This window comes from Patella vulgata, chromosome 4 (assembly GCF_932274485.2).
Source record: "Patella vulgata chromosome 4, xgPatVulg1.2, whole genome shotgun sequence".
NCBI classification, from domain to species: Eukaryota; Metazoa; Mollusca; class Gastropoda; family Patellidae; genus Patella; species Patella vulgata.
In genome coordinates, this window is record NC_065882.2 from 20,491,408 (window position 1) to 20,598,382 (window position 106,975).

At 33.7% G+C, this 106,975-nt stretch overlaps 1 protein-coding gene and 1 long non-coding RNA gene across 2 annotated transcripts; one reads left to right on the plus strand and one right to left on the minus strand.

The window, feature by feature from the left end:
• Positions 1-221: 221 nt before the first annotated feature.
• Positions 222-101,684, minus strand: LOC126818484 (receptor-type tyrosine-protein phosphatase kappa). The gene is made up of 20 exons (XM_056100456.1): positions 101,444-101,684; positions 72,580-72,733; positions 66,066-66,174; positions 65,690-65,754; positions 47,199-47,311; positions 43,169-43,259; positions 29,718-29,794; positions 19,745-19,781; positions 19,356-19,453; positions 17,164-17,295; positions 14,668-14,819; positions 13,647-13,782; positions 12,884-13,018; positions 10,230-10,329; positions 9,668-9,747; positions 8,836-8,967; positions 7,997-8,119; positions 7,468-7,652; positions 6,479-6,614; positions 222-5,487 (listed from the first exon to the last, which is right to left on the minus strand). Exons 2-20 carry the CDS (start codon positions 72,665-72,667, stop codon positions 4,939-4,941), a joined length of 2,538 nt encoding a protein of 845 aa, XP_055956431.1. The 5' UTR covers positions 72,668-72,733; positions 101,444-101,684; the 3' UTR covers positions 222-4,938.
• On the plus strand, positions 26,474-55,416 carry LOC126818498 (uncharacterized). The gene is made up of 3 exons (XR_007679245.2): positions 26,474-26,492; positions 53,233-53,301; positions 55,404-55,416. It is a non-coding gene; the product is annotated as an uncharacterized LOC126818498 (long non-coding RNA).
• Positions 101,685-106,975: the final 5,291 nt, after the last annotated feature.

Here is a 106,975-nt window from a genome sequence, read left to right on the forward strand (position 1 = left end):
GAAACCACAAAAGAGGGGTGGGGGGCGATTTAAAGAAAAATGATTGGGTGACATGCAGCCACCTGGGTGTTAACGTTCATTCTTTTTATGAAAGGAATAGCCCCTGGGTGCCCAGGGAAGGGGGGGGGGGGCGCAGAGTTTTTACCATCATGATCTGTTTGGCCTCTAAATGTCTTTTTCTGGTTCTTGTACTAAATAAACACAAACAGCCATAATGACTTTAAACTGTTTTATTCAAAGTGCAAAAGTAAATAATCGAACACAATGAACGATTTATTAAATCAGCTGTCATAAACAACCAGGGACCATTGTCATGAAAACACAACTCTCTTTAAATCAAAGGACAAAAGCAAGAAGTTAATGTTCTTTAGTTCGCCTGTGAGAAAAATATAAATTTCAGTTCTATACCAGGCTCCTAGATTCAACTGCCAATCCATCTTTGCTCTGTTATAATTGCCTTTGGTTTCAATTTATTGGTTATACAATACAAATGGGTTATACAATACAAATATAATCTTGTTCAAAATAAGTTACATTATTTTCTTAGTGAAGGTAATAATGCGTCTTCCAAATCAGAATTAAGTTACATAAAAGGTTTGTTAAGATCAGATCGACCTTTTGAAATCATAATTTTTTATGAATAATTACAATGATTCGATATATCCATATCGGAATCAAACTAATTAAATAACAGTTTTAAACAATCGTGCATATAAAAAAACCACACCAATGTATTCGGTAAAATCGTATATTAATTGAAAACTACATAATGTTTGAGAATTTTAAGGAATCTTGTCTTTGTTGCATATTTGGTTTAAGCATAGATCGTAAAAAATATACGGTCCGTGGTTTATTAAGTAAGCATAATTTGCTTGTTTTCAATCAGATAATATACACAGGTAGACTACATTGTAAATTATCAACCCATTCTAAAACCATTCTGGAGAGGAGTCAACATAGGCCAAGCCTGTTCCCCAATCCTTTTCAAATATTGTTTACAAAAACGACAATTTGCTGTGCAATCGAGATCTGACAAAGACATATTTTTATCCTAGGACAATAGGGGAGATTGGTACATCAGGTAGCTAATAAAGTTAGTTGACAATTTCCCATAAAATCAGATTGAAGCAATACAATTTTGCAATCTAAGAATATGGTAAGCTTGAATTTTGATTTTTGTTCATAAAAAAAGTAATAATTAAATTTCTTAACATCATATAGGATATTACCTATATTTAAGGTGGAATATAAAATTCCCAGAGACAAGAACTCTTTCTTAATAAATATATTTTAATTTTATTATCTAATTTTTTTAACTTTGTTAGAGTCCCATGCATCAATCTTACCCCTGGCCATTCGACTTTATAGATTTTAAATACCTGAATTTTGAATGTTTGTGTTTATAGGTAAATGACAATATTCTATTATTGAAATATTTGATATAATTATTAATCCGAACTGGCTTCTAATCTGTAAATAGAGTAAGAATAGGGTAACTGATCTGCATATTGACTCCTGCAGTCATTTAATAGAACCATGCATGTACACCTAGAATAAAAAAAAAATGAATTAAGTAAGGTTATGGTAAGTGATCCTATACAGACTCTTGGAGTCATTGAATGGAACCACATAATCAAAACTGTTATTCTATATGTGATAAACTAAAGTGTTATTTTCTACTTTCACTTTATGACTTCCATAAAAGTATAAATGTCTATTCCTCTAAAAAAAAATTCAGTATGTCTTGTACAAGACCTCCTCAAGATTTTACTGAATCAACACCAGTAACAAACTCTACAATTGACAACCATATCTTATTATTTGTAATAACAATTAATAAAATAATACATAATAAATTGAAAGATTTAAAGTTTGAACAAATACTAGTAAAAATATCACAGATACATTGCATCACAAATTAGAGAGAAATAAATCAGTGAGTATGATAATATATAGAATGTAAATGATGACTAGATGTGAAAAGTGAAATATTACATCTATATTATCTCTTCTCATAAATGAAAGTTAATTACATGATGATCACTTCTTTTGACTATTTCTGGGTCACCACCTACCTAAACTTTACTAATCTAGGGATTATGATCAATAACAGAACACAGTTTTTATGGGATACAATCACTAGTTTATGAGAGAGAGAGAGAGAGAGAGAGAGAGAGGGAAATGGGGTTTAACATCCACTTGACACAAACTAGGTCATTTCGGGACTAACATATGGTTTAATTTTATTTCAATAATTCGCTTGCGCGTAGGGATCTTTAGCAGTGGGAGGAAACCAGCACTAGTTTATGATCAAATTCCCTATATCTGCCTGGTAATAGTGTGTTAATGATGTTCCCTGAATCTCAAGATATCCGGTTTCATTCATCCCCAGATCTCAGACAATTATAGTCGGAAAATTTGTAAGTAAAAAGGAGTAGGCCTACATGCCCCCAGGCCTCACACTATCCTTAAAATAATGTTTAATGAAATTCAATATTAAATTAACCAGTCACATACCTGTCTCAATTCCCCCCACAAAATATTTTTATGAATAGACCTATGATATTTTTTTTACATTTAACATGAAATAAATCATGACTGCTTTATATAATTCATTCAAAAAATACTATTTCTACAAACTTATGAAATTCCCAAATTTCATTAAATGTTATTTCAAGATTTTGGTAACATAAGATATTGTAAGTAATATTACTAATATAGTAACCTTAACTTAGAAGATGAAACAGTGGAATAAACTAGAGAGTGTGAGAGTTATCTGCCTTTCAATGCTGATCATTGACAACACTCGGCAAACCTCCAGTACCATACATCTAGATGAAGAGTAACAGAATCTGCCGAGATTTACCGAGTGCATTGACAAATCTCCATTGTTTTTGTTATGAATTTTCATTAAACCACCCAGAAGATCAATAAAATGAAATTTGAACAATAGATATCAAAATGAAATATGATCTGGGATTTAATCAGATTGTGTCCCAGGGATGAAAAATGAGTATTTTCCTTTAAAGTGGGGGTTGGGTGGCTGAGTCATCTAATTTGCACAAACTAGGTCATTTTGGGACTAACAAATGGTTCAATCGTATGTCAATAATTCACTTGTGCGTAGGGGTCTTTAGCAGTGGGAGGAAACCGGAGGACCCAGAGAAAACCCACAAGGTTGGACAGGTGACCCTACTCCTTGTCACTTACAACCGGGGAATCGAAACCATGCCTCTTGACTCAATGACAGACCTTATGATACACTGCGTACACGCAAACAATTCAGCCGTACCCCCCTTCTCCTGCACTTTAGATTATGAGGTCTGTCATTGAGTTAAGTGCTGTGGTTGTGATCCCAAGCTTGTATGTGACAAACAGAAGGGTCGACTTCCCAACCTTATGGGGTTTCTCTGGGACCTTGGGTTTTCATCCACTGCTAAAGACCCTTTTGCACAAACCAATTATTGAAATAAAAAAAAAATACACTATCATTATGTGTAGGCTAATTACATACCTAAGAGTTATCAACTCTTTCAAATAATACATATTTTAATATATTAAAACTAAACTATACTGTAATCAAATTAACATCAATAACAAATCTACCCAAAAAATAGTTCGAATAGCTTTGAAAACTGTTCGATACAAATATATGTTGGTTTTTTTTATTTGGTTGATCTTATTAGAATGAATGAAGTTGCTAGCTATCAAAGTATTAAATTTACAGTGAAAAGGTAGAATGCATACAATTTTACCAATTAAAAAAGTAATGTACAGATAAATTTCCCCATTACTTTTGTCTCTTGATCTACATGAAAAGATTAGGCCAGTCACCAGTTAACAGTCTGTAACCTGGAGACATATTGTTCTATGATACCCAACAGATGACTTTGATTGGAAACAAAAAACTGAGAAGTGTCTGCTACAAGTGTGCAACGGTTCAATAAGCTCATTCCAGAATTTGTTATAGTGTGTAAGTAACAAGTATGATTATATTGTGTACCAGAGAGCGAGCATGACGTCATCGCTGCCATCTTGGATTGTGACATATCAAAAGTCCATCAATCGATGTGCACAAGGAACAAACATACCAAGATTCATCTCAGTTGTACTTAAATTGTTCAGGCTTTTATCGAAGAGCGTTGCCCCCAAGAACAAGAAAATGAGTATTGCTTGGGGCCCTGTTCCTCATCCAAAATAGTTCCATTTAGAATTCTGGCACAAAAAAGTAGCTAAAAAAAGATGAGACCGTCATTATATATATATATATATATATATATATATATCTGACATTATCTTAAAAGGTGACCTATAACAGACATATTTATGAATTATGAGGACAGATACTTGGAATGTTTGAAAACTCTCCAAAAAGTAATCGGTGCAAAACATTAGAAAAAATATAGATGACATTATAAACATATATGTACAACCATGAATATTAATTCTGTATTCTCCTTTCCTGAGAAAAAAACCCAAAACAAAACAAAAACTTTGTGACCTTGTGTCCAGGAAGACAAACAATACCCAAATATAATACCATGAAAAAATGCCATAAAATCTGGTCGTAAGGCAGATATACATATACATACAAAATTGATGTATATTAACTCCAGACTAAAAGTTTCCATTTAATGCCATTTGTAATTTTTTTGATTCATTTAGTCTTACTTCTCCAGGAATTTTCCTGGTTTTATATCAGCACCAATGGAAATAAATCCACAGACTAACTAGATGAACAGTGTCACGTTCTTTAAGATAACACAATCCTCGTTCATACACAAAATATCCAAAATGCCTTGCTTCATATTAACGAATCACACTTATTCGTGATTCGGTAAAAAATACCCTGACTAATTCCATCAAAATGTTGCGAGCACCTACACAAAGTTAGGGAAGCAGAATAAATAGACAAAATTAAAAAAAAAACAACCTTTGTCATCCATATTTTGACAAACCGGGATCAAAAATTGGTAATATTGTTCCATTTGATGTAATAACCTTTTTACGAGTCGGTGATTTGTCCTCGCTGTGAATGTTGTTATTTTTTTCTAAAATAGCACTTTTAGGCATTTCGTGAACAAACACTGAATCGTCTATTGATGACGAGCAATTTCCATTTTCTACGAGTGGAGTTTCATAAAAATAGAGACTGTCTGTTGAGGAATGGTTACTTTTGTCCATGATAGTGTTTTTCGTTGATGAAGGTGAGAGCTGAGCAACGTAGGCACTTAGTGTTGTATGATTGTCTACACCAGATGGTAAAATAAAATCTGCAGTGTCATCAATTGCTGTAGCGAAACTGCCCGATCGACTACTTCGCGCGGATATATTCGAGTCTTCTACGGGTGATATATCTTCTACTGCGTTTCTATGGGTTCTATAATTAGTAGCATTTCCAGTTATTCCTGTAATAACTATCTGTGGTTGTAATGTTGTTCTATTCACGTAATCTTCCATAAAATTGTAGATATATCGATATTCATCCTGGGGATAAAAAATAAATTGTAAAATCTTTAAAATAGATACTAACTAGTGAACCAAAGAAAAAAAAATACAACTACTGAATTTAAGACTTGATAACGATAAGAGAATACTTGTCGAAACGTCGTGCTATATGTGTATAAACCAGTGATTGTATTTCATATAAATTGTGTTGTGTTTTTTAATGTGTTCAATCACTAAATGCCACTCAAGGAATATATTGAAAAAAAATGTCTGCATTACACAGGTGAATCATGTTGTGTTACAGAAATTGTGAATTTAAGACTTAAAAATAGTGTTTGCATCACACATACAGGTCATATTTTTCATTAGCAAAACTTAATTGATAAATAAACTCATGATATGACTTCATTTCATACAAATGCAAAAGCTAACATTTTGGACAGAAAAGTCTTCATATGAACCATCACCACTCAGACATCATTCCTACCAAATATGAAATACTTCGAATTGTTTAGGATAAAAATTATTGGGCCCATTCCCTTTTTATTGGGTCATTCTCCTTTTATTGGGTCATTCTTCTATTGGGTCATTCTCCTTTTATTGGGTCATTCTTCTATTGGGTCATTCTCCTTTTATTGGGTCATTCTTTTATTGGGTCATTCTCCTTTTATTGGGTCATTCTTTTATTGGGTCATTCTCCTTTTATTGGAGATAACTTATCTATAACATATAAGGATGTAACACCTTTCAAGCAACAATCCTACCATATTTTGAAGAAATCCTTTCAGCAAATTTAGAGAAAAAATGAATTGTATTCAAAATTTCTTAAGGATGCTGGACAAGGGGTATGCCATAAGTTTATTTTTACCTATCTGTATTAGAACAATCTTTCAAACAACAATCCTGCCTTATTTTGATGAAATCCAATAACACTTTTCATGCAGAAGTCATTTTTGCTCAAATTTTCTGACGGATGCTCAACAAAGAGATATGGATAAAAATGTACAAAAAGACAAAGATGTTGACTTACTATTGTAGATACTAAATGTGGTCTATTACGTTTGATTAATCTAACAGCATTAAATATATCACATTCACCATCTATCTCTACTTGATTAACACATATATTTACAGCTGCATATATACCACATCGTGATGACCCATCTCTAAAATATACATTTATATACAGTTTTAATTAATCAATAATTAGTGTCAATTGAGTATGAATATGCTGCGTGCATTGCAGTTAAAGCCCCCATCAGACCGGGGTGGCGTCCTTAAAATGCACAAGGTCGCCTGCAAACATAAACACAGTGTGAGTAAATGTCTCAAAAAATTACAAACTTGAAAAAAGTTGCCTTCCCCGTCAGACCGGGGCGGCGTCCTTAAAATGCACAAGATCGCCGGCAAACATAAACACAATGTGAATAAATGTCCCAAAAAATTACAAACTTGAAAAAAGTTGCCTTCTCACAGCTTTCTATGGCAGGTCGCAGAACCTTGGCATTTGTTTTGAACATGTTCAAAACAAACGCTGTGACTTGGCGATCATTGGTGACCACAGAGACCACAGCACGATATCTGGCATTTCCATTATGCTTTTACCACGCTAATGACGACCTTGATGCACACTGAAACTATTTTCCGTCGCTGTCGCAGCGCAGTAAGGATGCCACCCCGGTCTGATGGGGGAATAAGGAAGGAAAGATGAACATTGGGTGAGAAGACCAACCACTTTATTTACAATAGTGAGTACCATATTTTGACCACAGGATTAGCACATATTTAACAGAAATGTCAGTGGCCACATCATTGGTCTACCTGCTGAATTAGACATAGAGAAAAGGAGTTAATAATTGTGGTTGTTGGTAGGATTTAACCTCGGCATGGGCAGGGGTCTTTCTTGTTGGATTAAAGCAGAGTACCTGGAATAAACTCACAAGATTGAGTAGGCTCCATTAGGCCATCGAAACCTCCCCTAAAAGGTGTTGTAATATCTTTACCTATATATATACTTACTTAGACATAATACAGACAGGTGTTGTAGGATTTGTCTTCTGTTGCCAGTCATCAACACATTGCATCACATATAATAAAGATTTATGAGAGAGACTTATTTTAGCAGGACTGGTACCATTTGTTACTTGAAACATCTTTACAATTAAATCTTTATACTTTGGCTCTCTTTGAGAATTTGCTAAATTCTGCAATAAAAATTTCACACAAACCTTTAAAATAAACAGATTTTATTTTTTACAATAAGTGCGCATTAGAGAACGAAAACATCCTCTTTAAATATAGGTAGGGGTTTAAAGCCTTTCTTACGTGTAAAAACTAGGGTTAAATTGAATTGTGTTTATATTATGTTTAGCACTGACAATAAAATATATGTATTTATTACCCTACCAATAGTGAATGGTATAATAATAAGTTGAGGCTATTTTAAATATAGGTAGGCGTTTCAAGTCTTTTTATTGTGTAAATAGTTTGGTTAAATTGTGTTTATATTATGTTTAACACTGACAATAAAATAAATATATATCTTTACCTTATGAATAGCAAATGCTCTAATAATAAGTTGGGGATATTTTCCACATCCTAAGTATTTCACCGATATAGGACCATATTTAATTTCTTCATCTAATTCTTTTGGCCAAAATCTCTGATATCGCTGAAGAAAAATGAAAAACGGTATCAAATAGGAATTTCTACTGTTTTCATAATTTGCTCCATTAAAATAAACACTACAAAAGATAATCAATACCGAAGCTGCCTGCTGTTTATAAATTAAACTTGTCACTGTCACTTGTTAATTTAATTTCCTGCCTTCAAAATGCTGAGGGTTGTTGTGACGAGGAATAGGGTTATTAGCCTAACCTTGTGGGTTGTTTCAGGGTACTGTGGTTTCATCCCACTAAAGATCCTGTATGCACGAAAATTATAGAAATAGAAAGTTACCATATGTTAGTCCTAAAATAATTTGCTTAGAGTGGACTGTGATTCCCATTTCTATCTTAACCTTCAAAATGCATATATTACATTATGTGCAAGAGAAACAGAAATGGGGTTTAACATCCACTGGACACAAATTAGGTCATTTCGGGACTAACATACATTTCAATTTCATTTCAATAATTTGCTTGCCACATGACTCAATGACAGACCTTGTGATTCAACATGCATGCTTTAAACCATTCGCCCCCCCATTACATTATGAAGACGGGCAATTCATGGCATGCGTCATTCATATGATTTTTAAGGAGATTAACGAAAGTTCATGAAGAATACCATACTATACTAGTAGTAAGTGCAGGAGAAGTTTAGCCACGTATGTCTGTTGTTGCATTTAATATCTTAATTATAAATGATGAACAATGAGTTACCTACCCTAGAAAATTTAATATCATTTAATACCACAAGAGAATTGATTTTAAAATCAAATAGAAGGCGCCATAAATCATTTAGGGTACTTTTCTTTGGCCATTGCGTAACTAGGGAAGAGTTGACATGAAAGTAGCCCTGTAGATAAAGAAAAAAAAAATTCAATACACAATAAAAGTACTGCTCCAAGAATGTGCAATTTCTTTAATAAATAAAAATGAGAAGTGGCACCAGGTGTTCTAGAAAGCATAAGCACACCTGTTTAACACTTGGTATTTTAGGTCAATTTTTCATAATGAAATAAAATGAAATGGGGTTTAAGGTCCTATTGATCTGCGCTGAACTGGCCTAATGAAGACGGGCATAGGGTAATTTTGCCCGGACAGAGGCAATACAGTCTACTCTTATATCAAATTCCAACTGTCAAGGGATCTTTTACGTGCACGACAATGTGTACATGGGACCTCTGCTTTTTTTTTATCCTATCCGAACGACTAGACAGCTGTCCTTGTCAGGCCCGCCGTCATGCATCACTGACAAGGAGGAAAAACACCGGAAAATCTGAAGGGACTTTCTCTGCCAATGCCGGGATGGAACACCAGACCTCCAGGCTAGCAAACCAGCGCCTTACCCACTTAGCCACCATGACCCCCGTATTTCATAATGATGCTAAACACAAGTAGTGGCTTTAACACTATTACAAGCCAGGCATTAGCACATTTCACTTACAACACTGGAATCCAAAGATTAAAATTCAGATTAAAGGCATGGTTAATGACCATATAAAATTTCTGGGTGTATTTGTGTAGAATAAACAATGGATGAATAATAAACTTACATCAATATATACAGCATTAATAAAATCATTACCACTATCACCAGTATCAGCTGATGTTAAATATGGTCGAGCTCTTTCAGCTATAAAACAAAAATATCTCTTCTAAATAGACAGGGACAAATTCATATTTATTTCTAAAAATTTATACTATACTTGGTTTCACCACTCTAATTCTAACGTAAATACTTCGTAAGCTGGGTAGAAAAGTGCAAAACAAATGTTCAATCAAGCACTGTTCTCATAAAATTGAACATACATTGTACAAATAATTTGATAATTTAGGATCTGATCAGTATAAACAAGTCCGCACCACCTATTATAACCGTTAGGTAAAGTCTCCTGCTGGGCCTATTTTTAATCCAAGTGAATGATACTGGTATATAATCTAGCATTGACAGATTTTGTTCTCTTAATCAAATGTTAAAAAATCAGCAGGAGAATCAGTGACTTTAAATTTCAATTTAAAAACAGTTTACAGCAAGAACATTACATTATGTGATAGGGCCATTTATAATATTTATATATATTGCTCTATAGGAGGTAAAACAAAAGTAAAACTTACGAGGTAACATCATAATATCTCTACTTTTACAGCGGTTTTCTACTCTATGTCCGCTAGCACAATCACCAATACTTAATGCTGGTACTATATACTGTAATGCCTACAAATGTAATAGATTCACTGACAATAATGGAAAGAAAGTCCTAGTAGATAACTGGCTCCAGTTGCCACTTGACTTATCTGTGAAAGCGGGGGTGGGGGATAGACTAGGGCTTACTTGCTGTAGATCATAAGGTCTGTTATCTGTGCAATGTAGATGGTCAACAACATGCAGTGTACTATGAGGGAAATTTGCCCAGACAGCGGCACTACCGCCTACCCCTATTTCAAATTGCAACTGTCAAGGATTCATTATGTGCAGGCAAACATGTACACAGGATCTCAATTTTTAGTCCCATTCAAATAACTGAGTGCTGTTCAGTGCCAGACCCTCCATTCTGCGCCACTGACTAGGGGAAACCACATCAGAAAATCCTGAACAACTTTCTCGATCAACACCTGGATCGAACCTGGGACATTCACTGAGACACTGCAGCTCCCGTTATCTATGTAAGTAATGGGTTCAATCTTTCAACTGTACATTACAAGGAGTAGGATTTGTATGTCTAACCTCTGGTTTTATTTAATTTCTAAATATAATACAAAATATTTCTAATTAGGGTTTCACACTGCAGATTATTATTCTTATTATTATTATTATTTTTCCATTTGAGCATATCTCAGAAACTACTTGTCGGATCGATTCGATGTCTTCGGTTTTACTGGGAAAGTGGGTTTGACTTAAATTTTAAAGCTATTTCCAACGTTCTGCGACAATGCGAAATGTCCGAAATCCCTGAAGTTGTCGTTTTTCGATATTTTGCCGTAATGTTATCAATAATTGTCGAATTGTAATATTTGATACATTTTGACATAGCCAGAGACAAGGCACACAGCTAAGGTTCTTTGGATTTTTTATTTTCGACGAATCTTCGGAGATATTAGGCACCAAATTTTGAAAATTAAAATTTTTACGAAAAACTTTTTTATTAATGAATATTTTTATATGGTATTTTACCAAGGGTTAAAGGGTCATCTGATTTTCAAAAATGTCAACATTTTTTGTCACCGTATTTTTCCTTGGCCCCCATTGGCTAATTCAGTTTTTCAGTCCTGGATTAATTATTTATTGTTCGATTTGTATAAAACAAAGTTGATATGTTCCGCGGTTCAAAATGTCATTTTTTTTGTTACCAGTACATTTTCCTTTCGGCAACGGAAGTAAAATAAATTTAGCAAAAACTGCAATTTTGAGAGTTCGGTACCACTTTTTGAAAACAAATATTATTTTTTTCAAATCTGGTATGACTGAAAGGGTTTGCCCTGTTAATGCGCAGAAATCATCGCGCTCAGTTTTTTTAATTTTTATTTCGTTTTCTGATCATTTCGATTTAAAGGTGAAAAAAGGTGAAAAAATGAGCTATTCACAACCCATTCAGGCTTTTCATATTTTAAAATATTTCTTCGCAACTTTCATAAACTAGTAGCAATAATCCATACGAAGAGAATGTATGTGAAAATTAATTTGTAATATGAACAGTTGCCGAGAAATGGGCAATTTTGTATGAGCCACTTTTTACGCTAGTTTGCCTGTATAAGAGTCAATTATTATTCGATTTTCATAAAAGTGACACCATTTGATGCGTATTGTCAATTTTAACAAGGTCAAACCAATTTAACATTTTCAATGTCACCGGAAATGACGTAATTTGGGCAAAAATTGTATTTATAACCTTCAAAACCAGTAATTTATTCAAATGAGTCTTATTTGTTATTTGTTTAAAATTTTGATATTTGATTCCAATCAACTAATAGAATGAACCAAAACGATCATATAGATATCACAAAATGGTTTCTAACTTGCTCAGTTGCGGAGAAATAGACGATTTTCAACAGATAACTTTTCAAGGTTTTTGGTCCATAAAAGTGTCAATTATTATTCGATTGTCATAAAATTCCCCGTGTGTGATACCTAATACCATTTACGATTTCATACAAGTAATTTAACACTTTTACTGTTACCGGAAGTAACGTCATTTTGGCAAAAACTGTATTTTTAGCCTTCAAAACAGATATTTTATTCAAATGAGTCTGATTTGTAATGTTTTTAAAATTATGATATTTGATTCCAATCAACAAATAGATTTAACCCATACGATCATACAGATACCAGAAAATGGTTTCTAACTTGTACGGTTGCAGAGAAATATGCGGTTTTCTACAAGTCACTTTTCAAGGTTTTTGGTCTATAAAAGTGGCAATTATTATTTGATTTACATAAAATTTTCACCATGTGATGCCTTATGCCATTTCTGATTTCATAAAACTAATTGAACATTTTCATTATCACCGGAAGTACTGTACACTTACATGTAACAAATGTATAAAATGAATTTAATTTGCTGGATTTGGTTGATTCGGCGTCCACTTTATTTGATGTGTGCAATGCTTATATGTGGAAACCTGTTTAATGGTTTCATTGGTACCGGAAGTGACATATGTTTAGGGTAACGTGGCACCGGTGAAACCCGTCATTACTGCTTCGCAGTTCTAGTTTTAATATAGAATTACAACAAAATTTATTGGCAATATGACTCTATATAATATATTATTACCATAAATTCTTGTTCTATTTGCTGACATCTTAAACTAGTAATAGGATAGTTGGATTGTAATTCTGCTACAGAAAATACTGTATAATTACACTGTAAAAACATGGCTACTGTATCATATATAAGTCGATACTGACCCTGAAATGCATCATTAGATTGATTTAAATATAACAATCTTAACTCCACTTAAAATTTGAATGTTGGAGACTACTTAATTTAATTTAAATTAAATTTCCAATAACGCTATAGATGGAAATAAAGACAAGGCAGTGGCTATTGTTACAAGTCGTAAAAATAGTCCTCAGGCTATTGTTACGACGATGCTTTCACAGTCCTCCATCGGCGAAGTTAAAAACTGAATAGTCGTAAAAATAGTCCTAACCCTAACCCTTCCCATCTCTTAATTGCTGCCTTCAGTTCTGAAAATGTTGAAAATATTGCTCTTTTTTCAAAGCTGGTGTTGGGGAGATTGGCAGCCATTTTGGAATTTGTTCTAAACTTGGCTCAGACTCGTCATAACAATAGCCACTTTGTAAAGACAAACAAGATTCCATAGAAATGTTCCAATTTATTCTTATACAAAAGCACACCATAAATTTAGTTAATGCGTGAATTCCTCAAATAAGAAGTTATATCTAGAGTTCTAGCTAGAAAGAGTTAGCATAGTTTGCATACTCTGCCTCATGTATGTCACCTGCCACTAATTATAATTAATTAAATGGAGCTACAGTCATTGAGAATGGCTTTCATAAATTGCCACACTTACCAATGTCCGCACCATATTTTTGCGATATCTTCTCAGATGTAAAACAGCACCATAAATATCCACCCTTTCCTCAGCCTCGACTTGTTTTAAACAAAAGTCTACAGCTATGAAAACAGCAGTTCTACCTCCTCCACATCTAAAATTAGAAAGTATTAATTCTAGTAAAACAAGCCAATAGTATTAGCAAGGTTGAAGTCAACCATCTCAATTCCAAAATAATTAGATTAAGCCATTGCTTACTCTCTGATTAAGCTGAGCAGAAAATGCTTAATATCGAACAAGGTATTTATGTTATGAAACTATACACCAAATATTGCTATCACTCAATTAGACCCTGCGTCGCTTTTGGGGCTCAATTAGATGAGACCCATCGTTTTTAGACTATATCATATGCTTCATAAAAACTAGAAAATAATTGTATTTCATAGAAATGAGTTCTGTTTAAAATCTGAGAAATGCAAACTTTGTCACCAAACAACTTTAAACAGATTGAACGACATCCCAATTCAATAATTTAATTTAAAAATGGATAATCAAAATTTTGTTTCTTATTGTAACAATGGTAGCAATGAAAATCGAGACTACACTATTCTTAAAACAGTTTTAAATCCATTCAGAATAAAGTAATTTGAATGAAATTTTCAATACATTCATTTTTCATTTCTTATTTTTAAAATATTATTGTGAGACATGTCAGATCTTATCTAAATCTTACAATGTACATATTGCATCTTTAAACTAAATCTCAAGACTAAACATAACATTTTATTTCCCCCCGGCCCCAGAGAAACCCTTGTGTACTTAAAATCAAACGTATGAGTAAATAATTGCTTGAACTATATGTACTACTATATATGTTAATAAATTGTCATTAATTACCCAATGGTTGTAACATCTAAATTTATATCTAAATTACTTGATCAAATCAGCATTAACTACAAAAAAAAAGGTTAATTGGTTTTTCAAGATAAAATTAATTGTCATTTATGAGGTATTCCAAATATTACTTGAAAACAATTACCTGCAATGGACTAAAATAGGTCCACAGCTTGTAGATATGAAATTATTAACACGTCTTCTGACATCAAGAATAAAACCAGGGTCAGCGCACTCATTGTCGTGGAAGCCAATCATTTCAAACTGTCGAATAATCCTTGATTGACAAGTTCCTTCCTGGAGAATAAAGACAGTTCATGTATATGTCAGTTAGTTACATCTTACTCTTATTAAACTCTTAAATAAAATATCCATAAGGCCATAGCAAACTTAGATTTTACTTTGGGGTCCTGATAACAAAAATATAACTTGGAACGATGCCGTGAATAAAATTTTCCCACTGCTAAAGACCCCTATGCACAAGCAAATTATTGAAATAAAATTAAACCATATGTTAGTCCTGAAATGACATAGTTTGTGTTGAGGGGATGTTAAACTCCATTTCTCTCTCTCTCTTTCACATCCACTAATGGAATTAATGAAATGGGTTAAGCATCTCATCAACACAATGCTTTGGTCATTTTGAAACAAAACCCATGTTAATGATATTTCAATGGTTTATCGAATTGTGTGCAGAAATTGTGGTATCTTCCACTTGAATTCCAACAGCTACGGGTTCTTTTATATGCAATGAAAGCATTGGTGGATCTCAGATTTTTGACCCATCTGCACCCTCATGAATTTTTTTTTTTTTTTTTTTTTGTGTGTCAGTATTTGAGTCAAGAGGCAATGGATGTGTACAAATGATTGGAGGGGGGTTGGATGGCCCAATGGTTAGCATGTGCGCCCTGTATCATATGGTCTGTGATTCCCTGGTTGTATGTGACAAGGAGTAGGGTCGCCTGTCCAACCTCATGGGTTTTCTCTGGGTCCTCCGGTTTCCTCCCACTGCTAAAGACCCCTACATACAAGCGAATTATTGAAATAACATTGAACCATGTGTTAGTCCCGAAATGACCTAGTTTGTGTTGAGTGAAAGTTAAACCCCATTTCTCTCTCTCTCTCTCTCACAAATGATAGGTATATTTTCATTCAGTGATTAATTATTTTCATTCAGTGATTAATTATTTTCATTCAGTGATTAATTAATCATCTTTCTAACAATGCCAATTAAGACATTTCATAATGATAAACATTGTCTAAGAATTTGCTTAAACTAGAACAAAATAACTTTTAAGGAGAGCATGACACGCTAATACTAATCAGAGCTTCTACTCCCTTTATCTATACTCTCAGTAAATATTAAATAGAATACAAGGTAAACTTATAACAATGATTATTAATACAATTTTCTGCATCTAGAAACTAAGCTTTAATTTGTTCAGATTTATCTAAAAGTATTATTTGATAATAGATTACATTTACAATATTGAAGTGGCGCCAAATAACAATATGGACAGTATTATCATCTACATGATCAGACTAGAAAAGATTGCCTTTTTCTTACAAAATCAATTCTTGTCGTATGCCATTGTCTACACATTTATTTTTCTGATTATTGCCTTTTTACATCACTGTATGTAATCCCAAATGCAATTAAGTACTGATCTTTTATTTCAGTGTTGATCGTATAAATGTGTTCCTGATAAAATTCAAAATGATAAGAGAAAAAAATGTTAAACCCATGCAGTGGTTACTAAAGAACCCCACCGAGGCATAAATGTACATTTTACTGGTTCTCCGGTTGATATTAAACGTAAGTGAGAAACAAATCAACCAAATCAACATGCTACCCAGAGAGTTGTCTCAACTGCAGAAATGAAATGAAATGTGTTTTAACATCTTATTTGTCATCACCAAATGTAACCTTTCTAATGAGATGGGAATATGTCAAGAGCAGAATTTTGCCATTGCCACAACACCAGTACTATTTGGATTTCCATTTTCAGTGGATCTTTAACACTGTGCAAATGGTATTCACAGAACACTGATTTAATCCATCATCTGAACAACTATAGACCCTATTTCGTTCAATGAACAATTGAAATTAGAAATAAGAGTAGGACATAACACCACTTTCCAGGCAAATTTGACATCAAGGCACACTGCACGGCATACGTCTTAATTAGCCCAGTAGGTGCAGAAAAGTAGGACTTTAAATCCCATTTCATTTCATTTCTGCTAGTAGATGCTCAGATTAAAGGCTCATTACCACTCTTGCTGTAACTGAATAATATGTCCCAATCTTTATTCTGGTCAACAAATTGTACTATTTTAAAATTTTTCAATTAATTGATGATACAAATTTCATCTTAACACACCTTATTTAAAATTTTGAAAAATTCAACATAATGGTTTGAAACGTCTAACGTAAACCTTTTCAAATGAAACTTCGATTTAAAAATATTTTCGAACCCTCTGGACAAGTAAAATAGGATGTAATGGATAATTTACACAACAGGTAGGATACTTAAACATCTAGTACTTAGATAGAGATATTATTTATTTTCTGGAGCTTTCAAGCCAGCAAGAGTGTTATTGTCCCTTTAAATAATAAAAAAAGCTGGTCATTACACAATACCTTTTGTATTCTAAAAGTTCTAATATTTAACTGGGCCATATATATACTCTCTTCTGTCCAGATATGTATATTACCATGTCGGACGTATTTCTTAACACCGAGAAAATCATCCCAATATTTATCACATTGTTGCTGAAAATATCAAACATTCACACATATTAATCTAATGGTACTTATATAATATAAAACTGATTTACAGTAATGTCTTGTCAACATTATATATGTATTTAGAGTTTGATGTCAGAAGCCTGAGCTTCCACGTAGAATATACTGAACCAGCTTTCCTCAATACAGATATTTCAATATGTGTTTATGCTGTTGTCACCAGCAATTTTTGTTTTATCTCAAAATTTCTGGTATTTTCGGTTAAGTCATCAAAAAATAATATTATGTAGATATGGTCAGGTCTAAATATTAAGGCCACCTGCAGATTCCATCAAGGTCGGGAGATGTAAATAGGACTAGCGCTAGCCCTGTTTTTATCTTGTGACCTTGCTGAAATCTGTAGGTACCCTTAATATTTAGATCTAATCGTGCAGACACGCCACTCACACCAACTTAAATATGTCACTGATGCAAAAGACAAAATTCTTAGAAATAGAATACATAGGTGTTTAATATCTTCTCAGACAAATACACAGTCATTTTGATTATGTGTGCAATGTGAGACAGGTGGTGTTGCTGCCCGCTCTTCTTTGATTTCCAAATGTCAATAGTTCTTTTATATGAACAACAATGAGAACACACATGGTTTTCATTGGTTACAACAAACTTTCCTTGTTATCCATGGCTCATGCACAGGTGACAAGAGAAAGTTTGAAAGATCCTGATGGTTCTCTTTGGCCACACCTGGGCCCTTATTCACGAAAACTTAAACTAAGATACAATCGAAATTTTAAGAAATACAGCAATTGGATTGGCTGACCAATATGCAAATTGGATATATGCAAATTGATTTTACTGGTCAGCCAATCTATTGCAGTATTTCTTAAAATTTTGATTGTATCTTAGTTTAAGTTTTCGTGAATAAGGGCCCAGGATTTAAATTCTAAACTTGATTACAGTGACTCCCATGTGAGTGATGTGACCATCCTAAGAGAATACGTAGTTGTATGTAGCAACCTTGATTTGGCATATGCCATTCAACACATGCAAGTACCATATTTATATAAAAAAAATACAATAAAGATTATTGGTCTAGTCTGTCCTGGCAAAATTCAATATCAAATAAGTTGTGCAAAATAATTTTCTTTTAAGTTGGTGTATAAAAACTGTTTTAGTTTATTAAAAAAAGAAGACCAGACACAAAGTCTATCATTATAAAGAAAATTCATGTTCTTAGAGAAAATATAATTTTTTGTTGCAAGTAATCCTTAAAGATCATTTAATACATTCACATTGAATTATGAATGTGGTTTATCTTCAGATATTATTCCTGAGGGAGATGGTATGAAATTACAAACTTTCTTTTCATTATGCAATAGAATGAATTTTTACTCTGAAGCAGGATATCTGGTATAATATTAGTTCCAACTATGCACAAACTGACGTCCAAAGTGTATTGCTTTTGAATTGTCTGTAGATGAATACCGGTACTCAACCAGAAAGTCAATGAGTCAAGCTGCTAGATTTTTTTTATTGTACTAGCAGGCAGGGAACCAGACTCTTGACAAGGACACTGTGCCCAGTCATCGGAATGGGACGAAAAACTGAGATCCACATTTATCCTCATTGGCCCTAACCTCCTTAACGCTGCACACATAATCACACAAAAAAAAAGTCAACCATATTTTAGTCTCAAAATAACTAAAGTAATGTTGATGAGATGTTAAAGATCTTTGCATTCTTTTATAAATTTACAGTGAGTGATGTTAATTATGGCATATTAATTTGAAAACAATTTGAAATTCAGGTTGTGCATAGTTGAAACTATTTTAATACTAGATAGATAAATAAAATATTTGCAATGAGTGAATTTTTCCTTTAAAAATAAATAAGACCCATCCATTTTTCCTGATTCTTCTTAGTCAATGTGTCATGTTTTTATAAAATATTAAATAGATCAATTTCTTCATTTTCTTTGATACATTTTAACTGTAAAATGCAATGACATTTAACACAATATCAAATGCTGAAATATATTGATATTACTTTAATAAATAGATGAAACTACATTCATCAAAAAAACTTACTGCAGCATTTTCAAATAGACCGGTTGTCATGACGATACAATGGACTCCCTCCTGCCATATCATGTGCCAGAACTGAATGATGGATCGGCTGTTAGGACCTGCACAATATTCAAAACATTCTTTTCTATTATTGCTGCACATGTTTGAAAAACATCAATTCAATTTTCTAGTTTATTTGCGCTGGCATGATGAGCTACCGTGGATTAGGTAAACCTCCACATAATTCACAAAAATTACAATTGTACATTTTGAAGATCCTTTTGCTTCCTACTTGCATTTTATTTTATGATTTGTCATTTCCGTATGATATATGCCTCTTAATTTGTGGTTATCTTAATGAATTTCTGGCATGAAAATATTTGATTTATGAGATGGTCGTTTTTACTGACCTTGTGAGGCAATATATTCTTTGGAAACACAGTAACCCTGCAAGACAAAAATAAAATGTTACTCAATAAGTTAAATGCCATGAGTCGTGGTGATGAATCTAATCAAACAAACAATATATAAAACTGAGTACAGATGCATACTACTGCAGATTACAAGAAAGGTTGTTTTTTTGGCATTTCTTAAAGAATTAAAATCCTGAAAGATCATTTCCTAAAGAATTAAAATCCTAAAGAATGAAATTCCTGAACAAATAAATTCTGGGGGGGGGGGGGGTTGGTTGTACTGTCTGATGATCATTCATTCATGAAGACCTTTTACCAACAGCTTCAATTTGTTACTTCCTTGTGTTGATTTTCTATATATTCAGCTCAGTCAATAGAAATAATCAAAAAAACACCCCAAAATGACAATTTTAGTAGTTAACACCAGTTGCTCCTAAAAATGTTATCATAATATCCACAAAGCTCAGCTGATGAATATGGCAACTCATTGAACAGCAAGAGGGATCAGTGTCTGGAAAGGATAAGTATTACGCAGCCACGTGTGATACCCACCAGTGCTTGGTGTTAAACACAATGTATAATATTAGTTTAAATAAAATACCAGTAAATTGGCTTTTATACATGAGACAGATCAAATATGTTACACTGATCAACAATTCTGTGATGAGACCACTGAACATTGTAGTGTATATATAATGTTTAGTTCAGCAATTTCAATTTAATAATCTGTCATTGAGCAAGAGTTTGCCAAAAAATGAGCATGCTCTTGCATACAGCTTAAGCTGAGAAATATACAATATTGTCATTTGGAATTGTAGCTGTAGCTTAAATTACAGATATATGAAACATAGTTTTTCAGAACAATTTATGCGATTAATGAAACATAGTATTAAAAATGCATTGTGTAAAAAGGTAGATGAAAAATGAATATATTGAAATTTTTAGTCAGATTACTTTATTCTATCATAAGTTGTGAGTGTTTGAGAGAGAGAGAGAGAAATGGGGTTTAATGTCCACTCGACACAAACTGTCATTTTGGGACTAACATGTGGTTCAATTTTATTTACATAATTCGCTTGCGCATAGAGGTCTTTAGCAGTGGGAGGAAACCGGAGGACTCGGAAAAAACCCACGAGGTTGGACAGGCGACCCTACTCCTTGTCACATACAACCGGGGAATCGAAACCCCTCCAGTTGACTCATTAACAGACTTTATGATACAGCGTGCACGTGCTAACCATTCAGCCATCCAACCCCCCCGTTGAGTGTTTGAAGTTTCGACAAAATGTAGCATGGATTGTTTATCATTGTTGCTAAAGATGCATTATATGTAAGATTTAGATAGTGAGTTGGCCATTCTTGTGATAATAGTTCAAAAATAGATAATGAAAAATGAATATATTGAAATTGGCAGTCAAATTACTTTATTCTATAAGTTATGAGTGTTTGAAGTTTTAACAAAATCATGCTTGATGCTTGATTATTTATTTTATAGTTAAATAGCCATGGTGTTCTAATCTACGTACAATTAAAGTCACCCATAGCCATAAGAGTTGATTATGGGGTGCTTGTTATGTTAATAAATGTTTAAGTAATAATTTATATAACGTTTGAAGCCAGAAAAAAGACCTGCAATAGGCAGGTTTAGTTCTTAGATGATGAATGTTTAACTATCTTATCATGGCTTCATGATCCATTAGTTTTTTAAAAAAAGAAAGAAAAATATCGAATTAGGTTACAAGGTTAACTCTCTCCAGGTAACATAAAACTGTAGCATCCCTAGAGGAATTCTAAATTTCTTTCCAATTTGCTGGAGATCCTGGAGGTCAAATAATGAAAAGAGATAATCAGATATTTGTCTCATTTCTATACATGAAAGCAGACGGCAAGTAGCCAGTGATATCCCGGGCATCCTTTACCACATATTATCAAACACGACAAGAAATGTTTATGCAAATATCTTTTTATTCGAAAAGACAACAAACTCTCAGATTTTCTTCTAAATGTTGAATACGTTACTTCAAACAAATTAAATGTCTGCTTTACGAAGGAAGGAAGAAGATTTGTGTTATTGAGAAATGTAGTCCGCAAGGGCTGAAAGCTTTTGATAAAAGATGTCAATCAATCAATATGTCCTGCACCTTGATAAAAAAAAAAAAACGAGCATGAAAATCTTTCCATTCAGTAAGGGATCGGGCTAATTTTAGCCAATATGTTGTCAAAGGATCAATGTCTGAATTCAATATGGCTGGTAACAGAACAAATTTACCCTTACCAAAAACCATTTCGATTTCTGTCAAATGAAGAGAAAAAGAATATTTTCCATTGATTATATAAAGCTGATATTAAACAGAATTTTGGGTTTATTTTCAATAACCGTTGAATAGAGAAACATTTAAAATCCTCTCTTTAGTATAATCATGTCTGACAGATTGATTAAACTTCGAATACATAATTTTTGTTCTCTGTCTAGGTCCGTATCAGGTTAAATAATAACAAATGTTTTTATTTCCGCGTGGATTAGTTAATCGCTTGAATAAATACATACATATAATAGAATTATATTTACATAAATATTTCCATTACCAACGGAGAGAATGATGGGTATTCATGAATTTTTAGACGTCATGCTGTTTTTAGAAGCTGATAATATCAATGCTCAACTTCAAGCACTTAAGATTCATTCAGTCATACGTGGTGCTTAATGTTCGCTGCCACCAAGAGTGATATTGCAGATATAAGTATATAGGGAGAGAGCAAAGGGATTTCACGTCCACTCGACACAAACTAGGTCATTTTGGGAATAACATATGGTTCAATTTTATTTCAATAATTCGCATGCCCGTGGGGGTCTTTAGTAGTGGGAGGAAGCTAGGGGACTCGGAGAAAACTCATGAGATTGGCAACCCTACCCCTTGTCATATACAAGAGAAGAATTAAAACTTTGTCAATTGACTAAATGACAGACCTTATGATTTCACACGCACAAGTTAAACCACTAGACCCTCCACCCAAACCTCCATATAAGAAATATAGCTGTCATTATATTGAGCACCAACTCAAATGGCACCATGTCATGTGGTTTTTCGTTAAAGTGATAATTTCATATTTTCTAAGGAAGTCAAAACGTAATTATTTCTATATCGGTTGCTAAATAGGTTGTCAAATAACTATTATACAATCATAGGAATCATTCTAGCATTTAAAAACATTTACATCAAATTTGAAATATTTTTTAATCACCCACAGCACTTGGAAATTGTATCCTTTTTCTCTGGAAAACTAAATCAACATAATAGAAGTGGTTGGTTGTCCAGGGTCCGTATTTAAAGTATATCTTAAGTCTAAGATAGTCACTTAACTACTAGATTTCAGTTAAATATACGTAACTTCCTGTAAGTTTTGGGAGAGAGAGAGAGAAATGGGGTTTAATGTCCACTCAACACAAACTAGGTCATTTCGGGACTAACATACGGTTCAATTTTTATTTCCATAATTCGCTTGCGTGTAGGGGTCTTTAGCAGTGGGAGGAAACCGGATGACCCGCAGAAAACCCACGAGGTTGGACAGGCGACCCTACTCCTTGTCACGTACAACCGGGAAATCGAAACCCCGCCAGTTGAGTTTTGACAGACCGTATGATAAAGCGCAGCGCGCACGTGCTAACCATTCGGCAATCCAACCCCCCTGAAGTTAAGGGTAAGTGGTATTCAAAGGCAGCCAATGTTGGTGTGATTTTTGGCAGTGGAGGTTATTCCATAGGATAAAAATTCATGCTTTTTGGCTAATGTTGGTGTTCCATATAGGTGTGCAGTTAAGTTTTTCACATAGCCAAAATAGAGCCTTTGAATACCGATTTATAAGGTAAGACACTTGGTTACTCGTTAGGTGGAAAAATTAAGTATTTTTACTTAACTTTAACCCTTTAAGAAAACCTTTGAATACGGACCCAGGTCCGTGGTTAAGTATATAAGGAAAATGATACCTAATTGACTGAGACAAAATTACCTCCCTTGTTTTTATGGCTAAAATGAGACGTTCAAAATCAAGCTTTTTACTTTCAACCAAATTTTTTTTTTTGTCAGTCTCTCTACTGACACTAGGGAAGTATAGGAATAATCTTTCACAAGGTGGAACGTATGTAACTAACGTTCGAAAACTAAAATGGTAGCTAGTTCTGCAGGTACGGTGGGTCTGTTGTTCAGATTGAAGGTGGTTTTGTGTATAGATGTCATGTATTTTAACATATTTTAAACATATGACTTTAAAAAATGCAATTGTTGCTTTAGGACTGAATCTGCAACGATTTTATCAAAGAAAATTAAGATGCCACAGGTCTGGGAAAAAATAATTTTTGTTGTATGCGACAAAATGTCAGGCACTATTGAAGTTGTACTAGTCATATTTCACCTAACTACATATTTCATACGTCCGACCACCTGATATGTTTTAATAAACATCTGATTCCATTTATAGATCACAATAATAGTTTAGTTAATGGAACTCATTTGTATGTAAATACAAGCTATAAAAATTGTAGTGATACATGTAAGTTTATCTGAATTCAAATAAAGAATACCTCCATGTTCTATAATTAGCTATATCGTGGACCGTATAGCTATATCCGAGAAGAGATAATACTAGAGGTACCGTATTTATATCAACTATCATTTAATGACTTACTAACTCTATCTTTTATAAGATCATATAATCTTTATATCTCAAGAACATGTCGTTTTTTTCTATTTCTGGACCAAAATGAAGCCAATTGTTCTAGAAAACAACAATGTACGTCTTTTTAAATAATATAGTAGTCTGGATCCCAGACATTTTTTGTGTTTATTTCATTTAGCTTTTATATCTCGATCTATACATCTTCCTTCCTTTAGCTAACAGATCTACAGACACAAGCAAGACAAAACTTTATCACCATTAAATCATCTCAGAAATTCTTTATATCATGTTTTTTGTAGGCCTATGTAAAGCCGTTTTAATGTTCATATAAATACCACCCTGGTATTATAAGCAGACACGGATACAGAGGTGGGAGCTGCACAAAATCTAGTTTGCACTCCCCTCTTAAAAAATCCACCCATTTTAAGTATTGTAATAAGCCTCAAAATCATGGTACCTCGAATTTCAGAGGCTAGAATTACCTCAGATTAAGCAAAAACAATTGAAATGGTGAATGAGTCTTTTTCACATTTCTTTTAGAGATAGAAATTAGAGCAAAAAGTAAGGAACATGTTCCCAACGTATACCATTCCCAATAACAACAAAAAAACAAGAGCAGAAATTATAATACATCATATCAAGAAGATAAACTGCCTTCCTACAAAATTGCATTGTTTAACTTTTTACCTAAGATTTAGATAAAGAGCTGGCAGTTTGAAAATAGATAATGAAATAGGAATATACAGTGAATTACTTCATTCTGAGCGAAGTTAAGAATGAAGAATAGGGTAGTCTTGATTATCCTTTTTAAATTAAATTATTAAATATTGATTGTGTTTCAGTCTTTTCAAAATTACAACAATCCAATGATCTAGAGAGTTGATTATGAGCTTGTCATGTGAACAAATGTCTAATGAATAATTAATACAACATTTGAGGCCAAAAGATCTGAAATAGGCAGATTTAGCTCTTAGTCCTTAAATAATGCATCATTAAGAAATATATTTATTGTCTGATATATTCCTTTGACATTAATTTAATATTCTAATTGTACATAAGTTGGTGCTGAGATTATAAATGATTTGAGTATAGCACTTGAATATCTCATTCACCTCAGAAGTCTGTTTGATTCCATATGTTTCAACCACTTTATCTTCATAAATTATATTGTTTGAAATAATAATTGTACATGGATTTTAAATATAAAAAATGAATTATTTAATTGGTCTTGGTTTTTTCTGGGAAAACAATCTTTTCACTAAGCAGTCATAATAATTAAGAGTAGAATTTTTGATATTTTAAAGTAAAATTGTTATGAAAAAAAAACAGTTTATCTACTAAAGGTTACTTGTATCAGCACTGTATTTTGAATTTTTCTCTTCAGTATTACATTGGTAAACCATATACATGTTAAAAATATTAAAAATAATGTAAAAATTAGAATATCTGCACATAGTCTAAATATAGAAAGTGGTAGTACAAAAACATAGAAAGAAAAAAAAGAGTTCGTGATTTATGTAATCTAGCAGAGATTGAAGACGAAACATATAATATTCTAATATGCCCCTTTTTTGACGATATATGTGAACGCTATTTGAAACCTTCTTATTTTACAGATCCAAGGGTATATAAAGTTTATATCATAAACTTATCCAGCTGTTAAAAAAAGTCAATAATTTCAAAGAATTGTGTAACCTTGGTTTCTTTTTATATTTATCATTTACAAAAAGAATCAAACATTTAAAGTATTAACTGATCAGCTTTATTTAACATTTATTGTTTATCTCTCCATATTGTATAAATGTGATAATTTGTATATTGTAAATATTTGTATATATTTTGTATCTGATGAGTCCTAAGACTCAAAGAATAACAAAACTTTGAACTGTAACTAAGTTGAAAAGCAAGATTGGATGTCAAAAATGTGTTTCTTAAAACAACTAGTAGAAGCATATATACTATAGACCAGTACATGAACCAAGTATGACATCATCGCAGGCAGATGGTCGGTTACTGGTACCTATAGTCTGGTCATGTATATATTTGATCAGAAAGACAATAAGTATAGTAGGTATGTGCATTTTGATTTAAATGTTACCATTCTAGTTCCTTAAATTGAGTCCCTTTTTGATCCAATTTATGAGATAATATATTTTTATACGCCCACATTTTCATGTGGACGTATTATGCCGTCGCCCCTGTCCGTCCGTCCACAATTTGTTTGTGGACACTCTACAGGTCACAGTTCTTATCCGATTTTGACGAAACTTGAAATATAGGTTTATCTCCAAAAGATCTCGGCTGCTTTCGATATTGGCATGTATCGGGTCGAAACTTCATGGATTATGGCCCCTGTTTGTACGAAAAATTATGTTTTTATCTTGTGGACCCTATAGAGGTCACAATTTTTATCCGATTTTGTTGAAACTTGAAATATAAGTTTATAACCCAAAGATCTCGGTTCCTTTCAATATTCGCGCATATCGGACAGTAACTTCCTGAATTATGGTCCCTGATTGTACGAAAAATCGCGTTTTTAGCTTGTGGACCCTATAGAGGTCATAATTTTTATCCGATTTAAAAAAACGTATTATTATATCACCGTTACACCCTACAGACGACCGAGTTCGAATTTCGTGAAAATCGGTCCAAAATTGACAGACAAAATAGCCGCCGTTCGTTCTCAAATAGCATAAGAATATGGTATATCAAGGTTGTGGACCCTATAAAGGTCACAATTTTTATCCAATTTTGTTGAAACTTGAAATGTAAGTTTATAACCCAATGATCTCGGTTCCTTTCGATATTCGCGCATATCGGACCGTAACTTCCTGAATTATGGCCCCCGATTGTACGAAAAATCACGTTTTTAGCTTGTGGACCCTATAGAGGTCATAATTTTTATCCGATTTAAAAAACGTATTATTATATCACCGTTACACCCTAAGGACGACTGAGTTCGAATTTCGTGAAAATCAGCCAAAAATTAACAGACAAAATGGCTGCCATTCGTTCTCAAATAGCGTAAAAATATGGTATATCAAGGTTGTGGACCCTATAGAGGTCACAATTTTTATCCTATTTTGTTGAAACTTGAAATGTAAGTTTATAACACAAAGACCTCAGTTCTTTTCGATATTTGCGCATATCGAATTGTAATTTCCTGAATTATGGCCCTTGATTGTAGGAAAAATCACTTTCTTCTTAGCTTGTTCTCTATCCATCTCTCGAAAATGTGGGCGTATCCTGCCTGGCAGCCGCTGGTTTAATTCTGAAACATTGTAATTTCTAGGGCCTTTTTTGTTCGATAGATGATTTTATTAACATTTTAGCAAATACATGGTCCTCAAAATATTGTTAGTTATAATCTTATCTTGATCAAATTGAACCTGTCAGAATCATCACCCATAATATGCCATTCAATTCTTAAAAAAAAAAGATCCTCCTGGAAAGTTACAAAGAAAACCTGACATAATGCATTTTGGAGTCGCTTCAAAGCCAATTCCTCTTTAGGACATTACTTAGGAACACACTGACTGAATGTAATTATAGTTACAGCCATTTTTAAGAAATAAATTTAATATATAAGAATGTCTTATCTCTGTCAGTTGTTCTTAAATGTACATCCATTACATATACACATGGTAGTTCAATAGATTAAAACATCATTATAAGTTCATTGTGTCTTCTAGATACCTTTAAAATAATCAATATCCTTGGAAGAAAAAGAAACTCTAGTCATTAATATCCATCAGTCTTTTCTGTCTGGAATCTTTAAAACTATACTTCCTCTTAAAGATAAACATCTGAACTCCTTTATGTAATAGAACACTATTAGAAAAAAGACTCCAATTCTAATAGTAATAATCTTTATATTAAAAAATAACTATTCAAACTGTACATTACCAGATATTAATATTTGTAATCAATAGTAAAAATTATTGAGTAATGAGAAAACAAGTGTATAATTACAATTGTAATAATCTTTGTATTTCATATAAAAAAAATAATAAATAACTGTTCAAACTCTACATTACCAGATATATATTTGTGTAACCAATAGTGAAAATTATTGAGCAAATTACTAGCAGGAAGGGTAATGGAATTACTAACTAAGTGGAAACAAACTCATTAACATGTAAATTTATAGGTCAGACACTTCTAGTAGAGAGATCCTTACATAAATCTCTTCATACGATATTTTTATTCATATTTTCATTAGTCTGATGATATCCTTGTATCTAAATTGTTGATTTTTCCACTTTAAAGCATGAGTCACAATATAAATTCTTATAAAACTCAGCTTTATAATGAGGTTTTACTCTACAGAAAACTATCACAACACACCAGAACTGTTTTATGAATAAATGATACATGTATTTGATCGAAATTCTATTTCGCAACCTCTCACTAATAGTAATACTACCAAGCAACGAACATGAGGAATTGCACAGTTCGATTCTATCAAGCTTCATACAATGTTTCTCTGGAGAGTTTCACACTAGATAAATTATCAGGTTCACGGTTTTTCCATTTGTCAGGCGCATACAACAGGATTCCCTTTAGAACAATTACCATGGTCAGTTAGGTAGGGATGTTTGAGAAGTGGAGATGCAGTTGATGGAAAACAATAAGCAGAAGTGGGATATTGTGATTTAAGTTTGTAAGATGGGGAAATAAGACGGCATTAATTAATAATTAAAGGAGATTGCTTTATGTTCTACTAAACCAGGGGCTCATTTCAATAATTGATTTAAGTATAAAAAATCATAGAACTACTAAACCAAAATTTCTCAATGAAAAGATATACACTTTAGTCTATAATTTATATACTTATTATGTTCAGTGAAACAGACCCCTAGACATTTACCAGGTATTTTACTTGAACATTATTTTGTTCTGGTAGATATAATAGTAAGTGCAGTAGGGCCACACTACACAGAAACAAAACCAATTCGACAAACCTGTGGACAATGAGATGCACAAAATACAAAGACGCTGCAAGCAATAAACAACAACCGTTTATATCAAATTATGTCAGTGGTTCTTGTGTCAAGCCCGTAAGTTATAATTCTGTGTCAAATTTAGATTAAATATTTATCCAAATATTTTTATAATATAAAGTGAATAATCAATTTGACTGACAACTAATAAATGTATTGATTTTTCATATATATATTTGAATTTTGTTATATTATTAATATTGATTGTATGTTTTGTATAAAACTTTTTACATAGACAAATTTTATGTAATTGGTTTATAATGATTTCATAATAAATTATATTAAATTCTTACATCGATGTGGCTTGCATTAATATAGTCATTCTTCCATCCCTTGGGAACATCCCACAAGATTACTCTACTATGATCATCTGAAAGTAGAAAAAGTAAGGGGAGATTTATTGGCTGAAAGCAATTATATTATAGTTAGATTCAAACCTGTCAATATTTTATACAACACCGATGTCCATTTAGTAATTAGATTTCACCATTAAACTGTGTGACATTGTATGAATTATTGATGCTATATTTATTACATTATAACTGAGAGTATATGGTATCTACTGAAGATACATAATGGCATCATTCTAACACCATCGTAAGTGGCAATATGTAGTAAATGACTTTCTGATTGCTATATAAGCTGTGCAAATTATTATATGACAAAATTACTCTCTAAGATGAAAGAAGTCTGCTAATTTTGCAGCAAATTCTTCAAATAACAACATCCTTTTTAAAAGAAAAATTCAAAGAGATGTCAAAAGCCTCTGGCATATTTTATCACATACTAAAATCTGAAAACAATCGATGACAGCAAACTAAAGATATTGAAAGGAAACCAATTTCACGGCAAGGGTTAGTTTTAGATGACTAATGTGAAGTTGCCAAAGCCGAACTTGAACCTTCATTAGGAACAACCAGTAATTTTTAGAATCAGGTTATAATTTTTATAGTTAACGATTTTATTTATGAGATCAATTTATTTTATGGACCCTTGCTACAGGTCCTCTTGATGAGCCCAGACCCCAGGGAACTTGTCATACTGACCCCTTCACATCAAACAGAACACAGTTATATTTTAAAATGTCTTCCAGATCTTACTAATGTGAAGACAAATCAAAATTTCAACCAAGGTATAAATAAAGCAAACAAAATAGGATCTGTGTTTTAATCCGATCAGGAGACAGATTCAAGGATAGAATTTGTGCCTTTCATACCTAAAAATTTATTATCAATAACTTCTATTATCAATAACTTCTATTATCAATAACGAATTATCAATAATTTCTATTATCAATAACTAATGAAATACAACACCACAATCTCCTATAGTAAAGTACTCTGTATCAATCTAATTCATATTTCTGGTTATTGTAATAAAAACAAACAGCTTTGAAATAAAGTTACTAATTTTAAAGACAGACAGCCTCATTAAGAAATGATATCCCGGAGGAACGGGTCATCAAGATAGGCTATAAAATTCTCAATAAAATTATCTCACACTGTCAATATTGAATGAAACAGAGATGGAAAAGAAATTCCATGGTGTATCTATCATATAAATTTATGATAAAGATAGTAGAAATTATCGTTGCTAGAGATGAAATAGAACTCAATAGTGGATGCTGTTCTAGATAAAGTGAAACACCATCTACATAGGTACTGCATTTCATAAAATAACCATTCATCTGTTGGTTTTTCTTGTAAAAAGCATCAAAGCTTTGATTGCACATTAGTTCTGAGTTCCTCAATTGTTGCAATAATTTGAAAGTTCAATTTTATGTTGTTTTGAGCATGTTATTGTGCCTTCATATCTGAGAACTATAGAAAATGTTGTCTTAGTTTTTTTCACATGAATATTGCATTCTAATGTTTGGTTAGAATTGTTATAATGAGTGTTCCATACCTAATTTGTAAATATTTAAGCCCCCAGGATGTTATTGTTGGAGATCTATTTCAATTAAGTGGGAAAAGAAACAAAGGTGTTCTTTATGAAATGTGCTTTATGATGGCCAGTGGATTATCATCTATGTGAACTGAACTTCAATACATTCTAGATAAAAGATAGTCAGTGGAGTTCTAGATGAAAGATAATCAGCGGAGTTCTAGATGAAAGATAATCAATGAAGTTTGAGACGAAAGATAATCAATGGATTTCTAGATGAAAGATAACCATCTATGCGAACTGAACTTCAATATACATTCTAGATGAAAGATAGTCCGCAATTTGACTAAAATGCAGATCTATATTTCATTTCGTTTTTTTTTATACTTTTGATGGCCTCCACTACATAAGATCTGACCGGTTGTAGTGGAAGGTTGTGTCAGGGTCATACGAGCGGCTTTTGACCCTATGACATCAGATATTTGATTAACCAATCAGCGTTAATGTTTCTAGTGGGATACCCAGTTCCATTCACCGCACGCCAAGAACTCGCCGAAACAGACCATTTCGTTGGCTAATCCCTCACATCAATCAGAACGCAGGTTATATAACAACTCTTCCAGATCCTAGTGTAGTAAAGACTAGTAAAACGAAATAAATTTAGAACTATAAAAAAAACAAATGAAATAGGATCTATGTTTTAATCAGATTGGATAGTTCGTGGAGTTCTAGATGAAAGATAATCAGTGGAGTTCTAGATAAACAGAACTTTAATAAGACTGTATGTGGTATTCCATGTGAACTGAATTTCAAGACCATAACTGGGGTGCTAACTCAAATAAACTTCAATTAAGTCAGTGAAGTTCTAAATGAAAACAAATTCTTGATAGTAAATAGGTGTATTGGATGATATACTGGTCAATGGTGCTCTAGATGAATAAAATGGTACTGTGAACCGAACGAAATCCTAGGTAATCAAAAGTGTTCTTGGGAAATCAAATTGCAGACAGTCAATAACTTGTTCTAGAAGAAATTAAATTAAGATAATCAAGGGTGTTCTAGATGAAATTAAATTCAAGAGTCATTAAATTGTTCGGCAAGAAACAGAATTGCAGTTGGTACTAAAGATTATGATATGTGTTTAATAATGAGAACTGTTAATTTATCCATATTTTAAAACAAATAAATTGTCCTCAAAAGCATAGTAGTACAAATGTTGGATGCTTACAAATAGAACAGATTCATCAACATCAAAAACAATTTTCCATTCTAAAAGCCTTTCAAATAATCTTATTTAGATCAACTAAATAATCCATTCAACAATATTTTTGATTCCGTTTCAGTATCTCAAGAGCTAGAGTTATCATAAATGTACAAAATACCCTATTTTAGGGCAATAAATCTCTTTAGGTTCAAAGACAATGATAATGGAAAATTGTTATTTGACTAAGCTAAAATAATCAATTGAACTTTCACAAAAAGCTGTCATCTACCGACATCTTTCACAAGTAAAAACAAAAGACGCAGGGTAATTGGGACAACTTGTTTACAATAGCTGGAAGAAAACCCTTTAACACAAATCAATAAAAATTCCATATTTAGGTTTGGTTGGTATTAATCTAGCCATTACGTTTCTTATCGTTTATATATCAAATCAAAGAGTAAACACACTGTTCGGGAGAGCTGAGGGTTGAAGATATCTGTTATAACTGACAAGGAGAGTGAAGGAAATAAATATGGGTATTTAGAGCGAATAATGGCTATTATATATACAAGAATGTCTTGAGTTTAGCTGATTTACTTCTCTGCTATCTTTACTTTATTAATTCCTTCAACAGCTCATTCTTCAGTATGGACATTTATGTTCCAGTATGCTTGGAATACCTCAATCAAATTTTTCCCAAGAGGGGTCAACTCAAATTTATTTAATCTTAAGAAAGCTAATAATATAAGACAAGAACAGGAGAAATGTAAATAAATAGGGCTGGTGTTTCACAGTTCTATGAATAATAGATTCCACTGACCATATGGGCACCTGGTATTTTCACTTGTTAAAGACAAAAGTTTATGACTTTATATATATTTATTTCTGGATGAGGAAAGATGGTGGCTAAAAACAGTCCAGCCTGTACACGTAGGTTGACTGTTGTCTACCAGATCTCATTAAATGATAATGAACCTTAAAACTATCCCCTTCAGATAACTAATTTCATCTATTATTTGGACATCTATCAAATAACTTTTTATTTTAACTAAGAAGCAAGACTGTAATAAGCTTTATTTCCATCTTGATGCTCATGAGCCAAATTAGAAGGAATTAAGGTTAGTATACACATACACCAACATCTTTAAATAGATACAGATTTTATTCCTGGTTAATCTATTTTAAAAAAATAATTTATCTTTTTTATATAAAAAGAGGCTCTAAGGACAATGTCTTTATGCATTGTTGTAAGTTAATCTGTTAGTTCCCGTTCCCTCATTTTATAGTACATATTTTTGATTTTACTGTTTTACTTAACATACTGTCAAGTTTATCATTGTCTTGTGTTTTCATTTGTGTACTGTAAACAGCCAATGAAAAGGCAGCTGTTTGAATCATTCATACCCAAACATTATTTATAAACTGTTTCAAGTCTCATGCATAACACAGCTGAAAAGCAACATAAAGTTACATTTCTAATTTCAACACTCATTTTTGTTCTGTAAGATAAAATGAAGTATAGAGTGTTTACCCCTATAAATACGCTGTATCATAAACATTACACTCTTACTAAATGGTGATTAATTTGACGATAAGACTAACTGATGACATAAAAATGGTAAATTTTTACAAAATAACCATCAACTTTGTAATTTCAAGCCATTCAGGTATTCGTTCTTTTTTTTATAAATAAATGTACAATAAGGTTTTTAGGTGAGAAATTCAACATACGCTATTAGTTGAGACAGTTTATTTTTGGATTAAGTCTAATAAATTCTATACTTAACTTCTTTTACAATAAATTATATCTACTGCGTAACAAAAAAATGGCAAGCGATAGAGTAAATAAGAACCTTAAAGATGGGTTACCGCGTACAAATTGGGTGATTTAATGGTATATACGGACTAAAAACATATTCAAACTAATTAATTTGTCATAATTTTGCTTCAAATCCTTCTCAAACATTGTAATTGCGAAGGAATGTCCTACTATAAAACTTCAATCAAACCAGGTCATGTCTACGTCACGTGACTTACCTCTCTTGGAAGTCAGAGGAGAATTCATTGCATACATAAGATGATGTTGTCTTTAATCGCTTACTATTTATTACAAATATCGAATCCTAATTAAATTCTCGGATTATCCACTACCCGCGTCTTTTTCTGTCATTTTTATCTCAGAAATTGTTGTACGTCTTCATAAAGTTTATCAACTTGTACATCAAGCGCTCAATGTTCGCAAGTGACCTTTGACATCATGCGTGCAGAAATTCCTAATCGTCAGCCTGTTGATTAGGGGAACCCTTCCATTTTTGTCCTGTATACACTCCATGAGTGTTTTTCGGGGAATCCAGTATTTTTCTAGTAAGATTGGATATCTCTACTTTCCATATATACCAAAATTACCATACTTTTATTGGAAATAACCACCCCATAAATACTTTTCTAGGAAGCCATCTTTAATGTTACATTAAAACTGTTGAAAACAATTTGGCATATATTTTAAAAATCAAATATGTTAGATTTATTTAAACACATTTAAAAATATAATCTTAAAGACCAAACATGCCAGCATATGGGTTATATATTATAGGACTTAAAAATCAAAGATATCTTTATTAAAAAAATATGTTGGTCCAAAATCGATAACACAAGACTAGTTATGACCATTTTGAAATTTTACATTGGTTTCTACAGATTTCAGCCCCCTCGTCCTTTATGTGTCTTAGACAAGTCATAATAATTCTGCTGTCTTTTTCATGCACGTAGCTCATTCTTCACTCAGATAATTACATAAAAATAGTACATACTTTTGATTTTTGAGATACATAGGTACCCCCAATAAAAGTCACACCATAATTGACTTAATAAATAAAAGTAGAAATATTAAGCTTTTAAAAACATCCACATTTACAATACTAGTACCTAAAATTCAAAATGGAACATTAAATGTTCACAGAAAAAAACATAGGAGACTAGCGTCGTGTTTTTCCCTACAATACGTGCAGAATGGTCGCCCATCATACTACTCATTTTAGCTTTTATCAGACATGGAAATGTTTTTCACAAAATGAAGCTTATTCAGATATTTTTTCTGTTTTTGGAACGCAGCTTTGAAATGTGTATGATTAGGCTTTGTGTGATTTCTCTTCTTCCAAACGAACGATTATCCCGAGAGAGTAAACATATTCATTGCACAGCAAGTATTTTAGCTTCTTCCCGAGAAAAATGAGTAATTATTTGCACATTATCAAATTCTTAAGAAAGGGAACTAAACGATGCAATTTAAAATAATAATAGTCGTCTTAATAACATGACCAAAAACATATTCTGAAACAAGATGTTTCTCTGTCAATATCATGTTCAGAGCAAAGGAGAATCTGCTCAATTTTCACGATCAAATTTAAGTGCATGATACAGAAGCCTTCTAACGACAGAATCAATATTTTGGTAAAAGATTCTACACCAAGTGTCTGAATATAGTTCATATTTCATATAAATGATCAGTCTTTATTGGTGCGTATTATCCTATATTTGTCACATTCCAATTTCAAGCGCATTCACATTTGGAAACTTGCTTTTTATCCAGCAAACAAATTAAGTGATTTACGCACTTCCCTGATAATATCAGTACCAGGACATAAATGGTCATATCAAGGCGCTGATATGTATAAATCACGATATCCAGGTCACATGATTATTTCTTGTTCTTTATTTAGACTGATGAGTTTCTGGCAATTGGAATTGGTTTTTCTTGAAATCTGTAAGCTTATAGCAGAGTCAGTAGTAAAGTTAATGAGCTCAGTTAGAATATATCATGACAAGCTGGACATGGGAGATGTTTGACATAAAATACAGATGCCAATTTACGTATACATCTCATTAAATAATGGTATTTAGTGTTCACTGAAATTTTTTCATTGAAGATCAATTAGCGTCATTTCACTAATAAGTCTCCAATAGACATAGGCAGTTGGGTGCATTCGCTTTAGATCATAAAATCAGTCATTGAGTCAAGTGGCATGGTTTCTGGTTTCGATCTAAAGCTTGTACATATAACATGGCTGAGTAGGGTCGTCTGCCCAACTTAGTTAGTTTTCTCAAGGTCCTTTGGCTTCCTCTCATAAAATTGTACCGAAATTACCGTAGTTTGTGTTAACCCGTTAAGCGTGACGTTTTTAAAACGTTAACTGCCCCCTATTGAGGCCTATTGTGTAATTAATTTGACGAATTGACGAAGAACTATGTACTATGTTCTAAGAATAGGTTGGGGAAAATACCTCCAAGGCGTTATATTACGCCCTAAAAACAGTCAGTGGCAGTTGTCCAGGACGTAATATAACGTCCTACACATGCTGCGATAGTGGGGGAGTTCCCAAAGGATTCCCCCAAGTGACGAACTATGTTCTAAGAATTGGTTGGGGAAAATACCTCCAAGGCGTTATATTACGCCCTACACACAGTGAGTGGCAGTTGTCCAGGACGTTATATAACGACCTACGCACTTAACGGGTTAAATGGACGTTAAACCCTATTTCTCTCTCTGACCTCATAGACAATGTAAGACAACTGCACAATAGATCACATCTGCCAAATAAATACCGGGATAAATTGAACTCTTTCAACTGAACTTTTACATTTATAAACCACCATTTTTGTTTTAACTGGTGATTGTCTGGCGAGTATATAACCGTGGTAAATGTTGTGAATTATTAGCATGGGTTGTTAAAAGTATTAAAGCAGACCTCATAAAATGTAACGTCTTGATATCAAGAATTGCCACACTGATTGGATTAAGAAGAAATGAAATGAAATGGGCTTAAATGTCTAACTATTCTGCATTAATCAAGCTTCTAAAGAAGGACATATGCCATACGCTGTGGTGTGAGGGAAATTTTACCCCGACAGCTCCGCCATGGAATACAATTATTTTGATTTCCAACATTCTGCCAATGGAATGATTTATGTATATATAATTAAAACAATATTAAGTCCTGTAAAATTCTAATACCTGCAAGAAAAAAACAAAAGTTGTCACTATGCACATGTCTGAGTTATCGACAGGTTTATTCAGGAACAAGGTGATTGTGAATAAAGGATTCTAAAGAACCTTCCATGAAGACTTAATCGGATTCCTTCACTGAAATATATCTGGAATTTCTCTTTTCGTCCCATCAGAAACTTTTAAAAATAACATACATTTCAAAGATTATCTGTAAGTGGTCTGTAAATGTACTCATCTTTTTTTTTAAGCCTTTCAAGAGAATCTAATGAAACACTCTTTTAATTCATGGTACATGTACAAATAAGTAGGCTGGTCAAATTAGATTAAAGAAGTAACAGAATGAAATCTATTAACACGAGACATGATCCAGGTTTTGTCTGTACATAAAAAATGGACACAATGTCACAAATAAGGTCGAAAATTCAATGATAGTTTATCATTGTTTGGTGCGACTCCTGGGAGAAAATTTCATTAAGTTGCAACGGTTTGAGTGAATGTTGTAGAAATCATGGGAATAGAAACCCTTGTTACTTATACTACTGACATCCCGCTGATATTGAATCTTTCTATATTAACTCTCGGATTTATATTCAATTGTGATGTCTGATATTTCATACAATACATCAAAATCCGACGTGGAGATTAAAAGGCTTAAATAATCAAACGCTGGCTCCCAAAGTGTTTTGGCATTGATGAGATTTTTTAAAATGAGAACATATTACATACAACATACATGTAGTTATTATTCTATTCAGGAGGCAGGCAAAGAGGGAAGGGCCTCTACGGCTCGCACAGAGCATATTTTTTTCTCCAACATTCGTGGAAATAGAGCCGTACAGGTTTGCACCTATAAGAGCAGTAGTATTGTCTCAGACCTCATGATTTTATCAAATTTTCAGTTACCCCCCCCCCCCCCATCCTAAACTTGACATTGTCTTCACCCTGGACCCCCGCTACTCAAAACGCCACTGTACAATTAGAGAAATTATTCAAAACCTTTGATCATAATTTGCATTTATTGGCACTATATCTAATCTTCAATAAAATGTACTCAAATTGATCAATAACATTTAATTGAAAAACGAAACAATATGCTTTTTTGGTGTAATTATCTGGTTATTTTGTATGCTCTGAAAGTTTTTTATTTTTCACTTCAATTTTGATTGATTTTCCTTACTTAAAACCATCTCCGACTGAGCTTGTAAAATAGAAGTTATTTTAGACTCTTTAAATCCAATAAAACCTAATAAAATATAGGTATGTCGAGTCTAAAATATCTCATTAACTATTTATTTCAAAACAATTTATTTGTGTTTGTGTCTTAAGGTATCAAGTAAAATGTGGAATACAATAAATAATTCAAAGAAAATAAATTTTGTCATTGATACCATGTGGTTGAAAGGTTTTTAATCATATAATCCAATAAAGTTCAATGGTGAGTCTGTTGGTAGTAAATTTTAAAAGGCCAGGGTTTGTATCAAATTGTTTAATTATTTGATAGTCAAGATTTCGACTGGAGTGTCACGGTAAGTGGAAATTTCTCTTTCGATCACTGCAGAGATGGCTTGTTCTGCTTCCTTGAGTTGATGAGGGTCACATAAATTTGTGAGTTTAGTTTTAGCTTCTTGTAGATCTTTGTTAATCTTCTGACAGATTTGTTCTAAGTATTGAATGTGTATTTTAATCATCGTAAGACAGAATTCTTTGGTGGCACCGGCTCTGTATTCCGCAACTTTAGTTTGGTTGATAGTATTCCCGGTATAGATTCTTGGTCTAAAAAAGAGGTATGATTTAGGCTGCATGACACAATTCTAGAAAATCACCTTGTACTTGTAGGTGGGCATCTTTGCTCCGGAGGTTTCTAACTGTAGAACTGTAGAGAGGCAAAATGTTATCAGGTAAATTTACTGCTTTAACATTGGTGGACTGGTTGGTGGTAATGAAATTAACTCTTTGTCTTTTAGCTGATGGAGCTTCTTCCATTAAAATCGTAATGGATTACGAGGTGAAAAGGGAATCACGACTGCCCGATGGGGTCATGAAGACAGCCATGACTGGATTAATGGTGAAATGGGTAATAGAGTAGATAACTCTTAATAAATAATTCATTTATCTGTCATCTGGGTATTAAAATTGATTCTGCTATAAATCAAAACAAAAATTAATGACCCATTCATTAAACATACATTATGCAAGAGCTAAATCTGCCTATTGTCGGTCTTCCTTTGGGCCTCAGATGTCATAGAAATTATAAATTAGATCTTTATTTACACAACAAGCCCAAAATCAACTATGTAGACCCACGGATGGCTTGGATATAAACAGGATTTCATTGATTGATTAAATCCATAAATGGCAACGTAAGCGGAGATTAACCGCTACGTTGATGTCATACTCCCGAGGCTAAATGATAGAGCGTACGAAGCGAGGCCGCATGTCAGTCGAAAGTTCGATATACGGCCTTGATATTATGTTTAATATGTTTAATAAGCTAGTCATGATGAGTCAATTATACATTAATTATAAGCAAGCAGTTTAAGAAATACATGGTTACATACAATCCTGGGAGATGAATGAAATGGGGTTTAACATCCTACTGCTCAGCACCGACTGGGCTAATGAAGATGGTACAAGCCTGGGATCTAAGTTATTAATAGAACACTGACCACAGCTAGGTCTGGAATGATTTAGAACAATATAACCATACGCTTAAATGCCAAGAATTAATTAATACACATTTATTTTTTTCGCATATGCCATTGTGTCCTATTGTTATAAATATTTATAAAGCCGTCTATACAATGATATGCAATCAGATATTGGAATATAATCATCAAAATTATCCTATAAACCATCGTCATGCTTCACCATTCCACGATATCCTGCATTTATTTTCTACAAAATGATGTGACAAGGTCTAATTAAAGAAACATTGATGAATATTTGATGACAGTTGGTGCCACCTGCCGTGTTAAGACGTACAAGAGGTCACAAGTCAGTTGTCGATACTCAAGACTTTTCTACAAGGAAATAACCTACATAAGTCAACTGTTCAAATATTAATGTAGATGTAACCACAAAATTAATTCAGAACAATTTTTCCTCTGAAATTAACTACACTTCAATATCATAAGATTTATAGAAGTACTGATACTAAATCATTTGCAGAATTGAAATAAAAAAAATCTGTTCATATACGTTTTTAGTTCCCGTTTTCTTTTTGAATATAATTAACTATTAACAATATATAATAACTATACAAGAATTAATAAAAATGGGGCTAAACATACACAACACAGTCTAGGTCATTTTGGTTTTCTGCACCAACTCATGAGCTAATGAAGATCTAGCTTATCATTTAATGTGCATGCTTAAGTTAGACCATGTAACTCCCACACTCATCATGGTAGTTGCCATTAATTTTCATTATGAATAAATGAATATTCTGTCTAACTGTACAGAACATAAATTTATTACAGTATGGTTTGGCAGTCTATTTTTTTTATATATACAGATTTCATAAGATAGGATGTAATTTAGCAATAAATCTACCTAAGGGTAAAAAGTCCCTTGAACAATTGACATAATTAGTTTTAACCAAGTGTCACGGCATGCTGAGTAGTAAATATATTTACTGAACTAATCTGATGGTATTGGAATAAAGCCATACTTTCATTTGATTGCGATTAAAACATCTTAGTTTTTGTCTGTACAAAACAGAAAATAATGTTTGATTAATTCAAGATCATGGCGAAATGAAATGAGGTTTAACGTCCTACACCGACTGGGCTAATGAAGATGGGCGTACAACAACTTTTATAATAAAAGTTTGACAGACCAACAGATGCAGGTGAACAATATACCTCCAAAAATAAATGTTATGTATAAAAAAATTGGGACAGTTCGATATTGATTTTTGAAAGGAATGAATCAGAAGTTTGAATTTATATAATTTTCTATGTAAAATATAAATAAATAATGAACACATTCTATGTTAGCCACCTTTAACAACTTCCCAAGCCCTGACTTTTAGTTGGTATGTTGAGAAATTCAACCACATTTTATATGTATTACAAGAGGATTGTTTCCTTGCTGCAGGCAAATTACAACTGGTGTGAAGCAATTAGTTTCCAATCCTTGATTAAGCAGTTTCCATAGCTGACAAGAAAGATGTAACTAATGGAAAAAAATCCATCTGTCAGTTACATGGGCGATGAGAATAAAACCTGTATTTCATGCATACAAAGATGATCCACTATTCTAGCCATCTTTTCAAGCTTTAAGGCATCAAGCTTACTACAAAGGGAAAAGCAATTTTCTACTGATGCCAAGCAACAACCTAATATTACAGGGTTTTTTTGTATCTTACTTTAAAGACTGCATAAATAAAGAGAATGGGTGATTAACCACTAATTGCAATGTCAGTGTACATGTTCATCTACCAGTATATTTTTATAACATACAAGTTAAAGACTTCACGGAAACTTGACAAAGGAATGCATGAACAACACAGGTCAATGTTAAAGTGACGTATATTTTCCAGGGATGTTATTATGAGGAGATTATTGTTGTGAATCTTATGCTATGATTACATGAAATGGGATTTAACATCCTACTTTTCTGCTATGAGGGACATTTTGCACGGATGCATCGCTACAGCTTACTCTTATCTAAAATTCCAACTGTCAAGGGTTCTTTTACATGCTAGTCAATGTGTACACAGAACCTAGGTTTTTCATCCCATCCAAATGACCAGACAATGTTCCTTGCCAGGCCCCCTTTCAAGCACAACCGAAGAGGGGAAACCACACCGGAAAACAGTAAGATCGAACCTGGCCAAGTCAAATCGAACCTGGGACTTTCAAGTAAGCGAATTAGTGTGTTACTCAATAAGCCCTGGTATTGACAGCTTATGTAACCAACTTGATAATCTTTTGAAATTACCATATGAAGGAAATACAGAAAGAAACCAATTTTCAAATTTATTAAGAGGTCTAATCACAGCATGAAAAGGTCAGAGCTCTCTCTTAACCTCTTTAACGATACATCCAGTTCAATTACTCTCAACCATAAACACTGTTGGATATTGATCTACTTAAAACTAAAATTTTCAGCAAACTTTCTCTTTAAGTTATGAATTCAATTATATTTTTAAATATTTCAACCAGACGAGATTAAATAAGTTGATACAGGGACAAATCAGTATAGTGTTTTTTGCTGATTGAATAGGATATAATTAAAAATCTACATAGACATGGAATTTTATTTTCATCTTAATATTTGATTTTTGTTGCTAGTGGTGCAGGATATAGGGCCTTATTAATTAAAGGAAAATGTTTAGAGTAAAAATGAAAAGAGGTGTAGAATTCTCATTTTCTTTACTGACTTGGCTAATGAAAACAAGCATATGCCATGCAGTTTGCTATGACTCGACCTGGTAAATTTTGCCTGGACAACAACCCTACGGCTTACTCTTATATCGAATTCTAACTGTCAAGTTTTCTTTTTTACGTGCACGCCAATGTGTATATGTGACGTCATTTTTTGTTTCCATCAAAACAACTATACATTTTTTGAAAATGTTTAGTAATGTGGTTAGCGCCGACAAGTAAAATGTTCAACTCCATTTCATTTAGAAATATTTTACTCACATGTTACAACTTCTTGTTTCACATTCATCAAGGCATTGTGGGTCTCTTGAGCAACTGTATAAGGGAAGTCTTCCTGATTCCGAACAATTGCCTGTCAAAATATAATACAAAATAAATGATAAACTATAACACATTACAAAAGATACATTTATCCCCAATACAAGAAAGAAAGTCAACTGCAATTTGCCAAAGGTCATTTCAACAGAATTGTGATTTCCTTCACATTTTTTTTCTAATTCTCTTTCTCAAAATAGACAAATGCAATGTTTTATTTCAATGAATATAAATATGACTACCCATAGGGTAGAGAAAGCAAGAATAACAAATGTTCCATGGTTTTTTTAGACTGACACATAATTGTTTTATTATCATCCTAATCTGAAAACTATAAATAGATCATATTTGAAAAAAACAAGTCAAATTACAAACTGAAATGATTGTATATAGCATTCATAGTTCTAGTGATATAACATCTAAGGAATGACTTTTATATTAAGATATGATTTATGGCATGAGCATGTATCAGATCACAATATATACAAGGACTGGCTGGAAAGTTCTAAACCTGAAAAGGATAGATCACTTGGGTTGAAACAAACTTTTGTCACCAACATGTACAATCAATGAATGAATCATAGACATAAGAACTGCAACTGTAGGTACCAGACCATCTTGTGAACCTACCCATTGAAATCACCAGAAATGGACAAAACTGGCTATAGGGCATTCATCAAGTACCTACAACTGAAAGGACTAACCCCAACACAGATACATGCCGACATGGTCTCCACTTTCGGGGATGATGCCCTTTCCTTTTCCAAAGTAAAGAAGTCCATTAGCCGGGTGCATGACAAGGTGATGGCTGATCGTCCTTTAACCTCTTGAGATATTGCCAGTGTTGTGGGCATCTCTCATGAGAGGGTTGAGCACATTATCCCAGACGAGTTAGGAATGACAAAATTCTCTGCTCTTGACTGTGGATAGAAACGTGTCAGATTCCTGATGTCCCGTGACAATCTGCACCAGTCCTCGTCATTTTTAGCCATGAACAAATTACCAGCTGTCATATATTGCCAATAAAAGTACGCGTTGGCTTGGAGAAGAAATATTTTAACCAATAAAAGGGGCTACAATTAAACTTGGAATGGATGAAGAAGTAATTAGATCTTTAAATTTATGCCATCTAAAATTTAAACCGGAATGAAATTAGATATAGAGAAAGCCACATATACATATTTAATGAAAGTGATATATTCATATCAACATCAATGAAAATGTAATGGACATGGCATACAACATTCTATGTTTCAGACCACACCTATGTCACATCACTGAAGTAACATTCCCGTGTAATGAAATTGTGGGCGAGGGGATGGGTATCACGTTTATATGCTATAAAAGTGGCACATCACATCTCCATACATTTGTACAACATGTAACATATTTCAATATCTGATCAATGGTACCTACCAAATTCACATGTATCATATTTCAATATCTGATCAATGGTACCTACCAAATTCACATTTTGGGAGAGAGAGAGAGAGGGTGTTTAACGACGTCCATTCAACACAAACCTGGTTATTTTGGGACTAACATGGTTCAATTTTATATCAATAATTCGCTTACGCATAGGGGTCTTTAGCAGTGGGAGGAAAGTGGTAGACACGGAGAAAACCTAGAAAACCTACGTCTCTACTCATTGTCAGGTACAACCGTGGAATCGAAACCACACCAGTTGACGCAATGATAGACCTTATGATACAACGCGCATGCGCTAACCATTCGTCCATCCAACTCCCCATTGTGATTAAAGTGACATGTGTCACATTAACATGACATTATATTTACACATATAAGAGCCATAATTACAGTTGCATGTAATGAAAGTGGAATATCAGAGTTACGAGTAATGAAAGTGGAATGTCACATCTACAGGTAAACACATTGCCCACCACATTATTATAATCTAACTAAAGTGACAAATTACACCAACATGTAATGAAAGTGACATATCACATCCACATGTAATGAAAGTGGTGTATCACATTTACATGTAATAAAAGTATATCACATTTACATTATCAAGTGACACATCATATCGACTTGTAATTAAAGTATCATGTCACATCAAATTGTAATTGAGAATGTAACATGTTGTATGTTCTTAATGGGAATGATATATATATATATATCATATACCTACAAGTATTCCTATAGGGATAACAAATTTCATCTAATTGTGATGGAAATGAGACATTTCACATGTTGTTGAGGTAACATCACATAAATATAGAGAGAAATCGAGTTTAATACCCACACGATTCGAAATAGGTCATTTCGGGATGAAAATATAGTACAATTGTATTTTAATAACTCATTTGTGTGTTTAGCTGTGGGAGCAAACCTGAGGTCCTGGAGAAAACCTGTGAGGTTGGGTAGGCGACCCTACTCCTCGTCACATACAAGCTTGAGACCGAAACCATACCACTTGACTCAATGACAAGCCTTGCAATCTAAAGTGCACACCTTAAAAACCACTGGACCACCCAACCCTCAACATCACATATAACTGTGTTTCATAGAAGTATACATGAAAATGTATCAAACTGAATTGCACAACAAATTCTTCACCTTTAAAGACATTGATTGAGAATCAACATATGATGGCAATCTGGAGTAAAATCAGATAATTCCAAAAGAAAAAAAACAGGAGGAAAATGTGATTGATGGACAAATCTCATGTAATTACTGAATGGATTATTCTTAAAAAAAACCCCACAACATCATGGTGTTTAGCAGGAATAATGTAACAATTATACTGTTCTGTCAATCAACTGGTGTACATCACATAGTCATGACATATTCCACTTAAAAACCTTCTGGTATATATCAGCTAAATCCTTATAAAACCCATCTTATTCCACACTGGATTTTATAGTGGATGACTAGGTCATATTTTAGCGTGACTCTAATATATTACATGTCAAAGAAATTGGCTTTAGTCTAGATGTTAGTTCCAACATTAATCACAATTTTCTAACACATTTACATAACGATACTCATAATTTCGGAATACATCTATCTTTCTGGTAAATATTGTGCCCAATAACATAACGAAGGATATGTCTTTTTTGAGAGAACATGACATGATCTCATTGATTTGGTGAATAAAACAGATTTCATTAAAATGTATGTATTGTTTATTTATTTTTAATGTGAGATGGATATCTTTCTAAATTAAAAATATGACTTCTGTAGATTAATTAGCTGTTGAAATATTGCAGAAGCCTTTTTATTCAGGGTCTTGATAAATAAATAACCACATAAATCAAATGGAATATGTTTTGTTCAAAATTCCAAAGCTTGAAAATTTGGAAATAAAACCTTTTGAACAGCACAACCAAGTACTGGTACTTTTTTCAATAAGTCTTTTTCTTGAAGAAATAAAAAGGAACTTTTTACAGGTGTTCTAGAAGAACAGAAAATCGAATTTGTGTGCCTTAAAACACATAAAGAGACTGAAATTCCCTTTTATTTTAGTCAGGGCTTAGTTTTCGCAAAATAAAATAGCACATCTGATCAGCCCAACCCAATGCAATGCTATTTTTTGTCTTGAAATTAAACAGATCCGTTCTCCATTAAATAGTTTATATTGCAAACTACAAACATGAAAAATATGTGAAAAAAAATAAAAGTAATAAACCTGAGTTTCAATCTAAAATATGAAATTACATATATGAAGTGGTGCACATCCCTTCATGCTCCTGATGTCTATTGTGAATCACGACCTCTTTTCAAAATCCCCTTTTCTTTCTAGATTCACCCCATATGTAAGAAAGAGTTGTCCAAAAATTGCTTTTCATGTTCTTTTCTGCATATATTTTAGCAAAAAATAGTCAAAATTTCAATTTTCTAAAAATGAATCAATTTAATTATTTAGAAAAAATAGTTAATGTTTTTATTAAATTATAATCCATGAAACAAAAGAACATAGAATATGGATAAAGAGTTTAAAAAGATAACTTACCCTAACTTCAATGTTGAGTCTTTTGTCAGATTTCTTCTGTCTTAAAATACTGAGAAATTTTGAAGTTGGAATGGGTTCCTGCACCACAGATGCTACAGCTTTCTCTTCTTTTGCTGAAGGACCAAGAGATAAACCAAACATTACCTTTAGTTTATACAACTGATCACTAAAATAATCATTTAACTTCTTGCCCATTCTCAGTTCACAATTTGTTTCTGGTTTGTCATTTAGGAAGCATACACAGACAGCAGTTAGGAATATAACAGTATTGGAAGCGCATAAAGCTATAGGAAGAATAGAATCAGTCAGTACAGACAAACCAATATGTATTAAGAGCAACACACAGTTAATTAATAAATGAGCGAAAGTTGTACAATCTGTGAAAGACTGCCAGTAATAACTCTCCACCACTGCAAGTCACCACTGTTTAAACTAATGACGTCCTGTCTTGTGTTACTCCTGACGGAACAGGTCCACATAATTTCTGCTCACAGACGAACAATACATGTCTAATACTATGTTACATATTGTAGCAGCTGTTCGGGTTTTAAATCCTCGTAAAAACTGCCATATACGTAGAATTTTACTGGTTGTCTTAGGCAATGTTCATTTCTAGCTCGTCTTGTGGCATTCTGATAAAGAATGTATCAGTATTATTGATGTGTGAGTCTTGCCAGCTAATACTCTCCATCTTCTATCTCATACTGTATCAGTGTTGCTGATCATGTGACAATAACATTGGCAATTGTTGATTTTCCACCAACATAACAGATATAATGAATTAACCACGAATAATATAGCAGATCACCAACTGTTGCATGGTTGAAAACTTTTATTAAAATCTCAGTCTTAATTATTCCAACAAAAATAAAATAATGAAATAATGGATTTGCTACAAACATAAAAAATTAACCACATGTTATAAAACACATCATCAACCATATTTGATCTTTGTCATAAGTTGGTTTATAAAAAAATAAATTGATCAAATATTATCATTTTCTACAAATTAGATTCTATTTTTGTTAATGTTTTAATTTTGGTTATGACTTTAAAGATACATTCCCGCATACAAACTGGGTGATTTAATGGTACAATGGACTAAAAACATAGTCATAATTTTGCTTCAAATCCTTCTCAAACATTGTAATGCGAAGGAATGCCCTGCTATAAAAATTCGATCAAACCAGATCATGTTTATGTCACGTGACTTACCTCTCTTGGAAGTCAGAGGAGAATTCATTGCATACATAAGACGATGTTGTCTTTAATCGCTAACTATCTATTACAAACATCGAATCCTAATTAAATTCTCGGATTATCCACTACCCGCGTCTTTTTCCGTCATTTTTATCTCAGAAAGTGTTGTACGTCTAACTCTTCATAAAGTTCATCAACTTGTACATCAAGCGCTCAATGTTCGCGTGTGACCTACATAACGTGTGCAGAAATTCCTAATCGTCGGGCTGTCGATTAGGGGAACCCTTACATTTTTGTCCTGTGTACACTCCATGAGTGTTTTTCGGGGAATCCAGTATTTTTCTAGTAAGATTGGATATCTCTACTTTCCAAATATACCAAAATTGCCATACTTTTATTGGAAATAACCACCCAATGAATACTTTTCTGGGAACCCATCTTTAATAATAAAGTTTTTTTGACAATAGAGAGAAATGAGAATTAACGTCCTTTTGACAAAAACTAGGTCATTTCGGTATGCACATGCTTGATAACGACTTGTGAAACCTTGTTGAAACGTCGCAGTGAAATAAACCATAGTAATTGTTATCCATAAAAGTGTGTTTTTGATTTTGATGAACATAAGGTTCAATCTTATTTCAATAATTGGAGAGTAGGGGTTTTAGCAGCGGGAGATAACTCCTTGTCACATACCGGTTTGGGATCCCATTTTTCACACCTACTATATTGATTTGTTGAAATTCAAATGAATAAAATAGATATTGAGAGAAATGAATCTAACACAAATGATAAAAGTATAATATCAGACATACTTGTACTTATATAGTAGCTTGACATATTTTAAAAGAAATATTTGAAAAAAAAAAATATTCTTTGTATTTCCTAATTCATCACAAACTAGGAAATTATCTTAGTTTTATGATTTTCTTAAAGTGCTGATTACAATTTTAGGGATTTTGAATTCTTTGCTAACTACAATATTGCATTGAAAATCTAAAAGGAATATTTGTCCATAAATGTTTCAAGTTTGTTCAGTGTTTACCAAGATATTGATGGATTTGAAAGTTCGCAACATTTGACATCCTGCAGAGATGATATAAAAAAGACCGTACCACCTATAGGTTTTGGGTACAAAATTTTTGATGGGTCTCTTTTGAAAATGTTTGTAGTATCACTACAATGGAAGCAGATGTTTAAACACCAGCTACTACCATGCTTTTTAATCCGATTGAATCAAAGCCATGATCATCTAAGATTGATATTCTGGTTTTGCTTTCTTAATTATATGTCAAATAATCAATTTTAGTACATTTTCAGCTGTTAATAATTAGATATTGTCTGAAAAAAGGCAAATGATGATCAGTGGCTTTAACTTAGAATTAACATGAAATGAAATGGGGTTTAATGTCCTACTTTTCTGCTCCGACTAGGATAATGAAGAGGGGTATATGACATGCAGTGAGGGAAATTTTGCCCGAAAAGTAGAGAGCCAAGGCCTATTCTTACATCAAATTCCAACTGCCAAGGGTTCTTTGCCATGCACGTCAATGTGTACACAGGACCTCAGTTATTCATCCAATCCGAGTAACAATGCTTTGCCCTTCAGAATTAATATATTACATAACAAGCTAAAATCGAGTTACTTAGTTTAATCTCATTGATAATTGAATTTGAGTATATACTATATTGACTGTAAATAATTAACAGTATTTGACAATTTTAGAACGTACAAAACTTACCTCTCAGATAAAATCTATTATACATATCATAGAATATACTGGTACTCATTTTAATGTATATAGTCATCCATTTATATTGCTTGCCTGACTTTGACTATCAGGACTATGGGTTCTAAGATTTTCTTTTAAGTAATGATCCTACACCTAATTCTAAGCAGAAAATATCCATTATTCGGCCAGTTCAACATTTAGCCACATCAGAGTACATTGTTTATAGGTGCTAAATACTATAGTTGAACAAACAGATATTGTTAGATAATTGGGTAGACTTGATTGATAACGTAGGTATGTATATAATGACCATGCATGTTATATATAGAAACTAATTATCTAATTAAGTTGAGTAGAAATAATTAGATCAAATCTGTATCACATACTGATGTAATTAATAATCATATTATAAATTGTGTTAAGTTAATGAGCGTTTTTTTTAATTAGCCATCTGTCCCTACCACCAACCATATGACCATGGTAGTAACTGTATATTAACTGTTTGTAGTACATGTAGTTCTTGTTGTACACAAATAAAAGAAAAACTTTGATAAATAGCCAAAGCATTTACTTATTGATCTTAGATTTTCTGTCAGATTCACTATAGAAGAGATGAAATGACGCAATTTCTAAATATAAATTGGTAGAGCATGGGTGTAATACATCAGGCAGTATTTAAAAAAGAAATCCCAGATATATTGATCAATTGTGTGTGTAAAGTTTTTAGAATCCTTTAAATTAGTTTTCAGAGTTATCCGGTGGGGTTAAAAACAAGTTTCTTGACTAGCAATCACATTGTACTGTAGTAAACTTGCACAGTGACACTCCCTACTAACCTTCTAGTTTATGCTGTTTTGCAGCAAAGTGACAGAATTTACCATTTACAGAAATGGTATTGAATAGTAAAATTTCATCACTCTAAATTTGAAATCACTTGAGTCTTTTCAATCCTTCAAAGAATGTAACAATGACATTATGAATAACACAAAGCTTTAAAATTCTTGATATGTGTTAATTATTGTTTCAGATGATTCAAAATCCCACAATTATATGAAGGATTGGGAAAGTGGCCTGCATCTGTCAAAAATATAGCTATCAGCAGAAGTTAAGGATTGTGGTAGACCTCATACCAATTAAATACATCCAAATACTACCAAATACCACCAAATACTACCTCATTATTTTGAGAAATTATCACACTTGTTGAATTATACACACACAAAAATTGAGTTAATTTGCGGAATTGACAAATTTTTTATGATGAACTTGAAAAGCCTATTTATAGTATTTGTACCAGGTAGCTCTCAAAGACTAGCCAAATATTACCAAATATATCCCACTTCTAACCCCAAACTGTTAAATACAACCACATACAACCTTATTATTATTCAAAACTTGACAGAATTCTTCAATTAATTTAATATCATTGAGTACTTAATTCCTATAAAAAGTGTAAACATTTGAAATATCTATTATGTTCCACAAACAAACATATTGACATCGTTATCCAAATAATTGTACTTTTATCTCAGTTTGTGTATTATTGGCCCATTATTTATCAAAAACAAATTGATTTTTGATAGCATGGATTAATATTTGTAAGTACTGGATCACCAAGGGAGATAATAGATCGAGGGACATTGACAATCTCATTTGTCATACATTTTTCTGCATGTTTTCCATGAATTAATTTTTTTTTTTTTACATAATTAAAGTATTATTTTTATTATTCACAATATTGAGTTAGTATGTGGTAGTATTTATTAATTAGTATTGGGTAGTATTGGGTGGTATTGGGTAAATTGTCCTGCCTTGCAAGACTTGTACTAGATATCTATAATAAGATACAGCCATCTGTCTATTGTAAATATAATTTGTCTGTGATACAACAATTTACACAGGTATAATGTCATGAAGTTTAGGTTCAATAGACGTATAAGAGCTGCTGTGGCTCTGTTAGTATGACGTTGGTTCGTTAACCTGGAGGATCCGTGTACAATCACTATGTTGGCTGAGAAAGTTCATCAGGATTTTCCGGCATGGTTCCCCATTGTCAGTGGTGTAGGATGGAAGGCCTGGCAAGGCACAACATATTGTTTTCGGATAGGATGAAAAACTGAGTTCCCATGCATGTAAAAGAACCTTTGACAGTTGGAATTCGAAATAAAAGAGTAGGCTGTAGTGCCACTGTCTGTGCAATATTTATGATTGGGAGTTGCCAGCAGGTGGGCACCATTGAGATGGCAATGTTGGTTAACTGGCAAACAAAGCAAAGGCTTTTCACTTTAATTTCAGTATAATCTTTAATCAGATCAACAAAAGGTGATTCATTGAAGGAATGAAACAATAACAGGCATAGCTGACTGAAAAAGTATTGAAGTATTTTTTTATCTGAAAATATATAAAATAAAACTCGACTAAGTAACTAATTGAGAGATCGACAGTACTATTAAAACATGGTAAAAAAAAAAACACTGAAAAATTATTAATCGAAATATGACAATAATATACATATTTATACGTTTTAAATACCTCAAAATCTGTGTGAAAGTCCACCTAACTAAATGTATAACATCATCTTACAATTTACATCATAGCACATCTTCATTAGTCAAAGAGCAGAAAAGTTAGACATTAAAATCCCATTTCATTTGGTGTATAATATATCAACTTAGACCTCTAGATATATTGCATGTTAACAGAAGATAACGAAGACAAAAAGTCATTTATTAATAAACAAGACATTAAGTACAAAGTTTTATTAATACTGTCTGATAAGTTGACTTGCTTCCATTATAACACAGATTGCAAAAAACAAGAAAGATATCAAACATCAGACTCCAATTTAAATGAAATGTCTGCTTGTAACTGGTTACATCTAAATGGTATAATTGATTCCATTGGAAGTGACAAAAGATATATGGATATCACCTAGCTTGACAACTAAAAATCAGATTTGAATGTTAATTTAACTTATTAAGGAATAAATTTGACTTCCTGACAAAAGACATTAATTACATTAGTATTAAAAGTATTTTTCACTCAGATACACAGTCAGCTCAAGAAAATGGTTTGATAAATTAGATTTCAATTTTCTTTTGTAGGAAAAGTTTCATTTGAAGCCATGGGTATTCTATTTCAACATTACTACATAGGGAAACTAAAAATACAAGGTAAGAGCAACCCAGAGATGTTGTTCGGAAATATTTACCAGACATGTCCTACATGGATTGGCAAATGTCCAACGGCAATACGCCCAACTGGACATCAAGATATAGTTAATCATATTCAAAATTTTAAGAATCCTAAAATATTAACTGTACTGAGGGTATCACTATTACTAATCTCGATTATTGTGATAATAGGCAGGATTAATTCTGTGATCAGAACTCAATTATAGTGTTATACACCTATCCTGATTTCCTACTTAATCTGCCCTAATTGACTACTTAATCTACCTTGATTTCCTTTTAACAATTCATGGATTCCACTTGATGTCGGTTGATGGGATGGAAAAAAAAAACAAGCAATGATGTTACCTATTCTAATTACAAAGAGTTGATTTTTACTTGTTGATCAAGAAATCAATAAACTTGTCAGCTATTCTTTTAACAGTAATTTCAAACGGGAAATCATCAACGCAAGTCAGCGCCACCGACAATGTTTGCAAAAATCTTTGATGGTCTTCTTTTTAACCTGGCTGAATCAAAGCCGGGATGTTACTTAACATTGATATTTGGTTTTTTCTTAATTACATATTAAATAATCAATCAGAGTACATTTTAGCATGGATTAAGCTGGGTAAAACTATATTTTTTTCTGAAAAATGTAAATGACGACTAGTGGCTTTAATAATAATGGTACCTACCGGTATATGTAGGTGAAATATACTGTATGCATGATTTAGTTCAGATTTTATGCTTATTATAGTGGCATGGGTCACTACCTTAGTTCTGTACTTGACAGATCAAATAATGATGAACAGCATAATAATGAAACTGTTTGCCATACCATGTAGTTACTATGAGGAATAACATAAAAGTGATGATGTTGCAAGATCGATGACCTGCAAGGTGATTCACACAGGTCTTTTAGCATGGCTTCTATCTTTTCTATTTTTTTTTTCTTATTGTCAAACGCTTTGATATAAACACATGTTAACCACTATAATTTTTTGTGAGAAATTGATATTTGGCCAATTTTCGACATATCTCTGTCAGTTTATACAATTCTACAAGGTTTTTGTTTTACATGTAGCTTACAGATTTTTTTCTGGTTAATGGTGGTGATATTGTGTGCAGTGACTGAAGTCATGTAATCATAATTGTCATTTATTTATTTATTCTTTATGTTACACGAAGTAAAATAATCACTTTTGATATTTGAAATAATCACTTTAGATATTCCAAATTTCCTTGTTCCATGTCATTTGATTGTCTTGAGGAAATCTGATTTAACATTTTCACAATGCTATGGCATTATGACATATGAGTGACTATATAAGCCAACTTTTTGTAATACACTGGGGGTCCGCAATATTTTTTAAAAGACAAGCTTATAAGCATTAAGTTATGATCAAAATATGAAGCTATCAGAAATGTATGAAATTTGCTTTTTTTGCTTGCTATGGAGTATTCCTTTGTGTCTGTAATTTTCAATTGTGTTTTGTTTTTAGAAAATTATTGTCATGGTGTACATCAACTTCAAAGTTAAAGATCTCAGACTTTATTTTAAAGAGTCCTAGACTACAGAATTTAAATTTTTGCCCCGTTATGATTTGATTTTTTGACCCTGCGTTTCATTTAGCCGCATTCATAAATTGACATTGTAGATAAAGATGTGTTATCAATACAAATTAGGTGAAGATCAAAATTAAATCTACTGGTTAATTTTCAGATTAATTATGTACTGTGAAAGTCTAGTATTGTTTTTGGCTGTGAGTCTGGTGTACTAACCAGACAACCTAAATGCCAATGTGAATGTGACAGAGATATAAATATTGGGCACGACAGCACAATCAGGGCCTGATTGGTGCTGTGTCTGGCCGGATAGATGGATTTCGGTTCAGCCCAATGATTATTTGATCCTCAGATGAGGTTCTTCGGGTAATTGCTTAATAGTTTTAATAAGCACATATCTTAAATGCAAAATAAGTATATCTAATAAATGAATGACCTAGATTTAATTATGGTATTTAATTACTGTCAGAACCAATGCTTCAATGATCTTTTAATAAATAACATTTTTACATTTTGTGTTTGTTTATTTGTTTCAGGGTTTTGTTCTCCAGGGCAGAAAGCACAAATTCATGACTGTTACAGATTTTCCTTTTACAGGCATTTAGAAGTTGAATATATAAATTGTGATGTAGGTCATGATAATTCATCGAAATCTATAGTTTATAACCGTTTAGGCAATCAAACTTTCTAAAATCGTCATTTGGAAACTTCTAGAAACCATGGAAACTTCTAGAAGCAGTGTTTAGAATAATTGAAAGGTTCTGGAGGGTTTCAGAAAAAGTTGAAAAGTTCTAAAAAGTTGTAGCAAATGTTCCAGAAAGTTTTAAAATTTCCGGAAACTATATAAGCCAGACCAGACCAGTCTGAGGGCAGAACTTTCTTGGCACTTTGTACAGAACTCAACGTTTGTTGTGTCTGTGTTCTCGACTTATTGCCATTTTGTGCTGTTTTGCTAGAAATTATCTCTCTCTCTCTATTTTACATTAGAAGCACAGAGAGCAAAAAAGACTTCAAAAGAATACTGATAAATTGGACTAAATACCGTGAGTAGTTCTGTACACTGATGCTGATCAATGCTGTTATAGTTGTACTTATACTCATTTGTCCCAATATCATTTTATCAATGGTATATATTATTAAATTGGTTGTTGGGTAGATTTGTCTGATCGAGGTATTGGATGGATCGTGAATCTGTTAACTACAATCGCTAATCGGAGATTGTACCAAAATTATAACCATTCTTATGGATAACATACTTTTACTTTTACTCAACATTCTAAAGTTTTCTTACCTCATCAAAAGGAAAACATTCAAACCACATATACTCAGCCAAATTAAAAACTTGACACTCAGGATTTTTGGGACTAGATTTTTAATATCTGGTTCAAGGCAACTATTTTAGTGTTATGTTGTGCACAGGCGACCTTGACATCAACCGAAAGCAAGAATACGTCTCGCCGAAAGTCCTTGACATTGATAACGTTTGTGATGTCACAGTACCCCCCAAAATGAAATTCACAGACTTGGAGAACAATCGGAATAAAGTGTTTAGTAACGGTTGTGGCCTCCTCTAGCGTCTCGTACTGCCACACAACGTCTTCTCATGGATCTCAGAACATTAGTAAACACTACCCGAGGAAGATGTCGCCACTGCTCAGCAAGAGCATGTTGAAGGTCCTGCAACGTCAGTGGTGGATTCACTTGCTGACGAACACGTCGACCCAGTTCGTCCCAGATGTGTTCAATAGGATTAAGGTCGGGGCTAAGCGACGGCCAATCCAGGACTTGAACACCGGCATTTCTTAAAAAATTCTGGGTAGCAATTGCTGTATGGGGTAGAGCATTGTCTTGTTGAAACGTTAGTCCAGGCCCATGTCTCTGCATAAACGGAAGAAGAACAGGTTGCAAAATCTGATCCCTGTACTGGACAGCATTTAAGTTCCCTTGGACGACAACAAGAGAAGAACGTCCATGTGCACAAAAAGAACCCCAAACCATGACGCTGCCGCCACCAAATCGGTCAACTTCTCTGACGCATACTTGAGCGTAACGTTCACCTCGTCTGCGGTACACTCGGACCCTGCCATCTGCAAATCTCAAAGTGAATCGAGATTCGTCACTAAAGACAATCGAATTCCACTGTCTTTGAGTAAATCTTATGTGTCTTGTGGCCCACACAAGTCGGTTACGGCGATGAAGAGGTGTCAATATTGGTCCATTAAAGGGCCTCTGAGCTCGAAGACCAGCAGCCTGCAAGCGATTTCGAACAGTTTGTGCAGTTACCCTTCCACCAAACATCTCTCTACTTGTGGAGGTTGCAGTGACAAATCTGTTTCTAAGATGACGTAATCGTATTGCTTGATCTTCCTGGAGTGACGTCTCACATGGCGCTCCCGCCCTTGGGCGGTCGGCAATAGTTCCAGTTTGAAGCACTCTCATTCTAAGATTAATTATTGTCTGGCGTGAACAATTAAAGGCTCTTGCAACAGTGACCACAGACTGACCAGCATAGAGCCTACCTATAGCACGTAGACGTTCTACATTTGAAAGGCGCAGCATTTTCTAACAAAGATGAAAATAACAATTTTAATTTGTTTTTTCAGTTCAAGTTACGTGTGCGTGTTCAGTTTAAGCAAACTTGCATCGATTGACCTCACGAGTTTGTGTTTGCGCATGTTTTTCATCTTTATATGCTCAAAAGTCACGTGATCCACGTGACTTTACAATTTTATGAAATTAAAGGCTTCTTACTACTTACTATCGTTAGAAACACTTTAAAATTTATTTGACTTACCAGAAAAAAAAATTTGTTGAAATTCATCAGTGTCAAGTTTTTAATTTGGCTGAGTATAATTGAATACAGAAGTATGTTATCCATTATCCATAAGTAAATATAGAAATATGTTATCCATAAGTAAATATGTTATCCATAAATAAATATAGAAATATGTTATCCATCAGAATTATACAGTAAATTTTTTGTTGACATTCTAAAGAATGGGATTCCAAGGCTTGCGTTGGCGACACTCTCTGGAGAGAGAGACAGAAAATATTAAAATGAATATATCCACTTATTATATTAAAGAGTTTTTAACATTTAAGTTAATATATTCTAGTTGGACAGTTACTATTATATCAATGATATGATAATTGCCTTGGAATCCAATCAGCAAGTCAATTAGATCTCATGGTGCTAGTTCATTAATTCTATAATCCCCGAGTTATTGACAGCTTTACACATTTTAATAAATCGAGCTCTTGAACAAAGCTAAAACATGGTAATGAATTAATGCACCTCGATTAACAAATAACAAACTCGAACATTGTTCAAATATTATTTCCAATACACTTCCATTACAAATCCATCAGTCATAAAGCCAAGTGGATAGATTGTTGAATTGCAATAATTTCATGGTGATGTACTGTCATCAAATATTTATTGTTATTAGTTAGGATACAGCTGTGACATTTAGAAAATGGTGGAATAGACACAACAATTAGAACAAATACACTCTACACTGCAAGGATAAATAAAATAAAGTATTTTATTTGCCATCGTTGAACAAATTAAGCATATCTAATATATAAATGAACGACCTAGATGTATAGAAATTTATTTTGTCTGGTCAAGATGACAATAGTGGAGTAGCCACAACAATTAGAACAAACACACTCAACACCACAAAGGATAAATAAAACAAAGTATTTTATTTGCCCTTGATGAACACTGAGCAAAATATGTATATATAATAAATGAATGACCTAAATGTATGGAAATTTATTTTGTCTGGTGGAGATGACAATGGTGGAATAGCCACAACAATTAGAAGAAACACACTCTACACTGCAAGAATAAATAAAATAAAATTATTTACCATCGATGAACACTGCTGAGCAAAATAAGTAAATCTAATATATGAACTAGAACTGCGACGCAGTAATGACGGGTTTCACCGGTGCCCCGTTACCCTTGAACATATTTCACTTCCGGTACCGATGAAACCATTAAACAGGTTTCCATATAAGCATTGCACACATCAAATAAAATGTACACAGAATCAACCAAATCCAGCAATATCAATTCATTGTATACATTTGTTACATGTAAGTGATACTGACAAAATTACATTACTTCCGTTGATAATGAAAATGTTAAATTAGTTTTATGAAATCAGAAATGGCATAAGGCATCACATGGAGTTAATTTTATGTAAATCGAACAATAATTGCCACTTTTATAGACCAAAATCGTCTATTTCTAGAAACCATTTTTTGGTATCTGTACGATTGTATGGGTTCAATCTATTTGTTGATTGGAATCAAATATCATAATTTTAAAAACATTACAAATTAGACTCATTTGAATAAAATATCTGTTTTGAAAGCTAAAAATACAGTTTTTGCCAAAATGACATTACTTCTGGTGATAATGAAAATCTTAAATTACTTGTATGAAATCGTAAATGGCATTAGGTATCACACGGTGAAAATTTTACGAAAATCGAATAATAATTGACACTTTTATGGACCAAAAACCTTGAAAAGTTACCTGTTGAAAATCGTTTATTTCTCCGCAACTGAACAAGTTAGAAACCATTTTGTGATACCTATATGATCGTATGGGTTCATTCTATTGGTTGATTGGTACCAAATATCAAAATTTTAAACAAATAACAAATACGACTCATTTGAATAAAATACTGGTTTTGAAGGCTATAAATACAATTTTTGCCCAAATTACGTCATTTCCGGTGACATTGGAAATGTTAAATTGGTTTGACCTTGTTAAAATTGACATTACGCATCAAATGGTGTCACTTTTATGAAAATCGAATAATAATTGACTCCTTTACAGGCAAACTAGCGTAAAGGGTGACTCATGCAAAATTGCCCATTTCTCGGCAACTGCTCATATTACAAACTAATTTTCACATACATTCTCTTCGTATGGATTATTGCTACTAGTTTCGAAAAAATATATTAAAATATGAAAAGCCTGAATGGGTTGTGAATAGCTCATTTTTTCACCTTTTTTCGCTTTTAAATCGAAATGATCCGAAAACGAAATAAAGATTAAAAAAACTGAGCGCGATGATTTCTGCGCCTTAACAGGGCACACCCTTTCAGTCATACCAGATTTGAAAAAAATAATATTTGCTTTCAAAAAGTGGTACCGAACTCTCAAAATTGCAGTTTTTGCTAAATTTACGTCACTTCCGTTGCCGAAAGGAAAATGTACCGGTAACAAAAAAAATGATATTTTGGACCGCGGAACATATGAACTTTGTTTTATACAAATCGAACAATAAATAATTAATCCAGGACTGAAAAACTGAATTAGCCAATGGGGGCCATTGGTAAAATACTACATAAAAATATTCATTAATAAAAAAGTTCGTAAAAATTTAAATTTTCAAAATTTGGCGCCTAATATCTCCGAAGATTCGTCGAAAATAAAAAATCCAAAGAACCTTAGCTATGTGGCTTGTCTCTGGCTATGTCAAAATGTATCAAATATTACAATCCGACAATTATTGATAACATTACGGCAAAATATCGAAAAACGACAACTTCAGTGATTTCGGACATTTCGCATTGTCGCAGAACGTTGGAAATAGCTTTAAAATTTAAGTCAAACCCACTTTCACAGTAAAACCGAAGACATCGAATCGATCCGACAAGTAGTTTCTGAGATATGCTCAAATGAAAAAATAATAATAATAAGAATAATAATAAGAATAATAATCCGAACAAAAACAATAGTGTTTCACACTGGCTACGCAGTGTGAAACCCTAATTACCTAGATGTATGGAAATTTTTTTTTGTCTAGGTATCTGCATCATATTTATTATCTTAATTAAAGATACATTATGGGAGATTAGATAACGGGCTGGCAGTTCTCACTATGATAGTTAAAAACTAGATAATGTAATGGGTATTTGCTGAAAATTTCAGTCAAATTTGATCCACTCTGAACTGAGAATTTAGGGATTGAATTTTCGGCCTAGACTCGATCATCATTACTAAAGTCAGTACGATAAAAAAAACATAGTCTCGATTATCCATTTCATGATTTAATCATGAATGAAAGTTGAGCAACAAATCGGATCCTAATCCAGTTAATATCGCAGGCTAGCCATCACATGGAGAATTGCTTATGGTCTGGATAAGTTAATTAATGTCTAATCAATAATTTAGGTAACATTTCAGGCCTAAAGAAAGACCTGTAATAGGCAGATTTAGCTCTTGCATAATGTATGTTTAATGTTTCTATGCCACCCAATTTACCATTTTAATGAGTCAACATGGCCAAAAGCTGAAGTAGTCCTCCTTGTAATGGGCTGTAAAATTAAATGACACGCATGAAATTGAAGTCTAAATAAGGGGCAGAATTTAACTAGAAAGCAAAAGGTTAACTGAGAAAAGTTACAAGAGTATGGACACGTACAATACAGCTCTGTCCTCTGGTCACACAACTGTTATATACTCTTCAAAAAAAGTAGGGGATATTGAAATGCAAATACCTATGCAGGTTGTGATATGATAAATAGTTATGGACACTTGACATGCTTTGAGAGTATGTTCACAGATGAAGAACTTATCGTCCCAACAGAACCACTGACCTGCACATGCGACACGCAATAGCGCCATACATGTGGGAGGGGTTCTTTGTCAAATTTGACACTTCAAGGAAGGGTTGTTGAAAACTGCCGCTTGCTGGTTTATCCTATCCATGTTTGCTTTCCTATCGGTTCTTGCATAAGATTTACTGTTTAGCGTATCATTGCTTTAGTGTGTTACGTTTAATTTGATCAGGAGATGTGTTCGTCGATATCAACGTCGACCGACAACACTGCAAGAATTGGCCGTGGTACTGCAAGAGGAGTGGGTCAGATTGCCCTAAATCGTGATTAGACGGTTGATTAGGAGCATGCCACGACGAATTGCTGAATGTCTGAGGATTGGTGGAGCAATTACTCATTATTAAGACAAAAATCAAAAACGTCCATTTTCACTTTTGACAGTGTGTCTCTTTGCGAGTGAAATGGGGCTGTCAGATAAGCCGCCCATATGAACTGTTTATGTTCATGTGTAAGCAATTGGCCTGTTATTAACATACACTGGTTACCTCTAATAAAAACAGCAGTGCATTTCCGCAGTTTTGTATTGTTTCTGAATATCCCCTACTTTTTTTGAAGAGTATATTTCAGTCTTACAATGTACAGAACAATTTCACAGCTTGTTAAAAACATTCAACTGTTAAATCATTAAATCACACCTTCATAGGTGAATGACAGCTTAAATAATTAGTGATGTGAATATTAATTTCCTAGTGTCCACACGAGAACAACCCTTAGCATGAAGCCTTAAACTAAAAGGAACTTGCACATGTTATCAGTTTTAATTTATAAAACAAAGCATGTTAGCGTGATGTTTAGCCTATAACCTAAACTATTTCGAACAAGAGAAGGTAGAAACAATGTCTAGGCAAAATTTTTCCCATTGGATTTGTAAATGTAGCAATAAAAATAAAAGTAATAATAGTTTCAAAATGACCAAAGTATTGTGTGGACGAGATGTTAAAGTCATTTCCTTTTCTTTCGATTTATTTGAACATATTTAAATAAGTCCAAAATCAAGAACATTCCTACCAGTTTTGTTGAAATCCTTCAAGTAATTTACAAGAAAATATAAAAATGTTTACATTTGCCAATTCAAGTTGCCACTGCCCTATAAGAGTGGGTAAATTTATTTATGCTAAACAATTTCCATATGACTACAAAACAATATTGCAAAAAAGATCAATAAATGACACTTTATATAACTTTAGGCCCACACTTAAATACAACGGATATGAAAATATGCATAAAACTAGACATGTGTCATAACTTTTAATTTTAAACCTATTTGTGAAGCAAATACAAAAACCAGCATTAAGCTAACAAACCAACTCAAACTGAAAGATCCAACAGTCAGGCTGATATTCCCCTCCTCAACCCCATCAAGTTTCATCACTCTCAAGTAGGATCAAAGTAATCATATTCCAAAGTCAAAAAAGTGTTATCAGTCTCACTCAATTAGAATCAAACTTTTTGTGTTCCAACGCATCGACAAATCAAATAACTTAGCCTAAGCAGAAAGTGCTCATTATTGTCGAAACATTCACCTGATGGACATCCTACCTCAATTACAAGCGAGAGAGGAGGAGAAACGGGGTTTAACGTCCATTCGACAAAAACTAGGTCATTTTGGGACTAACCAATTAGTAGCAGAGTTATTGTGTTCCAGAAGGTGTGATAGACAGAAAGACCGAGGAACCTATTATAATACTACCCTGTTTTCTCCAAAAGTATGGGGACAACAAATCTGAAAATAAAACCACCCATTAAGATGTCTAAGTCCATACTGTATAAAACTGCCCTTTTACAGTTCTCCTGCCTAGGGGCCAAAAGCTTCATATGAACAAATTATGAATAAGCAGAACCCAGTCAACAATCATGTCAAATATGACATTAATCCAAGGTGCCTACCAGGCCCTTCCCTTTGCTGGACAAAAAACCGGAAGTGTGATGGATGACAACCGGAAGGAGGACGGATGACAAGACAGAGATCAGAAAGTATTACAAAAGCTGATAGTCCATCAGGTTAATGAGTAAAATCACACTTCGTGCTGAACAGAAGAATGATACATGCATAAAAGGCTGTCTTGTATCCGATTTCAGTCAGTTAAAAAAAAAGTATGCACTGCAAAAAGGAAGTGTAATAGTGGGCTAATTAACTAGCGGTACTCTGTACATCCTCATCCTCTGTCAGGAAATTATAGGCTGTCTCAGGATCCATTAAATACAATTCTGTTTTTTTCTGCTATTAACTTTCATATATTTGTAGAATATTATTCAGTATGGTTTTATGGTGTCAAATCTAAAAGGACATACATTGTCAATGCTATTGCTGTGAATTATTATGGAACCCATTAGTAAGCCTATGCAAAGTCTGCTGCCCCTAATGCCGAATTTCAATTATTCCTCAATAAGTCACATAAGAAATGTTATGTCCTTTATATAACAATGTCCTACTTTATAATTAATTAAATCAAGGTACTGGCATACAACATATCGCATAAAACATTAGCCTGAAGTAGACAAGACAATGTTACACTTTATGTCACAAAGTTTCCTCACATATCAGTTGGTAATGGCTAAAGAAGCAATCTGACTTTGCCAATCCCTTCTGATAAGAAAAAAAATATATAGAGAGAGAGAGAGAAATGGGGTTTAACGTCCACTCGACACAAACTAGGTCATTTTGGGACTAACATATGGTTTGATTTTATTTACATAATTCGCTTGCACGTAGGGGTCTTTAGCAGTGGGAGGAAACCGGAGCACCCGGAGAAAACCCACGAGGTTGGACAGGCGACCCCACTCCTTGCCATGTACAACCATGGATTCAAAACCACGCCAGTCGACTCAATGACAGACTTTATGATACAGCGCGCGCACGCTAACCATTCAGCTATCCAACCATCAAATGACGATAAGCATGTTCATATTATTAGATCACTGTAAAGTGTAAAATTTTTGCTTGGTTTAAAATGTTAATGAGCCCAGATATAGCAGTTTGCTTAAAAAATAATGTAAAAAAAAATGGAGGCTCAACTTTGTTAATTACTAATGACATCTAACTATGAGGCTTAGTTTACCTCCCATATATTCATGTGAAAGAAAAACCACTTGAAATGGTTAAGAACACAGTAAGTTGTCATAGACAGCAAATCTGTTTGAGATGTGTTCCACAAGAATCTGTAGTGGGTCTGGTACCTTCCTACATACAGCATCCCACAGCATAATAAAAAATATACTTCGTGCTAATGAATCGCAGTCGTACTTTGATGAATCCACAAAGGTGTAGGCTACTTTTCAGTACCTTGTGTGGAAGGTGAAAAAAACAAGTTGTTACCATGCAAGATACTCTTGGTATTACATGCTTTAACACTCTTTGCGTAAAGGGGAGCAGTCATTTTTACGGGGCCATAGTCCAGGAAGTGAAAGTCTGACATGTGCGAATAATGAAAGGAACTGAGATCTTTGGGTTATAAACATACATTTTAGGTTCATCAAAATCGGATAATAACAGTGACCTAGAGGGTCCACAAGCTAAAAACATGATTTTTCGTACAATCAGGAACCATGATTCATGAAGTTATGGTCCGATACATGCCAATAGCGAAAGGAACTGAGATCATTGGGGTATAAACCTATGTTTCAAGTTTCGTTAAAATCGGTTAACAATTGTGACCTGTAGAGTGTCCACAAACAAATTATGGACTGACGGATAGAAGCGACAGCAATATATGTCCACATGAAAATGTGGGGGTATAAAATGCAAGACCAAACTTTTCATTCAGCATTTTAAATGATTGAGAAATTGTTGGGTTGCCAAATTGATGGACTTTTCATCTTCTTCATCACAGAATGAACATGTGGATGCAAAATGTTTTTTTTTATTCTTAGTCATTTTAGTGTATTAGGTAAGCAAAATTTTACATCGTGCTGGTAGTTCAGCAACACAAACAACCTCATCAAATGAATTTATTTAATACTAATATATTTCCAGCTTATATTACTGCTAAATAAAATATTAATCGTGTTCATGGTTCAACCCTGAATTAGCATGATATTTGTTCATGGTGTATTCTCATTTACTCTCTATCATGCTGGCAGTTTGGTTGCATCAACAAATATTGTGTTGAATTTCAGCAATTCTATAAATACATTATTAATATTATTACATAATTTTGTTATACACCTCATTACATACCTCGTATTTCAATATCTGCTTTCTCTTTTCTTCTCCGTTTGTTTTCAGGTTTTTGATACTGATCTCTAAAATAAAAGTAAATATAAAAGATAAGTTGCCATGCAAAGAAGCACATGACCAACAGGAAACTTAGCAACAGTTATAATAATTTCTGTTGACAGTAAATTAAATCACATCAAAAATTAAAAATAGAGTGTGACAGATGGTCAGACCCATTTGGTAGACCTGTTCGTTCTTCGAATGGCTAGGGATGAGAAAAAATTGGGAAGAGTCATTTAGAGCATCACTGTAAAAGGTCTCCTTAAGTCTGCAACAATTAAAAAATATTATAGTGTGACATACCCTAACCCAGAAAGTATATTTTCTAAATACTTACCTCCAGTATTTACAAGATGCAAAACTAAGACCAATCAGCGTTCCTAGAACACACACCAACACCCAGTAGACATATGCCCATGTTTGATTCTCTACTGTTAAAGATGGTCCTTTTGAAATACAAATTTTATTGCTTTTTAAAACACTGACAAACTAAAATGATACCTCTGTAGAAACATACTTTACTTTCTATTTGATTTGAAAATTCTATTATTGGTCAATAAAGGGCTATACTATATACCGGAAAACACAGAAAAAAACACCAGAAAATGCTGGAAAACTACCGGAAAACACCAGGTTATACTAAATACCGGAAAACATCGGAAAAACACTAAATACCGGAAAACACACTAAATACTGGAAAACATCCTAAATAGTTTCCTCGGAGCCTGGTCCTCTGGAAAACACTAACCCTAACCCACCGCTGGTCCTCTGGAAAACACAAGAAAAACCTAATCCTAACCCCCCGCAAACAGAGGACCAGGCTCTGGGTTACCTATTTAGGGTGTTTTCCGGTATTTAGTTTGTTTTCCGGTATTCAGTATAACAAGGTGTTTCCAGTAGTTTTCCGGTATATAGCATTGCCGTCAATAAAGACAAATTAATAATTTACAGATTTTTCACACAGATTTTAAAAGTGTAAGCTTATTCAGATTTTCCACGGTAAAACATTTGATAAAGAGGCATTAGTGCTTTTCAGAGATTCACCAATAGCTAAAAAAATAATAATCTATAAATGTATTTTGATAAATAGATGAGTCAGATTTATTAATTACATTTACTTCTTGATGAGATTGATAATGCCTCTTTAAGGGTTTTAAAATATTGCACAGATTCCACAGATTTTATGAGCAGAAGTGATATCATCAGAAACCAATAGGCCTAGTGGAAGACTGTATTAGTATTATGAAATTATTAATTAAATATATTCTTCATTACATGTTATGGTATCTGGATTGAAATGACATTTTGATTTAATCTGATTTTAGTTTGTCATGATGCCATTATAATAATGATGATATTTGTCTTGATTAGAAAGATAATTAACACTTAGTTCAGCAGAAGCCAGTGCGTCTGCTAACATTTAAATCTTGAAAATTAACTAAATATATCAAATTAACAAGTGATTGCCATACAAGATATGCTCACATGTTGCAAGAGATGGACGGAGAACTATGGAAATTGATAGGGCTCATCCTCTCATTGTAAGGATTATCCAATGCTTCTCATCACATATGAAAAAAGAAAAACCTGTTAGAAATTATAGTCTCTATCGTGTTTACAAAGTTTTTGGAAAAAGGCGGGTAACCCCAGAATTGTAGGTCATGGAATGATGAATATCAATAGGATTTGAAAATAATCGATTAAAAACTGTAGCCTCTGTCGTTTTCGACAAAGGGGACTAATGCTGACTGTTGATAGTGTTCATCTCAGACAGACCAATGAGAATTGATAGGTTTCATGCTCTGATGTTCCCAATTTGTCACACTAGAAAGCCGACAAACTTGTTACACATATTGCGTAAAAGGAATGGGCCATAACCCAAGAAGTTGCAGTAAGATGCACACCAAAATTAAAGTCATCTGAATCTGACTAAAATTGTCATCCAAGTTCTTTTGAAACTGAACATAAATCTTAACTTTCATCTGAATCCGACTAAAACTGTGGCCTCTAGACGGTTCTCTACCTTGGTATTTGTATTTCCTGCATTGTCAATATTTGCTAATGGGAGGGGCTATTTTAATGGGAAGTTACTGAGTGGTTTCCACCAAATTGAAACTAATTCATGATTGTTGTGTAATAAACATACATTTCAACATTTTTCTGAATCGATTAAGAATTGTAAACTCTAGAGGGTTCAAAATCTATGTAGGTGATTTTCGTACAATACATGTGTCAGAAACACATGGGAAGAGACATCGGAAATGAAATATGGTCCACATGAAAATGTGGTTTTCAAAATAAAGTCATGGGTATCATGAAACCATCCTTTATAGTAAAAACTTACTTCCTAACCCTCAGAGAACATGGCCAGAGGCGTAGCCGTGAAATTTATATTGGGGGGGTCCGCAACCCTAACCCCTAACCCATTTTTTAAAACCCCTAAAAAATATAAACAAACACCATGTGGCCATGTTGTCTACCAAGACACCGCGTGCAAAAGCATTATGGTTACGTTGCTGGCTGAGCGGGCGGTAAATATTTGGTTTAGGCGGTTATGTTTTTGGATACCTACATGCGATTCACTCTGATAAGTGGCAGAAAAAAAATTAACAAAATATTACTGACAGGCTAACTAGACACAATTTTATGGCACACAGGTACTTTTCACTTCACACATGTTTCCAGGATGATTATCTCTGTGTTTTATTTTAGCAGTATAAACCATATTGGGATATGTACAGGTTTTATACAGATAGAATCTTAACTAATCCTAATAATTGTTGTAAATAAATAGGAGTTTGGGCCTACTATGTAAATTTTTTTTTTGGGGGGGGGGGGTCCAAGTATATTCAGACTCCCCCAGAAAAACAATTGGGGGGGGGGGGGGTCGGAAACCCCCGGACCCCCCCCCCCCCCCATGTGTGACGCCAATGAACATGGCGTGTAAGTTTTTTTACACCTTTAATCAATCTAAATCTAATACACAATAAATATTTCAATATTTCAAATTAAAGAAAGTAGTAACATGACTCTTGTTGTTTATTCATTGAGGAGTTATTTCCCTTGACACACCAAATGTCAACAGCCAAAACTGTTTGTTGACAAGATAAATAATCCTAGTAAATCCAAACCTCATATAATTAATGGTTATACCATGTACATATTAGTAGACAATAACATTTTTTAATCAATATTATATCATACAAGATGATATTACAACTGACAAATCTATTCTTTTTCACTAATTGTTGTTAGTCTATGGATAATGTACAGCATCATAGAAAACAAGGTATCTATTAATGTGATGGTAATGAAAGACTAATGGGAGTGACAACGATCAAAATGCATCAATAATGACCATAAATCACGACGTCATAAAGATAATTTCCCAAAAGCTTTTATTATTGTATGTATAATTTACGATTAAGTGATCAAATTAAGCATTAGATACTCTTGTATTTTAATGTCTACTCATTAATATAATCATTTACTTAACTGATTATAAAAGGTTACAAACTATTGACATAAATTTCATATATCAGTCAAGTGGATTATTTTATTCAAAATATTTGGATTGGGAAAAGGTATCTTTCTCTTTAAATAACTCTATGTACAGTAATTTTGCGATGACTGTGTAGTTCAATGGTCGAGTGCGAGACATTAAGCAATATATTGATGTTGTACGAGTGCAATAGCATGAGGGCAATATCTATATATTACGCAAGGTCTTGCACAAGACCATTAAACAACTTAAAATACAGACACTATCCAGCACGTGCATTTCAATGAAATACATCACGCAGGTCCAATATTGCAACTAGTATAAATAATGTACACTTGGCACATTGCCTGTAACTTTATTTGAAATAATGGTACGCCAACATCAAAGGATGACGTCACATCTGCATTTTAAGTGTGGTTTGATGGTCAAGAGCAAGGCATGAAGTAATATATTGATACTGTATACGAGGATGTTAGTCCGAATGTTGTTTCAATATATTACACAATTTTTTGCTCAAGACCATTCAAGAACTTAAAATTCAGGCATTATCCCACACGTGCATTTCAATGTAACCGTCACATGAGTCCATTATTTCAATAATGTATTATTGGCCCGTTGCCTGTACCATTATTTGAAATAATGGTACACCAATCGAAGGATTCCGTCACATCTGTATTTAAAACTGAATAATGGGCATATTACAAAAAAACCCAGATTTATTACAAATCATTACAATTTTAACATTAACCACATGGGTAATTTTATTCCTCAGTTAATACAATGAATACTTACTGTTTGATTTTTTTATGTAGATAATTTGTTAAGAGCACGATTATGGATCAGGTATCATATGAGCTAGATGTTTTAGTTTTAGATTCATTATAGATCGTTAACGTTTAAATCACACTTTCATGAAAATGACTGGTGGTGTCTAGTTACCAGCACCACTCAGCTTTGATGTCATACATACAGTTTAGTTTCGGCCATCCCAAAACTACAATGTGTTTGATAATGAATATGCTTTTCTTAATGTCAACTATTCAATTTCTCACTCTGCAAACCTTGGCGGATTTGGGTACCCTGTATGACAGTAATAGGTACCTATACCCATACAATTGTGATGCGGCTATCGTTTTACTTATTTGAAAAACTTGCCTTTTTAGAAAGAAGTTCTAAAAATGGCATCGTTCAAAGAGTGTGTAGTTTTCATTGCAAAATTGTCCTTTGTTTAAAGAAAATCAGATAAACTTTAAAGAAAAACAGCTGCAGACATTGAAAGCTTTGTACAATAAAACACTTTTCATTTGTAATCCAGGAATATGAAAGTAGTTCCAATGGCAGAATTTGTCATACAGCCAAGGCTAGATGTAGGGTACTGGAGTCGGCTGAGTTTTGCTGAGTGTTCAATTTCTATTTAATTCTAAAAATAATTCCAAGACTGCAACGAATTAACTCCTGAAAGAATCCCTGGAATAATGCCGCTCAGTGTGGATCTCAATGATAAGGCAGGGGCAAAAAGCAAGTAATCCTTCAAAAATAATCCTGCAAAATAGCCCCCTGGCAGCACACCGAGAAATTGAAATGACATGAAATGGGGTTAACTTCCTACTGTTCTGCTCCGACTAGGCTAATTAAGACAGACATACGCCATACAGTTTGCTATGAGGGAAATTTTGCCCAGGCAGCGGCACTACAGCCTACTCTTATATTGAATTCCAACTGTCAAGGGTTCTTCTACGTGTACGCCAATGACTACACAGGATCTCGGTTTTTCATTCCATCCGAGTGACTATATGTCATCCCTTTCCAGGCCCATCTGTCCTGCACCACTAACAAGGGGGAAACAAAATCATGATGAACTTTCTCAGCCCACACCAGGATCAAACACGGGACCTTCAGGTTAGTGAGTCAATGTCTTACTCACTAAGCCACTGCATCCCCACACACCAACAAGATGCATTTAGGGCAGTAGACCTTTATCAACTGTTTTTATTAAATATTTTCTGGGGATGTCTGATAGCACCACTCTTGGTTTACTACATGTAGTCGTATTTTATTTAGAAATGCATTTGCTACCTGGGTCATAACAACATCCGTTAAAACAGAACATGTAATTCCCACACTGATAAATTATTTTCTCAACACATTGATAAATCACATCCCAAGTAATAAATTTGATACACATGTACACATAGTCAATAGTTAACAACAACAATTTGTCTTCGGTAATTCTATGAATCTTTTTCACACACATATTATCAAACTTTAACAAAGGGATATTAACACACATGTTTAGATTTCCTAAAATAACATATGTAATATCCTTGCAATTTGTTATCCAGGTTAAAACTGCAAAACTTTGAGGAGCCTACGACTAGATACACAACAGGGTTTGATCAAATTCAGAGAATAGTTGAAGACAAGGAGTTAGTTAATGTTAGACTATTAGCACCATCTAAATGTTTAAATAGCCAGTATAGACACCACCAGCCATTTCCAGTCATAAGTGAGAACAGTTGACCTCAAAATTAAATGCATTCTTTAATTGAAAACCCTTCTCATTTCTAAAATCAGCACATGAAATTGAACGATTGTTCTGAACAATTTTTACTCATTTGCAAACTGTGAATGTTTTTGATCTACACGCATGTACACTTTTGTCAGTAATGAAAACATTTACAACACAGTTAATTTTAATTGCGAGTAACAATCCATTAAGTAATTATCAGAAATCATTAGAATTTGTTTCAATTTTTTATCTCCTGACCTTAAACACTGTGTATAAATTCATATTAACTTTAAACTCTAACGCGTCTACAAGATTTCCCAAGTGATCAAGGGCATAACTCTGGCAGCAATTATATGAATTTGTTGAAAAGCAATAGGCTTCTTCGTTGCATAACCATGAACACTGTAAATTTAAAGTCTATCGGATAGTAACTTAAGTCACTAGAGCAGAGCATCCACACGATTTTTCAAAGTGATCAAGGGCCATAACACTGGCAGTAATTATCGGAAATTGTTAAAAATCATAGTCTTCTTTGTTGCATGACCGTAAACACTGTGTATAAATGGGGGTGGGGGTGACAGCAATATACGACCAAATTTCAGTGTGGGCGTATAATAAGCAATACAAATGCTTGGATAATTAAGCGTGCTACAGACCTATAGAAGAAAAGATGTATTTACAACCGTTAAAAAGATCTCAGTATTGGTTTGATCTGTATTGCATTTCTATTAAAAAATAATTCTAACTGATGTGACATCAATTATATATAAATCTGAAAAGGATAATAATTAAGACATTCGATCTGGAATCAGAAATAATTCAATGTGAATGTTTACTTACTATATCTAGTTAAGTTAATTGGTCTGTATTCAGCTGTTCCTTCTGATACATTGTGAATAACAACTTTGGCAGACATTCTTTCAAGCATTTTTATAAATTGTCAGGCTACAATAGTAAGACAATATTATCTGTCCTCGTCCATTAATCTCCATACCTGAAATATAATTCGTTATATCATAAGGTCTAATCTTTATTTTTTGTTTATCTACTCACTTTGTCTTGGCCTAATGTCTTTTCTTCATAAGCTGTTTTCAGTAATGTGCTGGTTGTCATTGGTCAAGCCATAATTAACCATCCGTATCAAAATTTATAACACATCTGATTAAAATCAGCAGGGTTTTTTCAAGACCTTTCTTGTTTTCTTTTGTTTTTTATTTTGTGTTTGTGTTTGACCAGACGCATCTGACAGGTTTTATAATTCTCATGTCATGTCCCTAGTAGTGTGCAATAAATAGCCAATGAAATGCTGCAGTTCCAATCACTGTAACACTTTGGTCCTTGAGACAATTTTGGTTCTTTGCAAAATTGTTGCTTCACTCTGTCTATAGAGTTAAATCACACGTACTTAATGAATGTGAATATATAGTTATACATAAAAAAACAGTGATATTTTGGTTAAATCATAATCATTGTCAAAATATCCATCAAATTCTGGCTGTTAATTGACCTATGGTTGGTACATAGACCAAATAAGGTAAATAAAGAGGTTATTTCGTGTGAAATAAAGAGGTTTATTCCATACATGGGATGGAAATTAAAGTCACGGTTATCAAAGACCTGCAGAAATTAGGGGGTATAAAATAGGGTGTAGAGCGAGTTGGATCAGAGCTCATTCAGAAATTCCTAGCAGCCATTATTATTGAGAACAAGGAACCTGCAAAGCCATTACAGCTTAGCAATAAAGTTGTAAAACTATTTCATGTTGTACTTGTAGTCTTGTTACGATCACGAAGAAACAAACACAACAAGAAAGAAGATTGATCTATTTACAATCTTAGTAAAGTCTTGTGTATAATGCAGCCACTTTCAGCTGTTTGCACAACATGCCACTCTGAATACACTCAGATATTCTGCCAAAAAATAATCAGAACTATGAAGATGAAATGAAATAAGAATAAAATTTTAACTGAATGTCTTTTGGAAAGCTGTAATGATCCAGACATTTTGATTGGCTGTGTCATATTTATATCCCAAAGATTTTGGTTCCTTTCGATATTGGCATGTATTTGACCAGAACTTCATGGATCATAGCCCCTGATTGTATGATTGTAGCTTTTGGACATTCTAGAGGTCACAATTTTGATGAAACTTAAAACCTATGTTTATAACCCAAAGATCTTGGTTCCTTTCTATACTGATGCATATCGGACTGTAACTTGTTGGATTATGGTCCCTGATTGTACGAAAAATCAAGTTTTAAGCTTGTTCTCTGTCCATCTCTTGCAAAATGTGGCATATCTTGCATGGCAACTGCTGGTTGTCTTTTTTTATGATGTGTCGTTCATTAAACATGTGGTATAATTTTTTGTAGGGGCTCCCGGGAGCAGCTTTATTGGAATTAATAATAGGTTTCGACACTCAATGATATCAGTGCATCAATCCATGGTTATCGGCACTAATTGCTAATGAATCAGCTGTCAGATTGTGTACTGCAATCACAACAAGATGATCAGTCATCACCATCCCACACACTTGCACTTGTTTGAAAGGTATAAGAAAACACAACTTCTTGGAATATCAATGGTACTAATTGTGACAAACAGTAAATGTGTGAATGCACCTTTAATCTGAAAGCCGTGCGAATGTACCTTTACTCCTTTTGTATGTCCATATAAGGTATTGCGGTGAGTGCAGGGAGAGAAATAGCCAATGAGAAGGGTGTATGACACGCGCTGGGCTGTTGTTGTTGGCGGTGAGTGAGGATGGAAGACAGGACAAGCATTGTCAGATTTTATGTAATGTAAAACTGTAATAAAGATCATTCGAAGCTGAACACCTTCTTGAGTTCGAACCAACGGTACGACAAATTGGCGTCCCCGATAGTCACGAAGGTGTGTGAAATTTACTTGTGTGAACGAGAATGAAGAACCTTCGTAAAGAAAAGTCGTTCAAAGTCGAAGAAAGAAGAAGGCCTGTGCTTCTTTACTAACAGCTCGCCGCCGAACCAGGATTCTGAGTATTGTTCGATGAATAATCAGTAACTTGTGACATGAGTTAAGCTGTGATATATTTCAAATATTTCCAGTGACGTTTTTGATAATTGGTGATTATAAGAAGTGACGATTTATTATTGTCAGTCAACTGCCAGTGAGTACAACGTTCACTCGTCGAATTGAAGATCCACCGACGAAATGCTCGAACATTTTTCCCGTGAATCGACAGTATAATAAACTCATGGTGTCTTATTTAAATTCAATTTCTATAAGAATCATTTAGTCAGTCGTTTACCAGACCACAACAGAACACTTGTGTGTTTTATGGACTTCATACCGCAATAAAATATTCAAGTATTTTATTTTCAATTTTTATAGACTCTATTGTCTTGAGTTTTATTTTGTTCGATTGTTGATGTTGTATGTAACGTAAATAATATGAATATTGTGTTCCTCATAATAATTGTAATGTGGTAATTTGTATATCATATTGTCATGTATGTTGATGCATTGGACTACGTGTGTGTCATTTGATTGATAGACTCTGATTGACGTTTGATATCCAGTAATAGTATTGTTTTCATCACTATATATATTTGTATGTTTGTCCATTATTTTTTCTTTTTAACATTAGTGATACCGCAAACCTCTTCGGCTAGTTGTCCGACCTTCGATTTCTGTTATTCTAATAGTAACACATTGGCTTTAATATTTAAAATGTCAACCCACGGAGAACAACTTGGGGCAAAAGGTCGTACAGAACAGGAACTTACCGAGGTTGAGAAATTACAAAACATGATGGAAAGCAGTTTACTACTGCACCAACAAGAACAGGATAGGTTTAGAAGAGAATTGGCAGATCTCCGTCAACGCTTAGCAGCTGAACAGTGGCAACCCACCACTCAATCCAACACATCCAACCCACCCCAATCAAATATAAACCCAGTCAGAGATCATTTATACATTTATTCAAAAGTGAAGGAGTTTACTGGGACATTTTCAGGTGAAGAACCTGATGTTGACATTTATTTAAAAGACTGGTTAAACAAAGTTCAAAGAGCCCTGAACAGTCCACTTTATACCCCTTATGCAGGTCAAGTGTTGTCCTTATTGCTTGAAAAACATGCAAAAACCAGCTGGGAGGCTATGCCTACTGATAAACAACACAACTATGAAGACATCATTTCTATGTTGAAAGATAAATTCGTTAGTCCTTTAGATCATCATACAACTGGAATCTTATTTAATGAAGCTAAAATGAAAGACACCGAGACATTTGAAGCTTTTGCCGCCAGGTTACAGATTTTGGCCAGAGAATATTATAATTTTGACTCTAGTGTTTTAGAAGCTATTGTTATTGATAAATTTCTATCTGCTATACCTGACTCTGTTAGAAAGTATATTTTTGAGCACACTCAGCATAAACCGAAATTGCTAAAATCTTTACCTAAAATTATCCATATTGCTAAAACTAAGACCGCATTGGAGAAGATCGACAGTCCTACTGTAGCCTCTAACCGTACATACCAAGAAGACCCCGACAGGTCACAACGTGAAAAAAGGTTACCTTCAAGCCATAACCACAGCGATTGTCCAACTCCGCAGTATTCCACCGAACAACAGCGTCACCAGTCAGGGCATCGATCACCTTCGCCAGCGAACTATGAATCCCGCCCAAGGTTTACCCACCGTCAACGGTATCCATCCCCATATAGAACCAATTACAACCAGCCTTATGACAACTGCTATAGCTCACAAAAATCGACAAAACGTTATCAATTTTCACCAAACTCTCGTGACCATTCTCCATCCAGAAAGCTCTCGAACAGTCGAAGTTATTCACCCGCCTATGACTCAACCAGGCGATTTCGGACTCCATCTCCTCAGCGATATCAACAAATGCATCATGGTCCTTCACCACCTTATCAATATCCAGTGTATTCTGGTCATGATTATTATAGACATCCATCATCTCCAACACGTCAGTGGCTGCGTGAAGATGTTAAACCGAGTTCCCAAAATTACCTGTATCGCTCAGAGAACAACACACGATCCGGTCGTATTATCTGTCAGATTTGTGGTGGAATCGGACATATAGCAAGGCAGTGTCCCACCCCCAGGTCACATTTTTCGTCAACATGTACCAATGATGAAGATAAGTTTGAAGATACCACGATCATGAAATCTCCCCCTCTACGAATAACTACCAAAATCATTGGACAGAATACCAAGGCCCTGCTTGATGGTGGATCCGATGTTTGTTTACTTGATACTAGGGTTTTCCTGTCCCTACCAAACAATAAAAAGTATACCGTTAGTACATCAACAACCACTTTACGTGTCGCTAATTCTTCAAAATTTACCATCTATGGTGTTGTATCTCTACCAGTTTACTTTCAAGGTAGATCTAACTTCCAAACTTTTTATATTGTCAACGACCTATCAGAGAAATGTATCCTTGGTCGCAATTTTTTGGAACATAATGACATTGTGATAGATTATGGGAAACGGAAGATAGTTCGTGAAGATACTGTCATTCCAGTTTTAGAAGATAACAGAGCGCCTACAGTTAGTCGCGTTTCTCTGATATCGGATGTATCTATAGCACCCGGTGAACAGCTTATCCTTCCTGTGGGAATGAACATTACCTCCAACATTTCTTTTGACACAATCCTTGAACCATTATGTGGACTATCAGAGAAGACTGACGTTATAGTTGGAAGAACTTTAACCAGAGTTCAGGATAAGCGGGCAATGCTTATGATGTTTAACTTTGGGGATAAACACATTAATCTCTGTAAAGGCGATAATATAGCTTGGGCTACAGCTGTTACCAATGCTTCCACTGTTTATCGGAATGCTGAACCTCTTTCTACAGAATCCGAGGAACTTGTCCATAATCGTTATGTTTGTACTGATACTCCGAAACCACCAAGTCATATTACGCGAATATTGGATGGCATTTCAGCCAATGGTAACCTTACTGAACAACAGAAACACCAACTATCCACCTTAATTGCAGAATATGAAGATCTTTTTATTAAACCTGACAGTCAACCTGGACTTTGTGACAGAATTCAACACACCATTGAAACATTCACCGATCGACCAATCAGAGAACCACTTCGTCGAATTCCTCATCATCTAAAGGAGGAAGTAACGAAAATGATCGATGTTATGCACAGAAATGGTGTTATAGAGGAAAGTGAAAGCCCATGGCGATTTCCAATTGTTTTGGCAAAGAAATCCGACTCCACGTTACGACTTTGCATCGATTTTCGTAAACTCAACCAGATCACCAGAAGAGATGCCTACCCTATCCCTCGCGTGGATGAGACCCTCGATGCACTTGCTGGAAGCTATATCTATTCAGTGATCGATTTATCCCAGGGATATTTCCAATTACCTTTAGATCCAGACAGCAAAGAGAAGTGTGCCTTTGCTTCACCAGATGGAGGGTTATACCAATTCCGCAGAATGCCTTTTGGTCTAGTTAATGCCCCAGCAACTTTTACCCGGCTAATGGAGCTCGTATTGAAAGGTTTGCAATGGCAGATTTGTGTCTTGTACCTGGATGATATTGTAATTTTTTCCAAAGATTTTACTCAACACCTGATTGATTTGACGACCATTTTCACTCGACTGAAAGACGCAAACCTCAAACTTAAACTTAGCAAATGTCATTTTGCCAGCACACAGATCAAATATCTGGGACACGTTATATCCAATGGAGGGGTAAAACCTGACCCATCCAAAATTCAGGCTGTTAGAGACTACCCTGTTCCAAAAAACGTTACAGATGTTAAGGCTTTCCTTGGCCTCACCGGATATTACCGTCGCTTCATTAAAGGTTACGCAGAAATCAGCAAACCGCTCAACAAACTCACAGCTAAGGCAGTGCCCTTTGTCTGGTCAGAAGACTGTCAGACAGCTTTTCTTCATCTAAAACAATGTTTGATTACTGAGCCAATCCTCAGTTTTCCTGATTTTACGAAACAATTTGTGGTACAGACTGATGCCTCCTTACTATCTATCGGTGCCATATTGTGTCAAGTATTCGATGGCCGAGAACACGTCATACAGTATGCATCCAGATCACTATCTAAAGCTGAACAGAATTATTCAACCATTCAAAGAGAATGTCTTGCCATTATCTGGGCCTGTAAAGTTTTCAGATCGTATCTTCTAGGCAGACAGTTTCAATTAGTCACCGATCACAAACCCTTGATATACTTAAAGAAGTATAGTGGCACTAACTCCAGACTTACTCGATGGAGTCTTGATATGGAGGAGTTCGATTATACAATTTCTCATCGTTCAGGGAAACAACATGCCAACGCAGATGCTCTCTCTAGAATTCAGCCATCTCCAGATTCAGATATTATTGAATCTCACAATTCCCCAAGTACGCATGCTGTTTCGAATATTCTTAGTATGACCTCCAGTGGTGTATTCGTCTCTATGTTGTCCTCGCAAGTCCTGGAAGTTGCCCAACTTCAAGACCCGGTTATCCAGACAGTATATAAATATGTACTCTGTAAAAGAAAACCAGTTTTTACCCAAGATATACAAGTCAAACCATACCTGAAAGTTTTTGACCAACTGAGAGTAAAACGAGGAATGCTCTATAAGAGAGATGAGACACCGGATGGTAGAAACCAAGGTCTTCTTATCGTTGTCCCCAAGTCCATGATCACTGAAGTTTTAGAAGTATCCCATGATAACCCTGCTTCTGGTCACTTGGGAGAAGATCGGACTCTGGACCAAATTCGATCGCGTTTTTACTGGCCAGGCTGGAGAGAAGATGTTAAACGATTCTGTAAAACTTGTCAATTCTGTGCTTTACGGAAATCACCTACTCCAAGTAGACAGGCCCCACTTCATCCTGTTATAGCAGAAAGACCATTTCAATTGGTTTCCATGGATTTTCAGGGTCCACTTCCACGCTCAACGCGTAATAAACGTTATATCCTGGTTCTCCAGTGCAAGTTTACAAAATTTCTGGAAGCTTACGCTTTACCTAACCAAGAATCTACAACAGTTGCAGATGTCTTAATAGATCGCTTCATTCCTCATTTTGGAATACCAGAAACAATCCATACTGATCAGGGATCTTGCTTCATATCTAAACTGATGAAAGATCTATACTCATTACTTCATATTAGAAAAACGGACAAGTTGAAAGGTCAAATAAAGTTATTGCAGAATCATTATCAGCAATCGTTAAACAGTGTTCAACTGGTAAACTATCAGAATGGGATCGTTATCTCCCACTCGTCTGCTTAGCATATAATACCACTAAACATTCATCGACTAAACATGTTCCTGCGATGTTAGTATATGGCAGAATTCCAAGGACTCCACTTGATGCTATATTTGGCACCAACACTGGAACAGCTTACCAAACAGTTGATCATTATGCCAAACAACTTACCGAAAATCTTCGAACTGCTTTTCAAGAGGTCCATCGACATACCGAATTAACAGCAGCCAGACAAAAGTCTTGGTTTGATAAGAAAATACGCGGACAAGCTTATGAAGTTGGAGATCATGTATTTCTACGTCGTATGATATTTGATGCAGGTGAATCTAAGAAATTTGCCGATCGTTGGAAAGGTCCATATACAGTCATAACAGTGTTGGGGGAAACAACTTATGAAATATTTGATGAACTAAAAAATCATAAAATTATCGTTCATTATAAAAACCTGAAACCAGCCTATATGCGAGAAGTACCAGAAAGTGAACTTATAGAGCCTGTTGACCACAATTCACTTAATAATAAATCCGAGGTGCCTCGCCATAAAACATTTGATCCAGATGAGGATATCTTGTTTTTTGCCAATGAGCCGTCATTACAACCTAACAGACCAGAGCTCCCTCTACAACAGCCAGTAGTACCTCTACGACCACCTGATCCTCAGAAGCAACCCCTACGAACAAAAATACCTAAACCAACTCTGTCTACATCGTCACCACGTCCTATATTACGCCGATCTAGTCGTAAAACAAAACCTGTAGTCAGATTTGACCCCTCTTCTTAATACATGTATCACTAATGTTATCATTGATTTTATCTCTATTTGTCGAAATCCTAGGTTAGGTATAGGCATATTTAGTTCATTTTCTTATTGCATAGTATGGGAATTAGTTTTTGTTTTAAATGTACCACTGCCAGGAGGCATTGACTTTTTAAGGGGGGAGGTGTGACAAACAGTAAATGTGTGAATGCACCTTTAATCTGAAAGCCGTGCGAATGTACCTTTACTCCTTTTGTATGTCCATATAAGGTATTGCGGTGAGTGCAGGGAGAGAAATAGCCAATGAGAAGGGTGTATGACACGCGCTGGGCTGTTGTTGTTGGCGGTGAGTGAGGATGGAAGACAGGACAAGCATTGTCAGATTTTATGTAATGTAAAACTGTAATAAAGATCATTCGAAGCTGAACACCTTCTTGAGTTCGAACCAACGGTACGACACTAATCAGAAGATTCATACTCTGATCAAAGAAGCTCAGCAAGGCACAGTCGCTACTCCCTGTAAGGTTTGCAAAACAACCTTTGCCTACCTCAAACAGCTGCTGTATGTTTAACATTTTAAAAGCTTATACAACAGAAAATAAAATACTACTATAGTTTGATTTCTTGAACGGATAATGAAATATGCTCAGGAAATGAAATCAGTACAGACCGACAGAAGGATGGACGGGCGGACTCCATTTCAATATCCCTCCCTAATTTTGTTCGGCACAAGATAATAAACTGTGACAATAATATTGAAAAACCAATATTATTGATAATCACTGCCACCCACAACATAACAATAGATCACAAGAATTCGCATGACATATTTTCGAAATCAACTATATTTAAATTTGAGAACTATATTTCTCAAGTATTGCAAATAAACTGTTCTATTTACGAATAACATAAATTGTATGTAATATTGTAATGAGAATAAGTTAATGATCTGCTATACATCACGACTTAGAACTGTGGTTAACTGATATATTTTTATTAAAGCAATAAATCACAAAATCCTGCTTAAATACAATCTTACAATAATTAGATATTAAATACAATCTTACAATAATTAAATATTGGATACAATCTTACAAAAACTATTACAAAACTTCTTACTTTAAGTATTATTACATATGATGGGTGGAAGAATTCCTGGAACAGTGCAAGTAAGTGTAGATCTCTGTAATACTGTTGGGACAGAAAAGAAAGCATTGTTCCAAGAAATAATCCAATAAAATAATTCCCAAGGAACACACTAAACATGTCTGAGTATAGTGGGGATTATTTTTTTTTTTTTTTAGAAAACTTATATCAATGCAATTTAACAAAAACTTTTAGTATAGATCATACCCTGAAATAAGCGTCTGGACATGGAAATATTAATTTCATTTCGCAAAAACAAGACGTATCCATTCGAGTCAATCATTAATTATTTAGACTTGAAAATCCAGCCCCTAAAACGTGTAGCACCATGCAGTTGCGGCAACCAAATCAAATATGTAGTGATATGCAGTGCTATGAGTTGCTGGCTAGATGTGGAAAGTACAGAGCGACAAAAACTCCCCACATCCAATGTGTGATGCATACTCTTTCCTCTGTTACATATTCATCTAGTATTGTTTCCGATTATATTTGTAATTCTCTATTGGTTAGGACGTATCTTTAAAAGTCACTCTGACATCCCACGTTGTGAATTTATTCTTCTTTTATTCAGTTTATGGTTACACACAGAAATAACAATGCAACAGTTTGTTTCTACATTTTTATGGTTACAAGCATCCGAACTTGCCAGTGCAAGTCTACTGATAGAACTTGCTACATCTTCCCTTCTAAGAATCTGCCCGGTGTCTGAAATGTCTCCGCATAGATTTAGCATTTCATATGCATTGACTTATGGAATCAATTATGTGATTGGTCACCCATGCCCAATTACATCGCAAATTAGACAATATGGAATGGACATGCCTCATACCTTGCAGACTAACAGGGATTATTACCTAATTTGGTCAACAGACACATATCATTCCTGACCATGAAGATGGCAATTCATGTATCATATTACCACAGATTTCCGTTGATTCACGTGCTGTTTTGCATCGTCTATGAATCTGTTAACAATAATTAGTCAAGGCCATAATATTACTATACAAAAAGGTATGTGTTCCTTTGCACAAATCTCGCCCTAATATAGTAGTACTACAAACGCTGTGTATGTCATGTATTGGCAATAAATGAATAATATTAATATAACAACGACCCGAGTCATAGTAAAAACCTCCATCTATATAAGTCTTAGCTTAGCGGTATATAAGACGAATGTATTTTAAACTCCACCGTAGCAACTTTTTATTGATATACAGGAGTTGTGCCGATGTACGTCAAAAAATGCCTCATAATATTAATTAAAGTAATCAGTTTATAAATGTAGGTCTAACTTGAGTAATATCCCAAGTTTTGTTCTTGGTTCATTTGAACCAGATTTTAATTCAGTATATCTGATAAATACTAGACAATACATGTGCTGTTTGTAATCGCAGGTGGTAATATATTACGATGGCACCTATATATGATTGGTTAATTCAACTGAAAATTAAATTAGAAACGTAGAATTTACGAGAGGTAGCATAATGAAAATTGCCAAATGAATAATGTTGAAAGAAAAATTTTCTAGCATTTATCATTATATTTTGAATGGGGATTACGTTTTTAAATACAAGTTATACAAGCTATATATATTAGAAATGTCGACAATTATTTGTATTAGAATACCGTAAGTAGTTCTAGACGATAGTAAAAGATTGACTTTACCGTACGACTACGAGTGTGATAATTATTATAAGTCGATGTGGTGTATAAGACGAAGGCCCGACTTCCATGGAAAAAAGTATCGATATGTACCCAAAAAATACAGTACCATAATAAAGATTAAACATATTAAATTTCAACAGTTTTATGGTATAAAACCTGAAATGTCTGGCTACAAATCAGTTCAGGCTGAACCTTAGCAGTTAATTCAAGTGGAATTGGTAAATATTATTTCTTGCTTTGTTATTATAATGATGCAGTGAAAAATAGAAATGGGCTTGAATGCTATAAAAAAAAATAAACTAAACTCGACAAAAAAGAAATCTAATAATATGATCAAATGATAAGATTGTGTTTCCTTTTAAATTATTAGATGATGTTCTCTATTAAAAGAGTGTACAGAAACATCATGGTTGCTTCATGATAGATCTATCACAGTCCTGTTTTAATACTGAATATTGTCAACTCAAAATGAAAATTTCAAATCGATAGAGCATTGATCGATTATACATTATTTGGTTTCAGTTTTAAAGATGAACAAATATGCACTGTGATGATGAAATAGATAATAACAGTTTTTATTTGGGACCTGATTTGATGAACTATATGTTCTTCTATTTTAATTAGTTCGTCGCAGTAGATTTCCATAGATTATGGTCCAAAACTACTTTATTTGCTTCTCCCCATGAGATATCAAAACGTCTTCAATTCACAGGTTCCACTTTTGGCCAATAAATAATTCTTGAATGATGGTTGTGCAAGGCACATCTAATCTATCACCCAAGTTTTTCACTTCAAAATATCACCCTTTTTAAAAACATATTTGTAAGTATTTATTATGTTTATGATTAAATTCTTTGGAATTCTGATTTCATAGCATGTAAGTAGACTGATAAAAATAAATCCCTCAGTCAGTCAATTTAACTGCCAGTCAAGACTGGCAAATGTGACTGAAATGACAGTTCTTCTACCAACACTTGTTTAGTAAGAGCTTAATGTTAATTAGTAGTACATTCATTTTAGCCGATTTATTAATAATAGCAATTTTCTACTAATTATAGATGCTAATTGATGATAATTAACACAGTTATCAAGTACATAGAGTTGTCCAATTTTTGGACTGTGGCATGCAGAATTCCATTAACTTCCCTTTATATTATATGGCTGTTTGTGATATTAACAAGATTTCAACTTCCCTGTTTTATGAACATTACTATATGGCTGTTTGTGAGATTTTTCTTGTATCAGGTACATTTACAGAGACTTGGGAACCAAAATGACATTCTGCCATTAGTAATACTGGGTGATTTTCAATAGGTGTCTTTGTCTTGCTCTTATAAACAGTTCCAACACAACTTTACCTGCCAGAACATCCAAACATTACTAGCATTTAAGATTCCACAAGGGCAATAACTCTGAGTTATCTAAAAACAGTTAAATTTGGTATTTATCGCCATAAAGAAATAATTATCACAGAAATGGTTAAAACTTAACAACCGGTAATTAGAATTTTTCTTCTTAAAGATCCTCAATAATAATATAGTTCTACAATAGTTTATTCATATAATTATCCAATAATAAAGCTAAAAATATTGGACACATTATTACAACATATAGTTTCACACTACTAATTACTGTTTTGACATTTCACCATCATTGCATAAGTGTATAGATCTGAATGTAGCCTACCAGTAGGATATTACACTGTTATGGTGTAGCTATGGTGTATTAAACCACATGATACAACTAATTATCACAAATTCATGTTGAACACTATACATCCTTCCTATCCTCGGAGATGGATACATCATAATCAATTATAGAGTACAAATGCAAAAAAGTACAGCAAAGTATCTTCCTATGTGATCTAACAAAGATGGTGTATTATGCTATTTAACAATAGTAATCTCAATTTTAAGTAAGGGTACATCTCATAAAGATAATATCCATTTTGCAAAACATTTTAATCTAGATAGACACTCTATTGATCATGTTAAAGTTACAGCTATTCTTTAACTTCTTGACACTCTACGGAATCATAGGGTATTCGCAGTATTGTAGAAAGCATGAAACTATGAAAATAGCATAATATGTAAATTGGGTTAAGATCTCCCGGTAAAATATATGAATGAATAATTCACACTCTAACACTGACCGACTTTCTAGTTGTAAATAGTTACCTCCCCCTGGACTGAATCGTAATTTGTGGCTAGCTTTTCAGACATACAGCATCTAGTTTCTGTGGAAAAACACCTTCCCAAAACATTATACCTAATTATTATAATTATATTAAAATAAATACACAACTCTCATGTACATGTATATATTCACTGTTTTCTTTGGTAGAACTATATCTAGTCATGTTATCAATGAATTTATGGAGCCTTCACTAAAACAATGACACATTGTTTGGTGGCACTCTTATAATACAAATACAATAAACATAAAACAAATAAAAAAATATTCCATATATTAAGTATATGAAGGATGTAATTAAATCTTAGTACATGTATCAAATATTCTACATTAAGTTATTAAACACCCTACCTGGTACATGTAATTACTGGTAGTCAGTTTTGACTGAGATTTCACTGAGACACCCAAAAAGGCTGAAGACAGGCATTTGCCATATCAAGTGCTATGATTAAAACACAGATCCTATTTCGTTTTGTTTAATATGGTTCAAAATTTCGTTTTACATGTCTTTACTACACTAGGATCTGGAAGACTTGTTATATTACCGGCGTTTTGGTTGAAGTGAAGGATAAGACAATGAAACAGTCTGTTACGGCGACTTCTTGGCAGGCCATGCACAGAACTGGGGGTAAACCACTAGAAACGCCAACGCTGATTGATCAATCAATGTCTGACATCAAAGGGTCAAAAGTCGCTCGTACGACCCCTGACACAACCTTCATGTACAACTTGTCAGATCTTCATGTAGTGTAGGCCATCGAAAGTATAAAAAAAACGAAACGAAATATAGATCTGTATTTTAATCAGATTGTAACGCCACCTCAGTTGTTTTTGTCCCATCCGAATGACTAGACAATGACAGTTCTTCACCACTGACTTGAGGAAATTATGCTGGAAAATCAAGAGGAACTTTCATGGCCAACACCAGGAGCAAACCTGAGACCTAGCGTTAACGAACCAGCGTTTTACACACTGAACCACAGCAACTTCCCATCTGGAATGGACATTAAACCCCATTCACTGCTCTCCTACAAATAACAATACACTCTGCAGATTTTGCTCTGATCTTTAAAGAGCACATAAAATGGTAACATCAAAATTGTTGGCACTTGAAACCAGTATTTATTATAAACACTTTAGCCAATTGAACACCAATCTGATTAAAATTATTTGATATATGACCGTTAATGTGTCAGACCCTCTAAAACCCTCTCAATTTTTTGATTTGAACATCCTTAATCCAGTTGATTGGCACGTGACGTCACAGGGAGTATGTATACACATCTTATTATTGTATACACAAGCTGATATGGATTGATAGCGCACTTCAATTAATATGCTGGGCCCTGTTTCACAAAAACCTAAGCTAAAATCACTAATATATATATTTAACTAAAATGAAAATGGAATTAAAAATTTTAATAGATTTTAGTTAAAACTGCTTGCACATGCGCAGTGACATTTTTCAGTAGCTGGCATACGGGTGTAAACAAAATAAGTTGGTAGAGTTCCATACATTGTACCGATGTCTGCATATGATCAGACAGTTGTAGAGAGATGAAATAAATTATTGGAATGAGTTGATTGCATTTTATTTGATTGGAAATATATCGTTGGGTGGGCCTTGAACTTACTGCTTTTGTGACCTTGGCATTATTTGGATTGAGAATTGTCACTTCCAAACATTTATTTGTGGGTGTGTTTCAGGAATTTATAAAACATGACTAAAAGATGAATAAACGGAGCATAGCGATGTAAGGTCTGACTCAAAAGACGGCAATTGTTTACGAACTAATCTAGGCTGTAAATTATTGTTGAATTTTAAAAGTATTTAACAACTTTGAAACTAATCTCCCAAATAGCCATTGTTCTGCTACACTCCTTATTGGATAAGGCCTATATATATGCCTTAATTAAAAGGATTTTTTCCCCCTAGAAAAAATACTGTTTACTCCTAAAACTTCTCAATGTGTGCTTCTGTAATTTATGTTATGTTATGTTATTACTATATGCCTTCATTAAGAAATAATAATAAATTTGAGATATCAAAATTTAATTTCAAATAGGCCTATAACTATAACATTTTTCAATAAACATATTTGAGCCTTTGATTTTTATTTTCAAGATAAACTACCTTTGGCTCCAACACTGTTTCACTGTGTGCTTTATTATTAATGTTCTATTAATGTAGGCTTTCATTTTTAAAAATAAATAATTAAAGATATTTTAAAAGATTGAATTTCAAATAGGCCTAGGTCAATAAAACTTTTCAATAAACGGATTTGAGCTTATTGATTTATCTTATTACAAATGATCTTAACTCCAAAACCACATATAAGTAAATACTTTGCATATGGCATATCTTATTGTAGGCCCTCTAATACCAAGAAATTGGCTATTTTAAACAATTATACACAAAGATATTTTTTTATAAATAAGAGTGCTCTTATGAAGGTATGAAGTGAGATCCGATTTTCTTTTAAGGGATATTTTGGGTTTCATTTTGTCTGTTAATTATTTACAAATAGTATAATTTATTCTTGAATCATATGGTAATATACTCTTCATAAAAAGTAGGGGATATTCAGAAACAATACAAAACTGCGGAAATGCACTGCTGTTTTTATTAGAGGTAACCAGTGTATGTTAATAACAGGCCAATTGCCTACACATGAACATAAACAGTTCATATGGGCGACTTATCTGACGACCCCATTTCACTCGCAAAGAGATACACTGTCTATAGTGAAAATGGACGTTTTTGATTTTTGTCTTAATAATGAGTAATTGCTCCACCAATCCTCAGACATTCAGCAATTCGTCGTGGTATGCTCCTAATCAACCGTCCAATCACGATTTGGGGCAATCTAACCAACTCTTCTTGCAGTGCCACAGCCAATTCTTGCAGTGTTGTCGGTTGATGTTGACGTTGACGAACATGTCTCACGATCAAATTAAACGTAACACACTAAAGCAAGGATAAGCTAAACAGTAAATCTTATGCAAGAACCGATAGGAAAGCAAACATGGATAGATAAACCAGCACGCGGCAGTTTTCATCAACTCTTCCTTGAACTGTCAAATTTGACAATGAACCCGTTCCACGCGTATAGGGCGCTATTGTGTGTCGCATGTGCAGCTCAGTGTTTTTTTTGGGGCAATAAGTTCTTCATCTGTGAACATAATCTCAAAGCATGTCAAATGTCCATGACTATTTATCATATTGCAACCTGGATAGATATTTGCATTTCAATATCCCCTACTATTTTTAAAGAGTATATATATATAAAACAGTAACAATGTTTTTTGTTTACCAGGGTTTTCAGTGTTGTTTTTTTTTTCTTGGGGGTTCTAATCCAGTGTCATCTAATTGTTTAATTTGTTTTACAATTAAAATATAAACGGATGGACCGTAGCTGTATTTCCCATGCCATGAAAAGAAATTGAGTGGAGTTGTTTTTTGAATGATGGTATGTTAAAATTATGTGACCTAATTACCATTAGCCAGAGTATTACCATTATTCCAAATAGTACATAAAATTTTGTTCGGCTATTTTATGTGCTCTTTAAAGAATTCTTACTTCTGTCTTGTGTTCAATAAATAAACACCAATCATCATACATTCAATCTTGCACATCATGTTTTTATCTCTAATGCAGTAACTTATTTTTTTTAACAATAACCGTTTATTGTCTCAAATTACTAATTACTGAAACATGTCCTTTGGACCTGATCCAGCCAATTTTCTAAATATCATCTAAAACATAATACCCCAAATAATATTCTGTGGATAATAAATAATTCTTTATTCCTGTAGAATCTAATAAAATACTACAATAAAATACCCAATACAAACGACAAACATATATATATGTAAATGTTGAATAATCTGACATGCCATGTTCTCTTCAAGTTAAGATATTTGTAATTAATAATAACAATAAGCTTTCGGACATGTAGGGATATTTTTTTTTATTTCAGTTTTTACCAAACACAGGATGCTGAATTCAGGAACTTAAGATTTATATAATCTGGGAAATTTCACTTATCTTAAAGAAACCCCAATATTCAATGGTTCTCAGAAGTATGCAGATGAACATAAAAATGTGCAAAACAGCCTAATGTCTGAAAGTTTGAGATCAAAATTTTTAGCCGTTTGGAAATAATCGCTGCAATCATTCATAGAAGTTACGCAACTATCTTATAGTGCTTGCCTTTAATATTTGAATTACCTGGTAAATGAGACTATTCAATATGGTATTGTTTACAAAGTTTGTTGTTGCTTCATTAAAACAAAGCAATAACTTACAAAATTCTGTTATTTACCAGCATTCCCCCCCCCCCCCCACCCCCTCCACCAAAAAAACAACAAAATAAAACGGAAAGTATAGCAAGGGGTAATTGTCACAGGTTTACCCAGTCACAAGGTTATTGCTAGTCAAATCAAGTCAACAGTGAGGCTGTTGTCTCTCGCAGGAATCCCAAAATAAGATGACACATATTAATTAATTGCACATTTATCTTTTTTCAAAAGTAACAATCATGTCTTCAAGAACTTCAATTGTTATGTGTTCTATACCCTGCTTCACTTATAAGGATACACCAAACTAGAAAATCTAGTGGAACTGGTTAGTGAGCCAGTACCTTAAACACTGTCCCACAGTTTCTCTCAAAACCAATTGGTCCAACCAACTGCAGTATAATTTTTTAATCATATTGTTTCTCGTGGAGTTTTGCTAATTATATTTTAAAGAGGCATTATGTAAGAGCTAAATCTGCCTATTGCAGGGTTTTATTTTGGCTTCAAATGTTACATGAATTATTATTTAAGACATTTATTCACATTACAAGCTTATCATCAACTCGCCGGAACATTGGATGACGCAGATGTAAACAGATTAAAATACGATCACCATTTAGTGATTTAAATTAACAAGTGGTTGCCAGGCAAGATACGGGTAGAGAACAAGCAAAAAAAAAAAAAAATCCATGAAGTTATGGTCTGAAATGTGTGAATATCAAAATGGACTGAGATATTTATAAAGATATATTTTAAGTTTCATCATGGATAAAAATTGTAATTTCTAGAGAGTCCACAACCTTGGAATTACATACTTTCACACATTTGTGTACAAGGAGCGGTCATTTTGTCAGGCAGTTTTTGTCTGATTTTCCCGAAATTCAAACTAAACCATCATTAGGGTGTAAAGGTTATATATTCGTATGTTTTTTTTTAATCGGATAATAATTGTGATCTCTAGAGGGACCACAAGCTAAAAACGTGATTTTTCATACAATCAAGGGCCATAATTTAGGAAGTTACAATCCGATAGGCGTAGATATCGAAACGAACCAAGATCTTTGGATTATAAACATGCATCAAAATCGGATGAAAATTGTGACCTCGCAGTTCCATAAGCTAAAAGCGTGATTTTTCGTACAATCAGGGGCCATAATCCATGAAGTTTGGATCCGATAGATGCCAGTATCAAAAGGAACCAACGGACAGACGGATGGACAAAATGGAGAAGTGAGGTAGAGTCTCAACTAAAAAGTAATTTTGCTGTGATAATAAACAATCTAAGTCTAAACTTCAAACAGAATAATCTAATTTGAATGAAATTTTCAACATATATTAATTTTTAAATATCTATTTTTGAACTATTATTATAGCAAGAATAGCCATGATGCATCTTTAACATTGGAGTAATAACTACACTTATCTTCAAGTCTTCTGGGAGTTTTTCTATCTGCAATAAATCAAATTTCTGCTGGTCCAAATACATGTGTCAATACAAACTTTGGGGTGCAAAGACAGTTGTAATTTGAGATACAGCTGTATTGTGCAAGCTGAAGTGCCTGAGTATGATGGATTAGAACACTTAAGTTGACTGCATGGTAGAACTTCTTAGAAACTCTTGTCTTTAAGAAAGCTGTTAAAGGGATGTATTGGAACCATTTGATCAAAATTTGGGTTTTAACCAATAATCTGAAATCTAGTGATTAAATTGTTGTAATATGTGAGAGACTCATCTTTATTATCACTCTTAATTCTTCATAACATACATGTTACATCCTCTCACCTTAAGCTATGGCCTCAAAATAGAGACTGCTGCAGTACTAATTCGGGAGAGGCCTGGACAAGGAAGAATGTACCCATTTCTTCAGCTTTGGCATGGATGTCCTCGGAATAATAGCAGATTTTATTTGAGTGAAGGAATTTAAAGTATGGTTTGCTGTTCTTTCATGTAGTTGGTTGAAAAGATAATTATTAGGGTAGAGGGGGAGCCACAACGGCTCCGTGAGTAAGATGTTGGCTCGCTAACCTGGATGTCCCATGTTCGATCTTGCATTAGGGCCAAGAAAGTTCATCGGGATTTTCCGGTGTGGCCCCCCCTTGCCCATGGTGCAGGACATACAGCCTGGCAAGGGACAACATATAGTCTTTTGAATGGGATGAAAAAATGAGGTCCCGGGTACACACTTGCATGCACGTAAATAAAAGATCCCTTGGCAGTTAGAATTCGATTCATAGAACACTGTATGTTGTATACCCGTCTTTAGCATTGTTAAGGACAAGATCTAGTGCGAGTATTCATCAAAGAGACATATGCAACTGCAAGCAATTTTTTGTGCCCATAACAAGACAACCCACCTGCTTATTGTCAGAAGGAGAAGAGAAATTGAAATGAGTAGATGCGAAGGATATCTTAAAGCACTAAAAAATAGAATATAAGAATACAAACATGATTTGTGCTCTCTGCCCTGGAGAACACAATCCCAAAACAAATAAACACAAGATGATTTTTGTGAAATGTCAATGACAACTGAATCATGAGTTCCGATAGCAATTATATATATTATAATTAGATTGCATTAAAGATATATGTTTTATTAAAACTATGAAAACCAGCGGCTGCCAGGCAGGATACGCCCACATTTTCGAGAGATGGATAGAAAACAAGCTAAAATGAAAGTGATTTTTCTTACAATCAAGGGCCATAATTCAGGAAATTACAATTCGATATGTGCAAATATCGAAAGGAACCGAGATCTTTGGGTTATAAACTTACATTTCAAGTTTCAACAAAATCGGATAAAAATTATGACCTCTATAGGGTCCACAAGCTAAAAACGTGATTTTTCGTACAATCAGGGGCCATAATTCAGGAAGTTACGTTCCGAAATGCACGAATATCGGCAGGAACCGAGATCTTTGGGTTATAAGCATACATTTCAAGTTTAAACCAAATCGTGATTTTTTGTACAATCAGAGGCCATAATCCATGAAGTTACAGTCCGATACATGCCAATATCGAAAGGAACCGAGATCTTATACGTGATAAACCTATATTTCAAGTTTCATTGAAATCGGATAAAAATTGTGACCTGTAGACTGTTCACAAACAATTGTAGATGGACGGACAGGGGCGACGACAATATACGTCCACATGAAAATGTGGGCGTATAAAAATAACCTAAAGAACCTCATGCTTCTGAGGATCGAAGATTTACAGATTTTTGACAATGGGCAATAGATTATGGCTCTATTCTTTGGAATAAGCCAACTAACAATTTTACAAATTGTTATATGAGATTGCAGTGTCATAGGTTGTCGAGACAACAAGGAAAAAATCCACAAAACACAAGAGTATAAACAGATAGTAAAGTGAAAATTGAAGGTCAACAGACAATAACAAAAAATATTTTCGGTGCAAAGGTCCGGATTTTCTAATATAGCTGTACCAGGTTTGAAACAATTAATAGTAATTTAATCAAACTGATAGAAATCAAAAAACTAAATTAGCTTTTTTCTTATCTAAAACCTGAAAATGTCAGCACTGTTTCTTAGCAACCTTTATATAGAGAAAACCTCTGATAACATCTCAAGCATTTCTGTATGCTTCCACTGTGTGAAACCTGATGACAATTCATATACACAAAACTATTTTAAGTACAGTGTGGTGACCCATTTTGTTTTGAATGTTAAAATGGAATAATTGCAATAGGAAGACATTATATACAGGTTGAGTGGTAAGGTCACTGCAGAAATAATCTGTTATTATCTAATTAACTAATGAACAAAAGGTGTGCCATAACAGGTCTTTTGACATTTTATTTGAACCATAAATTTTCATTTCCAAAAATTGTAAATATCTAACTTGTTGTACCTTTAGAATTTTTTATGATCTGTTTCAGGTCAAGTATACATAAAAGTAGCTAAATCTTGAACTGAAAAATGAATTAGAATTTAATATTGGTCCATTTGGATGTTGTTATTTTATAGTCCAGCAGCAGGTTGACAAACCAGGTTGACAAACCAGGAAATATAGTCCACCTAATGTTTTTTGATCAGTAGAAAACGACAACAACTCTCGTACAAAAGGTCCTAAAGTAGCTGGATGCTAGTATCTGGAGGACATCTAGACTGGGATCTCAGCGATACACAAGGGGTTGCAGGATAAAGTAGAAATAAGTAGAATAGTAGCCCCTCAAACCAGTAGAAAAGATGAACTCCTAGTAGAAGTTAAGGTTGTATTTATTTAGACGTTTCGGACTAAGGTGTTCTTCCTCAGTAAATGAGTTGGATGAAGCGAAGCGTGCAGTATTTATACTAATTGATTGTGACGTAACGTGATTATTTAGGATGGTTTATGAGTAAATTGGATTAATCATGATCATCTGGGAGTGATCAAGATTATTCAAGAGGGTTTACATGTAAAAAAGAGAATTTTGATAATCAAATCTAAAGTTTTGAATAAAATTGTATATATACCGCTCGATTCGCGGTAACATGATGGGATGATATGATTTATACAGATGATTAACAAATTTATCATATACAAATTGATTTAAAAATTGAAATTAATAATTAAAAAGTTAAAAAATTCTTAATTTTAAATTATGCAGGAACAGTTCTTATTCTTCAGAAAGATATATTAAATTCTTCTAAAATTTGGTTAAAGTTCAACTGGTGATATTCGTTGGATATCACATCGTGATCTGACACTGTCGGTGTTGGTGGTGTCTCTGTGTTTGATGTTGTGGATTCTTCCGTGCTGTTTAGTTGATGAAACAATTCTTCTAAGTCTTTGAATTCGGTATCCTCCTTAACCAGGCTTAAGGTGATGGCTGTGTCCTTGGTGTTGGATTCAACTAGGATGATTGGAGGTCGTGGGCGAGCCTCAAAAGGAGGGACCCACTCACTAGGTTTGACCGGCACGCAAGATGGATGGATGTCGTGCCGGATTTAATGTTTTTTGATGGATTATATATCTTGAGTATGTGTAGTTTCAGAATCCTGATGATGCCATCTTGGCACCCTTAGGGAAATTTAAATATTCAAGACGGCTACCATGAGGCATTTTCTGGTTATTTAGTGAGGTCAAAATATTTTGTCAGACCTCGGTTTGAAGATGGTTTCTATAAGAATTCGACCCGCTTAATCCAATGAGCTTGGGTATTCCTTCTAAACTAGGATGCCAAATTCAAAATGGTGGCTTCTTTTGGGAGTAAACTTTATATTCCCTATAAAGATGTGATATATATTGAATATAGGTTTTCGGTGTTTTATGATGCCACCTTGGCATCCTTGAGGCATTTTCTGGTAATTTAATTTAATGGGGCACAATTCATTACAAATTCTCTCGGACCTTGGTATGAAGGTGGTTTCTGTAAGAATTTCACCCGCTGAATTTAATGAGCTTGAGTATTCTTCCTAAAAGAGACGGCTAAATCTACTAGGGGACCAAATTCACAATGGCGGCTCGTTTTTTGAGGTAAACTCATAATGTTCCCTAATACAGTGTGTAATATATTGAAATATAGGTTTTCATTGTCAATTACTTCAGACATAAACATAAAAACAAGTTTGATCAAAAGGTATTCCAACACGATGATAGTCTTCCTCTTATATTCTTATTATACACAATTAAACACAATCAACTATCGGACCATCGTGAGTTGAAAGCAAATGTTTCTAATAGCTAACAGGGGCTCACATATTTGTCTTGTGCAACCTCAGGTATTTGTCTAACTCGCCCTCTCTTGAATCATTGGAATACTTGCAATCAGTAGAACAGTCTGATTCTTCCCATTCCATGATCCGTGTCATGCAACAGGGATGACATCTCTCTTGCCAGTTATTTGGTCATTCATACACGCCGGTAAAGCTGGGGTTTTGTATCACGCTGACAAACACTTTCCATCCCTTATTCCACTCCGTTTTCTAGTAATAATAATAATAATAATAATAATAATGTCGATTTCTAGAGCGCCAAATCCATCCATAAGCATGCTCAAAGCGCTTTCAAAAGGAGTAAAAACATATCAAATTTAGTAGTTTAATATATTGCACAGCTTTTTGGGGGGACTTTATGAGTTTCCCCCCAAAATGAGCCTCCATTTTGAATTTGGGTCCCTAGTGAAATTAGCCATCTTTTTAGAGGGAATATCCAAGTTCATTCGATTCAACTGGTCAAATTCTGATAGAAATCACCTTCATACCAGGGTCCGAGAAAATCTGTCCCAAATTTTACCCCACTAAATAACCAGAAAATGCCTCATGACAGCCATCTTGAATATTTTAATTTCCCCAAGGATGACAGGGTGGCATCATCCGGATTCTGAAACTACACATATTGAAGATATATAATACACCAAAAACCTATATTTCAATATATTACACACCTTTTCAGGGAACTTTAAAAATTTGAAACTTGAATATTTCAATTTCCTCAAGGATACCAGGGTGGCATCATCCGGATTCTGAAACTACACATATTGAATATATATAATACACCAAAAACCTATATTTCAATATATTACACACCTTTTTAGGGAACTTTAAAAATTTGCTGCCAAAATAAGTCTCCATTTTGAATTTGGCCCCCTAGCAGAATTAGCCATCACATTTAGGACGAATACAAAAGCTCATTGGATTCAGCGGGTTGAATTTTTATAAAACCCATCTTCAAACCCAGGTTCGAGAGAATCTGTCACATATTTTACCCCACTAAATAACCAGAAAATGTCTCATGGCAGCCATCTTGAATATTTAAATTTCCCCAAGGGTGCCAGGGTGGCATCATCCGGATTCTGAGTCTACACATATTGAAGATATATAATCTACCCAAAAACATTTGGTGGACTATACTTCTATGTGGAAATATGGGCTCCTGAATTCAGCATTCAAGATACATTGATAACTTTCAATAATGGCAAATATGCTCATTGCTCCATTTTGTAGAAATTACTAACTTGACATCACCTTATGACTACTGGTTCGATTTGTTTCACACAAAGCATTTATATATTGGTAACCTAGGTCATATTTTAGCTAATAACTGATCTTTTACATGTACACAGTAAGACGAGCCGCACATTATAAAATGTCAAGTGTGTTAACATGTTTATGGTCGGACAGCATGTCATGCTATTATGATCAAGTTGACCATATTTAACAAACGAAGCCGTCAATAATCTCGACTTCGACAATATTCATTATGGTCTATTGATCAAATCAGCAAAATACTATCTAATTAATCCTATAACTCATTATACAGCTGACTAATGTAGTTTTATACAAAACTAAATAATTACTCATGAATGTTACATGTAACAGACTCTTGACAGTAGGAATTTTCAAGCAGGTGGAAATGCAACTGTGTGGGCAAAATTCTCATTATTTGACACTGATAAGTTATGAGCATACTATATAAACCAGGAACTGACATGACGTTATCATATCAAAAACCAAAGTCTGTCAATCGATCCACAATTGTCCAAGGAACACCAATTTCCAGTTTCATTTCAATTGTAAATGAATTGACTTTTTCTGAAGAATGTTACCCCCAACAAGAAGATGAGTAGTGCTTGGGGAGAATTATTAAGTATGGTATGTTTTAGAATGACCCAAGTAAAGTTTTGACTTTGTAAGAGCTAAATCTGCCTATTACAGGTCTTTATTTTGGTTTCAAATGTTATATAAATTATTATTTAGACATTTATTAACACGACAAGCCTATTATCAATTCTATAGACCACTGGACGGCCGGGATTCAAACAGATTAGAAAACTTGCAAGATTTAAAACTTTAACAATAAAATGGATAATGGAATAACTTAGACTAGTTTGTCTAGTACCATTGCTACTCTACATCTATTCAAACCTTCCACACTCATAACTTTGCTCAGAATAAAATAATGTGAATGAAATTTTCCAAATATTCATTTCTCACTATCAATTTTGAACTATTATATCAAGAACGACCAACTCTATATCTAAATCTTATATAATGCATCTTTAAGAGTCCTCAAGAGCAAAATACAATAAATAGCATAAATAGTTCTGATTCTCGAGTACCACAATAAAAAAAGTCTTGATTTTCAATTGTAACGTTTAATGATGATATGGCAGACATTGTCTAATTCACTTAATAGCCCAGCCATCCAATGGGCTATAGAATTGATTATTGTCTTGTCATGTGAATAAATGTCTAAATAATAATTTAAATAAATTTGAAGCCAGAAAAAAGACCTGCAGTTCGGCATATTTCACAATGGTATGTTTACTCACGATTAATTAGGTCAATCAATCGAACCTGACACATATATTTAATGCTTTTATCAAAAAGGATGATTAAATTATTAAACCAAGAATAAATGAAATAACAGTAGAGTAATAAGAAGCCATTTGAATACAATGGTGGAATCAAAGACATTATGTGCCCATGTGTATATACAGGTAGTAAACAAAGACAGCAAATTGATGCACTCTATTTAGAAACAACAATAGGCAGATGCTTTAAAAGAGTTTATCTAACATCAAATAGGTGTCATTTACAAGCTATTTCTATGACAATAAAAATTACTTTATTCATAGATTAGATATACTGGCATTGGGTTGTTGCTCTAGGATTAGTTGGTTGTCATTGTTATTAGCCAAGCAATCTCAGCAAGTTGTTTAAAGATACATTATGGGAGATTAGATAAAGAGCTGGCAGTTTTCACTATAATAGTTAAAAACTAGATAATGTAAAGGGAATTTGCTGAAAATTTCAGTCAAATTGATCCACTCTGAACCAAGATTTTAGCGATTGAATTTTCGACCTAGTTAAAAACTAGAAAATATAATGGGAATTTGCTGCAAATTTCAGTCAAATCGATTCACTCTGAACCGATATTTTAGAGATTGAATTTTCGGCCTAGCCTCAGTCATTATTATTAAAGTCTGTACCATAAAGAACATAGTCTCGATTATCCATGTCATGATTAAATCATGAATAGAAGTCGAACAACAAATCAGAACCTAATCCAATAAACATCGCAGGCTAGCGATGACATCGAGAGTTGATTATGGTTTGGATAAGTTAATTAATGTCTAATTAATAATTTAGATAACATTTCAGGTCTAAAGAAAGACCTGCAACAGGCAGATTTAGCTCTTGCATAATGTATGTTTAAGAATACTCTGACCTGTAGGACATTTATAATTATCAGTAGGGGCTCACGGTGGCTAAGTGGGTAAAACGCTGGCTCGCTAGCCTGGAAGTCGGGTGTTCGATCCCTGCATTGGCCGAAAAAGTTCATCCAGGTTTTCTGGCTTGGTTCCCCCTTGTCAGTGATACAGGAAAGAGGGCCTGACAAGGACAGCTATCTAGTCATTCGGATGGGACGAAAAACCGAGGTCCTGTATACACATTGGTGTGCACGTAAAAAATCCCTTGACAGTTGGAATTCAATATACGAGTAGGCTGTAGTGCCGCTGTCTGGGCAAATTTCCCCGTTCGGAGCAGAACAGTAGGACGTTAAACCCCCATTTCATTTCATTTCATTTCACAATTATCAGTAGCATGGCATGATGGCAGCAACAAGGATGCATGACTAACTTTTAATCAGGGTCCTTCCTACAAGGCAAACCTTCGGACAGGACACAATATGCACAGGCACCTCAACAACAAACGCATGGTGCTAGCCGTAAGCGTGCACTGCAAATAGGACACTAGACTCTAACTAAAGTTTTTTAGGTCATCATTCTGATTATCTGAAAAACCACTGTGAATCTGACAATTAAAGATACATGACTAGGGTAAATAAATATCTCCAAATATCTCGACAATTACGCCACAATATTTATATATAATATACCAAGCCTTAAATTAGTTTCACACAATTATAGTCACTAAATAAACGATCATGTTGTACTTAATAAGCTATGACCATTTAATCATCTATAAATAATAGACTGAAATTGGTTCCAAGTTTCGTCCATAGCATCCAGACACTTTTGAGTAAAAGATAGGTTATGTGCCCTTGTTTTGAAATTAGTCTTGCTTAATCAGTGTACCGACTATTCTACGTCTGATTGACAGGTTGGGATAATCAAGACTACCTTTTTACGAAACATAACAGAAAGCTGGAACAAGAAATTGAATTTAGAAACACACACGTTAGCCAGCTCACCAATTGTTTTGAGAAGCTTGTAAAAGTAAAATGAAACTATTGTTAGTATCATGTTCCTGCTAACTAAAGTGATTCAGAGATATTATTTGTACTAAACCAAAAGATGCCGCTCTTAACGGTACAGTTAATGATAAAGCAATTTAAAAAATAAAACGAACATAATTTCTAAAGCTGCTGTAATAACCAAGAAGCTAAATTTTACTGCTATTCAAAATCGTCAACAATAGATTTTTTACGGCTGTAATAGTTGATAGATTTGTAGAGAATTGCACGTGCCATGGCTATTTATAGTATCATACACTCCACCGCTGATAGTTCGAGACAACCACTGAAGCGTACACATTAGCCGTGTCGAGACCAACTTTCTGTAGAGTGCATGCGTCTCCCTAACATGACAGAATAGTACAATGTGTTGTGACCAATATGATTATCTTTTTAGAACACCTGATATCACTTTTCAAATAGCTTTGTATCTGTAATGTTGGTAAAATCATACAATCTGACCACCAAAAAATGTGGAAAACTCAAAGGTTAGTTGATTCTCTGTCACATATATAGTAATAGAATGTGCCACAGAAATGAAATGAATGGGATTTAACATCTACTTTTCTACACCAACCAGGCTAATGAAGACGTGCATACACCATACAGTGTGCTACAAGGGACATTTTGCTCAGACTGCCACGCTTCCGCTTTGTTGAATTCCAACTGCCAAGGGTTCTATTATGTGCATGCCAAAGTCTACATAGGACCCCAGATTTCTACCCCATCTGAAGGACTAGACACTGTTCCTTGCCAGGTTCTCCTTCATGCACCACCGACAAAGGAAAACCAAACTTCAAAATCCACAAACGACTTTCACAACCAAGCCCAACACCAAAATTCAACCTGGAGCTTCCTGGCTAGTTATCCAGCGTCTTAATTACTCACTGACCACCATGGTTCCGGAAAGTACCACAGCTCAGACATTTTTAATTTAGTAATCTTTACTAATGTCAACTACCACTGAGCTGTCTGTAATGTTCAAATGACATAATTGTTGTTATGTTCCCTTGTCAACTATCATAATTAGATGTATTTAAATATATAATGATACATGAACCATTCTCATTATATAATCATGTGATTTCTAAGAAAAACAAAAATTGATGACTGGGTTTATAATCAATCATGAATAAATAAAAATAGTATTGGAAAAAAAATACAACCAATAATATTCCCTTACCTGAACAATTCCTAATCCAATTGCCAGGAACATATAGAACTATTGAACAGAAGATCCATCTCGGCTAAATTCTAACTTCCAATTGATCAAATAGTGTTTCCCTACACTAATAGCCCTTGATGTGATTGCACATTGACATTATCAACATACTATATACCTCAAATGAATAGTGTTTAGACAATGAGATAGATAACAACAGGTTTACTTTGGCTTTCCCGCATACAGAGTAACGATTAGGTGATTACAAATACCAGTGAAACAGAGACAAGATAAATACATGTTCATGAAGGCTACCCACACATATATATATATATATATATATATATATATTAACAATGTTTATGATTTGATTTAGCTGTTGTAATCTGGTCATTTCATAACTGGCTTTCATGTAAGAATATTAATGAGTCCCAACATCGGATTTCCATAGGTAGTTAATTAGTATCTTGACTTGTCATTGTGTCAAATCATCATTGCAAGTGTATATATATAGGCTATATGTAATCTATTACTTACAAAATAGTGTTCAGGCTCCATAAACTATAGATACTTGTAAACTATAACAGTTTTAACTATAATTCACAGAGATTATTGATAAAAAATATTTTGCATTTCAATTTTATCTTGTCGGGAATGTACTAGGATAGGTACAAAATACAAAAACACGTCAAAAATTTAATAGCTCTATAAACTCCTCAAATGAGAAGTGGTATCAGGATCAGGTGTTGCAGAAAGGGTAAGCATACCCTGCTTTGTGCATGACACACATGATCCATATATACTTGCAACTTACTTGAGCAATACTTTGAAAAAGTAAATTACATATTATGATTGATGAAGGCTGTAAAAATAGCTGTCTGAACGTTCAAAATCAAGGATTTGTATATAAAACAATTTTCAATTTGAAATAAAAACATCACTCATACTTGATCAAACATAGTAGTATCTATCAGAAAAATGTCATGCAAACAAAATGGCAAATGAGAATAATATTGTCGGACATAATCCAAACATGACAAAAAAACATCCATAAATGTTATAGTCAGGAAAATTTATTATCTTTTATGATAAATTTTCTGCAATGAAAAGACAACAAAACAACACATTTTCTTTATATCAAGTAGAACTTATGGGACCTATTCCCAGATGTCAAAACTGGTTTAAACATATTTTAAATATAGGAATAACAAAATGCGATTTTGTGTACAGGAAGTTACGGTCCGATATGCACGAATATCGAAAGGAACTGAGATGTTTTGGATATAGACATATGTGACTTTTGGAGGGTCCACAAACTTGGTATTTACATACTTTCACGCTATGTAGCAGCCATTTTGTCAAGCAGTTTTGGTCCGATTTTCACGAGATTTGAACTCAACCATCATTAGTGTGTAATGGTGATATATTTACACAGTTTATTAAATCAGATAAAAATTGTGACCTCTAGAGGTTCTACAAGCTAAAAAAATGTTCGTACAGTCAGGGGCCATAATCCAGGAAGTTACGGTCTGAAATACACGAATATCGAAAGGAAAGGAGATCTTTGGGTTATAAACATACATTTCAAGTTTCATCAAAATCTAATAAAATTGTTACTTCTATTACATACTTTTAGACTATTTGCGTACAAGAAGGGGGTATTTTATCCTGTAGTTGCAGTTTCGGTCTGATTTTCACAAAATTTGAACTCAACCGACATTAGGTTGTAACACTGATATATTCAAATGTTTTTTTTTAAATCGGATAAAAATTGTGACCTCTGGAGGGTCAACATGCTAAAAACTGGATGATCCGATATGCGTGAATATTGGGAACAGAGATATTTGGGATATAAACATATATTTTAAGTTTCATCAAAATTGGACAATAATTGTGACCTCTAGCGGGTTCACAACCTCGGTATTAGATACTTTTACAATATTTGCGTTCAAGAAGCTGCCATTTTAACGGGCAGTTGCAAAACTCAAACTCAATCATCATGGGGTGCAACGGCGATATGTTTAAAATCAGATAAAAATTGTGACCTATAGAGGGTCCACAAGCTAAAATCGCCATTTTTTTTCGGGTCCAATATGCATGAATATCGAAATGCAAACTCTCTCTATTAAAGTCAAACCGCCACTTAAAAAAAAAATAAGCATGTATCCTGCCTAGTTGACAGAGTCTGTCATAACAAGATAAAATGGAATAATATCTGCAGTGATCTATGGAAGCAACTCATAAGGGTATTGAAATTGTAAGTATCAGCGTTTGTGTTTGGTAATATTTTACTTTCATCATCTACCAATATCACTTGATCAAATCAAAGGTGTTGAACAAGAAGAATTTTATCAAAGTTATAAATTAACATAAATAATAAAGTAGTACAAGAATACAGAAACTACTTCAGTATGGATTATTCTCGCCACAGGGGAATCTACAACACAAAACCAATTGGTATTCAACTACGAATGTGTAAAGAGTTAAACAATATTTGTGAGGCAATCAGGATGAATTTATTGGTTTGTCAGCATTTATCACCCAAATTTTTCCATCAAGGAGTTTAAAGTCTTTTGTGGAATTCTAAATTGACTTAGAAATATATTTTATGATTAGTCCAAGACAACATAATTATTTTCAGTATCCTTGGAAACGTGAACATTTGAATTTTTAATGATAAAATGACCAATTAGTATTTACTATACTATATTAATGAATCATCAATTGATAATTATTAATACAAACTACAATGCAATTATCTCTTTGCTCTCCATGAATGTTATTTTCGATATTGACAATTTGTGACTGTAAAGGTTATTGCGATAATAACCTCCGTGCATATTTTAAAATTGCAAGCAAGAAAAACAATAATATACAATGAAAGAAGGTATTACTGTCAGATTCAAAAATAACATTTACAGTGAAAAACGGTCTAATTGTATAGTTTGTAGTTCTAACCCAGAATTAGTTAAGTCGTTAACATCCATCAAACATTTGGCTACACTTTTCAAAGTTCAGATTGCTCAATATATATCTAAATTTCTCATTGTCTCTTATGTTGTCCGTCTTCATTAGCCCAGTTCAGAGCAGAGCAGTAGGACGTTAAACTCCATTTCATTTCATTTCATTTCTCTTATGTTGTCAAGCAAATATGCAAAACAATCTGGAGGGTTGGATGGCCGAATGATTAGCGTGTGTGCATTGTATCATAAGGCTGTTTTCCGTAAGTATACATGTGTTAAAGTTTATTACACTATCCAATAGTTTTGATTAACAACCACATCAATCAAGGGCAATAACTCAAAGCAGTAGACAATGCTACTCACATGGGGGCATATTAAAATGCATTTTAGGAAGTGAACAAGTAGTAATGAACTGAACTTCTTTGTTTCACTAATTTCAACAATAAATATAAATTTCTAGCAGATTATAAGATAAAAACATTTGTTGCTAGAGTATTCACAAGACTATGTAGTGAACATGGATCATAATTCAATAGGCTTCTTTGTTTCACTAATTTGACCAACGAATATAAATTTCAAACAGAAGGGACGATAGCATTTGTTGTTAGGGATCACAAGATTTACTGACAAAGGATGGGTCACATCAATATGGATGGGATATGCAAATATACAACCACTTTTCAATGTGGGCGTATAAGTAACCAACTAACAATAATGACAATGGGTTAATATGAATGGTAAATAAAAACTATATACATGAAAGAACTTACCTTTTTACTTGTATGATCTTTTTCTCTGTAACTTTTCTGTGACTCATCTGATCCAGATGTCAGCTCTACATTTCAATCTGCCACTTTCAATTTCTTTCCTTTATTAAACAACTTTCAATTTGTTTTTCCAATATTTCAACATGTTTCCATCATCCCATTTTCATTTTCTAAATGTTGAAATGTTGTCTGTCTTCCAGTGACTTCAAACTCAATGATCAATTGGACTTAAATATGAACGTTTTGTTCTGTCAATCAGGCAAAGACTTTCTTGAAAAGGTTAAACAAAACTATAGTTTAGAATGATTATTGGTTAGATTAGTGATTAGATTTTATTGAATCAGATTAGGCAGTTCACTTAGTTTAATTAACTAATACTCAACTAATGTCTAGTACATCAGTCCATAAACTGTAACTCAACAAAACTGAATTAGTATCACTTCATGAAGGTCTTATTTTAAACTATGACACATACTTATGGAAAACAGCTACTAATTTATTTGGGTGTAGCATTGATAGAATACTCTACGAAATATCATATCGCCCAGACAGTTTTCCATAAGTATGCGTTATAGTTTATTGCACTATCCAGTTACTAAATGCCTCTAACAGATTATTACTAGCATACTAGTTTCTGTCAGCTTCAGTCAAATTACTTATATAAAAAACAAAGATCGCACATTAAATTGATGATGATGATAATATTGATAAAAAGAATAAACATTGTCTTATATAGCACTAGATTTCTAACCAATGCATTCCCATTTGAATAGTGATATTGAACAGAGTTTAAGTTCTATCCAGATTTAATCCGTCAAGACATTTAATCCTCTGAAGACCTGTTGCTCTGACAGTCAATAATCCTGACAAGAAATACAGCCTCAGAGAAAAGGAAGCTGTCTGGTAATCTGAGTGTCACAATCAGTGATGTTTTTGTCTCTAAGGAAAGGCTACACCTAAGTATATCTAATTCATCTAAATGACAACATTTTATCAAGCATACAGAACATATTATAAAGCCAATTCACATATTTATTCATTTTGATGAAAAAATATAAATAAAATACTTACAAATCTTGTTCATTGAATGAATTAGGGTTTAGCGTCCTACTTTTCTGCTAAAAATACTCATATGCCATGCAGTGTGCTATAAGGGAATTTTTTCCTGGACTGCAGATGAATTCTAAGGGTTCTTTTATGCACAAATCAAGGTGTAAACAGGACATCCGTGTTTTGTGAATCTCATCCAAGCTGCTTATTAGCCACCGATTGAATTCCAACTGTCAAGGGTTCTTTTACGTGCACACCAAGGTGTAACCAGTAGCTACGTTTTTTGGGAATCTTGTTCAAGCTGCTTAGGCAAATTAGCTTATTTATCATAACATGAAGCAAATACATGTACATAGAATATGATGTGACTTCTATCTGTTTCTATTAATACTAGACATCCTGCTGATAATTACATGGACTCAATTTAATCTTTATGAAAAGTAATAATCGGTATTGACTAACATCAATCTACACCTTCCTAATAAAAACCCATTGAGAACCTGCTAAATAAATGGAGTGCAGATCATACAAGTACTGGATGGACTAATGATGTTGCCAATCAATACCTGAGTCTTAACATTGACATTTTTGATAAGTAAAATTATATAATATACACCTAACTATACTTGATAATACCAATAAGTAGAACACAAAAATATGTAATTAAATCATATAAATCAAAGATTTATGATCAAGGCTGTATTAAAACGAAATTTATATTAGAGGGGATGACAGGGTATCTAGCCATCAGGTTCCATGGGCTTGTCCCCTAG

Bases quoted from the DNA above. Each gene is read 5' to 3' on its own strand.
- LOC126818484 (XM_056100456.1), bottom strand. From the start codon at position 72,667: ATGCTTGAAAGAATGTCTGCCAAAGTTGTTATTCACAATGTATCAGAA. The intron at 13,019-13,646 runs GTAAGTGTGGCA...GATGCATTTCAG, and splicing joins AAAATATGGTGCGGACATTG to GGTCAGTATCGACTTATATA. The intron at 8,968-9,667 runs GTAAGTTTATTA...CTTTATCTACAG, and splicing joins TTAATGCTGTATATATTGAT to GGCTACTTTCATGTCAACTC.